Here is a 144,179-nt window from a genome sequence, read left to right as displayed (position 1 = left end):
ACTCGTTTTGGAGGCAATTTGATTTCAGATTTTATTTTATTTTTTTAAAAAACGAATTTTATTTTTTTTTCCAAATTTCTATAAAAAAAGTCTTAAAAATTTAAGCAACTTTAACTCTAAGAGCAAGTTCGTGCGACCCAGTCGTGCATTTAATTTTTATATGGCCCTTGACGAAATATTTTATTTTTTTTTGAGATGACATATTATGCGGCTGGCTACCAATTCATTATGCATTACACTGAAGAATATAATAATTTGTCTCTCTTGTGTCCGAAATGATTTATGTCAAATATCTAATCTTTTTGCTTCGTTACTTATAATAAGTTGCATTGTCTCCAATCGGGGCCCTGGCGTGTTGGGGGGCACCGCCTCTCTTGCCCCAATGGTGTGTACGCCCCTGATTGCAAGAAAGTATCATAAAATGTATCTACCAAATTACCGTTCAGATAAGTGAAGATACGATTTCACAACGGTTTACCGCACCAAATCAAAAGGTCGAGTTGTTAGCCATAAACAATTTCAATAAAAAGATCGTCAAACAATTTTTATAGAAAAACTCGCCAAATATTCAGTCTTAAATTTTTACCTACTCATAATTTCATGCCCCAAAAATTAGAACAAATTTGAGATTTGAAATAATTTTAAGTTTGGCTGCATTTTGATGTTACCTAATGTTCAGAAATGTATAAGAAATGTATGTTAAGTTATACTTCCTTATAAACATACATTATCCTTTTCGTTTGTTTATTTAATTCTAATTTTCAAAGTTGAAATTCTTCATTAAACTTTGACCCATGACTTTTATGTGAATCTTTTTCTCAAGCACACACATACATCTGCAGAACAACCACAAACTTTTTAGTTGCTCATTCATGTACATTAAATGAATGTGTGCGTCCCAGCTCCCAGCAAAAGGCATATTTGTACCCTCGATTACGACTGTAGTGCAACAAAAAAAAAGTGGTACATGTTTTCACAGTCTTTTTTTTTGTATGCAAAGTTTTTCTGAATTTAAATAAAAATAATTAAAATTCGTCTTCATACATATTTGGATATGTTGGCTTTAATGTTTTTTTTTTAATTTTTTTTTGTGAAGTTTTGCTGAAATGTAGGTCACTGTGATGAATTCTGAAAATTATGCGGGAAAGTAAATCATGAAAACATGGAAAATTATTAAATTGTAATTGCTTGATTTTTGTTTAAAAAAAAAAAAGTAAAGAAATTTTGTTTCATGTTGATATCCATCTTAACTCTTATTTTTGACTGACAACCGATTTATTTCCATCTTTTTAAAAAGTCCTCACATATAAAAATGCGAAAATTTTTCGCAATTATTTTCCGAAATTTTACGATTATTGAAAACCTTTAAAGTATAAATTAACCAACTCCCAATAAATCATGCTTATCATACACAAAAAAGTTCGTTGATCTCTTTTTCAGTATACAAATTAAACTTAAAATAATAATAACAACGTCAAGTCAAAGTCATAAAAAATTGTGTCATATAAAAAGAATTAAATAATAATAAAACCATCAACCTCTGAACATTGGTTGGTAATTATAAAATATAATTAATACAAACAAAAACAAAATTACATACTTTGACATTCTCAAAGAACCATCAAACTTTCCGTCGTCGTCATATCGTCATAACGTAGTCAGCTGTGCTGTGTGAGTTTGAGCACGAGCACGAGCGACGACTCATGCTCAAATAAAATGCAAAATAATTTTCTTTGATACCCGTGTCGTTATTCAACAGAAAAGAAACAAAAAAAAAAAAATACGAAAAAAATTGAAACGAAAACTTAAGCAATCTCAATTTTCCGGTAAATAAAGACTCAACACTTGACTAGGGTTACCATAGCTTAAAAACTTTGAGGTCATACAAAAATAAACAACTTAAAATTTAACATAAAATAACCACAAACATATATCATTTTGTTATGAGAATTAAAACGTAATGTATAGATTCGTTGAAAACATTTTTATTTTCTATAAGGGCAAGTACATATTCGTTTCGTTTTTTGAGGTTTTAATCAATACCAACATTACGATGATGGAGAATTTTGAAAAAGTGGGTGTTGCAATTTCGTCCGTGGGTCCATATGTACACATTTCCACAGCCTAAACGCGTGGACGGATTTTCTTCAAATTTGTTACAGATGCTTTTTTTTATAGAATTCTGAAAGTTGTTTTTTTTTTTTTTTTTTTTTTTTTTTTTTTTTTTTTTTATGTCACTTTGTAAGTGTACCTCCCATACAAAATTTTCAATTTGTACCAAATAACTCAAAAACGGCTCTAACGATTTTAATTAAACTTTGCAGACGTAATATTCAGAGTAATTGCAGCATTTTTATTATTTTCTCAAAAAAGTCAAAAAAGAAAAAAAAATTTTTTTTTCACTAGCAAAATTTTGCCCTAAATATCGGCTTTTCCCCAACATCAACAAAATTTATTTAACTGCAAGAGCAAGTACGTGCCACCAAGTCGTGCATTTTTATAATTTTAAATTTTAGAAAGTTTTCTTATAAAAGTTTTAAAGCTTAAAAAATTTTTTTTTTTAATAAAAAAAAAATAATAAAAATACGGCAATGCAAGTAACAATTTGACGGCAAAATATTTATCTATAACTAAAAGACTGGGTCGCATGCACTAGCTCTTATGGTAAAATTTGTTTAGAATATTAGTATACAGGGTGTCCCAAAAGTAATGGATCAAATGAAATATGCCGATTGGCCTACTTAAGGGCTCTCAGAATTTGGTAACTTGTTCATCCCAAATCCTTACGGTTTTTGATTTAATGCAATTCTTGTGAAATTTCGAAAAATCCCTACTTTGCAACAGTATTTTGCTTCCTGCGCTTATTATTGATTTTTGTTTTTTAAAATTATTTTACAAAAACATTGCCAAATAATTAGGAACAATTAATAAATCAAAATATTTTTTATTCCATATGCCATTTCGCTGCAAATGAACTAACAGTTTCAAGTTTTATAAAAAATCAGTTTCTAACTTTTATTTGAGAGCAACACAGCAATAAAAATTTGTATGGTGTGAGAATGGTTTATTATTTTAAAAACTTGTCCCAGTATTGCAGTTTTCAAAAAAGTATAAAAGTTTCCAAAGTTGAAGCTAGATCGCAAATTATTACAATTTTAATTCAACAAAACAGGGTTTTTCAGAGCAAAAAACAAACAAAAATAAACAAATTTTCTTGAACAGTTGTTTGTTTATTTCTCTTTGAACAAAAGCCTCTATTTTTGTTTGAATTTTTGCTCTGAAAAACCTTGTTTCGTTGAATTCAAATTGCAATATTTTGCGATCTAACTTCAACTTTGGAAACATTTATACTTTTTTGAAAACTGCAATACTGGGACAAGTTTTTAAAATAATAAACCAGTGTCACACCGTACAAAATTTTTTTGCGGTGTTGCTCTCAAATAAAAGTGAAATAGATTTTTTATAAAACTTGAAACTGTTAGTTAATTTGCAGCGAAATGGCGTATGGAATAAAAAATCTTTTGATAAATGAATGGTTCCTTATTATTTGGCAATGTTTTCGTAAAAGAATTTAAAAAAACAAAAATCAATAATGGGCGCAGGAAGCAAAATACTGTTGCCAAGTAGGAATTTTTCGAAATTTCACAAATATTGCATTAAATCGAAAACCGTAAGGATTTGGGATAAACAAGTTACCAAATTCTGAGAGCCCTTAAGTTCCCCAATCACCATATTTCGTTTGATCCATTACTTTTGGGACACCCTGTATATATATATATATATATATGTCATTCACAATATTAATAAAAATTATTAAAATTAAAATATTAATAAAAAGTGTTTTAAACAACGACTTTTAAACAAGAAAATCTGATTTAAAAAAAAACGTTTATTGGAGGTATCGGTAATAACACATGCAAATTATGTTTTTTGGGTCGCTGAAACTGAATCCGAAGTCCGTTTGACTCCAGCACGTAAGATTTTCTAGATAACCTCATAAAAGGTTTTCGTTTAACAGTGTCTGTGAACACTTTTTAGGTTATATCGAAAACCTGACGTCAATTTCAGCAACCCCCAAAAAACCACCATTCTCTGTCATAGTAATGTCATGTCTTATATTTATTTTGAATTCGTTTTTTTTTTGTTTAATCTTAAACCTACATTATGTATATCGTAAGTAAATATGACAATTAAAAAGTATAACAAAATTACCGAAATATTGACGGCAGTTTTTTAAATAATCATTGACGACTAGGAGCCTTTGGTTTTTAATAAAAGAAATATATTATGCATATAATAACATAAGGAAATAAAAGAAAATCATACAACATTTTAACTAAAATTTAAAACAAATCTCAAAAATAAGAAACTTAAAAAAAATTAAAGATTTTAAAATAGTGAATTAAAAAAAAATTAAAAAATAAAATTAAAAAATAAAATTAAAAAATAAAATTAAAAAATAAAATAGAAATAAAAAAAATAAATAAATAAGAATAGAAAGAAAACAAATTAAAATAATAAAAAAAATACATATATAAAATAAAAAAAAAAAAATAATATAAAAATGTACAAAATAAAAAAAGAAAAAATAATAAAAAATAAATAAAATCAAATATGTAAATACATATAAAGGTAATTTAAAAATAAAAAAGCACTAAACCAACGATAATTATAAAGTGCTCAACATTTGTATGTAAATTTAACTTTAAGCACATTAAAGAAGGACTTTAATTACAAAAACGATCAAACCTAGATAAAAAATTTCAGAGATTTTCAATTTAAAATATGTGAAAATAAAAGGCAGGTTTGCAATTTATACATAATGTTTAATTTTCATTTTTGGATTTGAATACTGAATCTTGGCGGATTTTGATGCGAATATGTATTACCATCAGATTTTTTTTTTAATACCGTAATTTAAACATTAAAAAAAGCCAACTTTATATAGTAGGTATTTCTATGTATTTAAAGTTATGAAATAATAACATGACTTTATAACATTGAAAACACATTTAAGGGATAGTAATAAGTAGAATTGAAAATTATTTATATATGTTTTTGTTATCTTGCTTATTTTTCACGGAAGATACGACTGTAAGATTTTGGGTTCAAATTCCGTACTGGACATCTCGCCAACAAACGGCCAACAATATAGTCTGCCATCATTCTTGTATTCGGATCATTCAAATCCTGATGGAAACTACCTATAGCTTCACTTACAAATTAAAAGTTTTGTGGAAAGTAGTCCAAATATGAGTTCAGATACTAAGGTTCAATGCTCATTGAAAAAATAAAGCAATATTTATTTTAATTCATTTTCTTCACAACTTTCTTGTAATTTGCACTTTTATAATTTCGTTGAAAATTTCTGTTGACTAATTCTTTATAGAAGATTCAACTGTTCTTCCCTTAGGACCACTGAAACTAAAGTTCCTTATATAATGTTTATAAGGCTTTATAAACATCAACTTCTGGTGAAGATGATAGAAAGTTCAAAATAAATGGTAAACAGTTCATGTTGGTAACCTTGCCCCTAGGCGCCACAAAATAGCTGTTTAAAAAAAAAAAAAAAATTGTGACAAGTTAAGTGTGCCTTCAATTACATGAGAAAAGCTTCTCATTGCTCTGCTTGCCACTTTGGCATGATTCACACGAAACTCGGTCAAAGGCAAATTTTATATAAAATTAAACGAAAAAAATGAAAATGAAAAAAATCATGAGTATGCTTCAACTCAATAAAAAAAAAAAAAATTCAAAGACAAGTTCTCATCAATTTTAAATGACTTTATGAGCGTATTAGTGGGAATTTTTTTCTTCATAAAAACAAATTTTAAGAAAGAAAAAAACATTTTCAAGACTGAAATTTATGTAAACAAAATACGAATGAATTCTCTCTCTCTCTTTGCTCTTTGGTCTTGGTCTTCATCCAAGTATTGAACTTGGCTAAAGTAAACTTTATTTTTTTTTCAAGAATAAACAACATTTTTTTTAACTCGGTCTCATGTCTGTGGATTCATATCTGGAGCAGAAATAAAAAACCTCCCGCAGACGTACACAGACACGAATGCGAGATGATGCGGATGATTATTATCTTAAACAAATTACTCCTTCTCTTCTTCTTTTAGTCTTTATTGTATATATTTCTTAGAATACATTTCCAAACAAAGGTGAGGATAATGACTGGTAAACTATGGAATGCAATCCAAGGCTCATTACACGCATTTCATGGATGCAAAATAGAAAAAAGGGTGAACATCCGGGGGTGGTAAAAAAGTGGGAAAAATGCGGAGTAAAGACGCGATGAAATGTTTTCTCTAAAAGAACATGATTTACTGATTCACTGTACACATATTTATACAGACTGTAATGGTGGAAGTGAGATGCTGGAAGTAGCGTAGAGTGCTCATTAAAAAAAAAAACAAGGGTGAGATTCTGGTGGCTTTCAAAAACCCTTCCTGACGACGACGACGATGATGATGATGGTTGCGGGTTGTATATTGTCATTGTTTTAGAGTTTTTTGAGAGCAATGAGCCTTGGATTAATGTAGGACAAACATATCCATCACAACACGGGGTGAATGGATTATCCACTATATAAGACTGTTGCACGATATTATAGAGACCAACGAGTCGAGTAAATAGCAGAAAATGAAAATATTTGCATGTGTCACCAAGTTGTGTATATTTCAAAAGCCTTTACTTTCGAGGTACATGTGCGATATAGCTTATCTCTTTCATACTCTTTTGGTTGACATCTTTGAAGTGAAATAAATTAAAAACAACATATGACTAACTACAATCGGAAAGGGTGATGGCAGTTAAATGAAGTGCAGCTGAAAAGCTTCACACTAAACGGAATAATGTTGATGAATGATGAGTTGTAAATTAAGGTCTTTTGTGCCACGGAGACAAGTCATCCCACAATAATAAAATTGCTCTTTTTGTTTATTTTATCATTACCTCAAAAGTTTACTTTCAGACATTTGTTGTCATCAACATTATCACACTTTTTTTTTTATCCTTTAACTATTTAACTTTTAAAATCATCGACAAAGTTTTCCCATAAAAAATGAAAAACAACAATTTAATGTCCGTTCAGCACACAAAAAAAAGTATAACCACTTAATTCACCTAAAGGAAAGGGTCTATAATAGAAAGTCAATCAAAATAACGACTTGACTTTATAAACAGAAAAGAAAAAAATATACAACACGTTCAATTATTCAGTTACGTGAATAGGAAAAAAAAAGTTATTTCGTTTATGTGTCTACCATAGAAGGATTTTTTTAAGGACTATAAGCTGGCCAAAACGTACCTCTCTTCTTTGAATTCCTTTATACTTTCTCTCTTGTAGTGGTTTTTGTATCCACATCGATAGTCAGAGTATAAAGGTATTTTTATCTCTATTTTGATGTATGGTGTTTATGCTAAAAGGAAACAGCTTTTTAGTTAAAAGGTTGAATGACTTTGTGCATGAAAAAAAAACCACCAAACATATTTTTGGAATACTTCCAAAAAATAAGAATAAGCGCAGCAGATATAATAATTCAAAAACAAAACTGCAGTAGTAGGGTAATATTTTAAAAAGGGTTAACGACATTAGAATATTGTTGAAAAGCATTATGAGAATTTTTTTTCTAAAAATAAATGAGGAATTGTTTAGATTTTTTGTCTGTGGTAGGTATTATAATTAAAGACTTATCCTTTGACATGACATAAGACATTGTAAATTTTAATAAACAAAAGTACTTCAACAGATATTTTCATTGGGGACTAAATAAATCAATATTCATTTTTTGAAGAATCGGAACATAATTGGTTCAAAAAAAGAAATATTTTAAATGCTTTCTGTGAACATATGGAAAAGTTTTTCAAACTTTTTTCACTTTTCAAAACATTTTGTTTTAAAGTTATTAGTTATCTCATGATATCTGCGACAGATAAAATATAATATTTAAAAATGCAAAGGAGAATGGACGTCTTGGCGGCCATTAATGAAATTGGTATCAAATGAAAAAACTTAAAGGAAGAAAAAACTTTTACTATTTATTTTCTTTGTATTGCATTTATAATGGAAGATAATGCAATATTAGTATTGTTAATGCATCGTGCAATATGCGAAGGACAAATGGAGTCATATTTTTATTTTAAGTACCTTAGAAAATGTGACGTTATTTCATTTTTTCTAAGCCAACAACTTCGGTTTTTCAAAAGATTCAAACTATCAAAAAATTAAAAAAAAAGTTCTCAAAATAGACTCAAAATTGTTGTTTTAAAAACCTTATATTTTGGGTTCTATTGGTCTGATATTCAGAAACGTGACTTACATATGATAACGAAACTCTAAAAAATAATCCAAATAAACTCCTGAAATTTGTATTTTCAATTTCGTAAATTTACATTTGATGATATTAAGGAACAATGAATTACGAATATACCAATCAGAAAACGAATTAAGGTCACATTGCAACAACATTGCAACAAGCACAAAATTTGAAATAGTTTTAAAAATTTTTACATTGCTTGTATAATGAAAACAGTTTGAATGCTTCAAAACGGAAGATAGATCAGTTATTGAATAAAATAAACAGGATAGGCCCTTAATGGCTGCCCTGTGGCATACAGGAATTAACATACAAAAAATTTGAATGGCAATCTTTAAGAGGAATCAGCAAAAAAGATTGATGACTGATTTACAATATAACGAGACGACGAGACGAGAGCGAGACGAGATTTTTTCGTTGGTCATTTAAATCGAAAGCCATTTGGTAATGTTAAGACTTTTTTTGGGTAATTGTCTATTTTTGACAGGAAATAGAAGAATGTGTGTAAAAAGAAGGAATTTATTTGGCTAAACATCGAAAACTAGATATCAATTTTACTCTCGCAACGCTCTCCTCTCGTCGTCTCGCAATATTGTGAATCAGGCTCAGTTACAAAATTTTCTTTACATCCAAGCATTCTTAATTTCTTTAGAAAAATTCGATGTGAGAGTTTATCAAACGCCTTACTAAAATCTGTGAAAATGTAGTCCAACTGTTTTTAGTTTAAACGAATCAATAAAGTTTATGGCAAATTCCATCAAATAATTTACATTAAAACCTTGTTGATTCGATAATGATTGACTTGACATATTGTCGGTGAAACTAGAAAAGTGTGTAATTCCAAATTATCTGAAAATTAGATTTGAATGCCATCTGTTAGCCAAACCTGATATCTACCGTTCCTTACACCGGGAATCATCTTAAAGTTCATAGTTTTTATTTTATTAGCAAATTAGAAAATGGAAACTCATACAAATGCCTTCAAAACGATGAGGTTTTAATGCTCTCCTATAAAATATGCTAAAATGCTTTGAAGTGATCATAAAATAATTTTTTGATAATTTCGAAATTGAAGAATTTCACCTATAATTACTTAAGACCCTGTCACCATTTGCTTTCGGGTATGTTGGCTTTATAGAAAAGTAAATATAATTTCATTTAAAAATCTTCACTTTTAATTTTTCCACAGCAAATGTATATTTTCTAAATTTTAAATGACAGTAAATACAAAAATAGTTATATTACATGCATCTGAGCTATCATAATTGCTGGCACAATGATGATTAGGTGAATCAGATGAATGAATCATTGAGTAAGTAAGCAACATTTTCACCTTATGAATTTGTGATACCGGTGAGTCATTCTAAGGTCAGTCCTTCTCCCAACTATTTCCATAGCAATTTTATGAATGTTAATGAAGCTAGTTTTGTTGATACATAAAATCGAAGTTCTTATTGGAATAAACTTTTTCAGCGGAGTTTTCTTGTCTACTAATTCTGAGAATTTCCTTAAACTTTGATTAAATAAAAATTTCAATAAATCTATTTTCTTTTTTTACCCGATATACTCGTATTTGTTAAAAAAACTATTTCAGAAATGAAACATTAAAGTAAAAAAAATTAACTAAACCCTTCAACAACAATTTAATTATTTTAAAAGCTTTTTTTACTTTAAATTAGCATTAAAGTTTGTGTTTTTTTCCCTCACACTTAATTCGTCCTTCGTTATCCTTTCTACTTTTAATAAAAAATAAAAACCACTTCGATCAGCGGAATTAAATGAAGTACAAAGTACATGATATATACCAACACGAATCACGCAAACTGGTTTTTAAAGGTTTTAAACACAAATAGACTTTATAAAAATATTCAATTGTTTGTATGTGTGTGATAATTTCCCATAACACATTACACCATACAGGAATACGCAAAATTATTTTTACTTTTTTTTTTTTATTCTTGAATTTACTGTGACACACAGAGACATCAAGGGCTGACGTCACCCTCAATTTGCTGAGATATTTTCAATTTTTTTTTCACAAATTTTTATTTTTTTCGTTTTTTATTTTTTTTTTATTTTGCATTTTAATTATTTGCACATTCCAAATGAGTTTACTTAAGGACGACCTCGCGAGCTACCGTTGATGTGTCTCGCTACGTTAAGTCTCGTATCCATTTGGGACGGACGTATAGAGTCGCTTCCCATCTCATATACCGCCACCATTCCACCACAGCACTAAAACCAATGACAAGAACAAATGCGAAAAATGCAAATTTACTCTCCCTCTCTGTCCTGGTTTTAACAGTTATTTTTTTTTTGCTTTTAAAGAAAGGCTGAAGCTGGAGGGTGAGCTTTGATTAGGGTTGCCAACATGTCAAAAACCTTTACGAAATAAGTGTTTTAAATTGGAAAAATGATATCAGTTAAAATCTCAGGAAAAAGTAACGACTTAAGATGGCTGATTGTAAAAGGACTCGCCAAATTTTTCTTTGATCCTTGAACCAAAAAATCTGTCGATTGAATCCTCACAAATTGGCAATCCTGGTTTTAAAACCTTCCGTCTATATCCATTTTTTTTTTGTTTGTCATATTTTATGCGACAAAATAGCGCGTGTAACGCGAATATGCAAATCTATCTGCAAATAAGTCTACAAAGTTACGATTACTCGAGTATCTCCTCAACTCGTCTGTCCTCGTCCTCATCCTCATTTTCATTCTCATTGTCGGTCGTTGTCGCTCGTCATCGTCGAGTTGTTGAAAAGTTGTATTAATGAATATTGAGGTTGAAAACGCGTTCTCCGTCGTTGTCACCGTGCCGATGCCTCCACCCGGCCCGCCCGTGACGCGGTAGCAAGAGGATTAGTGTGAATTTGAAATGAAAAGGCTCATTGTTTAACTGGCGCGATGTGTTGCCGTCTCTGATGTTTCATACCGAAAGCTTGATTCTATTTATTTGAGGTTCGTATTGACAATGACAACATTATGCTACTGCTACTGGTAGCAGTGTAGCTTGTCGGATGGTGACGATGGTGTCATTTTTATTTCTCCTACTCTCTTTTTTTTTTTTGTATTCTAACAAGAACGTGATAGAATGCTTGAATGTCAGTTAACAGTGTTTTGAATAACAAACATTGGAATGGAATGGCGTTTTTGATGTTTCATTTAATATTTGTTTAGCTCTCTTTGAGTCATTGGATAATCCTCTCCATGCTCATTAATTTTTGGTTATATAATGAAAGTTAACGTTTGGAGTAAAAGTATATAATCAGAATTCAAAAGCTTTTTGGTCAAGAAATAGGTAGGTATTATTTAAAGGAAATTATTATTTAGTTTTGTGTAAGGGTGTAATTAGACTTATCTAATGACATGATTCGGATATAATTTGGAAGAAAGTAGAAGTGAGGGGTGTGTTTTTATGACACACAAAATAAACCAATAAAATTAAATTCTGTTGGAAAGGTTGGAAATGTAAGAAGTTTTGAAAATCGATTTTTGGCAAAAATTTAAATCGAAAATGTCAAACATTTTTATACATTTTGGAAATTTTATTTTTTATTCGTAGAGCACTTTATTTGCAGACAATTACCATACCAAACTCGATTCTTATACTAATAGTCTAAGGCATTTTCTAGTAAGTAATTGCTCTTCTAACTTTGGTAAGAAAACATTTTTGTCATAATGTCTTAAAAGACGATAATTTTTGAATAATTTTTTTTCCAGAATAAAATGTTTATGATATTTTTATAAAACAAAGTTTTGAATAACTTTACTAACCGCATTTTTTTATATTTTACATTGGTTTTGAAGATCTGGACATTAAATCTGGCAGGGAAAAAACTTATATTTTCCACAATCGAGCCATTCGGGTAAAGAAAAAACCTCTGTACTTGATGGTACAGTAATTGAAAATCTATTAAAAACTTTCTTAAACCAATTATAATCCGTGAGATTTTTCAATACAAATAAAAAGAAAAAAAAAAAAAAAAAAAAAATACTCATACGCCCCAGTGACTCTATACTAGTAGAAGATTTCGCCTTAGGACGACCTACCCACATCGTTATATTTTCTTAAATATAGTGTCAAAAAAAGGGTTTGCACATGGGAGCAATATCATGTCAAGGTTTAGTATTGCCACGCTTTAAATTTATTTAGGAAAATTTTAATAAAGAATTTTAGAAATTTAAGAAAGATGAATTTAAGAAATGGTCAAAAAGCTATTTTCTTAACCAAAAGTAAAAATCACACATGAAATTCACAACTACAAACAAAATATCTAAAAAAAATCTACAACTCAAGATATGGACACAACGATCAAATTTGATGTTTGAGACACAATTCATCAAAAATCATCATGAAACCTATTAGAAATAATTCTGATAAATAAAATATTCTTTACTCATTGGGCATCGCTAATTTTAAATCTGGTTTTTGATTTCCCTCAGTTTTTTTTTTTTGTCTAGTAGCTCCAGTTTGGGCAGCTCGAAAAATACAAAAGTTACAAAAATCGATTATTGAAATTTTACAACGAAAATATCTCGAAAACGCGAGCTGATAGAAAAATTCTGATTTCGGATTTAAGTGCAGCGCACCCAAAACCTTTAGAAAAGTATTGTTTTGTTTCTGAAACAAACAGAGCCACTGTAAGCTAAGAAAATGCTTTAAAAGTATCAGAAAATCGATTATCTTGAAAACACTAACTGATAGAAAATTTTTGAGCTTATAGTCCAGACAAATTAGACATTCAACCCAGAAATAATTCGCATAGAGCTGAAAATTGGTACAGAGCATTTCAATGTCGATTAAAGTAAAATGTCAAAAGTCCCCAAAAGTCCCATGTGTGCATAAATAGTTTTTCAAGTTTTAATGTCGAAAATTTAGGTTTTTCATGTATAATATTGAAACGGGAGAAGCTATCAAAAAAAAAAAATTATATGGATGACTTGTAGGTTTTGTAACTCCCTAAAAAAAAATGTTATGACACTTTTACTTGCGATATAGGTACTATATATCAAGTTATGCATTCGTACAAAAAAAAAAAGTTGAGATAACATTTTTCCATGACATTACGATGGTAGACAATGCCGAAAAAGTGGGTCCCGGAAGTCCGTCTGTCTGTCTGTCTGTCAGTCTGTCAGTCTGTCAGTCTGTCAGTCTGTCAGTCTGTCAGTCTGTCAGTCTGTCAGTCTGTCAGTCTGTCAGTCTGTCTGTCTGTCTGTATAAGGAGCTACAGCCTATGTATGTAGCGTTATTCTGCGACTCTCCAGAGGGGTTTTTGGAATTAATTTTTTTTTACCAAAAATAACGGTACTTGTCATACCTATACCGATTTTAGTAAAATTGAAATATCTCGAAAACGGCTCTAACGATTTTGTTTAAAAAATTCAAATGTTAGTTTTAAGCTAAGGTCTATCTTTCAATGAAAAAAATTTTTTTTGAAAATCATTATTAACGGTACCTGCCATAGAACCGTTTTTTTTCAAATCCGATTATCTCCGAAACTGCTTATTCGATTTCAACGAAACTTTTTGTGGAGAAGCATTTATATAATTTAAATATAAGCCAAAAATAAAATTTTGAAAAAAATAATTTTTGGATTTTTAAAAAAAATTTGAAAATTTTTTTTTGAAAAATCAAATTTTCGAAAACTGGGCATTGAACTTTTTTGAAATTTTGTTTTTAGATGTTGATTAGTGATTTCTACCAAATGGCATACCAATTTTATTTTAAAACTTTTTTTCCAAAAAAATATTTATAAAAAATTAGTTTTTTAAAAAACGGCTCTAACGATTTTGAAAATTTTTTTTCTAAAAATGCATGTTAATATATCAATCAAAACTGCATACTTGTTTTGGAGGGCAATTTAATTTCAGATTTTATTTTATTTTTTAAAAAAACGAATTTTGTTTTTTTTCCAAATTTCTATATAAAAAGTCTTAAAAATTTAAGCAACTTTAACTCTAAGAGCAAGTTCGTGCGACCCAGTCGTGCATTTTATTTTTCTACGAGATATCGTTTAGAAGATATCGTGGTTTTAAAACGTGTCAAATGTCGAAAATATCGGTTTTTTGCCTATTACTCTTAAACAATGAGCCCTATCAAAAAGTTGTCTTCAAAAACTGGTAGATAATGTGCTCCTTTATATTACTACATTTTTTGTTTTTTTTTTTTGTTAAAGTAGTTTTTCAAAAAGAAAAAAAAAATTTGATTTGGTCAAAATTAAAAAAATGCGAGTTTGCGTACATAGCTTCTAAAATATGAGTTTTTCGACATATATTTTTAACTCGTATCACATACTATGACGCTTTCCACAAAATAGCTGAAGATATGCTTAAGTAACACTTATCGTTTTAAAGGTAGTGCGCTCAAAAGATTGGTATATTTAGAAATATCGATTTTTTGTCTATTTTCGTCAAATGGTCAGTATTATCGTAACAAATTTTCATAGCATGTGTAGATTATGTGTTTTTTTTACATATTTCAATTGAGTTTTTATCCCTCCAGAGCTGTAATTTTATTTTGTATTTTATTCTTACGGAGTTTAGTCTAACGTAAAACCTGGAAAAAATTGGCATAGAGCTGAAAACTTGCACAGAGTATTGAAACATCGATAAAAGTAAAATGTCCCAAAAATCCCATGTGTGCATAAAAAGTTATTCAAGGTTAAATGTCGAAAATAAAAGACAAAACACACAATTTTTTCGTATAGTCTTCTCTCTGAAAGCTAACATCTTCTAAACGATGCACACAGGTAAATTTTCCCAAATTCATGGCCAAAACTACAAAAAAAAAAATTTGCGATTTGTTGTTTTTTTTTTTAATGCCAAGTTGTTTACAAATAACATAAGCTTAGAACCTGATTGATCATGCGATGCAAATTGTAACTGTTTAATCAGTAGATGCTTTCAAAGTAGAACATTTTAATTAACGAGTGCAGTAGCAAGGTTGGTTTCTTATAAGAAGTAGTTTGCTTTATTTTTTACTTAATTTTTTTGGCGATTTTTAAAATAATTAACATGGATTCTGTTGCTAGTGGTATGTTAAAAAAAGATAATGACAAAGATAATGCAAAATTTTAAGTCAAAAGTAAATTTTAAAGCTTTTTAAGATAATGTGTTTGAGCAGTAAAAACAAACAAATTTTTTTTCTTTGATAATGAAAAAGTTAAGTTGATTTGCGTTTTTCTGTACTGAAAATAGTGTTGAAAAATAGTTAAATGTTTCCTTTATGGGAAACAATCCTAAAACATTGCGGTTTTTTGCGACTTTTTATAATATTGGCTTCAAAAGGTGTTGGGGACGGTGATTTTTTTTTTTTTTTTAATTAGATTTTTCTTTTTTGACACAGGATCGTAATTAACTTTCATTTTTCTTTCAAGAAATAAGCTTTCTGAATTTTTAAAAAGCTGTTCGTCACGTGACATTACAGAAAAAATTAATTTTTTTGGTACCAAAGGTTGAAATATTGAAATTTCGGAGCTAATAGAGAAAAATTTAACGGATTTTGATTTTGCATATATGGACATAGAAGAAGATGGCTGAGTGCCTCCAGAAATAACAACACCTTCTTAAAACAAAATATAAATTGGTTGCAATATGAAATATCGTTTCCATGCTGAGCCCATGGCTTTGTTGGACGGCCTCAAATGGATTTTTCAGACCTAAGCGAACGGTCAAAGAGACGTAAAACAGAAGATTTACGTTCTAACTATAATGCCGAAGAATTAAGCTATGCTGCGCCATGCAACTGCGAGAAAAAGGGAAACTTGTTCATCAAATGTAATGAAAAATATAATATTTTCAACTCCTTTACGTTCTGAAAAATATCAAAAGCTTTGAAAAAAATTGACCAGAAAATTATTCCATATACAGCAGAAGAAGCACTTTCAATAGTTGTTGAAGGAAAATTAACTTAGTTTCATAATAACCATATGTATCCAAACTTAAGCCTCAATAAAATTTATTCATTCATTGGACAGCTCGGCGAAGAAGCCCAAGAATCACGAAACAAAGATATAAAGCGTTTCGAGAAAGTTTCCCAAGAAAATTTTCGAGGCAGCAAAATATGGAAGATGTGTTTTATAATCTCTTGGTGTCTTCTGACCCATTAATAAGTGGTTTGAGAAAACTAAATCCTAAAACAAAAAATGCGTTTCCCTCTGAAATACTTCAGTTTCTAATAGAACCAGAGATCGAGCAAGCAGACTTATAGTTACAGTTTCACAACTCACAAGTCATTGAATGATGTACACACATACAAACTCACACTCATGTTTATTTATGTATATAGTTGTTATCTATGCCTGCATTATTTATTTATTTATAATAACGACTGTTCAACTGTTTTTTTCAATCTATTGAATGTATAAATATTGTATTATTAAATGTCAAATGAAAGAAACCCTATGGCGTAAAGTAAAAAAAAACCACTTTTTTCATTTTTTGCTTCTTTTTTGTGAATTTTCGTGTAAATTTACTTAAAAATGGTGAATTTAATGGAAATTATCTTATTTTGATATAATCATGCAATAATAAATTGAATAAACACAAAAAATAATTTTGGCCATGTTTTTGGGAAAAATTACCTGTGTGCGATGGCAGCTTTTTAGGGAAAACACCAAAAATCCTAAAAAGTCACCATTCAATCTAAGTTTTTTTTTTCTTAGGGCAAGTTTGTTCAAAAGATAATCGCGTGTGACCAAACCGGCCCTTAGTATTCCAGATTTTCCGTTTTTGGGATTTCTGTTTTTAAAGTTTTCTGCAGGTATTTGCTTTTTTTTTTGATTCTAAGTAACCCAATTATGATTTTTCGGAATTTCGGATTTTGAAGTTTGGGTTTTAGAATTATTTTTGGATTTATGGCCGCCAATTTGGTGGCTAAACAACATTCTACTTAACGAATATATATATATATTTTTTTAAATTTTAATTTTTAGAATTGTTTTCATCAGAGTGTAACGCTTGTGGTTAATTTTTTTAATTTACAAATTTTCACATAATCTCCTGTAGCAATAGTACCTATAGTTTTTTCATAATCCTCCTTCTCGCATAGCAGCTACCTAATGATTTAATTAAAATTTTCTTCATGCGTATAACTCTTTGTCTTATCCATTTGGCCTTAGGTATTATTTCAAATGCGAATTTTTATGTGTTTACCTTTTCTTAAAAAAAAAAAAAAGAAAATGAAAATCTAATTGCACCTGCAAAGACAAAGACACTCTAAAAAGAGGGCACTATTCCCTTGCAGCAGTTAATCGCAGGCCCCCCTTCAATCAGTTTCCACATGCATGGCTGCGATGGTGAAAGTCAGATTACTGACAACGCACTATCAATATTGTGAGGGCCATAAGGTGGGACTGGCTCGTATATGCATTATCATCACGCAACATTAAGACATCAAAAGGGTTCAAATGCGCTCAGAGTGCTCAACCCAAAAACCCCCCTCAAGATCGAGAGAGAAGCCCCCCATTTAATTCCCACTCAATTCAATAGGTGAGTGTCTTTGTTTGTTTTTCTTATGCGATACGCAATTCAAATGCAAATGTGTATGGTTATAATGGCAGTGGCAGTGGCGACGCGACTCGACATACCGCTATATGTCCCACATATGGGGAGCACCAGCACCATGTAGGCAGCAGACTCACCAACGCCAAAACTACGAGCAAGAAAAAAAAAAAAAATTAATTAACTTAAATATTTATTCTCGACCTGTAAGGTGTTCTTTTTGATTTGTGTCACCTCCCGTCCGCGTCCTTCCCTGACTCTATTATACCGACACATGGAAGGGTAACACATTACCATCAGTATGATGGAGCCCCTCCCGTTCTTATTTCAAGAATTCTTATTCGGACCAAAATTCCTCGGTGGCACTATGATATGGTTTTTGTGGTTGCAGTAGAGCGGTATTACGAAGAATTACTTTTTATTTGAGGGGGGGCCCATTCCACCCTTTTGGATATAGAGAAAAAGGGGGATAGAAGAGAAAGGGAATCAAAAAAGAGAGAGAATTGAGTCGTTTAAAGCTAAAGCTACCGCTATACCGCCACTGTTTCTGCCCTGCTACTTTTTTTTACTTCTGCTGGTTCTGCTGGTGGTTTCTTGGTTCAATGGATTGCCTGACCGTGTAGTTAATTTAGTTGCGTTTTGGATTATCGCTTCAATTGATGTGAATTCAATTGTATCCACACATACGGTTCTTGGTTCTTTATAGGCTTTTTACTGTTGTTGACTTTGATAAAAAAAACGGTTTTTTTTTGCTTTTTTTCGTGTACAATTGATGGTCGTCGTTCCAATTGCTTTTGCTGCTGAATATTGTCGTCGTCGTCGTCGTTACGTCTTTGGATGAAAATTGAGTGTTTTTTCTGTGTTTCACCAGAAAAAAAGTGCTGTTTTTTATTTTGTTTCCTCTTGGAATTGTGTGTGTTTTCAGTGTTTCCTTTTGTGTTCTTTAATTTAATGTAAATTTTGCACTTTTTTTATTTGTATATTTGTTGAATCATCACTGGATTGTACTTTATGTATGTTTCCCTGGATATTTCATTGAATTTTTTTTTAAAGAAAACGCTTAGCTTTGAACCATTTTCATATGAAAATATATAAAATTTTCTTCAATGAAAATGCTGCGTTTTAAGCAATGATGGATGTTCTGAAATTCAAGTGGAATGCGAAATGTTTTTATTTTTTTTGTATTTTTTTTTCTTGAGAAATAGAAGGGTTCATTATATTCTGCAGAATTATGATGACTTTTTTGTTTGTGTATTGTGTGGAAGGAAGGAAATTTATGGGGGGATGACTGTGTAAAATATTTTTATTTTTTTTAATGATGGTTTTATATTTTTAGGATTATTTATTTTTGTTTTGTGATTGTTTTTTTTTTTCTTAGTATTTGGATGATCTATCGTTTTAATTTTAAGATTAATAAGATGAGTCTATTAGTAAAATAAATTTTCTAATATGAAACGTCTTATAGGACTGCGAAATATAGGTAATAAATTAATACTCGTCAACTAATTTGAGTTTATCGGTTTATCTTATCGCACTTAGTTTTGTTTAATATAAATTCTTTAATTTTCAAACATACTTACTGGTATTTAGACTAAGTATGACTTAATTGAGTTTAAAATGAAAAATTTTCTTAAACTTCATTCTTTCGATTTGTATGTTAATGTCAAATTTAAATTCAACAGAATCTTAATTTTAACCAAATTTGTATCTAAATTTGAGAAGTCAAGAAAATTATTGCAAAATCTTATTCCATTGCGTTAAAAAAGAATAGGTACATAAAAAAAAAAAACAAAATAAAAAAAAACATAAAATAAAAAAAAAAAACATAAAATAAAATAAAAAAAAAATAAATAAATAAATGATAACAAAAAATTAAAAAAAAAAAAATATATAGGTAATAATAAAAGTCAAAAATTAAAAAAAATAAATTTTAAAATTGTGTCGTAAAGAAAGCAAATAGAAAGCTTAAAGTCCGATTTTTCAAATGAAATTGCTTAAATCAAAGTGTACAAAGCAAAACATTGAAGCTTCATAAACAAGATACCCGGTCTATATGTCGTAGTAAATTTTGAAAATTAGCTTCGAAGCATATGAGCCTTTTTTTTTAGCTCTGAGCAGGGCTCTGTGTTACTCTTTAAGCCCGAAGCCCTCTGAAAGTTCAACTTCCTTTTTTTCCTCGATAAGTGAGTAAAATATTACCGAGCAGATCAAGGTAAAAATTGAGTGCGGCTATTTTACTTATAATTTTTATTATTTTTTTTTTGCATTTTTTGAATTCTATTGGAAAAATTCATGAAAGGCACCAATTTCATAAAAATGCAATTTGGTGCTCAGTTGTCTTCAACAAAAAAATTAGAGGTCTCAGGTGCTCATTTTGGAGCGACCTCGATTCAGAAGCTCGGGGTTATAAAAGTAACATCCCAGTGCAATAAAGTAACATCGCCGTGTGTTTCTAAATTTGGCATTACAAAATGTTCGCATTATTTTTCTCCATCAGCTAAGTATAATTTCGACTATTAATGATTTTTTTGTGATTTAATGTAAAGGTTCACTATAGCGTATGTGGAACATTTTGTGATTGAAAAATCTAGGTAGTCTTTTTTTTATTATTTTTTTTTTATCATTATAGGACAATAGACCAGTGCCAATAATTTTTGAAAATAAAAAAATTATTAGCAGCATATGGGTGGTGGAACAGTTTAGGATAAATGGTATATGAAAGGGGAAAAATAAATTGCCCACAAAAAAATTGGGGAAAAGGGAGTGGGTGGGCGAAAAGTGGGGTGGGTGTCAAAAATCATGGTTTTTTACGATTTCTGTCAAATCTGTACTATCGAAAAAAGTCAAATGCAAAAGTTGTAGGTAGTATTAATGTCTTAAACTTTTACTCAAACAATTTTTTTCTATAACCTTAAAAATATTGAAAAAAATGCAAAAATACGATTTTTTGATTTTAATTTGGATTTTTAGTTGGATTTTAACAAAACTTGTTTAAAAATTACTTTGTTATGTTTTCTATCTATTAAAAATGTTTTTTGAGCAAAAAGTTAATTTTTGGATTTTTGACGAATTTAATTTGAAAACAATTTTTGATTTTTTGAAAAGTTTGGAATGCAATTATTTAGCTTAAAACCGTTTTTTAAAGATTGTGTGAAAAAACTATACTTTTGTTTTAGAAAATATTGAGAAAAATTGAAAAAAAACAAAAAACGATTTTTAAGATTGATTTTTCCGTAAATAACAGTAATATTGGCGAGTAATAATCTTTTTAATTTGAATCAAGCACTAGAATAGCTCTAACGTGCAACGTTTTTGAGATATTGAATTTTGAAAGTCCCAAACACTATTTTTCTGATTTTTAGCATGTTAATATGTCAAAAACGTGATGTGATAGCATTTTTCGAGCTCAGCGCACAAAAAACCATTAGAAAAATATATACTTTGATTTCTATAAAAAAAACTTTTTGACTAGTGAAATCGAACAAGGCATTCGATTTTGTCTGCCCTGTTCGATTTCACTAGTCAAAAAGTTTTTTTTTATAGAATGACTTCAAATTTTCTGGGTTGCTCGGCTGACATATGTTCAAAAAAATGGCATTCAAAAGTCATTTTCAAAAAAAAGTTGGACTACGAGCTTTACTTATGAGACTGACGATATGTAATATTTTGGACAAATCAGTAAATTCCTTTTGAAACACAAAGTTTAAATGCATCTTTTTAAAAAATTGAAAAAAAAAAAACAATGTTGTTCTTAACGTTATGTCATTTCTGTATTCTGCTTCATGCACTAAAAATCTTTGATACTTTTATTTTTATTTAAAATAATTTGTTCTGTTGAAAGCCAATTCAATTAAATGATGTTGCTAAAGGTAGACACTTTGGGCCACTTCTTTTAATAACTTTAATTTGGTGTTGTTTTACTGCCTGCTTTACTGTCTGCCGTACTAACAAATAAATTGTATGCCAATAGGTCAATGATTTCCCAACTTCGATATATTAATGCATCAGCTATTTTTTACTGACTTAACTATCTTAACCACCAAAGCACTAAAATTCCTCTTTGTTTTATTGGCTTCTAGCCAATACAAAGTTAAACATGAGCGTAATTTTTAATCTTCTGCACAGCAACGTCAACTAGACTATAATAAAGGATGTATCGCCTTAATTATAATTCGACAAAATTACTTCCTGCACAACATTTACCCAATCAGTATTTAGAAGTATACTAGATAGAAAGTTCTCACTCACAACTTCTTCTACAAAATGAAAGCAAAACTTTATTTTTCCTTTACTCACAAAGTATTTAGATATAGAATATAGATATTGTCTTTCCATGGAAAACCCCTTTTGTATAACAGAATATAAACTTTCTTGCATAAAATCGTCTATGTATTTTACTCTAATTAGGACGACAATGATGTTACAATACACTTCCATTATAGTGGTTGTTGGTTGTTAGACAAAAGTTCACTTCCTTTTTAGTCTTTCTCGAAAACTATAAGTTCGGAATAATAAATTAATTGCACCTGTTTTTTGAGTTTATTCAACTGTGGCTAAATTATACCTTTAAAAAACTTTTGTACATTGCTGCACACAAATTGTATTCAATGTTCAAAGTTCCAAGTAAAATGATGTGATACGGATGCTACTGTTTGTTCGAGTTTGTACAGTACAGGATATATCAATGAAACAATAACACTTAAAGGGTTTAAGGGAAGTGTGTGTGTGTGTGTAAGGGGATATGGGGTATTAAACAATTTTTGTACAGAATAATGCCTTAGAACGATAAACGTGAACGATGACATACTCTATATAAAACAAGCCACAGAAATGGATGCGGTTAACTGATGCAATTTATCGCAAGTTGTTGGATGCAATGAGTTAAGAGTACGAGTGCAAGAAGATTGTTAGGAAGGCGCATCAAGTATCTTCTTTAGATACACGTTGTGTGTTGTTTTCTCGTTTGTGTTTATCAAATGGTGAGTGCATCGCTGCTGGCTGTAGTTCGTTCGATGCACACAAAACAAGAAGAAGTTACGCTTGATTGTGTATTCATTCTTTTGATCTTTACGCTCAGTTAAATGCTTTTTACTTGCCATCATATTCAGAGGTAAAGTTGGTACTCTAAAGGGGACTTATTGATTCTTGGATAAAATTTAAAGAATACAAAATTTCAAGGAACGCAAGTAAACGAATTCAAGAAGTTTAAACAATTTTAAAAGCAAATAAGTGCGACTCAGGTTGGTTGTGTACAATTTATTTCGCTTTACATTAACTCAAGTGAAGTTCATCTACTTGAGTTGAAGATTGCTGGAGGCCAGCAGCGAATCAACAACAAAAATAGTGCCCGTCGACTTTTGTGCTAACAAAACATTAAATTGAACTTGAATAAACATAAATCGATGAAAACGTTCAAATCCGGTAAATGATTTATTGACACCGTGAGTACAACTTGTATCGGTAGGTGCATATCAAATAAATTTTAATTTTTTTTTTTTTTTGCTGATTCTTACTCAAGTGGTTTGTTCGTGTTAATGTCGAAATATAATTTTAAAATATGACTTCCCTCCAAAGAGTTTTTTTTGTACAAATTGCGAACATCCATATCCGGTGAAGAAAGTACCTACCTAAAGGTTGAAAATTAAAATTACACAGCAGGAAAAAAATTAACTGTTGGAAAAGTTCGCTGAATGAAGTTTTTATTTCGATTCAGCATTAAAAGTTGTTAAAATATGAAAGATAAAAGTGAAAAAAAAAACAAATTTGTTTGTTACTTCATTTTAACTTTGGCAACCACATCCGCCATTAAAAAGAAACTCTTATCTTTCAAATGTTGATTCATAGGATTTCAAAAGTAGGTAATATACCTAATTTTTGTTTGAACAACTTTTGCTTGATGTTTGACTAGCATTTTGATTTGATTTAGTTTAATTTAGAAACATTAAGGGGTTAGGGACACTCATAGGTATGAGAAAAACGAATAAGATTAAACTAATAAGATTATCTATTAGGTGTTCTTCTATTAAACATCTGCTGTGCGAATGCCCAAACATCTTTCTTTGGAGAACTGGACGATCTAGCGCAGGTCTCAATGACAAACATGAGAAAATTCATTGAAAGTGCAGGATGATTTGTAAATAGGCCATTCTATCTAAACCAGCTATACTCAACCTTTTTTTAAGTGGACCACAAATACAATTTTGTAATTAAATATGCCCCGGGCCGCACTGTGGGCTAGAAAGCTATTTTAGCTGGAATTAATTAAAAATGTCAACTTCTTCCAAAATTGATAATTTTGGTCTCATTCGATAGATAAATGAACTAGCTATAATTTCTCATTTAAAGTTGAGGCCAAAACATTCATTGGCTACATAAAAAACACAATCGAAAGCAATTTTTCGAAAAAAAAAAACAAAAAAGGCCACTTTTTCCTCTATCCAGATATTCGTTTACCGAGTTTGTTTTAACGAATTGATTGTGAAAATTTTGCTAGTTTATCAATAAGTGATATGTCCAAATATAGTATTTGCTAATAAATTGTTATTATATTTAACTTTTGTGTATGAATTTTAAAGTAAAGTATGTTACTAGCACCGATTTTATATAAAACGAATGTTCCTAAGCTTTAAAAAAAAGGCACGCGTAGGCACACTCTAGAAATAATTTTAAAAAGTAGCTAGCCTATATGGCTTTATGTTTTATATAAAACTATGTCCTACAAGAGCAAACTTTTTTCGCTGTAACTCCGAAAGTTTAGGGAGCAAAATATTCAGAAAACCACTTACGATTAAAAGAAAACAAGTTGAATGTTTTCACATAACGGTTTTTTTATTTGCATTAACATTTTACGTTCCATATTAAGTAAAAACAACTTTTGTTCGCTTCAATGATACCATTTTCGAATTTGATGCATTCAAACTTCAAAGACCCCATTTTTTTTGTTTTTTAGACTAATAATATGTGTTGTAAATTTGAAAACCTCATTTTACATAATAATTCGCTTATTTTAGTTGTTGTTCTTATCATAAGTGTCTGTTGTGCCATAAAATTATCATTATTATATCATTCGACATGATTTTAATGCCTTTAATTGCAATTTTAGACTATTTAGAGAATTTCTATAATTAATTCCAGCTAAAATAGCGTTCTAGCCCACAGTGGGCCGTAAGAAAAATGTTTAAAATGTACCTAAATAATAACACTCATTTCAATTTTCAATAATCATGTATTTTTTTTTTTAAAGAAATATTTTTAATGTGATTTTGGAAATTATGAACAAATTTTCAAAATTGTTAAGATCGGACTTATTGCTGGTTGCTGTATACCAATCTTATGTAAACTTCCAGATGGGAGTTCGTTTGTTAGCTGCGGTACATATTTTTTGAATATTTCATTTGCGGAAACGAAGTTTCGCAAACAAATGTAGATCCAAATAATTTTAACGGAATCTGGGCACTTCTTTGAACGATTGTATATTTTTCCAATCCAAAAACTCCAGATACTCTCTTTGAAATCAATGAAAACCACATTGATTTAACTATTATTCGGAATAATTTTGCGTTGAAGATGAACATTTTAAAATCAACGAAGAAAAAAGGTTTATTTATGATGGTTTCGTATCATAAAGTCACATAAATCAAAGTAGTTCATCTTTGAAACAACGACGTTTCAACTTTTTAATTTATTTTTTCCCTCAGTGTATGCATTATAAAAATTTATTTTAAATTCTGTTGGTATTGCTGTTAATAAATTTAAAATTGTCGAGCAGGTTTCTTCAGAAATATTGATTTGGCGCTCTGCAGCTATTATTATTGCTGGAAAATTTTGTAGCTGTTCTTTCGTACATCTTCATATCTTCTTAAAAAGCAAATATTTTACGTCATCTGTTAGATTGTTATTTTGTCCTTGTAAATTGCGATTGAGGCTATTTAGTTTTTTTTTTTTTAATAAAAGCTTGTTTTCACTAGAGCCAAAATGAGATTTGAATTTGAAATTCGAACTGACTTTATTTGCAAAAGTATCGCATTTGAGCTCTAGTGAAGACAGGCAACACGACTTAATAAACAGGTAGCTGCGTTGTTTTTGCCGGGCACGATTCCCGTTTGTCTTGATACAATAGATTTTCATCAGATATAATTACTACGAAATTTTCCATATAAAAATAATAATGTACCAAGAGGCTTCGGGTATACAGCAACTCAGTGCTGTACAGTGTACACACGCTTGCCTACCTTACCTTACCAGCTCCAGCTAAAAAATCGGTTTGGGGTCAGATTGCCGAGAATCGAAATTTCGACAACCCGAAATCCCTAAAATCCCAAATCCCGGAAACTTTCCCAAACAAAATTTAATCCCGAAAGCCTAAAATCCAGAAAATTTTTTGAATAACACTGGTTAACAAAATTAAACTTTTTTTTTGTTGCCGAAACAAAAATATACTTTTCTGAAGGTTTTCGGTGTGCTGAAGTCGAATCCGAAGTCAAAAAAAATTAATCAGCTCCCGTTTTTTAAATATTACCGTTAGAACATGCAGTACTTCGGACCTTATTCTTTTATATAAGGAAAATTTTTTGAGAATATTTAGTAACGGTTTTTAAAAGAACTATTTTCCACCTTTTTAAATCTGTTTAAATCTTCCCGATATCTTTTTTACTGCCCGAGATATCCTCAGTTGTTTGGTATTTTTATAAACTTTATAACGCCATTATCTCCTTTATGATGTATGAAGCCAAACCCACTTACTTCATTTTATGATATCTCGGGCAATACAAAAGATATTGAAAAGATTTAAACAGGTATCGAAAGATGGAAAACAGTTCTTATAGAAACCGTTACTAAATATGCTCAAACGATTTTCCTTATACAAAAGAATAAGGTCCGAAGAACTGAAAAAAACATTTTTTTGCATTTTCTAACGGTAATATCTCAAAAACGGCAGCTGATTAGTTGTTTCTGACTTCAGATTCAAGTTCAGCACACCGAAAACCTTTGGAAAAGTATATTTTTGTTTCGGCAACATAACCCTTGTAAACCAGTGTAATCATTTCACAATTCTTCGGGATTTTGAGTTTTCGGAATTTTGAGTTTCTAGAGTTACATTGTTGTTTCCAGCTGTAAATTTTGTATTTTGTAACAATTTATGGCACAGAATAAAAATGAAGAAAAATAGAAAAAGGCATATAAAATGTAGTGCGACCTGCGAACTAGTCTTAAAAAAATAAAATGTTTGGATTTCAAAAAGGTAGGTAGGTACTCATCTCCTTACAAAGTACATTTTTTTTTTGCAATTGAATTCAATTGAAAATGATTTCATAAAAAAAACTTGCAAATATTGCAATTTTAACCCTCTGTCGGCACACGGGTGCGAATTTGGCAGGACAAAAATATAAAAAAACTACGATTTTTCAAAAAAGTGGTCACAAAAATGTCTCTTTATTAGGGTGAAAATATTTTTTTTTTCTGAATTGTGAAAACAATATTCGAATTCCTCGGAAAATTCTACATCAATTTCATGTATGATTCTCTATTAAATATTGAGACCGAAAAAAGTTGTAGCGACATGAAAAACTATGAACCAAATTCGCACCCATGTGCCTATCACGTCACAAAAAAGGGGTGTGCCTACAGAGGGTTAAGCACAAAATATATGGGCACCCTTGTTCTCTTTGACGATCGCTTAAAATTATCGCTGTTTCAAAATAAAACCCTTTGGTCACATTTTTCGGCGTTTGTCATGGTCACGGGTGAAACATTTGAACACTCTAATTTATTTTTTTATACATATTAACTTACACACCACAAAAATATAGAACCCTAATTTTGTTTGAAAAAAAAACTCTTTTTATCTGTCACGGGACAACTAAAAAAAGTGATTTCTAGTAGGGAATGTGTTTTTACAGGTTTTTTTTATGGGTTTTATAAATGAAAAATAAATGTATTAAATATTTTTTCAACAGTGATTTTTTTTTTCTTGTCCTAGTCTATTACGATATACGTGATTCTCTATTTAAATATAATTACTTTCGTTAGACTTTAAATTTGTATTACCTAATGACTGCTCAACTTTTCCACTTTCCTTCCCTTTTAATTTATGTTGTATTAAATGAATAATTTTGCTTTAAAAAGAAACCACAAAACCAATCAGGTGAAGATTTTATTTCTAATAAAGTGAAAAAAAAACTTACCCCGAAGGCTTAGATCTGTCAAATTATTTCCGGAAACCGTTTCAAACAATTTTAATTACATAACTTTGTTTAAAATTGAAGACAATACTAAAAACTCCTTTTTGCTAACCAACAATAAAAATGAATCCCTTGGACTTTTGCTGTTGAACTAATTATCTAAATGCCTAGAAGAGAAAAATCCTTTAAAAAAAAAGTGGAAACGTTCAGGAAATATCATGCCAACTGGACTGTAACAAACGTTCATTATTTTAAACTCCTTCTTCTTGACAAAAAAAAAACTAACATTTCAAAACTAATGCATTCTATTCCTTATCAACCTCACAACCTAAATAAATGTTTCCTCGTATCACAACGATTTCAAGAGTGTCGTCGTCGTTATATCTCTCGTCCCACAAAAAGAAAAATTTCTCATTCAAAAGAATGCACTTGGTGGGAAGAATAATAAAATACACAAAAAAAAGTCAACATAAGATTCAAACTAGGAAATAAGACAAAAAAATGAGTATATTTAAATTGTTACGGGTATGAGAATATTGTAGGACAATAAAGGAAGAAGGTAGGATAAACGATCTCTTCCTTTAAGAATCTATGTCGTCTGGGTTTTTTTTCCGTTCTCCTTCGTCAACTTCCCACAAACAAAAACAACACAAAAACCCCTTAAAAGCAAAGTCACAATATTCCATTCTTGTGGTGGTTGCGATGGCCCTTAATTGAACTCTTATCCGCCTAACGGATGAGGAAATAGATATAAAAAAAAGGCAGGCCTAGTCTATATAGAACGCACTATGGCCTCATTGTTGTCAGAGAATTTATTCCAGAAATTCCTTTTTGTAGGGTTACACACAAGAAAATTGAAGAGAAGAAAAAAGATATTTATCACACTTCCACTTGAAATTCAGACACAAAAACGCTCTTTTAATCAACTTTTTTTTTTTTATAACGAAACCAAAAAAAAAAAAGTTAAGATTGGTCATAGATAAGACATTTTTTTTTATTAAATAGAAGAAAAAAAAATGAATCTAGTCTCTGGCGAGAATAAGATATCGATTATGATATGCGAGTCCAAGAAGGAAATGTTCCTGAGTAATGGTTCTGCTGCAGCCGCAGCTATGAAAAGGCATCCACATCACTCAACGACCACAATCTCATCGCGTAAGTTATTTATATGAATTTTATTTTTCATTATGGTTTACTCTTGTGCATTTAACTTTTTTAATTAAAATGCGTTAAGATTATAATCGTATTAATAGTCGGGGCAGATATTGTTGCACTTGAATGAGCGATTTCAACTTCGCACAAAAGGAGAAGAATAGTGAGTGAGGTAAAAGGGAAATTGCGACTTATTTCCGCTGGTACGATTATAAATCAGATACGAAGATTAATCACTCTACAGACTAATATGAGCTCGGATTACATAATTTCTTGTAGGCTTTAAGCGATCCATCTCGTAATAGCTGGGTTTTTTTATTTTTATCGTAGTCCAGATCAGATCGTAAATAAATACAACGATCTGATCTAGATCACAAGGAAAATAAAACACGACTAAGCTAACAAAGATTCCGGTTTTCTCAAAATCTTGTGCCAAATATTTTTTAAAATAAAAAATTACCACCTAAATTCATCGATTGGTTTTTGGTTAATTTAGTGCCATTTTTACTGATTTGGTTATTTGTTTTTTTTTTTTCATTTGCTATTTTCAATTAGTTTATTGTTAAAATCCGTCAAAAAGTTTTGCACTCAATGAGCTTTTGTAAATTAATTGCTGTATTGTACCGTCAGAATAAAAGAACAAGAATCACAATTTTGCTGTTGCAGTTGCAGTTGCAAATGTTAATTCAATTAACAGGTAAACTTAAATGACTACATTAAAATTATTAACTTGTGTCAAGATATTCATAAAGCCTCAAAACTCCAAACCGGACTTTATTAAACTTTATAAACTTCTAAGCCTCGGTGTAGAGTGAAAAAAAAACTTTTCACAGCTTTAGACTTATGCTTTTTAAATTTTTATAAAATTATCTTCATAATTTTTACAATAAAAGTACAAAATGGAAAAAAGGTTATATCACTGACTGAAAAAGCAACTTAAAATCAACGAAAACCACGTTGATTCAACTATTTTTCGGAATGATTTTGCGTTGAAGACGAAAATTTTTAAATCAAAGTAGAACATCGTTAATTTAAAGTGGTTTACCGTTATGAAACATCTTTATATCAAAGTTGTTTCTACTTTAAAAAAAGCATCAATTTATTAAAAAAAAAAAAAAAAAAAATGGGCAGCCGCTACGCTGGGAATCGAACCTACAACTCTTGGGTTACTAGGCAAATGCTTTACCAACGTGCCCTTTCACTGTTGAAAATTAGAGTGATAAAATGCAACAAAAGATGAAGTCCAACAAAAATAAAAAATTTCTTACGTTGTTTCAATTTTATTTTGAAGAAGTTTCATGTTAATTTTTTCAACATTAAATCAACGTTGAACATTTTACATTTTACGTTGCGTTTTTTCCCTCAGTGTAGCTCTTCAAAGTATTTTTTTCTTGAAAGTTTTCACCTCTTTTACCTATAGTTCGTAGAACTTCTGAATTATCAATTACAAAGACACAAATTACAATTTGCATTACTTGTTTTCAAAATAGAATCAAAGCTCTTTTTTAATTCTATTGATGCTATGTATTTTTCTTATCGCTGTTAAATGCAATGTTTTTCCCTTACTTACAAAATATTTTTTACCAACAATTTCGCAACCTTAGAAATTATTCAAAAAATTTTTTTTTTTCCAAAATTTGAGTTTGAAAATAAATTATTCAATATCTATTTCTTAAAGAAACTCTTAAAAACAAAATTATAGAAAAACTTCTTTGGTAACATTGGCACTACACCCTTATTTACAGGAAACAACTCAAGCCGTTTTTAAAATAGAAGGATACCAGAAATTCGCTTCATTTGTTTAGATAGTAAAAAAAAAACTTCCACAAAATTTTAACTATTAAGGTTGAGAAGTTTCTGAGATATTGAGGTTCAAAACATAAAGAAAAAAATCATTTCCTATAAGATTATTTTATTTGGTATGTAATAAATAATCTTAAAGCAAATCTGTTTTTTTTTTTTTTAATTTTATACGTACCAAAAAGTTACGCATACACCACAGTGACTTCCTTAATGTCTGTTTTCTATCTACATAATGCAATCTAGATCTCTTATTCTTTTCAATTATAACAAAGCTTTAAGTAAGGGAATTTTTCAGTAAAAATTTTTTTTTTTCTGTAATATCTTTTTAACAAAGATTTTTTGTATGTGTGGTATGTAAAGAACTCAATGTGACAGAAATTTGAATTTTGAAAAAAAAAAAAAAAAAAATAAAATAAAAATGTGGGGATTTAAGGGGACTCTGAATTTTTCAACGTTGAGCGATAAGAGTAGTGGTCCCAAAATGTATCCTTGATATGACGAGATCTTTTTCACAGCAGATGATGAAAACTTATGAGACCGAATTCAATGTGTCGAACGCTTTAGAAAAAGAAAAAAAAAAAAAAATCAAGGAGGATCTAAAATGTTTTTTTTTATATATTTTCATAAGTAATTCGCAAATGAAGATTTGCAATTGAAAAAAAGTTCGGTAATCGAAAGAAATTTTTATATGTGTTGGACAGTGTTTTTTTTTTTAAATTTATAGAACAATGATTCATTTGACTTTGAAACTTTACTGTAAAATATATGATGATTGAAGATCTTAAAGAATTCAAAGCAAAATTTTTTTCAAAATTACTATTCAACTCGTGTAGTTCAAGTTTTTTTTTTGTAATGGTTTATCGATGATACATTTTTTATACATAATAAAAAACAATTCAATCCAATCCACATCCTCTACCAACCATCAGCAGCATAAAATTCAAACAGGTGACGCAATTCAAATTCGTAACAAAAGCAGCAAATAAACACAAGAAGCCACCAACAACAGGAAAACGTTGCTAAAATAATAATACAGGAAAGATTGCTGAAATGTAAAAAAAAAAAAAAAATGGCAGTAGCACTAACAACAACAACACAAATAAAGAGAAGATACATCCACAGTAAGTTAGGTGGAGGTTAGCCACCAGAGCAAAGAACAGCGCGCGGTAATAGAGAAACAGTCAATGACTTTGTGTAAAGCAATTCTCTTGATGCACCTCAGACAATAGGAAAAGGAACCTGAATAGAAATTCAAAAAAAAAAAAAAAACAAGTAATACAAAATAGGAAGAATACCTCACCAACAAGAAGTTAATTTTGAAGTTGAATTGGCTTTAAAAGGGGTTCCTTTTTTTTTTCCTATTTGACTATTATACTGGCTTCTGCTATACAAGTCCTTAACAGCTAAATGGTGTATAGAGTAAGAGTAGTTGTTGCTACTGTATAGTTACTCTTACTGAATGTTTAAACACATTTGTCAATCCAAATAGCAAGTGGTTTAGTGGTTGGCTATAAGCCTAACTTACAACCAGAAACGAATTTCTGAAATTATAGAAGAATCTGAATGGAAAAAGTGGAAGTAATTGGGTATTTTTTTTTTCAGTTGTTTTATGAACCTATCAATTTGGTTTAAGGTTATGGTTTTGGGGTAGGTACAAGTAAATTCGATAGGTTCATTTCGAAAAAAAAGAAGAATTCGGTGAAAAAGAAGTAAGTTAGAGAAAAGAGCGTTCAGGGGAAAATGTTTTTCTGTACTGTATGTTATCTAAGAAAAGGACTAAAATGGCTACCTTGTAATATACCAAAGGTTTAAATTTCAAAAGATCTGACTTGGGTGAAAAAGTCTGGATTCTTTTCAAAATTGGATGATATTTTAAGGTTAGGCTTATTGCTTATGTTATGGATTATCTTTTTAAATGAGGGGTCTCAAATTTGTCTTGGAACGCTTATGCCAAAGAATAATACCTAATCACGTAGCATAGATAACTTAAGGTAGAAATTCCTGTACAAAAATATCGCTACTTTAGATCGAATAATCGAAACAAGACTAAAAAGTTATTTTAACATTTCTGGAATTGCCCAAATAAATCCGTGATATTTACAAAAGCTTTTATTTATATTCATTGCAGAAATTCGTTGTAGTAACCAAAAAAAAAATCATATTTTCCAAACCAATCTCTGAAGCTGATGCATCTAAAGAGTTTGTGATACTTAACGAAAAATTCTTCATATTTATCAAAGTGATACATGTCGAACATCCGTGATACAAATAAATTAATCAGAAATTAAACTTTTTTGAGCAGTTTGTGATACTTACTGAAAATCCGTGATACGTACAGAAAAAATTCATCATACTATTGTAAAGAATTTGTGATACTTATTCCCGAACGAGTTGGAAATACTGACAGAAAGATCTGTGATATTTTCTGGAAATATTTTTGATACTTACAGTATAACAATATTTATACCTACTGATCGAAAAATCGTTGATATTCCCAATAGATATCTGTGATAGTTATCGATGCATTCCGTAACGCTTATCGAAACCATTTGTGATACTTACCAGACCAAAGTTATTAAATTTTACAGCGTAATTTGGGATAATGACTGGAAAATCCGTGATACTTCCTGATTATATCTCTCATTAAAATCATTTGTGATACTTACCAGAAAAAACTGTGACATTTAGCTGCACAATTTGTGATACTGACCTGAAAAGTCCGTGATACGCGTCATATCTGTGATGCTGACTAATGCATCACAGTGGATTCATCAAAACCATTTGTGATATTTCTAACTAAACTCTAGGACGTTGTACAATTTGTGATATTAACGCGAAAAATCTGTGATACCTCGTATTTGTGATACTTGCCGATCGATGCAGTGAACACATCGATAACATCTGTGATGCTTGCCATGAGATATTTCGCTGCACAGTTAGTGATAAAAAACAGAAAAAATTCAAAAAAAAATCCGTTTCCGAAAAGTTTGAATATAGTTTACATACAGTTTTGAATATGTAAAGTTTGCACACGGTCTGTTAACAGTTTGTAAAAAAAATGCATTCAGTTTTCATGTAGGTAGTTTTTGCTGTACAGTTGGCTTCTAAGAACTTTTAAGTATATTTTGCCCCTAATATCTAAATACACCAACACCTGTAAATCTTGAAAGTAATATTTATTAAATTCCTTATATTATAAACATTTCCTTATATATTTAATTAAATAATTAAATTTTAATTTATCATAAAACAACAATTTTAATTCATGTATTTGTTTTCTTTCCCTCTTTTTTTTTGTTTTAATTTCATGCTCATCATCAAAATGTGTATCGTCTTGCATCATTTTTGGGATTCTTTTTGAACAAACAACATAAAACTCTTCACATGCACCGTCATATTAAAAAAAAAAAAATCATCACTCTTTTAATGGACACTCTACTGCAATTACACATCATTTGTTTCAAACATTGTTCCTGTATACAAAAATTAAAATATTCCACAAAATATAGCTGTAAGTTTTTTTATATAGAATTTAATTATTTTTGTCTACCATATATATATTTTTTTCTAATTAATTAATTGCACAAATGCTATTTGGTGTGCATTATACACCTGTGTTATATACCTCTTGTCTGCTGCACTCAACTGGAGTTTAATTTTTTTTTTGTTTTGTTTTTTTGCCAAGTTTTATATATTTTTTTAGTTGCACAGCGTGGCTCCTCTCTCTATGTTCAATGTTCCAACTGAAAAACTTTTAATCCAATTAAAAATGTTTTTTTTTTTTTTATTTTATATTTATTAGTGTCTGCTATTAACTCTCCAGGTTTAGCAATTGACCGAAATCCATTAAATTAATTCGATTTTTTTTTGCTGTTTTTAGCTTAGTTAGTCTGCACATAATATCCTTCTCTTTTTAACAAGATACCGCAAAGTGTAAGTACAGTGGATCAAGTTGTATGGAAATCTGAACAAAACTTATAAAAAAATATGTTATTTTATTTTTACCACAATTCGGTTTAAATAATTATATTTTAGAGGGCATTTTTACCAAAATATAGTTTTTTTTTTAATCTAGAAAAAAAAAACAGAAAAAATTAAATTTTTTTCCAGGAATTTATTTCAGTATTTTGATAATAACTTTTTAACTATACTTTCTACTCACAAATATCCCCCAACCATTCTAAGGTGCACTAAATTACCTATCATTTGCATATAATAAAGGGTTTCGTAAACTTAAATTATACTGAGGTTTAGCGTTTAGAAGTTCTAATTTTTTTTTTTTTTTTTTTTTTATTGTTTATTTTTAAAGTACGTAATAAAGTCGAATATCCAGAATAGAGTCCTCTTCTGTAGGTTGAATCATAAGTTCACTAATTGGTTATTTGATGATGAATATCATGAACTTTTCATTCTCCGCAAAATGGTCCTTATATGAGTGTATTTTGGCACTATACTTCGGACAATTCAACGTTGTTTGGACTTCTTGGATTAGTAGTTATCCAAAAAGTCCATGAAATTCTAGACTTAAACACTGACTCTAGCTAGAGTTACAACCTTATAAATCAAAAACCAGCAAACGTTTGTAGGTTTTTTCTCTGTAAAAGAGCGAATGCTTTTGCACAATGTTAATTTGAAAACTGAGAGATCGAATCTGAAAATCTTTTAAGTACAATCAGTTGCTTCTAATATACCGTTTTCCCATATTTTTATCAAAATTTCCCAACTTTTGTCCTCAATATCTTTGTCTAATTTAAGTTTAAAAAATTATTACAACCGTTCAAATAGTAGGAAATTTAATACTCTTTCGATTTGTCAAAGCGAGTTATTTACTAAAGGCTGTAGTTTAATAGTTTAAGCTAGTTTAGAAACTGGAAGAAGTTACAAAATAAAATTTAAAAAAACTCGAAATATAGTTCTACTCAATCGTAATTTTTTTATGGAGACGTTATCATCACACTTCTTGAGAAAGCTGATATTACCTGTCAATAAAATTAATAAAAAAATTTTTTTCTGTCTTTATAATTCACACTCACTAAGTTTAAAAAAAAAATAAACAAGACTGAAACCTAATATAAATTTCTGATGTTTCTGTCCAGGAAATGTTTGAGGGTAATATTTTGTTAACTCTTTCGTCAATAAATCCAAAAAAATAGTTTTTCTATCTTTATAATTCACACTCAGTTTGCTATAAAAAAAAAACAAGAGTATAGTTTATTGATTTCAGAGCTTTTCTGTCAAATAAATGTTGGAACTAATTTTTTTTTTTTTTTGGTGAGATAGACTAAGCGTTAATTTAGTTTAATATGAACTAAAGTAGAATCTCTCATTTTTTGTTCACATTTGTCCCACTGTACCAAACGGCTGGTTGTTTTGTCAGCAAGTAATAAGCTCTTCAAAATCAACAAGTAAACAGGGTTCGAATTGTTTTATCCATATTGGCTATAGAGCCATTCATCTTTTCGTTCCTCCATTCGCCCAGCTTAATAAAGTTCGCTGACCGAAAACAACACAAAACAAAAATTATTAGAACAAATTTATTAATAAAATTCCAGTCAGGTACATATTTATTAAACGAGCCCCAACAACCACTGTGGTGGTGGTGCCTTATGAAAACCCAGAAGAGCGCATACTATACCATAATGACCAAACCGTTTTAGTTAATTGATGGACATATTTAGGGCGGCTTTTACTCTAGTAAATTGGGTACCCAATTCGATTCTCATTTCCAGACCGTGGTTTTGTATTATTTTCTAAATCAAATTGATTACAAGACTATTTCCACATTGAGAGATGTGATTGACGTCTTGAAATTTGTGTAACTTCAGTTCTGATGTAAGTAGTGAGTTCTTTGGTAGAAGAAGAATGCCTGCAAGGAGAAATGGTATGAAAAATGGTATTTTACATATTTTATTTCCACACAGGAATTTCTGTGTGGTAATTTTTCATCTCCTTCCTCTTCGTCTTCTTTATCACTCTTCACTGGTGAACGTAATTATTTGTAAATTACAAGTTAATTTCTATGAAACTTGAAGTGAGTAATTGGGTGAGTCTTGTGTGGAGTTGAGTCTGAGCAGTGAGCATATCCATCTATTTGTTAATGCAATTTGCTCACCACATTATCTGTCTTATTGAATTGATGCATATATGTAGCATATAGATATGTAAAGGCTGTTGAATAAGATGAATTACTTAGGGGAAAGGGAGGAAGAAATGTAACATTTTTTCTCCGATTTGTGACTAACAACACCGGATTTGTTATAAAAAAATACATAATAGACAGCCCATCCAAAGAAATGAGATGAATAAGAGATGAGACAGTTCAATGAAGAAAACAAAGTAACTTGTCATTGATATATGACACAATCGTAATAGGAAATGCGGGTCTATCGTCATGTCGTCGTCGTCGTAGGGACTATAAATAAATCAAAATATGTCTTTGTTAGAAATGTTTTTTTTTTTATATTTTTTTCTTGCAGATGTTTGTTGTTTTTTTTATAACGAAAGAGGCACGTGTAATAAAAACAATTTTACAACGTAATTTGAATCCCTTTTTGGAATTGAAAGCGTGAAGAGTTTGATTCTATGTGAATTATGTAACTGGTAATTTACTTTACATTATTTGATACCGCAAATGGAGTATGTAATTTGATGAATGTTGGTAATTTGAAGGAATTGCAAACATCCTCAGAAGCTCACAAAATATGGAAATTCACTGTAACCATTTTGTGAAAATTAGTCCTTACAGGAAGTTTGAAGATTTCGATGAGTAACAATAAAATTTTTGAGAAATTCTGGTAGAGCTTCATGACATAAAAATGCAAAGAACATTCTCTAAAGTACTGTAAATCACAAAAAAAAAAAAATTAAAATCGGGAGAAGGAATGGGATAGGTAGAAAAATATACACTCCTATTACGATTGTCAACTATCAATTGATAGTTAATAAAAAATAAATTTCGATCTCTTATTATCTAATTTGGAAAAAATTTGAAAACAAAGGATGATGCTAACCTTTGTTATTTGAAATGTAATTGAAAAATTCCATTAAAAAAATCACCAGTTTTCCCCCCATTTTAGGTTTTAAAACACCAAATTTCAGTATTTATCAACTATCAATTGATAGTTGACAATCGTAATAGGAGTGATAAATAGAAAACGATTACTTTTTGATCTTGTGAAAATCTTTTTAGCTGAAGAGCGACATGATCACAGTGCAAGATCGAATTAACTTTTTATAGTTGTTTTTCGTCGTTTTCCTTTATTTTTATCAAAATTTCCCAACTTTAAACAGTTTAAATTGTAGGAAATTGTATACTCTTTCCATTGGTCAAAGTCTGTTCTTTACTTTTGAATGCAGTTTAATTGTTTCAAGAGAAAAACTGGAATGCTATAATACGCCTACGACTTAGAAAACTGAATAGATTCTCCGGAAAGTGGTAGTAAGGCTAGTGAGAAAACCGCCCTAGCCTGCTCTTGAACAGCTCTTCATTCGTCCTACGGTTCTCAACCAACTGGCTTTATTGAACATGCTAAGATCGACCTATTCAAGCTTATTGAAAAAATACCTACTCCGGGAAGTCCGTTAATTCAAAGATGTCAAGACAAAATTTGCCCCAATTTTTGATTTCCAAATTAATTTGTAAATAAAGAACTTTCAAAGTCAAAATTGAAATCTCAATTTTTCACTCTGACGTAATGTTTATTCGTTTAACAAAAAAATTTCAAAATTAATGTCATGACCCATGCCTTCTTTAATAACCCATAAGTGTTTCAATCAAAATAGTCATTCTAAGTGAAATGATGTTAATTTAAAAATCATAGAAGAAAAAAAAAATATAAAGAACTTGTCTGTTCTCCTCTGCATGGCGTGCGTAGAGTGTATTTTTAGATCGACTCACGCACTAAAAACCTCCTATCCATTAAAATTCCCCCATTTGGAAAAATTAAATTCCTTTAAAAATGATTATTATTCCTCCTAAAAAAAAAAAGAAAGATAAAAAGGGGAGTGTTGTACACATACTCAAACTAGAACCAATAGGTAATGTGTGACTTGCCACAAATGTTTCCAATCAATCAGCACCTTTTAAGCGCGTCTGCTTGTGCCCTTTTGCAGTATAACATCAACCATACTCACTCGGAATCATTATTTATTTATTTACTGTTAAAAATTCTTTTTAATTTGTTTTCTCCTTTTCATTTATTATTCCACACACACTCAACTCGCCCAGAGACGACTTAGTTAACTATTAGGTTGGTATTCCTTCTTCAGCTTTAAGATCAACGCATTTTCTAAGTTTCATATCGTAAATGGGTTGACATCCAACCCATTGCCTTTATAAGGTTTGTTGATGACGATGATGACAGTGATCCTATTTCTTTGAGCCTAGAAGTAAGTTGTGTGTTAACTTAGTGTCGGAATATCCATATAGACACAACACAACATTACCAACCTTAAATGGACTATCATCGATTTATTTTCGAATGTTTTTTTTTACGGTAATTCCGTCCGGTTGTCAGTAAATATTCAGCAAGTTGTTAAGTCCACTTTTTTTGCTTTCTTACTTTACTTTTTTTTTTAACTCAAATCAACCACACCTGATAAAATAATCGGGAAGGTAAAGTTGGTTATTTTCGTATAATTTTACATCTTTGATTGAAAAGTGTTATTTTAGAGGACCTGATGTCAAAACTGACAGATCTGATCGAAGATGTCAATTTCAATGACAGTAGACAGTTTAATAAACCAATTTTTAATCAACTGAAAAAGTTCATTAAATTTGACTAATCTGTCAGATTTGACAAGACAATTGAAAGCGAATAAAGAATAAGCATTTTTAACCAAAAGCTTTACCGCCTTGACTATTCTTCGAAGGTATTGGACATGTTGCCAAGGTTTTCGTCGAAAAAAGCTATTTAAGAAGTCGAGTGCTGAATTCGTCGAAAATTGAAATGAAAATAGTAAGCGAGAATAATAAACCGATAACATCGAAAGAATTGATATCAAGATAAAAAAAACGAAGCGCGAGTGCTTATAGACTCGTTAGTTATGAAAGACTTTGTGTTGGTTATTAATTTTTTTTGTTTCGTTCTTTTGTGCATGCCTTTGTGTGCTCCGATTTGTATTTATCAATCTATTTTGGTTTTTCTTTTTCTTCTTTTATTTTTCTGTTTTTGTTGTTTTCTTTTTTGTTCTTGATTTTATATATTTTTATTTTGTTTATTAACACTTAATAATACAAATTAATTTATCAACATGGTGTAGAGACAGAAGAAGGGTTCATTGTCGAATGGAATTGGGGGCATAGATTATTATTATTATTATGAATGTAGGTAGGTTTAGTGGGGTACTTGAATCGATTTGATTTCGTTGACTTTGGTTATTTTTCTATGCATGTTTGTTTGAGTGTGAACTTAAATTGGAGCAGAAGATAAAAATGGGTATTATTATATTATTTTATGGGAAAATCCTTTTTAGTTAATTGTATGTTTATTACGTACATAATAAAGGGTATAGGTACCAAACCTATAAGTGGATCACTATAACGTATGTTAGAATTTTGTGTGTGCATTAGAGTTGAACATTAGTTTTAGAGCCGCAAAGTTGGGTATTTATTGAAGTGTAGAATTAAATTGGATTAAAAGGTTTTGATTTTGGTTTTGATTTCAAAGAGGGAATCAATAAGCTTAATTCAAATTCATTGATATGGAATTACATTACATTAGTTATAGAATGTTAAAAAATTATTATTTAAAGTTGATTTAATTTTTTGATAGATTTGTTCGAGCTATCAAAAACAGGTTGAGATTTGTTTTTAAAAGCTGATTAATCTTTGAAAAAAAAAATAGGTCTCAATCAATATAAATTTCGGTGAGTTTTAAACTGATAAAAAGTGAAGAAGAGTAGGTACCTGATACCTTAGGCTTAATAGGTCGAGGTTTTTAATTCAATTTAATGTCGTGGCACGCAAAAATTGATTTAATCTAGATTACATGTTGTACCTTGTAAAACCTTATCGAAAAAGGCTCGAAATGCTTTCAAAATAAACATTTAAATCTTCAAACTGATCTTAAACTAGTTTGGCACAATTACGACAATTTCAGAGACAGATAAAACCATCAGCAGATTTTCAGACTCTGATTTCTCAAAATGCAGTCCCCCTAATCCTGTTATAAGTCTAATGTTAAACAATTTATTTTATGAATGCAGATACATTACAAACTCTCGTTTAAGCTTTTCTTTTTCATTTATGAAGTTGACCATTTACAGAGGTTACAAATCAACCAACTATGATTGATTTTTGATTTCGTCAATGTCTAAACGACAGATGAATCTTCTAAGCCAAAATTGGCATGATAGTTGTGTTCGTTTCCTTTGATTTTGTCACAAGCTGACCTAGCTTCTTACAAACATAAGCTCTTCCCAGCACCTGTGACTTCTGTCTACAATTAACAGTGCACCTACCCCCGATAGTTTTTGCACACTTAAACAAACACTGATCTGCTCAAACAATAGTTAACTGAATAGTGGTAGTGGATACTGATTCTCAGTCAATTAAAGATCTTGCAAAGAGGTCAAGTCGATAAAGCAATATGCAGTTAAACCAGCTGTGTCTGACTTTCAAAATTGTTGAATTTTGTATTGAATACAGTTTTACCTTAGTCCGAGATCGAACATCCATTTTGATACCAAATTTCAAACTTAATGTTTTGAAAAAAATATTCTATACCTAATTTAATCAATTTTTGTCAAAAAATTAGTAGTGAAAATGAATTTTGACACCAAAAAGCATAAAATGCACTGAGTGCCATTTTGTGAAAAATTGGGAAAATTTGGGGAAGAAGTAATTTTTGATCGTAGTGTGGCAGAAGTTTGCAAAAAAGTACTTCTAAATAAATTAGAATTTAAAAAAAAATGAATCAAAAAAACTAATGCAAGTGAAAAAAGAACTCATTTTTGTACCTCTACCGAAATTTTTCAGCCTTATAAGAAATTCTTTTCAACAATCATTGATTTTTTTTCTCACACTCCTTCTCTTTCCTTCAAGTGTGATATCATTATGAAATCAATATAACAACACTTAATTTTGTTAATTTCTAAACAAGCGTTCATTAAACCTCCTTGACATTTAATTTTTTGGCAAACTTTTAGTTTCCTGCACGCTTTTTTCTACCTAACACAAACAACAAGTTTTCAATTTAAGCAAATTCATTTTGAATGTTTATCCACTCCTCCTTAAAAGGCAATAATTCCTTCTATTCATGGTCTTCTTAAAATAAAATCACGAACAATAAATTATCCTTTAAACGATCTAACCTCAAGATACTAACCAATACATAATTTCCAATAAACTCCTTACCCCAAAAAAAATAATAGAAAAAAAAAAGAAAGAAAAAGCAAAAAAATCGTGACATCAAAAAGGCAGAAAAAGAAATACACGAAAGAAAAAACTAAACATTTTTATAAATAACCATCACAAGTTTATATATTATTTTTAGCACACACCTCCCTACAATATCTCTCTATTCCTAAACTTTTGAACCTTTCGTCTTTTTCGTCTTCTTCTTTTTTTTCGTATTTCTTGAATTCTTCGTTTTTTTCTATTAGTGTAGGTCAGTTTTGTTATTTTCCCATGTTCGTTCGCACTACAACAAAAAGCACACGAAAAAAACACCACCCGCCCATATTTTGACAGATACTCATTCTTTTTGTTCATTTCTTTCACCACACTATTCATACTTTACTGACTGTCCCGAACAACGACAACATAATAATTATTATTATTTTTCTTGTCATGCGTCATTTCCAGTTTCTTCTTTTTTTGTATAAAATAATTTTTTGTGCACATCTCTAGCTGCAACATTGTTGCCACTCTTTCCAGTATTTTGTTTAGAAACTAATGATAATTCACCTCTATTCACCACACTATCACCATTTAATGAGGGGAAATCCCTCTCTCAAACATCATAATGATTCTCTCCACTCCACTTCAATAATTGTATATGGTGTGGTGTGAAGGACTTTCGTAAGATATTTTTCATTTAGGCGTGGTCCTTGACCGTGTGTTTGGATTTGTATATAAAAAAAAAATTCAGAATCCTTCTTTTTTTTTTTTGTTCTCTTTGAATTCTTGTTCGTCATCTTATGGTGTTGCTGCTTGTTAGAGCTGTGTCATCCACTTAAAGGCATCTTCCTTTTTCAATTCGACACACTCTTGGACTTTAAAGATGACTCATTGTTGGTGAATTCAACTTCAAAGCCGTATGTTTTTCATTTTCATTTTGAAAAATGAAAAATTTTTGCAATTTTTCTTTTTCCTTTTCATTTCATTTTCTTCTATTCACCACAATAATCTCCAGTAACCTAAAAACGCGTTGGTTTATCATCATTCACATTATTTTATTAACACTGTTTCGCACTTGATTTGTATGATCTTTTTTTTGCATGTTTCTTGGGCGAAGTTTATTTTTTTTAATCAAGAACGTGTGGGAAGAATCTGGAGGAAGACGACACAACAGAAGACACTGGATGATACCCCTTTCCGTTTCCTCTCGCAAACCGGTCTTTTAGAAACACATTGAAATTGGTTTTGTTGTTTATTTTTTTCGGTTTTTTGGTTGGATTCTTTATCCAATTTGCTTACTTTCCATTTTTAATTGTCTTTTTTTTTTTTTTAATTTTCTGTTTCACTGGTTTGTGTATATTCTTCAAAAAGATACAATATCTTATTTCTTGCTTTTGCTTTTGTTTTTCTTTTCTTTTCTTTTTTTGTTTGCAATTTCGTCAGTATTCTCAGTTTCTGCTGTATAGTTGTTGTCATTGAACTTTGATTGGGTGGCCTTTTGCTCTGCTATGTTTTTTTAGTCTTCTTTCTTTTCTTTTTGTTTTATTTTTTATATCTTTTTATTCGTTTCTGAATCTAATAGGATTAAGAATAAAAAAAAAAAAATATTTAAACGATGAACTTCCTGGCATACATATACCCACGAGAATCTACAAAAATATAAAAGAGTCTATCTTAATCCAAAGCGTGCTATAAATGTAAATTTTGTCTTCTGTCTTTTTTTATTGTTGTTTTTGTGGTTGTAGAAAAATTAAATTAAATAAAAAAAAAAAAACTTACAAGTATCTTTCTACTAAATGGATTTTATTCATTCATTCATTCATAGCTGCAGTGTCATTAAATGTATCTTATAGCGCTCAGAGCGTTTTCATGCTTGGGTGTTGGGTTGGATAAAAAAAGTAAACTCAATGAAATGCAGTTTTTTTTGTTGCCTTTTTTTTCTTTACATATTTTTTCTTATTGGAGTTTCAGTTGAAAATGTTTTTATATGGTTTTTTTTATGTTGTTAGGAAGCTAGATAAGTTTTTTATGGAACAAGATTCAATTTTTGTTTTGTTCTTGTGTATTTATTTTTCAAATATAAAATCAAATGATGAGGTTTTAACAGTATTTTTTAAATAAAACTAGAGGCTATTTGTTGAGATTATGGAATTCGTGGTTTTTAAAATGTAATATAATTCGTTGGTAGGCTGAATAGGTAATTTGATGCCTATTAAATTAAAAGAGAAAAAACAGGTTGATTGTATCATTTGCTGCTAATTAAAGTGCTAATTTGACTAGAAAAAGTTCATTACAAATTTAGCGAAGCAATAACCGCCGGCGTCTTAAAACGAGAAATGCAAAAATGGTTTTGGTTTAGTAAAGCAATAAAGACACCACTTTTTTCAGGAACTGATTACAAAAAAACAGAATCTGCCTCATTTTCGCATACAAAAAATAGCAATTGGCTTTCTTAAGCAGCGTGGACAAAAATCGATGAAAAAAAACTTATTTAAGGGTAATTCTGTTGTCTGCAACGGGTGTGACACAGTTACTTAACTTTTTGTTCCGATTTGTGTACTATTCACTAAATATCTAAGGGATTTAATAGATTTAAAACGTGATGCATTTAGTTAATAGTATATTTCTAAAATTACATTTTGTTCAACTGTCTTGTAATGTCACAATCTATTAAGATTAATGTACCTAACGGGTGTGACGTTAAAACATCATACTAAAAATTTTTTAATTCCATATGAAAGAAAATTTTATAAAGTTTACAATAGTGTTTTTATAATACTTATAAAACAATGACGAAATAAAATGATTCTTCTCAAAACATGCCTTAAAATGGACCCTGGAAAAAAACGAGGATTACAAAGAAAAACTGCTAAAACTATTGATCGTCTGAAGCCATGGTCTCTTTAACTCAAAAACCCAACCTTGAATTGAATTTAATATCCTCAACAATAAGAAAAGGTACCTGTAAAATAAACTGCCCTCAAGCAGGTCGAGGAAGTGTCCATCATTAAAAATTCGACAAATAAAATGTCGGAAACAAGTCCAATCATATGTGCAAAATTTTTTTGTTTTCCGTTTCGTGAGAAGTGAATTTTTAAGTGAAAATGTAATTTTGTCTTGATCGATATCTCAGCAACCAATAAATCGTACAAAAAATTGAAGGGGATTTTTTTTTCAAGTTTTCAAAATCGGCCTTTGATATAACATATAGAATTATCCTTTCCAAGTCAATTCAACACAAATACGAAGTTAAAAAAAGACTGTTCATGTTTATTCATTAGCCAGGAGGCGATGCACTTTACTTTAAAAAAAAAAATTAGAGACCTTTTGCCACAAATTGATTTTTTAGCACTATCCATAGGTACGACTATTTTTTACAAAGATACATTTGGAAAATCTCTAAAAATTTGTAATTTTTTTTGTTTGATCTATTATTTTTTTCCAGTACTAAGAGCTAATGCGTAAATCAATCATATGGCTCGAATTTGCGCTTCTGCTTTGGCCTTTACCAGCAATTTTAATGCTTAAATTTCGTCATAAGATTTTTGTTCGGACATTGATGCCTTTAACCCTCTGTCGACACACGGGTGCGAATTTGGCAGGACAAGAATAAAAAATCTACGATTTTTAAAAAAGTGTTAAAAAAAAGACTCTTTATAAGGGTACAAATATATGAAATTGTGAATACAATATTCGAATTCCTCGGAAAATTCTACATCAATTTCATGCATGATTCTCTAAAAAGTTTTGAGACCGAAAAAAGTTCTAGCGACATGAAAAAGTATAAACCAAACTCGCATTCGTGTGCCTATCGCGTCACAAAAAAGAGGTGTGCCAACAGAGGGTAAAAAATAATATTCCCTTTATTTTGGAAGAATTTCCGAACATCATTCTATACAATTTTATGCCTTTTCGAAAAGTCGACATTGCAGTGCTGCTTTTTGGTTGCTTTCACTAACGTGGTGTCATATAAACTAAACAAGCTTAGTGATCGTACTATGATGTGCTTCATTTGCTTTTTAAAGTTACACTACAGGTTTTGTAGAAGAGCTTAGAAAAACTGCTTAGTAGAACCCTGAAATTAGTGCTGAGCATTTGCTCAAAAATGGGCATGTTCTTAAATTTGAATTTTAAAGGAAAAGTTAGAAAACATTTACAAACATTTAACACACAAAAATCTACTGTCCAACGAGTAATGAGAATGACCCACAAAAATCCATTATAAAAACATTAAAACCCCCAAAAATCATTCAACATTTTTAAAACAGCAAAAAATATGTAATAATTCTTTCTTTAATTATCCGCATTGCAGGTACTTAAAAATCGTTTCGTACCTATTATTTTCTTTTTTCCTAATTTTTTTTTTAATAGCTCATTTTCAAAGGCATTTATCAACTTGAAACTTTAAGTTCTTTCAGTACTGTTGACACAGTTAAAATCAAAGCATTTTGTTGCAATTGACCTAGACCTCAAAAATTTATAAACTCATGCTTACCTTTTTCAAAACCAAAATGAAATACATATTTAAAGAATAAACACTTAATTTTGATCGTTCTCTTCCTTTCTATAGTGTCCTACGCATTTTTTTGTTTTTTATAAAGACTACCCCTTCATAAATATCTACAAGTCTTTCTTCAATAAAAATTTATCATTCACTCTCATTCTAAAGAGGACCTTCCTCATTTTCATTTTTACTTTTTTTTTGCTGTTTATTCTTGACCATTGCATTTACAATCATGTTAAACGGCCCCATTCAAGCCTACTCATCCCTGGCATTATTAAATTGCCGTGAAACAAGTGGATTCTTATAAAGAATATAATATGGAACCAAAGAACCAACCCTCAAGAGAACGGTTTTTTTTTGCTCTAGATGCACAGTTTTTTTCACTTTTTTTCTCAATTTCCTGACCAAAGAGAAGATACATTTCTATCAACACAAAAACAGAAAAGATATCGATTTATTTTTTACTTCTCTCCAAAATGCAACATGTTGCTTAGAATATTCAATGTCAGTAATAAACATTTTACCCCTGTTTTTTTTTTCGGAACTGAGTACAAGTTTTTCCCCACTTTATCGTGGTGAATATGGAGAAAAATTTCCCCATTTATGAAAGTAGAGGAGAATTTGCCCCCTTAGCGACCTTTTGTTGTTGTTTCACGTATGGTTATCTCGAGAACGCGCTGTTGTGCCTGCAACTCTCTATCTATATCACCGTCGTTTCACCGCCGAACGAGTGAGCGGAACGCATAATACACCGAGACCAACCAGTCGAGGTCGTTACGTTGTCAGAGTCGGGAACCAGATGATAGTATCTTCTTCCCTTGTTGCAGTTTTTATGTGTCTTTTTGTCAAATAGAAATAAATTAATAAAAAAAAAAGCTGTTATCTCTCCAAAAAAGATAATAATTCGTCGCGCCGAGTGAGAAACCCGTGACACATTTTCTGTGTGAAATTGTTACAAAATTTCGTGAAAGAAATTCATCAAAAAAAGTGAAAACGATTACCAAAAAATTTTTTTTTGGAAAAAAGTCCTTTTTTTCTTCTTCTTCTTCGTCTTGTGTAGGTATAATCCAAAAGTGTTTATAACACTGTTTGTGTGTGTATGTGTCTGTGTAATTCCCCCAAAAAAAATCCAAAAGAGAAAGAGAGCAACAACAACAAAATTTAATAAAAAAAAGTAAATAATTCTTCTCCGTTTTGTCGAAGGTGAAGGGAGCGCATTGCCTTTATTTGCCGCGTGTGAAAGAGGAAACAACTCTACACTTTTGACCGACCGCAATGAGTAAAATAACAGAATTTCACTGTTTTATTACAAACAAAATGTTTTTGTTTCATTTTCCTTAAAATTGAATTTATGCTGTTTTCTGCTGCCGGTGTATACAAAACTTGGTTACGGTGAATGGTCTTCTAACAAGAATTTTTGGTAATATTTCCCCACACGACGAAACATTTTTGTTCACCCCGCAGGTGTGACGACAAAGATGGTGAATAACACAAAATTAATGTTTTTTTTCACCAAGAAACAACATTTTTCTTATTATTTTTTTTTCGACTTCTTCGATCGAATGGAACCTTTTTTTTTTTTTTGGTCGGGAAAATGATAAGGATTACGAAAAAAGGCTATAAATTGTTTCATTATCATTAATTACACCGATAAGAATTGAGAGTTTGATTTATTTGGGTGTGAGAGAGTTTGGGGGGGAAATATTATGGTTGTAGAACCTGCTGGGTTATCAGGTGTGAAAATGTCACTTTATTAGTTTGGCTCAAATGCTTATCTGATTTTTTTTTTCTACTATCGGCTTGTTTGTTGGGTATTTTTAGATTGTTTTTATTTTTTTTTCTGTTATGAAACATGTTAGGCTTTGAGCACAGGTGTTTTTTAACACGCTCAAAAGCAGGGGGATTATTACAGAATTCCATTCCGGTTGGGTTGTTTACAAAATGTTTATGTTAAGATACTATATAGTTGACTATAGTGTTAACACTTTTTTTTTTATTATTTTAATTGACCTATTGATGTTTGTGGTCGAAAGTGTGCGGTGTTTGTGTACTGATTGTGGGTTAGTAAGCCATGAACTAAACTATCAGTTTGCTGTTAGAATAAATATTTGATGTTGGTAAATAGAATTTTTTATTCTTTGTTTGTTTAAGTTAACACAGGAAGAATGAAAGAAAAAGAACAAAAAAAAATGATAGTGTTAACTCGGTTGTCAACTTGCTATTATCAGGGATTAATTTTATTTAAAAATGTTTTGGTACCTATGCCGATCACTGCTAAGTGAAAAATTTTTTAGGTACACAAGAATTTAACACCAAATTACACTGGTCTGCAAAATTTAACTTTTTTTTTCTCCTTCAAATAATTTTTTGATATTATGAAAGATTAGACTTTCATGAATCTAAATCTAGTTTCAGAAAAATTCTATCAGGTACCATTTTTGTAAAAATGATTTTTGAAAAATGTGAGTAGTTTCTAAAAAAATCACCATTTAAGATTCATTTGAACTTGTATATAATTAAAACTATTTGTCGCATTGAGCTCAAATTTAGAGGACTTATTCTTCATAATATGACCTATCGATCATTCATTTACATTCATGTTTACTCATTTTTTAAAATACTGATTGACAAAAAAAGCAGACATTTCGAATTCCTACACTTTTTAGTAAATCCTACATGAACAAAAGCACCTTAATTAACAAAAATTTAAAATATCAATGCCCATTATATTTAAAAAGTCAAATATGTAAAGAAAACAAAAAAAAAAAAATATATTAAACAAAATTTTTACGTGTTTTGTAATTTTATATACTATTTTTCAATTCAGAAATATCTTATTTGTAATAAACCATTCGATAAACTGCCTTTTAAGAGCCCCCGCACACTACAGACTTTCTATCGGCCGATAGTTTAGTCGGGTTGGGCTCCTAGTGTGCGCACAGGCAGCTGACTAAACAATCGGTCGCTAGGAAATATATTAGTTTGAAGGCAATTGTGTAGCAAAACAAACTTTTTTTTCGATCAAACAAACTTTTTGATCGGCCGATACTTAATCGTTGTAGTGTGCGCACTCTCACGACTAAACAGTCAGCCGATAGAAAGTTTGTAGTGTGCGGGGGCTCTAAAGCTTCAGATTTGTTTCTCCTAGAAACAATAGTACATTTTTCTTATAGTTTTTGATGTGCTGAGTTAGAATCCGAAGTCAAAAAAATTCTATCACGTCAGGATTTTAAGATATTCGCATTAAAGTATCACAAAATCAAGTTTTTTTTTAGAAAATCTCAAAAAAATTACTATAGGTATCTCAAAAACCAGAGCTAACCGAAGTTTCGTTCGTTCGTTGAGTTCGGATTCAAAATCAGCACACTAAAGTACATTAGAAAAGTATACTTTTGTTCTAAGGAGAAAGATATATTAATTTTTAGAGATCAGTTTCTTTATGGTAAGATATGCCAAACTTACTAAACTTACTGACATTAAGATATCTCGGAGAAGAAAAGAGATATTGAGAAGATTGAAATTGAATTTTAAAGAAAAAAATATGTTCTTTCATAAACCATATCAATTTAAATTGAAAAAGATTACATTATGCCAAAATATTTCTTCGAAAACAGCAAAAAAATGGGTTTTTGAGATTTTCTAACGGGAATATTTTACAAACGTGACGTGCTAGGTCAATTCTGACTTCGGATTCGGAATCAGCATACCTTTAGAAAAGTATAGTTTTATTTAAAGGAGGATTTCCTTGCAGACCAGTGTTATCTAATTGATGATTTGAATTTTGACAAAGACGATGATTTTGAGAAGATCGGATTAGGTTTTGACTATAAATTTCTTCTTGAACAAATATTTCAGGAGTATCAATATTTACTAGTCTGTTACTTTTTGCAAGTAATGAAACAATATTGAAAAGCTATTGATTTATTGCTACGAATAAAAAAAAAATTAAAAAAACTAATAGAACATTTTCGTTCATTTACTTGAATACTGTCATTCAAGAATTTTGAGTTATTAATGCAAAAGTTATTGGAATAAAGTAATCTTTATTCCTGCAGAAAGTCATTTCTTAGCTTCCAAAACTGACGGAGTACGAGCACTAGTTTTTTTTTAGAAACTAACAGGGGTGTTTATTAGATTTTTGTCTTCATAAATACTGATTAACTTTTTTTCAAATTGTGGGAAATATGATTTATTTAATTAAAATAAATATCACACTATTCAAAGTTAAGACAATCTATGCTTAGGCACAAGGTTGACGTCAATTGGACAACTACAAACATGGTTTTTGAACACATTTTCTAAATTTAAGCAGTTGTTAAAAGTTAAACAACGTTTTTTTTTTTAGTTATGACAGTGTTCAAGTAAATTAGCGATATTATTACAATCAACGCAAGTTTGCAGTAGACAAATTTCGCACGATGTCACAATTTCATTTCAAATCAAGCCTTTAGGATCGTTCACTTATGAATGTAAAATGGTTAACTCGCGTTGTAAACCCTTTGAAAACCATATAAAGTCGTGAATTACTATTGAATTCGATATCAGTATGCATAAAGTATAAGACTGCGTACTTCATTTTTTTATATTCATCCACTCCCAAGATTTGCTGTGGTGAGCTCTTAAGTCGAATTGCTTACAAAAAATCGAATGAATCATGTTCGGCACCATGTTCAGAACATTAAAATAAGCTATTTGCCAAATATTGAATATTTTTTCGAATTTTTTTTTAATTACCGGTAGAACCGGGTGATTTTGGCCTGGCGGGTGACTTTGACATGGACACTTTTTTAAAAAATTGTTAATATATGAAGGACTTGTCTGATTTTTTCCAAGTTTCTTTGTAAATTCGTATAATTTGATGAGTTAAAAAGTGATCATACTAGGTTAATTTAATTAAAATTAGATATTCATTTATACTAAAATTTAGTTTTCTTAAAAATGCTAAAAAAAAATTACCTGAAAATGTTGGATGGTTTGAACATGTTGCAGAAATAGGATTGCAAAATGACTTTAACTCTGTTATGTGTATTGTTTTGCAAGTTGAATTACTTTCATTTTACCCTTGCAACTATTTCATAAAAATTAATTTTAATTTTTTTTATAAAAAATGCCATATGTTAGGGTGACTTTGGCCGGCATATCGGGTGACTTTGGCCGGGTAGCCAAAGTCACCCTCTTAATTTTTGCACTAGACTTTGTTTTAATATATTGGTATATATTGACAAAACTGATATTTGGCAATATAAATAAAATGTTATCAGATCATACATATCAACATTTGGCAGCTCAAACACTAGACGTAGCCTTCTTTCGACCTCTTAAAATATTATGGAGGAAAACCTTAACAGCGTATAATATGGCAAACTTGAAAAACAAAACAGTGCCGAAAGATGTGTTTCCTAGGCTTCTAAAAAAAAGTCTGGGACAGCTTACATGAAAACGACAAGGCAAGGGAAAATTTGATATCTGGCTTCCGGGCAATTGGAATTTATCCATGCGATTAGCAACAAGTTTTAAGTAACCTCGACAAAACTGAATCAAGAACAGATAATACTTCCAGCAACATGATGAACCTTAGCGATTCAGTATTGGACTATATGAAGAGCCTTCGGACCCCGGATACCTCAACCAGGAAGCCAAGAAAGAAAAAAGTTAACACTTAACCAGGTGCTAGTGTCACTATGGCCGACTTCACATTATCGTCCACATATTTTTAAAAATCTGTTCTTTCATTTGGGCTGGGTTAGACTGACGTGCTTCTTGTAGTTGAACTGGAAATATAGCAAACGTCCTACCGGCCAAAGTCACCCGGAATGGAGGGTGACTTTGGCCACCCATATTTTGGCATTTATCTATAGAACTGTCGGACAGATTTCTTCAAGATTAATCATACCTATAGAATGAGCGAAGTAGGTAAATTGGTTGAAATCTTCATTAAAAAAAAAAATTATTGTAGAAGTTATATACATTTGAGTTTGAAAACGTGCCAAAGTCACCCGGTTTTACGGTACTTAACAAAAAAACAATAATAGAGATATTGGGTTGATATTAAACAATGTGAAATAATGTGAAGTAGGCTACTCTCATTGATTGAAAAACCCGTCGAAAACCATATAATCTGCGAATGAAAGCTGCCAAGCTACTGAAATTTATATCAGGACGTATCAAGCTATTAAACTGCGTACTTTTCTTTTGGTTACACCTCTCAAAGTTTGCTGTTGCTTCTTAAGCTATACTCGAGTCTTAAATTTGTCTTTCCATTTTCTGATTTCTTCGTTGCAGACTTATTGTTATGACTATCATTTGAATATTACTCCCGTTTTCTTCCAATCTTAAACATTAAATGAATTTTTGTGTTGGGCTGTAATACAAAGTATTGCTTCAGAAATAGTACCGAAGCAGCTATATAGTTTTCTGGTTATGATAAAGATATCGGTGAAATGTGTCCATTGTTTTTCTTCTGACACTGATGAGGCATTGTCGAATGTGATAAAATCTAAATTTGCAAAATTTCGACAAAAAATTGTTGATTAGTAAAAACCCAACTTATCAAATCATATTTTTAGAAAAGATATTGATAAATTGTGGAAAAAACGCCATAGAATTAAGAAGTGGAAATCTGATTAAATTTTAATCACGAAAATAAAATAAATATCCTGTTTGGATTTTAAGAAACAGCAAGTTTTTTTTTTTTTAAATCCAACAGTTTTTCGTCAATCTTATTTGGGAAACAATCGGAAGAAAAACGGTTTTTTGCATCGCAAAAAATTTAGCTGTATCAAATTTTCCCCAATTTTTTTTTTTTACTATTTTGGAAAAGAATCACTAGACCTATTCAACAATGTCTAAAATATTTGGTTTGATAAAACGACCTAGATTGTACGAGTATAACAATTTCAAAATATTCATTTTTTTTTTCGTCGTGCTGTTTTAAAAACATTTTCTAGAATAACACTTTTGTCCAAACCAAACGAGGGACCTATTTTTTATAAAAATCGGTTTAGAATCTACTGGGAAAAAATGTTAAACGTTTTTAAATACCATAGGTACGAAATATCTAAACTTCTTTCCCACTCAAAATACATACCTAAAGTTTATGTTTATACAAACACTTGATATTTTTTTTTGTTGAGATACTTCCGTTTCTCATACTTCAATGTGAATTATGTTCAACAACTTTTTGAGAAATAATTGTTCTTGAATTGAAATTTTATCTTTATTTTATTTTTTCTCTCTACAAAACCCAAATACCTCCTCCTCGTTATTAATGACAAACTATGTGAACAGTTTTTGTTATATTTCTTAAACAAAAGACTTGACCTTACTCAGGCAAATATGAAACAATTTAAAACAATATGAGGCATATTATTCTCTCTGATTGTTTTTTTTACATTGGGATAAAAAAGTAAAAAAAATGAGTGAAATTTATAAACTTACGTTCCACAAAACTCTTAATAAAAACTTTCATTGACAACAACTATCAAATTTGGGTAGAAAAACTGTGGATATTGGTAAGAAAAATGTATTGTGGAACGTATTCTTCAGTGTGACTAAGATACAATAAACCTTTGATAAAATTAAAATATAAAAACGTGCCGCAAATGTTATTACAAATTTCTAAATATGATATCAGAAGAGGAAAAACTTAAATTAATGATAAAACATTTGATATTTATCAATGAAATGTCTCTTATTTGAAGTAGAAAATGTGGAACGTATGTTTGAAAATTTGAGGTTAACGTTTGATTCCAGATTAATGTTCGTATGAGAGTGTTTCTCTCCTATTTAAGGGTTTAAAAGGATTTTGTAAACATTAATGAAAAAAAAATCTGTCGCATTTGTGGAAAAAGCAAAAGTCATTAAAAATTTCTGATATTCATCTTCTTGGTAATTTTGTTGTTACTTTACCTACCTTTTTTTATGGTAACTTTCAAATAAAATTTAATTGTTTTTCCAACTAAATCATAAATATTGTCCTACTGTACCATTTGGCGGCACGTTGCCGTTGCCGTCTTCGCCGCTGCCTCTACCGCTACACAATTACTACTTCTAGGTAATTGTTTGCCACTTGTCACAATAATTTATCAAGCTCCTAAGTGCTCTATAGTAACAATTGAGTTGAGGTTTGAAATCTTCTTGGAAGGCAATTGCATTCATAGTCATAGTCCAAGTCAAGTCATTCACACAACTCAGAGTAAGTTAGCAGCAATAATATTATGTATGGTGTTGTGCTGGTTGCCTGTACAAAAAAAAAATTGAAATACGATAGTTTCTTTTATGGCCAACCGCAGTTATATGCACTTTTCTCTCTGTCGAATGCTTGGAAAGAGGTTGAATATTTTATTTTGTGGTCAAACAAACAACAAAAACAAATAAACAAAGTGACAAGTTTCTACGATATCACCCTGAGATTTGCAATTTTTTGTTGTTGTTGTTGTTGGTAAAGATTGCTTTTGACATTGATAGAAGGTACACACACAGCAAGTGTTTATACAAGTTTGTCATTCATTAATTCTATTAGTTTCACTTAAAATGAAAAAAAAGTATCGATTGCCATTTTTTTTGTTTATTTTTTTAATTTAAAAATTAAATAACTTTTTTTTTAGAAATTGGAAAATTATTTCTTTACTTTAATCTAGTTCTTACAGATAAATTGGTCTTAATTTCACCTAAAGCATTGTCATTTTATGTAAAGACTTGTTTAATTATTTGTTTCAATTAACTTGGCGTCGAATAAGCTAGCAACAAAAAAGACCACTTGATCTCTTGACATAGAACCGATCATGCAATCGATTGAAGAATTAATGAAACTGATCATTTCTTTCTCTGTCGGTAAATATTAATTAACTGATGGATGAAGTTAGGTTTATTGAGTTACACAAAAGACTTCATCAAGACTATTTAAAAAGTCTTCAAGTACGGTCTTTTCAAAGGTTGGATAGAATTTCTTCTTAATTTGAATATGCATCTTAAAGTTATGACGGATTAAAAGCTAAAGGGCTTAAAAAAATATTTTATATAGAGCCTTGGTAATGATTGGAAGTTTCAAGTAGGTTATAGGTCTTGCATCGTTAAATGTTAGAAAATGCTGCATTGTTTAATCCTTTTTTCTTTCTTTATGTGTATTTTAAGAAGAAGTTTAAATTTTTTTTTTGTGATGATAAATTGTGTGAATTTTAACCTCAAACAACAAAATACAATTAAAAGGCTTGTCAGTAGAGGTATGTAACTTGCTAAAACGTGTGGTAATGAAAAATTCATAAAACAAACTTTATCAAAGCCCAACTCCTCCTCTTTTGTCTGTCTCTCGCGTATAAACATCATAAATTAATATAAACCAGAATATCTCTCCAAAATCCACAATTTTTCATCCTTTTTTTTCTTTCTCAGAAATGACACATTCAAAAATCCACAAAAACCACATCATCACCACTGTAGTTGCACACCCTAACCAAAAAACCACATATTTTACACAAACCAAAAAAAAAAAAACCTCATTACTTTTCCTGCCTTTGTCACATGGACATGATATCTCTCTAAAATTAGCCGGGATGGGACTATACTTGGTAATATTTTATTTGGTTTTTCCTTCATTTCTTTTTTTTTTTGCATTCAAACATCCACCGCATTAGCCCCAAAAAAAAAGAAACTACATCACATGAACGAAAGGAAGTTGGTTTTTCTTTATTTTATTTTTTCGTCTGTCCCTCTCTCCAAACACCCATTACCTACTTTTCACATCTGCTAAAATTCAATGTCTACAACAAAAAAAAAATATACAGCATTATAAGAAGAATAATGTCGTCTTCTCTCTTTTTATGGACGACAAGAGAGGATGATGACTCGACTTAACGAAGACTACGATGACGACGACGACGAAGATGCTGTTAGTTGTAGCCGCCTGCAAAATGTACGCATCCTTAACCCTGAAAATTGGTTTTAGGTATTTTTATTTTTGGAATTCAGAAATTATTGTGACGTTATAGTGTGTGTTTTGAAAAAAAAAAAAAAAAAAAATACGTTGTTTCAATCCGGGTGGGGACTATGCCCACACATTCTATATTACAACATAAAATATTACTTTATGGGACATCTGTGACGTTTAATTTCGTTTTTTATGGTTTAAGTCTAGAATTTTAAATGAAAAACGAATTTTAATCAAAAAATTTTTAATCAAAAGCTTGTGTGAAAAGAAATATGAATACATTCCACAATCTTTCATTTTAATTCCAAACCATTCCCTAATAGTGAGATATTAACAAAGCAAACAAATCTTGTTGAATAGGTCAAACTAGTTTATTTATCATTTCACGAGGCACGAGGTCATAATCTTACTCCACCATTTTGGAAATAAATCTTTGTGGAAGGTAAAATTAAGTATATATGTAAACATTTTTGTATGAAAAGATAACGTATCATCAAACAAAATAGGTATGTCAAACAATATTTTTCACGTGAAAAATTTCTGCTAAATATTGAGAATCAATAGTAAAATATTGTAAACCTTATTGATATAAAATTTCACGCATATGCACCTGTGAAAATTTGTTTTCCACTTATATTTTGTCCTGCTAACTTTAACATTCCATGGGAAAAGTTTTTCATCAACAAAAAATCAATGAAATAACTGAATTAGACTACTTTTAAAGCAACTTTGTAATTTAAAAATGCACTTTTCAAGAGTTATTCATGTGATTTAAGTGAAATAAAATAATTTGATAGAAATTTTATTGAGATAAATACCAATGCGAAAAAAAAAAATAATTAGAAAGATTACGTTCCACATATATTTTTCACGTCTTAGATTACTTTTTCTACACGTGTAGAATTTTCATGACGTGAATTTAGTTTTTTGTTTACAGATTTTATTTTACTTTGTTAGTTAATTATGAAAAAAATTTCTGAAGAGAGTAAGATTATGTTTGAAGAGATTTGAATTCCAGAAGCTATTTATGATGTGAATACCAAACAAAATTTTAATCGTTCGTTGAGGTTTTTTTTTTGACAAACCAATGTAAGCCAAATTGTGTATTTGTGTATTTTTCGACCATTATTCAGGTTAAGTGATTTAAATGCCATAAAAACTCTTTCAAGAAATAGTCGTCAAAGTAAAAAGCTACAAAATAACACACTTTGCACACATCCGCGTGAAAAAATTGTTTTCCACTCTTGTTTAAAAGTAGCCCATTACGTATTTTTGCTCTTCATAAAATCAAGAATCTTTTCAAAAAAAAAAAAAAAAATCATTTCCTTCGTCAACAAGTGAATTAAAAAAAAATAATAAAATGCCGAAGAAAACTCTGTAGCCAAATCCAAGTATCAAATTTTCGAAAAGAAAACGAAATATTTTTTAGAATATCATAATCCGAATTTGGAACTAGACCAATAAACTATTTTTTCCAATAAGTTTTGCTGCCTCGTTCTGGAGAAAACATAATAGGCCCTATCGTGAACCAGCATGGAATTTTGTTTGTTGCAATCGGGAAACTAGAGAAACATTGCCAGAAAAATTAAAATCACGATAAATCCAAGCAAAAACTCGTTGAAAATTTAATTTTCTACAAAAAAAAAAAAAAAAAAAAAAACAGAAATTGATAGAACAATCATGGCATTTCTTTTATTTAAAATATTATTCGAAAGACGGCAACCCATTTCTACAGATAAATATTTTCATGACGACTTCTATGTGAAAAACAAAGGTTTCCGCGCGAAATGAAATATAAAACTAAGTTTAATTTCTTTTACCGTGAAAACGTGTTGAATATGTCATTTTACTTGTTCTCCTTCAGTTTAATTTCTCAGAAAACTTTTGAGATGTATTCCATGTACAATACTATACACGTGAAAAATTTTAAAGAGGAAAATAATTTCCACGTGAAATGAAAAAAATTATCTTTCTCTTAATTTTTTTTGTCAAAGACCTCTTAAAAATTGAAGATGTGAAATTCACTCTTGTATTCAAACTTAATTTTCCTCTTACCAAGTATAATTCATTTGCATATACTCCATGAAGGCTTAAATTCAAATTATTTCCGCGTGAAATTGAAAAATAACTTTCCCTTCACTTTTGTCATGTCCAATTTTTTGCTGTAGGTTTGTGAATTCAACTTTCGTGTGAAATTTTCATTTCGTTCTTAGATGTTGAATTATGTCAATACATTTTTACAGAAATATTTGACCGTTTATCAAAGCATTCACGTGAAATGATAGATAATTTTTTTTTTGCTAAAAATGTTTCTTATTTTTCATCTCATTTTTGTTTTGCTTCGATACAGCTCTCCTTAAAACTGAACTGAATTCCACTTTTGAATGAAGAATTAAAATTCATTTCCCTTTTAACTAGTGAACTGTGTATGGAATAGGAATTTTAATTTTCCACAAATTGTTTCTGTTTTAAAGTCTCCAAAAAAAACGGAAACACTCCTCATAAAAAACAGTACTTTTTCGCTTCCATCATGAGAATTTTCCTTTCGCATCCATAAGTTTCCATTAAAAAAATGTGGTGGTACTCCAAGAACCTACACTGAATATTACGAAAATTTTCATGAGTATGTTTTCTTTGCTTCACTTGGCATTATGCCAAGAAACAAGCTGTTGTTTCTATTCAACCAAAAAAAAAAAAAGACAAACAAAAAAAACAGCAGAAAAATGAAAAAAAAAACCATTCAGACAAACCTGTGTGTCGTTCAATTTTTACATCTTCATTGTTGCGTAACTAGGTTAACGGTGTTGTAGCAAGCAAGCAAAAATTCCAACAGCCTCACAAATATTATTAAAACAAAAGTGAAGAAAAAAAAAACAGGATATGTCTCCTGTAACGAGATGCGATGACTTCCGGAGAAAGATCCTCTCTACGCAAAATCACCAAAAAAATAAAACTGAACAAAATTTCATCATGGTGGAATTGTTGCATATAAACTTTTTAAACATTACCACAGAATCCAGAGAAAGAGAGGGCAATATAGAGAGAAAAAGAGAGTTAATATAAATCCATTACTTGCCACATGGACTGTTTTCTGCAAATCCCCATGTGTGTCTCTCTGATTGTGCATCTGCCATCATGCCAACTATAAAATGTGAAGTGGTAATGAGAACAAAAAAAAAGAAAATAAGAAAAAAAGTAGAGAAAAGTAGGTATATCTCAGGGGTGTAACGGAAGATAAATAAAAGATTCAAACTGCCCATCCAGATAAAGAGAACACAAACCCCTTCCTCCCCTATAAACTTTTTTGTTTCGTTCATTATTCCCAAAGCGCATTTCATTTTTCATTCTTACTTTTTCTTTTATTTTTTTAATGAAAATGTCCGGTGGCAATTAGTGAAGAATCGAGGAAAGGAAACATCTCTTCTTCACCATCAAAATCAAAAGCAGAAGTACACAGTTGAGAGCAGCAGCATCGTCATCAGAACAGAAGTCAAAATAAAACAAAAAAATCAACGAAAAAAAATGTTACGGAGAGTTTTCATTGGAAATTTCCGCATTAATTAGCAATTGAGCATTCACAATGATGAAAATGATGAACTCAAGCCCTCCTGAACTAAACTTAACGTCGTCGAACTAAAAAAAAATAAAGAGGGAGGACACACACAAATTTATGCCACAAGAGGGGGCTGTGATCTCGCTAAATGCACTACCCAGTCCTCCAATTTGAGTACTACAAATTTTGATTCATTTCTGTAATATTGTTGTCGATGTCGTCACCTCTATATCGTTACTCTGTCACACTAACGCCCTCTATATTGTCGACAACGACGACGACAAATTTCCATTTTTAATAGTTTCTGCCTGACACAAAAGTACCCGTAACACTTTGTCCTCTCCGCCAGCGAACTCTTTACCTCATCTCATTGTCAAGTCTTTTTGTCGAGGTTATAAATGGTTTGCCCTGGTCACAGTTTTAGTTCCGTTTTCGAAACGATACGAGCGAGGTATACGAATAAATTTCGAACACAAGTTGTCGACGAGTGGTGACATTTTGAATTCCAAAAACAGAAAAAAAAAGTTAAAATCAAGGTTGAAAGTTGACTTTTTGTTTGTGTGACATATTTTTGGCGGTAAAACGGTTTTTTTGTTTGACATTTTTTTGAAGTTCATCATGGCGAAATGTACTTCCGGTAAATACATAAATATTCATTCCACGAAGGATATTTCTCTCTATAAACTCTCGAAATAAAATTGAAAAATTTTATACCTAAAAAAAAAAAAAAAAAAGTTGAACCCTCATGTGACTGAAACTGTGTCCTGCTGTGCTCAAGTTCCCTTGTGTACAGAGACCAGGCACACTGGCAAAATTAAATTATAGATGAAACTAGGATATGTGTGCAAAGATACAATATCCTCTCTCTATCTACCAGAAATGCCTGCTAGCACGTTGATTTTTTTTTCGAATGAAGTAAAACAGAAAAAAATATAAAATTGAGAAAGAGACTATACGACCTCCCGAAGTTGAAACTGAGTTTTAGCTTAGTATTGATTTTTTTTTTATGTTTGGCATATTCTCCTGGGAGCAGAGTTGAGCTATAATGTTGCTTGCTTGCTCCTGATGATGACTTTTTTTTGTTCTTCCTATTTGTTGGTTGTATAGGTGAAGAATGTGTGTATAGTATATTTGAGAAGATGACCTTATATGAGTTTACCATAAGCCAGGGGTGAAACTTATATTTATAAGGGGGGCTTACAGAGGGCGTTTGTATTATTATTTTTTTTTTGTTCTTTTACACTGCCGCTCATCTGAATAGGTTCACATTTTAGTTCATTTTACATTTGGCCTGTCTTGGTATTTAATGCAATGGCACATCTTTTTTATGTATGTAACGAGAGAACATCTTTATGCGCTTAGTTTAGGAGAAAAAAAATTGTCTTGGGGCCTACCGTTCTTCTCACACGGTAGCTAGACCAAATTTAGTCAAAAAATCAAGCATATTTTTTGGCTCATCTGAATAGGTTCAAAAGCAAAAATGTTAATAAATGATGAGTTGCATGGGTCTGTTCGACTCAAAATTGTGTCTGTCAATAAATCTGATTGTGTATAACCTGTAAAGATGAAAACGGGTCGTGAAAAATCTTTAGGCGCGGAAAAAATGTGGAAAATAAAAGAAGCCTTTGAATTAGACTGAAACCAACGATACATTGCGACAAAAACAAACACAAGTTAAAATTTAGTAAGCAGTTATTTGCGCAATATCCAAGGGTATAGAAACAACAATAAAAGTCGATGTAACTCAGTCACAACATGGGCCGATAGATGTGCAATGATCAGAATAGCATGACTTCGAGCTAAAAATTAAGCTGAAAACCGGTATGAAATGCAGTTTAACGACGGCAAAACGGGTTGTCAGAAGTGGTAAACATTTGAGGAGAACAAAACTTCGCAAAAATTACCACTTTACAAACCACGAACAAAAACTCACCTCCAATAGTAAAAAAAACTCTGTTTGATATTGCAGATAAAAAGTTTTGTATGAGGAAATAGCAAATTCGACTTTCACGACAATTTTTTTTTTTTTATTGGAGGTGAGTTTCTGTTCGTGGTTTGTAAAGTGATAATTTTTGCGAGGTTTTGTTCTCCTCAAATGTTTACCACTTCTGACAACCCGTTTTGCCGTCGTTAAACTGCATTTCATACCGGTTTTCAGCTTAATTTTTAGCGCGAAGTCATGCTGTTCAGATCATTTCACATCTATCGGCCAATGTTGTGGCTAAGCAACTTCGATTGTAAATGTTGTTTCTATACCCTTGGATATTGCGCAAATAACTGCATACTAAATTTTAACTTGTGTTAATTTTTGTCCCAATGCATCGTTGATTTCAGTCTAATTCAAAGGCTTCTTTTATTTTCCACTTTTTTTCCGCGCCTAAAGATTTTTCACGACCCGTTTTCATCCTTACAGGTTATACACAATCAGATTTATTGACAGACACAATTTTGAGTCCAACAGACCCATGCAACTCATCATTTATTAACATTTTTGCTTTAGAACCTATTCAGATGAGCCAAAAAATATGCTTGATTTTATGACTAGATTTGGTCTAGCTACCGTGTGAGAAGAACGGTAGGCCCCAAGACAATTTTTTTCTCCTAAACTAAGCGCATAAAGATGTTCTCTCGTTACATACATAAAAAAGATGTGCCATTGCATTAAATACCAAGACAGGCCAAATGTAAAATGAACTAAAATGTGAACCTATTCAGATGAGCGGCAGTGTATTTTATTGCTTTATATTGTATGGAAGGAAGGAGTACTTTTATTTCTGTGTTTCTAGGAGTTTATTCTTATGGGGAAACTATACCTACTTAATGTGATATGGTCTAGTGGTGTAATTCTTAATGAGGAAATATGTTGAAATATTTTTTTGGTTTTTATTTTTGTTTTCTTTTTGTAGAAAATAATAGGCATGAAGAGAGCATTGATGTTGGCATAAAATATTACCTATATTTTTTCTCTATCTTTGTTTGTACAAACTCCTAAGTCTGTTTCTAAGATTCTTATTTTAAATCATTTCAGATTGATGTCAAAGCATTGTCATAAATAAAAAGAAAAAAAAAAGGGACCAAAATGTCAGCCTTTAGGTACACCTGATTAACACAGAATAAGTTAAGAAGAGTTTGATATTTTGCTATTCAGGGGAAATTTTGAAAATTTTTGTAATATGTTCAATCATCTGAATTATTGCACATAGAAATTCTCAGTTGGAAATACTGAAATCATATCCTTAAAAAGTTGTTTTAATGACTTAAGCTATTTTTGTATGTGTTCCTTCAGTTTCGATAAGAGCCATCACGAAGGAGTTATTGCGAACTTAAGCGTTGTCGATTTGGAAGTTTAAAATCGCAGTAACTTTTAACTGATTGCTCTTATCGAAAAAGATGTCATAAAACCACTCATAGGGAATACTTTCGTCTGTTTATTCGATAACTAACTATGCCACTTAAAAGCCAAAAAAAACATTTTTTCGACTTTTGTTGATTACACTGGCCAACAATTTTCAAGTTTGGATTCAGTTAGCTCAAAAATCATATTGGTTTCCTTCTAGCAGATCTTGTTTTTGAAATATTTAATTTTGCATATTCGTACTAATTTTTCAGTTTGCCTTATTTTGAGCGTTTATTAGAATTTTCCAGAAAAAATTATATTGAACTTAATGTTTTTAGGGTCAGTAAATCTAAAAACCACATTCATTTATTTCTAAGAGCTCTATTTTTTGAAATATTTAAGTTTTCCACATTTTGGGAATAATTTTGTACAAATTTTAAAGTTATGCTTATTTTAACTGTTTGGTAATATTTTCCAGTTGGTATTGCCATGTTCAAAGGAGAGATCCTGAGAACCCCGTCAAAAAAGCAATATCATATAACGTTCCAACACGAAATAAAAAGAAAGGTAGGCCTAAAAACTCCTGGTACAAGCAAATGCAAAAACACCAGCATTCAGTTGGCCTCAGAAACGGAACAATACAAAACCGGGAGGCTTGCCGCCGATTTCTGAGGTCAACCCGGCGAACCCCACAAGCGGATCACTAGTGTGAAGCAGTAACGTGGGAAGGTTATGATCCCCTCGACATCGAGATCATAACAGCGCCGAGAAAAAGGAAGAAGAAGAAGTTAATATTTTCCAGAAAATTTTTTGTAGAACCTAATGCATTTGGGTTCACTAAGCCTAAAAATCACACTGGTTGCTTTTTAGGAGCTCTAGTTTTTTAGATATTTTTTTTAGATTTTATCATTACAAGCGTTTTTAAAGTTTTGCCGGTAAATTTTTTTTCGAATGTTTTGTATTTCGGTTGAGTAAGAAAAATAAAAACACAAAATAAAAATTTTTCAAATAAAAAAATATTAACAAAAAAAAATTTGTATGAATTTCTGTGACTTTTCATGTACCTATGAATAATTTAAGAACTAGAGCTGCTGAAGAAAAGCTAACGTTGTTTTCGGAATAAGCACCCTAAATTTAGTAAGAAATGAAAAACAACGGTCTGGGAAATTTTTATGCGTTGGGCAGTGTTTTTTGTTCATTGTTAAAAATCTTCTCAATCCAAATCACCCTTACAGTTTTTTGCGAAAAAAACCTATATTTTCAACTCTTAGCCTAAATTTTGAAGTTGCCTTATATTGTTTGGAAAAAGTGGCATGAAGTTTTTTTTTTTGTAGATAACTTTATGATCTACAAGTTTTGTGAATAATACTTTTCGAAAACTTATACCATTTTAAAATTAACGCCTTTTGAGAACGTATACCATTTGAAACAAATTAAGTTTAATTGCATTTATTTTGCATTTTGGCTACTTTTTTTTATTCATATTCCCTGAACTTGTGGTGACTTTTTCAAGGAAACACTATAGCTATTGATGAAAACCAACCGTAATAATATTTTCTATTTTGCATTAACGAATAAAGTGTCTTTAAGTAAACAAAAGTTTCTATCTGGAGTTCCACAGGGAAGTCATATTAGACCACGCTTATTTATACTTTTTTTCAAAATGAAATCTCTATGGATATTTCAAATTTTAAAATCCACAAACTCGTTGATGACTTTAAAAGAGCATTTCATCATGAGAAAAAATTATCACAAGGTTAGTTAGGAAAAATGAGTGGGGTAATATGGAGCACCTGTTTTCAAAAACAAAAATCAATTAAATATTGTTTTTTTTTTTGCAATTATCAAGTTTGAAGCTTTTAAAAGCAGCTAAAATGGCACTGGAGCCATACATCCATTTACAGGTGGAACTCACCATTGTAAATAAAAGAGTGTCTCAACAATTTTTATGTCTATTTAAGGTTTTAAATCTATTAAATATCATATATTTCTGCTTAAAAGAAAGTGTTTTTGTGTTTTTTAGCATTTCGTAGGGTTGCCGAGTGCATGCTCATATTTTAGATATCTCACCTGTCATTTTGGGTATCAACTTATATTTCATTCTGACCATTAGGTTTTACTTAAATAAATGTTTTTCTTTAAAAGAATTTTGGAACACCCTGTATTTTCAATTTAAAGCCGCACACTTCTTACCTAATCCTATACCTTATCTCATGAAGGTTAAGTAAAACTATGTTTATGCATCATTTTGATGCTCAACAACGATAAACGATCTGCCGGCAAAACAACAACACGATTACAAAATTAAAAAAAAAAAAAAGAAAAGTCCTTCTCTTTGTCCGCGCCATTTATCCTTCCCACAAAGATGCAATAAACAAGTTAGCTGTCGATGCTTTTGTGTATAGGTAGGTATCTAAATACCTGACTTATTTGGGTAGTTTGGTGTGTAAAGCTTTGTAGTCTGTTTGTCTCTCTGTCCATTGTGCAACTTCAACTTCTTCGCCACAGGCAAATTGAAAGTTTTGTATATAAAACCTCTTTCTGTCATGGTAACCATATTTGGGAAGGACAACATTTTTTATGCCAAAGATGAGATAGAATGATGATGCTGATGACCATGATGATGAAACTTACACAGAAAAAGGAAAAAAAAAGTCTTCGATTTCAATCTCAAGATAAAATGGGGGAAGATGATATTCCATTAAGCAGCTTCTAGCTGCTGGCTATAAATATTTTTTTAAACACTTTTTTTTTTTGTTTAAAGGCAAAAAAAGAAAAAATCATTTTCGTAATAACAATCTCAAGGACCTTATTTTTTTTTCTCACACTTTTATATTGCCCGACAGCCTTGATCCAAATTTTTCTATCTCTTGTTTGTTTCTTTTTTTTTTTTTTCTTTTTGTTCGGTCTTGAAGATTTAAACTTCTCAAGTGTCTAAATAAATCCAATTGATTTACTGATATGGAACTTGATTCAATCCGAGAGAGTTCGAATGTACACGGACATGGACATTATGGGCAATGCATGTCATTGACTTGTGAGACAAGTTCACTTATCAGTTCGATCCTTGGTGATGTTCAAGAGTAGCTATATTCTCTCTGCATAGGAAATACTTGAGATAGTTTTAATTCCTCGTCAAAAAGAAGAAGAAAATGGGAAAAGTGGGTTTTTATAAAGATACAAGTACTTTTCTATCAAATATGTGTGTTTCTACTTTAAAGAGAATAAAAAAAAATATTCAATGTTATTTCTTCCTCTATCTGTGCTGTTCATTGCTGTGACTCATTTGTTATTCTCAATGTCTATTGCGAGGGAAGTTTTCCTCGACTAGTAGCATTAAGAGGGAAAAACTTCTTCTTTCATCTTTTCTATGCTTCGTATATCGACAACGACTACTTATTTCAGTGAAGGCTTCTGTGTAGTAGGAAATTCGGTCATAAAAGTTTGCACTATCTGTAGATAGTTTTGTTCGTGTTTATTTCGTTTTAATGTGGGAGGCTTTAGAGAAGAGATATCTATGTTGCTTCAAGTGTCAACTAGAATATTGAAAGTGATTTAAATTGGGTTTTATTTGAAAACTTAAAAAGAAGTAGATTTTAGAAGAGAAAATTAGTTCTCTGTCATGAAATTTTCAATTTGTGTGGCAATGTTAAGTGATAGAATAGACAAATTTTCAAGGTAGAGTAAAATATTGCATTAAACATCGCAATTTTGATAAATCTTCTTCTTCATCAGCAGTATTGTCTTCTTGGAAAAAGTGGATGTGAATTATGAGAGTTGAAGTGAAACAATTTATTGAAATTTTACTTGATTTCATCTGTGGCTTTTTTCTGGTGCGTTTGGTTTTTTCTTCTGATTGAGATTTCCCTTGCTTCTTTTTAATTTATTTTCTGCATTTATTAACATCGATTTTTTTTTCTAAGAAAATATTATATATATTTATAGTCGATAAATAATGAAAGATCGATATCGGTTTTTTTTAATTATTGACTAAGTGTCGATAATAAATATAAAACACCTTTCTTCTGCACACGAATCTATGAACATCGATTTTTTTCTTTTCAAGTAAAATATCGATTATTATAATCGATAATTTATAAAATATCGATTTTTTTAAAAATTGACTGGTCAATAATAATATGTCTATATTTAAAATCGATAAATAATATCATACCGTTTTTGTTTTTTGTTCTAAGTATCGATAAAAATATAAAAAAGTATTTTCTACATTCAAATATAACAATGTTGTTTACGATAGAAAATAATACATATTTTTTTGTCCAAAGCTAAGAAATGGAATTTTGGTGGGGAACATAAAGTAGCCTTTAAGATCTTCAAATTATTTAAAATTATAAGCATTAAATAATTTGAAATCTGGTCATGCTTAGCAAAATATAGATATTTATAGTCGATAAATAAATAAAATATCGAAATATTTTTTTCAATTTTTGACATAAAAATCGATTAACATTTATAAAAACATTTAGTTTTTGCAAACGAATTTATCAACTTTGATTTTTTTTAAACCAAAATATCGATATTTACAGTCGATAAAGAAATATCGATAATTTATTTGACTATTGACCTAATTATCGATAAAAACTTTGAAAAAAATATTTTATTTCTACGAAGAATAGAAACTGATACATAGTTTTCTGCCCATCCCTGATTAATACTAAATTAAAGTGGGAACATTAAGTCTTTAAAAACCTAAAATTGTTTCAAATAATGACCATTTAAAAAAATGTTATCACGCTTAGCTCCTCTAACATTTTTAATTACTTTTTCAAAATTTTCCACACATTAATAGCTTTGCAAAGTATTCATTTTCAAAGCACCCATAAATCTAAAATTTGTTCCAAAAAACAAAACAAGCTAAATGTATTTCAAACTAAAGTAGGAAATATGAGTTATATAAACTACTAAGCTACCTTTTAATATTTTAATTACTAAACAAGTTCTACATAAACAAGAAACCCACATTAGTCAACTTTTGACGAATTATAAAAATTAAAAAAAAAAAACTTACTAACAAAATTTAACGTGTGGTTCTCTCTCCTTCTTGAAATACAAAACCGACATTAGCATTAGTTAAGCTAAAATTGCATCAAATGCAATGTGCATTCGAAAGGAAAATGAGAAGTTATAAAAAATTGAAGAAAAAAAAAACTTGAAACAAATAAACCATAAGCACATATCGTGGACTGCCTGTAGTTACTCTTCGTCATAGCATATATAGTCGCCCGTCATCGCTATCGTTGCCGCCGCCGCCTGGCCTGGCCGAATGCGCCGTTTTAGTGAAGTGCATTGCCCTCATTAGGAGTGAGCACACTAGCTCTCTAACATGTAATTAAAAAAAAAAAAAACAGGAAAAAAATGTATAAATAAAAAAAATACATACCACCTAGCAGCAACACAGCACAAAGGCCAATAGCACCTCTTTTACCCTTAAACATATTGCTCTTAGGGTGTACCCATATGCGCCTGCTGATTTTGTATTTATGTTGACTACTTGTAGACTTGTTGCATTATAGCCAACTGCAACAACAACAAGACCCTTCTAGCTCTCTTGGGTGTTTATTTTTAATCCAATAATTCACCAAGAGATGTCGAACTAATTCAAGACAAAAAAAAAAATGAAAAAAACAGGAACAACCAGACGAAAAAGGAGATTAAATACTCATGGTTTGGATATACAAGTATCTATAAGGAAAGTACCATAAGAAGAGAGAGGAAGCTCTTAAGAAATAACACAACACAATGTCCAAATTAGTGTTGCCACTTTGTGATAGTTATAGCTTAGTTAGTAACGTTTTCTGTCAAGACTTCCTTCTTTTAAGTTTCACGCAATTAGTTTTCCAATTTCCCCATAACTTCTATAATATTATTTTAAGTACTAAACCTAAACTATACTTTAGAGTCTAGAGCCTCTAAGAAATTTTATGCAGCCCGTTTAGAAGCTTTATCGAAACTCATGGATTGCTTCTTAAACGTTTGTAAGCTTTCAAGAGCCCAAACCCTTGTAAAATTTATTTTCTTCGTTTTCTATAGTGTGAACTTTCTATTAAAAATGTAAATTTTATAGAAGCTTAATAAAACCATTAAAGAAGCAAGAAGTTCTTTAGTTGCTTTTAAGAAACTAGTTTTTCAGATTCTTCTAAACAAATAAGGATTAAGTCAAGGCTTATATACAATATTTTCACACCAATTTGAAAAAATAAAAATAAATAATAAAATGTATGTAAAAGCAACTTCTACTAATTAACTTATTGAAAACTTTATAGAAGTCAAACTGAAGTCAAGGTACTGACATACATATATCCGATAAATATTTCGTTGTCCAACTAATAATTAACATTTAAGAAATTTATGACTTCTAGGAATACATAGTTTATTTCCTAAAGAAGCTTTATAGAAGCATTAATGAAGCAATTTGTTTGAGATATGAAGTGTTTTCACTTTACTGATAATATGAAATTAATTTGTTTGAATTCAATGCAAAAAATTATACACAACTTATCTCTTCGTTAAGACTTCTAAAGAACTTCTTTAAATATTAATCGAAAAATATCACCTGTACTTTGTGAAACTTCTATTGAAAATTATTTGAAGCTCTGTCGAATTCTCAAATCTTTAGAAAACAAACTTCCATAAAGGAGTTGAAAGAAAACTTTATAGAAGCTAAAACTTCAGATCGTCTAAATGGGTTTCACAATCAACCTCCTAAAAATATTCTTTGTTGAACATTGCAATACTAAACACACTATTTTTTTTTTGTATCAAGAAATATTATTTGTAGTGGCAGCTCTAGTTCTAGTGATGAGTATTCCTGTTTTTATTTTTTTTTAATATTCTTCCCTTCTATGGTGGTTTGGTTCAAACTATAAAATGTGTTTATTTGTTGTCAAGATTGATATTTCATACACAAATTCCCCGTCTAAACAACTATAGCTGAACTAAACATAAGTCAAGTCACAGAGCCCTAGACATTCGATGATGGGTGGTGGTTCCCTTCTTTTAGATTTAAAGGTTTTATTTTGTTTGTTTTTATTTTTGGAGGGAAAAGAACAAAATACCACACCGTTGAATGCCATTTCCACTTCCAATTTGTGTCATAATTTTTGTCGGTTGTTTTGTTTTGTGTTTAAAATTGACTCCTCTCTGAACTCACTTCAAAAAAACCCACACCTATACCCTGCTTCTGCTTTTTCCTCATTTTATTCCACCACAAAGTTTCGTTTGGTTCTTTTGTGTGGATTTTATAATTAAATTTTCAAAAATAAAAAAAAAAAAATTGATTTCCAATTGGCTTTAGCTTCAAATCAAGCAGTTTATTACTCAATTATTTTTTAGAAGCAAAATTGTTTTTGGATTTCTCTTTACCCCCCCCCTGTTCTGAAGAAGGCAATTTTCTTTTGTGTTTTGTGTATCTTCCACAATCTTCTCTCAATCTCTACAAGATGCTGTTCACTTTGATTGCTTATATTTGATGGTGGTTTTTTGATTTCGCATTTTCATCATTTGCCCAATTGATTTTGATTTTAATTTGTTTAGTTTTCAAAGTTACTTGATTAGTTTTCAAGGTTTTATTAAGAAGTTTTATTTAGGGTTCGTGGTAGTGGAGGAAAGTTAAAATGAATTGTAGGTGTCTGTAAGAGAAGGAATAAGGGAAAATTACTTAATTAAAATTACAAAAATTAAAAGTGGTCACAAAAAAGTGTCTTTATAAGAATGAAAATACATTTTTTTTGGAATTGTGAATACAATATTCGAATTCCTCGAAAAATTCTACATCAATTTCATATATGATTCTCTATAAAATAGTGAGACTGAAAAAAGTTCTAGCGACATGAAAAAGTATAAACCAAATTCGCAAAAAAGAAGTGTGCCTACAGAGGGTTAAATATCAAATAACAAATTGTTGAAAGTGTAAAATATACTCACTGTACTGATAAATGGATCACTACTCAATGTTCAATTTTTGCTTGATCTACAAAAAAAAGTCATTTTGGGAACGTTCATTCCCGGTTAACTTTGGAAAATAATACAAGATTTACTCGAAATTTACAATAAAGTTTGGTTACTTCATTCAAAATAAGATACAAATTATGTTCACTAGGCAGATCAAATATTTTCGATGCTATTTTGTTAAATGTTTTGGCCTGAAAGAAACATATTTTTTTTTCAATTTTGGTAAAAATATAACAATAATGAAGGCAAAGAAAATTAAAAAAATACATATTAGAAACTCGTCATTCCTGGAACGAATTATTTTTCATTTTGGCAAATAAAGCTTTATTTTGTTAAGAAGAACTTCAGGAGATATTATCAAATATTTGTGGTGCATTTTTGTAAATAATGTAAAAAGAAAACGTTCCCGGAGTGATGCTTTTCCAATGTTTTTACCATTAATGTCTTTTTCCTGAACAATTATTTTGTTTTGCTTCGTTTTTCTTTTGCTATAAAAAAAATATGAAAACAAAATTAAAACTCAAAGAAAACGTTTCCCTGCGTTTCCCGGAATAATTTTAATTGTTTGAGGCTATTCGTATGTCAAAATGATGCTTTATTATCACTTTCTATAAATACCGATTCCAGACAAAAAATTTAGTGCAGTCACAAAACTAGAAAATATTATAGAAAGACTGCTGGCTGGTAGCCCTATTTAGAAGGTTTAAAAATACCAAAAAAAAAATACCAATGATACCTTGTTAACATTTAAACAAATTGTTTTTATTGCACCGGTTTCTGTTAAAATGCTTCTTCCATAACAGATAGTCACCGGAAACAGTTAACATTTAAAAACAATAAGAATAGTCTAAGAAATAATGTTTTGCTTAAAATGTTTAGTTTCGTTAAATAAGTGAATTTTGAAATCTTAATAAAAAAAAATTGATAAATGCAGATTTAATCTTTAAACAATGGCTTCGAAATCCGAAATTAGCGTATCCATAGTTTTTTTTTTTGCTAAACTCATTTTGGAAACGTTTTCAAAAACGTTTCAAATATTAGGAGATTCATTTAACAGAGGCTTTTCATTGGAAAAAAAGATAAACTTTTGGGAATAAAATTGTATCTAGATAGAACAAAAATAAAAAAAATCATTTCAAGCACAAAATATAACTAGTTAACGCGTTCCCGAAAAGCTTTCTTTGTTGCAAATGATATTTTCCAATTGATATTTCCAACAACACACAAGTTGTTGTTGTTCATTCAAAACCTTCAATTTTATTTTTGTTTTATCAACGTTAAACAAAAATTTTTTTGTAGCTGGCGTTCCCAGAATGACATTTATTTGATGATTTCTACGTATTTATTATAATATATTTTAAATAATTTACTGATTTCATTAATAATTTTCTGTTCCAAAAAAAACAATAGCACCACGACGCACAGTGGATCGAAACTATGAAAAAGTGGTCATGGGACTGTAACTTCTGATCTAATGAACGGATCCTAAAACGGTTTTCGCTATATTGCTTCTTGAAAATCGCAGAATTGAATCCAATAAAAAATCACAAAAAATGTTTAGTTCTTTAATTTTTTTTTACTTAAAATAGCTGTTAACATACTAAATCTACCAAATCCTTATTTTACTACACATAAAATTAATACTTTACGTTATTGTCTTATTTATTAAGTAAAAAAAAGCGTTTACATATTTTGTTAACAGTCTTTTAAAATACCGATTATTTGCAAAAAAATTATTATGAATAAAAAATAGCTTAAAAAGGATTATCTTATGTAAATATGTGTTATTTAAAAATGAATTGGTATTATTATGAAAATACCAACATAAACATAAAAAATATGATAAAATATAGATATTGTCAACTTAATAATGAAATTAATTTAAAAGATAATGATGGATTCATTAAAAAAAAAAAAAAAACAACAAAAAAGCAAACAAAATACGGTATACCTACTTATACACTAAAATTATTTATCAAAAAATCATAAAGCTATGTACATCTAAATATGAAAGACAAGTAGCTAAAATTGCAAATTAAAATGTACAATGTACATAAGAGAGACCAACGAATGATTAAATGAACGAACAAATGAAATTGTACATATTTTTAGAACAAATTTCTTAACAAAAACCTGGAGTTTAAATTTTTCAAAAAACCAAAAAAAAAAATATATTTTATTTTCTTAAATAAGAAACAATTCAGAGAACAAATTGTTTTGTAAGACAAATTTTATTTCGAAGCCATAACATTATTTTAAGCTAACCTAGTACGCTGCTGAAGCGAAACGAAAATATTTCTAAGCCTCCAAAGTCAGCAACGAAAGTCAAAATTAAATAATGTCAATAAATTAAAACTTGAAAATAATTTTGAAGAAATTGAAAATTCACAAAGTGCAAAATTCTTTTGGACCAAGGAATTTTACCTGAAAAAACATTATTGAAAACTTTCCAAGTATTTAAGTACAGGTACCTAATAATATCGTTTGTCAATCTCGTGTGCTGTGAAACGAAAAGCATAAAATTTTTCGTTGTGCTGTTTTTTTTTTTTATACAAATTTCCGTTTCGCTTCAGCAGGATACTGGGCTTTAGAAATTGAAATATATATATATTTTTTTTTTTTTTTTTAATTTAAACTTTAGTTAGATTGCTACTTCATTATCCAGATTTTGTTAGAAAATACATAGGTAAGCATAAAAAATTACAGTTCGTTCATTCGTTGATCACTCTGACAGTGCTTTACTCTTAAAAAAACCTTAAAAATTAATTGTTTTTACTCACTCTTTCTTTATTTTTTTGGTCAATCTGCCTTACGTTATGTATTCAGTAGTTACATTCTTGGTTTAAACTACCCCATGCCACTTTAAGCTAGCCAAATAACACCAACCCTCCCCTTTACAGATAGGAAAAAATAAAAAAAATAAATAAAAAAATACTACCTAAAGGGTTAAATTTATAAAGATGGTGCTCTAAAAAACGGGGTCGGATTCGGTCGGATCCAAATTTTTTAAAATATTATACACGAACTATTAAGCTTTCATTCTAGACTACTAAGAGAGCGGGCATATGTGAGCATTTTTTTAAAAGCCTTTTCAAAGTTGAAGAGAAATTTTCAAAAATGGTTATAGAAAAACGTGTTTTAGAATTATTTAGAAATAAAATTTTAGGATTTTTTTCTTAAATATATATTTTAGATATCAGTATCTTATCAAAAAAATTTATTTCAAGAAGATATCTTAAAAAATGAGCCAGATATAAGAGTAGGAAAATTTCTAAGAAAAACATAATTTTTTTTCTTGTGAAATAGTCCCCACTTGAGACTCTGTATCTTGGAAACCAAAACATTTTGATAAAAATAACTTGTGGATTATGAAAGAAGGGACAATTTTCTATGATTAACAAACAAAAAATATGTACAAGAATGAAAAAAAAATGTTCACCCAATGTCCGGAATTTTGTACTAGACGTTCCACTGTGCGACGTATCCACTTTTTTTTTCGACAAAGCTGAAAAATAGAAATACATTGTAAGATTTCTGTACTTTATTACTGCTTTCAAAAAGTGACAATATTTTTCAAAAACAATATGTATTTACAAATTTGTTCTAAATGTTATAGATAATTTTATTGATCATCTTTAAAAATTTAATAAAAATCCTATTTATCTTGAAATAAAAAAAAAAAAAAAATTCAATCCAATGTTTGCAACCCTACATTCCAAACTATTAAGTATTTCCTCATCAAAAATACTGTTGAATACATAATTTTCGATTAATCATCATCGTCACACGTGAGACTTCTTGTTTGTGGCGCAAAAATGTAATCCTTGTTTTCTCTGAATGTTCGTTTCGTTTCATAATTAAAAACCTCTTAGCGTTAAAATTGAAATCACTATAAATTGGTTGAAATTGGTAACAAATAGATGAGTCATTACAATTCCCTTTATACCCATTCCACCATTCACAAATATACCACATAAATAATTTGTGGATTAGTAATGAATTTCATGAGAAAATCATTAACTAATACTGCTACCATTATAACAAGTAATGATAAACTACATAAAAGTCAAGTGGGGAAGTGTGTGTGTAAACAACATAATGACGTCATAGTTGCGGTAAGGTTTTAGATTTAATCTAATTTATTCACCGATACATCGATTGCATTAAAACCACAAAAATGTCAATTATTTATTGAGAGTTAAGTATTATGTATTTAATCCTATGCAATAGTTTGGTTAGGTTCGATTCCTGGTTAACTACGAACAAAAATGATTCAACTATTATATTTCCCAATGCAACTTCATATTGACTACTGCAGCTCAAATTGTAGTACCTTTTGAAGGTTTTGAATGAACAAATCTTTTCCCAATTATCTTTTCGTATTCTATGATCCTGATATCGAGGTTATGATAACAACTATCAGTTGACCTCTTTTTAAAAATGTTTTACACAAGAATTCTTTGCTCTTCAGCACCACTTTTCAAAATCCTTACAATTTTCACCTCCAATTGAATTCAATAAATAGCATTTGCAAAACTTGATTGAACCAAATGCTTGTTATTCTGTTTATTACAATGTCGAGATGGAGTATTTTCACAATTCAATATATACATAAGTTGAGTTGATATACACTCCGTGTCGGTTGAGTGAGTCGGTTTCAAAAAAAAAGTTTGGTTGGAAACGTCTTTAAATTATGAACTTTTCGACACATTTTGTAGTAAATGGTCTTAAAATGTTGATATTTGATTAGAGAATAACTTGGCATAATTGTTTGGCTTATTATGCGGCTAATAAATGCAAAAAAACCCTGATGCAATTCCTCGTTCAATTGAAAATAAATATGAAATTCTTAACATTTGAAGCAATTTTTATATGAGAAAATGGTTGGCAGGGGAGGATTTTAAGGGAGTGGTGAACAAGTTGAATAGAAAATTAGGTAAATGCTAAAACTAAAAAAAAATAGTACAAAAGTTAGACCTAAATCCGTTGACTTTGTGTGTAAAGTGAATATCCATGTCGAGAATATGTACAAATATTACGCTTTTTCAAAAAGGATAGGGGATCGCTGACATCCTTTCAGTGTATTGAACTAATGTTCATCATATTTTCTGTTCTATTTCATTCAACACAAAACAACAACAAAAACAGAAAAAAAAAACGTTATCAATTCTACATACTCACGAGTATGTTGTTGATAGTTTGAACTTTTTTATTTATTTCTTTTGTTTATTGTTGTCTTCTTTGAAATAAAAAAAAAAAATATAAATAAACTCACCCACAGTAGAAGTTGGTGAGTGAGGACGACGAGAAAGGCAATGATAAAGGTACCGCCGCTGTATGAAAATGATGGAATGAGTTGGTACTACCTACTAAGTTCAATCACTTGAAGAAGATGATGAACAGATACAGAATATTCAGACAAAACAGAAAAGAGATACAATTTGTATCTATGGCAAAAGTGCATTGTGCGCGGGTGGTTTTTTTTGGTTTTGGTTTGGGATTGGATGTATAATACGAGACTGAAATGTTTGGTGAATATATATTTAAGGGAATGGGAAGTATACGTAACGTATATGTGAGGAAAGCAATCCCGATGGGATGTCCTGTTTTCTTTGTTTTCATATTTTTTACATCTCTTGTTTTATATTTCTTTGATTTTACTTTTTGTTGTTGATCTTGGATGAGGATGAATCTTAAAAGTTCTTGTTACAGTTAACATGCTTTTCTTGTTAACTGATGACAACTTTGTTTGAAATATTATGTTAAATATAAAACAAAAGAAAAAAAATAAACATACATCAATCAATTTTGATTAAACAAAAGGGAGATAGGAGGAAAAAGTATATCAAAGTGAATTTATTTTTTCCGATGCGGCAAAAGGCTATAGGCAAACAACAATATTTAATAAACTTAAAAAAGCTTTTTAAGTCTGTTAAAACTAATATGATATCTTAAAGATATAAACGTTTTAAGTTACTAATGTTGAGTGTTTAAGCAAAAATTTCTACTCTATACAGTTTTCTTCGGGAAAAGTCAATATTTTCAAGCAAATAAGCTAATATTCGCATTTTTTTCTTAAATTTAAATTGAAGCTTTCATTGCGTCAAAATAATCCGTAGAATCTACTGACAGTCCAATAATAGTTGCGGAAATAATCAGTCCCTTGTAGTAAAAAAAAAAAACATGATTATGTGGGTACTTCTCGAAAGAAAACACGATTATTTCGGCTTCAAAAACTCTGACTAAAATTGTATTGTTTCCTCCTAAAATGTTAAACTTTAATAGGTCGAAAGTCTCAGCTAATAACAAACTTTCGAAATCATACATTCGAACTCAGTTACGTGAAACTTATAACAAATTATAATTTTATAGAAGTTTTTAAGGTTCTAGGGATTTTTTCTCTGTCTAAAATATTCTCCTATCTCAAAAATCAATACATGTACATGTCGAAAAGCTAATTGCGGTTATTAAGGACACAACTTGTCATGAAAACCCAATTTTCCAAAAAAAATTTCAATTCCCTAAATAACAAAAAAACCAAATCGAATGTAAAAAAAAAAAAACAATAAACAAAAGTGGCCCTATAAGTCAACCATACGGAACCCCACTTAAAAACACACAATTCCACCAATTTCGTAAAACAATTCCATTCCCTCAAGCTAAATCGTGATTTTTATCACAGAAAATCTTTGTCTTTATGTTCTCTTTATTGGACAATTTTCAGTTTTTTTTTTTTTTTGTTGTATTTCTTCCTTTTTTTGTGTGTGTTAAGGGAAAAAAAATAATTGTGAGTGAACACAGACACTTGATTGTACAAGTTCGAAATTGTCAAAGAACCGAGAGAGCAAAGTATCGCACTTGACAAGCCGTTATTGGGTTTGAGTGGAAATATTGCACGTTGCCAACTGAAAACGACGACCCACCCAACATTACACGACAAGAAGAAAAGGGAAAGGGAAATGAAACATCTACACTAGAGAAAAAAAAAATAAATGCATAAAAATTGCGTTCTAGCATTTAGGTTTTGAGAAATAACACCACCGAGGGTGGCAATAGGGTGAAAAATTGAAAATACAAAAAAAAATTATACACAAAATATTGCTTCAGAATCGTTTGCTAGAACCCAACTTAGAAAGAAGGATAAGGGAGAGCTAGGTTTTTATTGCCTTTGGGTAGGTGTAGAACAGCACTTTTGTCGGGGGCCCTTCCACTCAACCCCTAATATGCGCATCTATTGCATTTCGTAATGAGTGAGTGCTCGAAGGGAAAATGCAAAATAATAAAAAACGAAGAAAAAAAAGGGAAAAATATTAAAACAAACACACGTAATTAAGTCGCGTCAAAAATAAATAAAAAAAAAAAGTAAAAGAGTTGCCTTTTCACCTCTTTTTTTCTGCCCTTTTTAACATTGAGAGTGGTTGTTGTTTGGATTGTAAGGATGAGGTAGAGAGAGGGTGTCTATTGTATTTGTGCCTTTGGGCGTTATATTCGTTAAGGGATAACATAACACAGCAAAGAAGGATTCTATGTATGGTTATTTCTTGCTTTTACTTATTTTCTCATATTCTTCAAGGAATGGGTGGTTTTTGCATTTTGATTTGGATGGCTAACGAGTGTCTACGACATAAGGAATATGCAACAATAGATTTAACGTAGACTGATTATATGAATACGCAAAATAAACATATGCAAAAGAGAAAAGAGTTAAAATTTACATTTTGATTGGTATGATGATGCTTTTGTTTTGTTTTAAAGTCAAAAGTGACTTATTCTAATTTTTTTATTTGAGAAATATTTTTTATGAATGAAGGAAATAAATTTTAAAATATGATTCATAAAAGTATGAACTTGAACAGGGTATTCTAGGTAAAATGAAACAAGCTGAACTGATTTTTAATGAGGTTCCCCAAGGTTGACTAATAGGGCCACTTTTCTTTTTTTTTTGTTCGTTTGTTTTTACACTCGATTTGATTCTTGTCATTTATCTTATTTATTTAGTTTTTCAAATATGTTGAAGCATGTCAAATATTCTTCTTCTGTCTTAAATCCAAAAGAAAGCGCCATAAAAAAATAGGTAATTTAACATAGCCTATAATCAGGGGCCGACGAAGAAGCTTTCAAAGATTACTCATTTGGCAAGTTACGAAAAATAGTTTACAAGTAATGGGAGAACAAACATACTTAAATAAACAAACATACTTAAATATTGTTGAAATATATAAAAAAAATAGTGAGTATCGTGAAAAATATTTAGATGGTAAAGGATTTTCTGAAAGGTAAAAATCCTAGTTCATAGATTTTTCTCTAGAAGGCACCATATAAGAGGACTTAACATAACCTATAATCAGCGGACGAGAAAGACGCTTTCGAAGACTCCTCTTTTATCAAGTTATGATAAGTATTTTACGAGTAAACGATTATAATAAAGGGTTAAAAAAGCTTTTAGTCCATTTAATAGTTACCTACATTTGGTCATTTAGCTAAAGTGGAATGAAGTAGTAATGGAACATTAACCCAATCTAAAAAAACTGACCTTATTCAGATATAATAGTTGTATTCATGAAACAATTAGAAAAAGCATTAATAAATACCTTCAAAAAGAGAATCTAGTGCAAATATCTATTAACCTAAAAAACATGTTGTCATGTGATTTCATCAGTTGACCAACTGTTTAAAAAATAATTATATTTATTTCCAACTTCCACATGTAGAACATTATTCAAAAAAAAAAAACAAAAATTAATCGCATTTTTTTCCTCGCAGGACTAATTTTATTCTTCATATGCACGCAAAGGTTAAAGTTAAATTACCTATTTTCCTTCTTCTTTTTTTTCATTACTCTACACACAACAAACTAACTAATTAACATTTTGCATGCAAGTGAAATACAAAACAACACAACATACACTATTATATATATATCCCGCATGATTGTCCTTTACTCTCTTCATGCAACTACTTTAGGATATACAAAAAAAGCAAAACAACACACAAAAAAAAGACTAAATCCTTAAGGTAGTAAATCTGCGACTTCACATAATAGAAGATAGAATAAACCATTTATTTAATAGGTATACCTTCAAAGAGGGAAGAGGGTTTAAAGATCACCCCCCTCAAACCCAAACAGTGATTTAGTTTAAAAGACATAGACACAAAAAACCAACAAGAAAGTCATTAAGTAAGGACGTAGAAATTAATTTAAAAGACACGAAAGGGTAAACACAAACACAAAACTATAAGAATGAGAAGAAGTAAAAGAATACAGAAAGGTACATCATCCACTCAGAAACAACAACAACAACGAAAAAGTCCTAAAATAAACCTTACACACAAAGTCTATTTAATGAGACTTTTAAAAAATAGGCCACATGGGGATAATTCATATAAGTTTTAGGACTTTTATAACGTGAACGAATGATGTCATTTTTGTTGCAAGATTTATGAAGGAAAGAGATGTAAAGCTACATCAACAATATTAAGGTTTTTCTTGAGAAGATTTTATCCTTAATATTACCCGCAATTCACGTTTGGAAGATGGCGGGGATAAAAGGAGTCATTACACGTTGGAGAAAAAAAAAGGAAGTTTCGTTTAGTGGGATTGAGGTTGCAAATATTTTTTTTATTCATCGTGTAAACGGTCTTAATCTTTCTGACATTTTTTATACAATATCATAAGTTATTTAAAGGTTACTTTAAAAAAAATCAATCAAGTATATACTTAATCTAGATTAGGGTGGTACTAATTTTGCTTTTGTTTTATCGAAATTCAAAAGAGATATTTTTAGAATTTTATCTTGTTACTTTATACTTGTCTTGTCGAAGAAAATTGAGGAGATGTTTTCGATTATGTCCTTGTAAAGAATCACTTCAATGTGTATTAATTGGATTAAGGTACATGTTAGTAACCTTTAACCTTTTAAACTTATCAGATTAATTGAAACTATAAACTCTTTTTGAGAATTCTTTCAATTATAAACACTAAGTGCTACTTACTATCCTTTTCAAATAAATAAATAAAAAAAAACGAAATGTTTCTAATACAACGCATAATATCAACAAACTATATTTGAAAATAAAAGAAAAGTGAAGAAAAAAAAATCTAAAAATAGTTTAGCATGTTCGAGACACTCAGCCTTAAGGAATTTTTTTTTAACTTAAAACACTTCATTGACATAAGAATTTGTAGCAAAACAACGAGGAAAGTACTTTTATTTTTTTTATTTATTTTTTTTCTTGCCTTAAGTGCAATTTCCGATTGCAACAAGGAAGAAGAATTTTTTAAATGGAATTTATATTGCAAGAAAACAATACAAAACAGAAAAAAGGAAACTTTTGTGACATATTTTTTTTTTTTCATAGAATAGTGCAACCTTTTTTTTTAACGGATATGTGCGTAGGTTTTGTATAAAAATTTTCCATTTAATTCTTTTTCTGGATTTATGCAGTTTCTTTAAATTTGTGTTTCTATAAAATTTTGCTTAAAGGTAGCATATACAACCCTTATTTGTGACGACCTAGAACTTTTGGACAAATTATTTCATTATTAAAGACACTGTAAAAAACTTTTTAAAATTGTACCTTTTTTGTGGGCATGCATTTTTAATGAACGGAGCCTAGATATTTTTGAATTGAGAATTTCTTGGTCAAAAGATTATTGTTTATTTATTAATTTATAGCTATTGTGTACAAAATTTCAATTATTGATTTTCATAGGGATAACCACTAGACCAAATTATTCTGCATATTATTAAAAATCCGTGATTTTTAACAATCAAACTGTCATTTTATAAAGAAAACCTTTGATTTAAGGAGAGAAATTCGTGACGTAAGCTAAACAGATTCTGATTAAATGAAACGACATGACATTTATATCGAAAAAAAGAAACAACGAAGAAATATTCCTAAAAGTCTGTAGTCCTTACACTCCTTTGATTTCAATTGGTAATTGTAATAAAAGGTGAATGGTAATTGTAATAAAATGAATGGTGTTCAGTAGTTCAATTCTGTTGATGCAACAAAAAAAAAAAAAATAGTACTCATACGCCACAGTGACCAAATTAAACCAAATCACACCAAATTGTACAGTAAATTTATTTTCTCGCTTTCAAATTCTCTACTAGACTAAAATTTTATTGAACTGGGCTAACAATATTTATCAATTTGATTGTTTTTTTAAAGTAGACAGAGTATAACCACGATAAGCACGTTTGGCGGCAATAAAGAAACTGAAACTTGACATAAAATGTTAAAGCTGCTTTATAAGTACATGATTAAACCTGTTAATTTGATAGATAGCTTTGTAAGAGCTTCTATAATTTCTGTATACAAGTCTTACCGAAGTTTGTTTACAAAATAAACAACAGAAACAGTTTGTTTTTTCAATTATTTTTGAATATATGCAGTTACGAAACATTCCTTTTCCAAAATCGAATACAATATTTTGAGTAACAACTGTTGACATAACAGCATTTGTGTGAATGTTAAGCTAAACAATAAAAATTTCTGAACTGCTTAAGCTTATAGAGTTTTAGTGTTTTAATATTTTTTCAAAGTTACATATGTTTGAAATCAGTATTTTCTTTCATAAAAAACTCTTTTCTTCTTTAAAATTCTTAGCATTATTTTCGGTAAGTTTTACTATAAGTTCCCATAATTTCAAAAAATCTATTTGACACCATTTTCTCATTTGCATATTCCACTTAGATTTATTCAAAAGCCACTTTGACCAATTAAATGATCCTTAAACAAATCTCTGACATCATTCTTTTTTATATACTTTTTGAATCTAATCTACATTCATTCATTAATTTATATTCATCATCCATCTAATCAGAGCTCATCCACAATGTTTAAAAAACTAGCCCAATACTATTAAAAGACCTCCCTCCAGTTAGACAGTACTAGAGACAAAAACTTGTGATATTTTTTTTTTTCTTCATTACTACAAAATTACAACAACAAACATTCTCGTTCATATAATAAATAATAATTATCGTTAAGTTGGTCATTTAACTGTTTGTTTTCATAGTTGTCTGTTTCATATCCGTTTATTAATCATTGCCCCCTTTTGTGCCCCATAAAACCATAAAAAAAAATCACAAAACTAAAAGCGCAGCAGCATAAATTACCAAATTAAATCAACCTTATAGAACAAATCGCGTAATCGTTTTTTATATTATTGCTTGCAACGCTCTCTCCCCCTTTCCATATATGGGGTTGTCAGTTGTCATAAAAGTTGACATAAACGATCGCGAATGAAGACGAATAAAAAAAAAAATAAACGATGAATCCCAATTAAATGGACATTTGATCCAGATTCTTTTATGCTTCTATGCATCGTTGCCCATGTTTGTATAAACCAACGTCACATCAATAAAAAAGAGGAAGTAGCAGAACATCTGCTGGAGAAATTTGTATTCCGCTCTCTTTCTCTTGGATTTTTTTCGAGGAACTCACAAAAATGTTGAAAGTTCCAAATAAGTTTTTTCCTAACCCAAACATTTTTCATCATTTTTCAGGATTTTAATATGAAATAAAAAAAGTTTAAACAAAAAGTAAAATAAACCCAAAAAAAAACATACAAAACTATGTTAAAATGAGTACAACAACATCAGCAAATACAACTCCTGCATCAAATGGTGGCAACACTGGCGCCAATGACAATAACAACACTACCACCAGCAACAACACAGGCCAATCCAGTGCATTGCTAAACAATTCAAACAATTCAAATACAACAACAAATAACGGAAGCATTGGTGGACAAAATAACACATCCTCATCTGCATCAGGGCCCCCACCATCATCAACTCATCATCCACCAACATCAACAATTACATCGAAATCCATAGGACCACCCCCGATTCCACCAACCAAACCGATTCTCTCCTCCCCCGGTGCATATAAACACAATTATGTTAATTCGACAAATATTAATCTCAGTAGTTCAGGTACCCTAACGGCTGGTATCCACAGTGTGAATAAAGCCCATTTGCCACCGGGCACCGGTGAGAAGCCGGCGATTGCAGCTCGACCAATACCGCCGCCAACATTGCCCAAATATTCGTCGAGTTTTGGCAAAATCGATCGTGAGCGCAATGATTTTGCCAAATTGGATCGAGCTGAAAGGGAAAAGGTATGCAATCTAAATTTTTTGATTCGATTTATTAAATTTGTTTATTTTGTTCATTTTTGTAAAGTTTTTTTTTAGAAAAAAAAAATTTTAAACAAAAACAAAAAAAAACTCGTTGGAATGGTTCTTTTGAAATTTATTTTGCAAAATTTTTTATAAGTTATTGATTGTTTTGTCGTTGGATTGGTTATAGTTGAATATATTTCTATTTTTACATTTAGTTTTAAATTAATTTTTAAATTTTCTATAAAAAAAAAGTAGTATATCCTAATCCTCAAGATACTCAAAGTATTTGTATACATAAAAGTATAATTCTTTTCAAAACATAACTAAGTTTTAATAACAAAATTGTAATATAATTTGTATAAATATGTAAATAAATGAAGAAAACTTGCGTGGATGAAAATATTGTAGAAATATTTAAGACAACTCTTATAATTTTTTGACACATTGAAAATATAAAGCAGATTTGTCTGTACGTGACAGCCAACCAAAGCTGAAACAAAACTTTGCAAATGACAAAAAATGAATTTTTAACAAATGGAAAAATTACAAATTCATTTACCAAAACGTAGCACTCTGCTGTCACGTACAGACAAATCTTACTTACCGATAGATCGTCAAAGTCGCTATCCAACAGAAAAAATTCTACTGCTTTCTTACTTTACTAAAAGATTAAAAAAAAATATATAGAGAAACGTCACGTACAGACAAACAAAATCAACAAAGAATTTTATTGATAAATAATAGTCAGGTTAAAATAGACACAAAGTTTAAAATTTTGGGCTAGGCTCGCGTAGGCTTGAAAGTTGATATAGAATTTTTCATTATTAAAATCAATTGTAAAAAGTAACTTTCAGTTCGATTAATCTCTAAAGAAAAAAAAAAAAAAATCAAAGTTAAATGTACATAAATGTCTTTCGATAAAAATTCTTTATCAATGAAAGTTTCTTAAGTTAAAGTTTAAAGTAGTTACTGCAAAGTTCTCCTGAGACTTTGTTTGTTTACCCAGATGGGATAGAAACTATTAAGCTTAAAAGCTATTAAGCTTGAAAGTTATTAGTACAAGAAAACTGCCAACATTATTAATTCAAAATGGTTGCCAAAAACTGGTGGGCTGAATAAACGTTTAAATAGATTTTTTTTTTAAATCAGTATATAAGTTAAATATTAGCTAAATTGATATGAAAAACATGATCCATCATGGATCATTTTCAAAAAAAAAAAATCAAAAAAAAAAATGAAAACAAATTCCTAAAATTTCCAAATCAATAACATACCTTCTTTAATTATGCTATTTTAATTGGTAACAATTTTTGACAAGTTTTCTATTGATTTTCTCATTTTCATTTTGGCATTATATTGTTGCCAACTACGTTAAAAAAAAAGAGATTATTAAAATATGAAATATTAAAAATTATAATGTTAAAAAGACACTGAATACAGTTGAAACTCGATTATCCGCGATTCGATTAACCGGGACGCTCTATTATCCGTCATGAAAATATTTGAAATTCTTTCTCGAAAATAAACAAAATTTATTTATTAAAACTCTATTATCCGTAATAATCTCTACTATGCGTAATATTAGAACAGGAAAAAAGAAAATTTAACTAAAAAATACAAAATCGGCACTCAAAAATAAAGAAAAAAATTTTATATTTTTTTGTAGAGAGTCTTATTTTCTTATTTTTTTTTTTTTTTTTTTTTTTTTTTTGAAAAGTAGAATTATCCTGGAACAACATATCAGGATTTACTGCTAGTTGATCGCATTCACATTAATTCAATCGAAGAAAAGCAACGGGTAAAATCCCCTGTCACACAATAGGTGTGTTTTTTCACTACCACCGGGCTTAGCTGGACAAAAAAAAAGCCTTAAGGGCTTAACCGGATACATGGCAGCACTGCTTATTGAATGTTCCGAAATAGGCAGACAAAAAGAAAATTTAGAGTTTTCATATTTATCGCTTTCGGGTTTTCTTGTATTTTTCTTGTATGTTTTACAAAGAGATACAAAAATGTATGCTAGCAAAACTAGTTAAATAAATTTTGTCATTACAAACGTCAGTTTTCCCGTTTGTAAACCAATTCTAAAAAATTTATGAAAATATACCACAGATTTAAAACTGCTTAAAAAGTTAACCCAGAATTATAATTGGAGGAAGCAGTCGGAAGCTAATGTCAAATCCTACGTTTTTTTTTGTTGTTTTCTTTGAATTTTTGATAAGTTTTCATCCGTCGAGTGCGGTTGGAAGCGCTGTTCCCCTCCGTTTCATCGGACGCTTCAGTCAATTATAGTTCTACCTTTAAGCCCAGGGATATCATCGGGCTTAACAACTTAGCCCAATGGACTGAGGTGTTGCTGCATTTAACATGTAAATTGTTAGCCCAGACTGCGTTTTTTTTTTTGTCCAGCTAAGCCCTGTGGTAATAAAAAACAAACCTAAACATGCAAAATTTTTTTAATTTTCCTTAAAGTTCATAATACTTGTAATTAATCTCGTGATATTGTAACGTATGTTCAAAAAAAATGTGAATTGTTACGTTTATGAAATAATTTTTTAATTGTTTTCTTTTTTTTTTTTAATAAATTTTTTAATAAAAACTTAAAAACATATAAATTTTTTCTTGAAAAAAAAGTTCTATTATCCGGGATTTTCGATTATCCGTAATGGGCTCGGTCCCGACCATCCCGGTTAATCGAGTTTCAACTAGTTAATATTTAAAAAATTTACAGCTAGGTACATGTCCAGATATTTAATTTTCCTTTTCGTATAACATACAAATTATTTCAAATTTGGTTCTCGCTTATTTTTGGTGAAATATTTTTCAAACATTGAATTTGACGGTTTTGGTTTTTAAACGTTCAGTGTGGATTTTTTTTCCTATATTTATAATATCTATCGATTTCAAATCAATTTTATTTCTATCACTTTTTGTTACCTTTATCTACTACATTAATATTTCTATCCTGCTTAATTTTCAATTTTTTTAAATCCTGAATATTTCGCACATTAAGAACACGAGTGGCACTAAACATATATTATTGAACATAATTGCTCCGGTCTAAAGCTTTTCGAAAATAACATTTTAAAAACCATTAAGTTTTAAAAAATTATTCTTGATTTCGTAGATTTTAAAAAAGTTTTAAATTTTAAGTTACTAACATCTTTATTACTGTTATAAAAATAGTTTTCCTTTTTTAATTTTAACTACTTACCAATCCGACAAACAATCAATAATTGCTTTTTTATTAGAAGGTTCATACATTTATTTATATTAAAAAAAATTATTATTCTTGTTACATAATAAAATTTATTATAACATTTTTATAGCATTTTATTAGAAACTTGTATATTTCTTGGTTTTTTGCATTTTGTTCGTTCCGAGTTCTCGTTACATTAAAAAAATATATATATATTCGTATATCTAGTTCGTTCCTTGTTACGTCATTTATTATTATTATTATTCTTATGGTTGTTGGTAAACTGGCAAAAAATCGCCAATACAACTTTATATAAACTTTTGTATAAAAAAAAAATCCTTTCATATTTTTTGGAATGTAAAGTTAAAAAGTTGTTTATATGCATCCGTTACTCTGTTCGATAGTTCATTAAAAAAAAAAAACTTGTTTATTCATGTGTAAAAAAAAATATATAAAATAAAAGATTCTGTTTATGTATAGATTTTTTTCTCCAATTTTAAAAAATTGATCTCTCTGAATCTGTAAATATCTACATATAGAAATCCTCTTTAACTATACATATATTTAATGGTAAAATGAATACAAAAAAAAAAAGACTGAAAAAGAACTGAAAAATGTGTGTCGACACTTAACCATTTAATAAGAGTTGAGCCAAAGTTCACACATTTTTTTATCGTTCTGATTCCGTATAAAAGTTGGTTTGGTAAGTACACATACAACATAACATAGCTACATATGAGTAGTTCAACTCTGAAATTAACTTTTGATGATTTCAACTTTGATATCGGTTGAAGAAGATTCCATACATACAGGAGTAGTACAGGAATTTACAGTGATGTGCAAAAATATTCTGACAAAAATGAAATTTTAAAGGTAGTTAATTTAAAATACCAAAAAGTATTGGTTTTTAAAGGTTCGAAGATCTTATCTTGAAAGTAGCCAAAATATTAAAAAAGATTATCGATGTTTTATTAAATTGTTTTTGCTAATATTTTGACATAAATCATTTCATAAAATTTTTAAAGCTTTCCATTTCGAAAGAAAATTTAATTTTCTACAAAAGTTGTAAAATTTTCAAATTTGGCTTAGTTTTCGAGTTATAGGTATCAAAAGTAACTAGTGTGACCATTCTCACAAAAAATCACGAATTAAAAAAAAAAAACTCTATATACAATCTTTAACACTTTTTTTATCGAGTTACATTCTAAATTACTCAAAACTGAAATTATTTTTTTTTTATCGACAGTGTTTTTTCCACCCCACTGTATGCTCATTGAATCGAATGTTGGATTTGTGTAACGAATTTCACTCCTCATTGGTGTTCCCAATCCCATTCTCCCCATTTTTTTCCATCATAATATGCATCGTGTACTGGACTCATTCACCCGTAATATTGTTCTTCAGTCAGTTGAAATATAGAAAAAAAAAGTGCTGTTACCGTTGCTCGTCCGTAACCATCGAGTAGTGTTCTATATAAATTTCACTTTACTACACAATTTCTCATATCAATACAAAAAAAAAAAAATAGTAAAAAAAAGTCATCGCTTTTCGAGTTCGTTGAATAAATAAGTGGTAATTTTATGTTTTAATGTTCCCTTTTCCTTCATCGTCCTCTTTTAACGGTAACTACATTTTAGTTACATTTGCATTAAAAATACTTTTAATTACCATTTGGAATTATAACTTCCGTCTCTTTTTCTATGAGCAAATTTTAATTCTCTTTCGCTCAACCAACCTGAATGTGCATATCTCTCGCCCAGAAAGGATGAAGAAGGTACACAGTACACACACACAGGACACCAGTCAGACCAAAAAACCATTCGTTCGTTGTCATCATCATCATCGTCATCCTAGTTGGTCGTCATAAAAAAAATAAAGGAAACTATAGAAGAAGAAAAAAAAAAGTTATGCAATTTGTCAAAGCTATCATCTAGAGGAGTTAGTGTCCTAGAGAAGATGCAAAAAATGGAAAAAAAAGGAGAAAGAGAGAGTGTATCCTGGTTATACCTATCTTTTTTTTTTCTTGTTTTTTTTTATTACAATTTAGTTTTTATAGTACACACTTGGGCATTAAAAGGAAGAGGATGTTTATTTAAAGGAGTTTTGTAATCTCACACAGGAAGGACTGCACACTTAGATATTTTTTTTAGCATAGAAAAGGATAGAAAAGGATATATAAAAAAAAACTTTTGCATTGTTGGTAAAAAATGGAATAAAGTTACGACGACCAACGACGACGACGGTGAATCTATGCCGATGAACCTTTCTAGTGTTTTCGTATTCAAGTTTGTTTTTGTTTGGATTTTATGTAAAAATTATTTAATTTATTTTATGTTAGAAATGTTATAGGTTATGACATGAGTTTTGCTTCAAACTACAAAAAAAAAGATAAAAATTTATGTTTAGGATTTTTTTATGCACTACTAACCCAGGAACCAAAAAAAGTTTTACATACAATAATTAAATTTTTAAAGGATATAACAATGTTAAGATACATTTAAGAAAACTCTATCTTCTGTAGTACATGAAGTTGTCTACAAAATTTCAAATCCGTTGCTTGAAAGATGAGTTTTAGCCCTGAAGATCATGATTTTTCGACAAAAGATAATGCATTAATGTCAAGTTTAATCAAGGGGCACGGTATTGCCCAGCCAAGTTCTCTAGCAACTTTGGCACTACACCTCTAACTTCCACACCAAAGATACTAGAAATATCAAACTCGCTACATTTGTTGAGCTGGTCAAAGAAAACGCCTCACAAAATTTCAGCTTCCTACGATGAGTAGTTTCTGAGATATAGAGCTTCAAAAATCGGACAAACCGTAACTGACTCACTGATTCACTGACTCACTGACAGATCATCAAAATTATGGAGAACTTCCCGATATCGTAGAAACTTGAAATTTTACACGGTGATAGGACTTGTGGACAAAGGAAAAAATCGAAAATTTGAGATTTTCGATTCAGGGGGCGTGGCATCCGCCCATTTCCGCTGAATTTTCATCAAATGTTATAGAGCACTTCTGATTTATCGTAGAATCTTGAAATTTAGTAGAATGGTAGAGCTGGTAGTTTATACAAAGGAAAAAATTTAAAATTTGAGAATTTCAGCCAGGGGGCGTGGTAACCGCCCATTTTCACTGAATTTTCATCAAATATAGAGATTTTCAATTCTACAGCCATACCTTGCAAAAAGTAGTGAAATCACAACAAAAACATTACTGTTAAAAAAGAGCCAAGTTCTCCTATGTTGAAATTATGCTGGCACAAAAAGTATTGAGATGTAAAAGTGCACCAAGTTCTAAATTTTGGGTTCAAATTCGTATCAATAAAATCTTGATTGTTTACTTGGCAATTTTTTAAATAACTTTAAAAATCGGTAATTAAAAGAAAAATTGTCAAGAGAACAATCAAGATTTGATTGATACGAATTTGAACCCAAAATTTAGAACTTGGTGCACTTTTACATCTCAATACTTTTTGTGCCAGCATAATTTCAACATAGGAGAACTTGGCTGTTTTTTTAACCGTAATGTTTTTGTTGTGATTTATATTTCTAGGTCGATTTATGGTCCATTGCTATTTTGCAAATCAAATTCACCTAATCTATAAATCAAATATTAGATTACCAAGATTGAGGTCTTCAGGCTTAAGGAAAATGACAGAGAATCAGTTTCAATAAGATTATATTGATAAGATCAAGAATTTGATTTTCAAAGGGTGAATTGGATTTGCAAAACCGTGAATTTGGTTTCGTTAATAATTTCGTGGAATATATTTTTTAAAAGGATTATTTTGTTTTGGAAAAATGTGTTAAAAATCAAAAAGATTGAGGAGATCAGTTGACCACATCTGGAATTATTCTTCACTGATGTGCAACATTAAACAAAAAACAGTGTATTTATCACAAAGAATCCATAAAAGTTAAAGTTCAAATTCTCAGCGATTTTTCAGAAACCCGCATCTTAGTTAAAAATCATTTCGAAGCGAAAATAGTGATTTTTCAATAAGCGGTTTTTCTAAGTTAAAAATCATTTCGAAGTGAAAATAGTTTTTTTTTTAAATAGAATAAATCTTATATTTGCATTATTTGGCCAACATTGAAAAATTTGCTTTTCTCAAAACAGGATCTAACGATTTTGATTAAAAAAGTACGTGTACTGTGTGGAGCAAAAAATCATTTTTTTAAAGCATTTCTTGCCATTACAAATTTTAAAAATATGTTTTGTACCTAAATAAAAAAATATTTATTGGAGCTCAACAAATTTGCATTAAAAAATAATTATGGCAAATGAAAAATATTTGTACTTAGGTACTAAAAAAAATATTTATTGCAAAATCATTAAAAAAAAACACTGCAACTGAAAAATATTTGCAAATAGCAAAAATTTTAAGAAATTCAACGAATATTAGTTAAAAAAAAATGTATACATTTTTCATTGATTTTTTTTTCAATGCAGAACATTTTTTATTTGCAATAACATTTCTTTTTTTTTTTCAATGCAAAATATTTTAAAAAAAATTAGGGTTTGCACCAAACATTTGTTAAAAAAAAATTTAAGTGTAGGTACTTAAAACTGAAATTAAAAAAAAATACTCATTAAAGATACAAAATTAATTTTTGCGCAACAATTTAATAAGCTCCAATGTGGGATATAAAAAAACTAACATTTTTTGTATTTTTGTCCAATAACTTCAGTTTTATTTTAGCGCAATTTTGAATAACAAAAAAAAACTGTTTTTCAATAAAACCCAAGTTTATAGAATTGAAAATCATTTAATAAGCTACAAATTTGTATGCCAGCCAAACATAAGTTTCTTTTAAACATTTTAGATTTTGTCCGCTAATTTTAGACTTATTTTGGTGAAAAATTCAATAGTTTAAAAACCAATGGCTACAATTTCTTTTATTATTTTTTTCCGATTCCGACACAAAGTGTTCGCAAATTGAGGAACGTCAATATTCTCAATACTCTGTGATATCCTGCATGATTTTAATTTTTTCCAAGGACGTCCTTAAATTTTTCATAAAAAAAACTGCTTACACTTCACTTTTCAATTGCTTTTGAAAAAAAAAAAAAAATTATTGAAACAAAAAGTATGTTTAACTCTTGAATATGCAACAGAGCTTAACGCTATTAATCACAATTTCCCACAAACACACTTCCTCTAATTGAGTTTTAACAGAATTTCAACCAAAACAGCCTCTTGTCCGAGTTGTTGAAGTTGCACCCTAGTGTGCGAGGCTGCATACTGCAACGAAAGCATCCCCTTTTTAGCGCAGTTAATCTTTTTAATTCATTCATATTTTGTTGTTGTGGTTTGGAATATGGTTTTTTTGCAACATATTTCACTCTTCTCTATAACTGACGGGACGGTCGTCGTCCCTTTTTTTTCCAAAAGTATGCTCATTGCCCATTTATATTAAAAAAAAAAAAAGTATATTGCTGAAAAAATCTCCCCATAAATTAACCACCATCATTGGCTCAAGTGCACAATTTTCTCTGGCATTTGCCTCAACACATCCAGGCTCAGCCATCACCATCACCATGCACCATATAGAACCGAACTGCCGCCGCATCACAATCAAGGAAGTGCAACTAACCCTTTAATCATCAAGAGTGTTTACATCTTCAACTCGAGAATGAGGATTTATTATTCGCACATCGACCTCGTTTATTGGCACCAGCTTTTTCCTTTATTCCAAGTTTTTTTTTTCCATTTTTTTCATTCTTTGAATTGCCAGTGCTGATTCTGCATCGGTTCAATACTTGAGAATTTCTAGAGATTTGGTTTGACTAATTGAATCAAGACGAAAGGACCAATTCCGCCTGCAGTGCCATCTATATTATATTTTTGACATATTGGCATTTTGCAAAGAATTGATTTGGTGTTGCGAAATGACGTTGGCATTTCGCAGATAACAAATTAAAAAACTATAACGCAATGGCAATCGTTATAAAAGTCACTCATTCAGCTGCTGCTGGATGATATTTATTATTGTTACAGCTTAATTAGTTAATAGATGGCTAACTGCATAGGAAAACAAATCGGAATGTAGTCGCTGCTAGCCGCGCGCCGCTATCGCCACCATCACAAGCTCGAGCTGAAAATAATGACATTAAATGCGAGAGGCTGGAGTTGAATATTTGTTGCACATTTTAACAACGACAAGAGTCCAGCTCTCCCAGCCTCGGGTATATATCGGCTTTGGGGTTGACACACTGACGCCACCTCCATCGACACCGGTCGCTTTGGACTGTGTGCTGGGAATTTTTAATTAAATTAATGCATTGACAATGCTGGAATAAAAAACATAAAAAAAGTTTGTATGTTTCTATTTTTTATCTCCAACACAGCGCAGCGCACCATTGGACGTGATTAGTTTTTCGAATTGTGAATATCAAATAGAAACAGGATGTTTTGTTATTCAGGGCATTCATCAAAATATCGTTATCGATGTTATAATAAATTCAATTGTTGTTATCGAAAGAAAAAGAGAGAGAGATGAAAAGGAGTGCAAGATGGAGGAGCATAGTAAAAATAGCCTTACAATATTGTTGGGACATACATATAATTGAAAAACTTTGGCATTTCGAATGTCCTTTGGATATTCCCTTAAGGGATATATCTTTGAAATTTTATTTTTATGTTGAATATCCTTGGTTCATTGTTAACGTTCAGAATGGGGACATAACATATATTTATCATTAAAAGATTACAATTATATGTAGGGATCCTTAAACGAGGTCACGAAATTCGATAACTAAGTGGTTGTGAGGGTCTTGGGACGAATATAGTAAACTTTAAATGCCTTCGATAAAAGGAAAGTTTAGAAAAACTATATTTTAGCAGGATAATGGAATACCTTTCGCAAGATTTCTTATCGCGAATAAAAATTTCATGAAAATATTTGGAAATACCGAAAGTAAATGTTGGTCGAAAGTTGTTTTTTTTTTTTTTTTTTTTGCAATTTACTGGTATCGAAAATAAATTTTCCAAGAAAATTTGACCATTGAATTTTCTTCCTTGTGCGGATGAAGATATTAGTGAGAAAATTTTTGAAAACCGAATTAATTTGGAAAAAAACAAAACTTCTCTAGATTCTTAAAGTTTAAACATCATAGGATATCAAAAACTTAACGCTTATTCGATTATTTCTCTGAAAACTTTCTAGAGAACACAAGTTCAGAAATAGTTAATTTAAAGTTGAATGTTAAGAACTTTAATAATGAAATAATCAATGACCAAAGTTTGTCTTTTGTTTTGGATAAATAGTAACTGTAATTAAAAGCAAAACACATTGATAGATTTTTGCTTATTTCGCATTGACTCAAAAATTGTCGTAATCGTTTGACATTCATTTTCTGATAGTTTCCAACCTATTTACGAAAATTTCAATCTGGTTTCCATTTTTCAATTTGCTCACAATTTTCAACCAGCAAGTATTCAAATTGAGATTTTTGCTAAAAAGTAACATAAAATCGACATACAATGAGGAAGATTTTAACAGGTTCTATAAGGACTTACCTGCGCAGGAGAATGCTTCTTTTTGCGTCTTGGTGCTCCCTGCTAATTTGCAAAATATATTGTGTGAAAATGATCAGAAATACGATGAATATCGTAGATGTAATAATAAAATTCAATTAAATTTTGACTCGATTATGTGTCAACCTAGATGAAAAATATAGGTAGGTACATAGTACGGACTTTATTTATACTTACCGATAATAACCAAAAACAAAGAGCAACAAATTCTTGTCCAAAATCAAAACCCCAAAATGTCAAATTAAATTGGCGACTCTTGATTTTTGCGTAATTTTGAGAGTCAAATATTTATAACATTTATGTTTTATTCTGATTTTCTCGAAAAAAACATGTTTCAAAACATGTTGCACAAAAAATCAAGTCGTGTATTTTAAGTTTTTTTTTAAATTGTAGGGTGATCGAAAACTTTGTTTTGTGTGTAATAAACACGGCATTTTGAAATGGCAACTCTGGCGATTTTGTTGAATTAACAGCATTTCAAAGCTTCGTGTATACCCTAAAAGTATGCAATTTGTGAATGTTGCTTTATTTTACAGTTTAAGTAAGTGTAATTGCCAAGCTGCCAAGTTGACCTCAGACCAACTTATTGGCAAACAAAATTAGAGACTTTTCTCGGGACGAGATGTACGATTGTTAAATTTTGTTAAAAAAAATTGGTTGGGAAATTTCACTTTGAAAAACAATTTAAAAAATACATAATGCATTCATTAAATCTTTGAATTATTGTGTAATTTCTAAATAGTGAATTCAATGAAGATTTTAGACAAAATTGCTTCACTTGTAGTTGATATACTTTTTGCTGCTAAAAAAAAAAAAGTACATAGTTTACAGAGAGTTGCGTACAAAATTATTTTCATAATTTAACGTTAAGAGAAGGCCTGGAAAAATTAAGTTTTGTTTGGAGGGAAAACAAATTGAAAACTTCTACAAAAAATAACCTAACATTTTTAAAAAATAAAACTAGAAAAAGTAAATAAATATTGAAAAATATTATTAAATGTATTTTAAAAAAAGCGTTCGAAGGCATTTGTTACATAATAAAAATTAATTAAATTAACAGTTCTTGATAAGTAGGTAAGTGGTAGTTTTTTAAGTTTTCTAGGGATACATAGGAACTTTTTTAAATGGACTTGATGTTGGAGCCCTAACTGGCTTCTATTTTGCAATAAAAGTCGTACAAATGAAACTTCTCAGACCACCGCTTAAAGAAACCTAGAACAGAGTTGGCTCTTGCAACTGTATTATCATAGTGAGATCTGAAATTGAACTCGCTATCAAACACATCACCTAAATCTCGGATGGTTGCAGTTCTAGACACTATAGGTACAGTTGTTGGTTTAATACTTGTATTAAAAGTCCCAAAAGTGGTTGGCGTCTTTCAAGTCTTTCAATAATTTTCTATTGACAAGTGCGAAATTTGTGCTCGAAATCACATGGATTTATCGATGTATACTCCGTTTTTTTATTCTAATATCTAAGGTTTACTCGTTTACTCGAATTTGAAGATGAAATATTCCATCAATTTCCGTTATTAAAATATTACCGTTAGAATATGCAAACAAAAAACATTTTTCTACTCTTTTTGAATTTGTTTCAACATGATTTCAACCTTTCTGATATTTTTACTTGCGATATAGGTACTATATATCAAATTATGCATTCGTACAAAAAAAAAAAGTTGAGATAACATTTTTCCATGACATTACGATGGTAGAGAATGCCAAAAAAGTGGGTCCCGGAAGTCCGTCTGTCTGTATAAAGAACAGATGTATCCATTGACTTCAAACTTGGTATGTAGCATTTTTTGGAGGCTCTCCAGAGGGGTTTTTAGAATTAATTTTTTTGGTCCAAAAATAACGGTACCTGTCATACAAAAATTTCGGAAAAGTTTAATTTCACGAAAACGGCTTTAACGATTTTGTTAAAAAAATTTAAATGTTAGTTTTTAAACGAGGTCTATCTTTTGAAGAAAAAAAAATTTTTGAAAATCATTATTAACGGTACCTGCCATAGGACCGCTTTTTTTCAAATCTGATTTTCTGCAAAACTGCTTATTGTATTTTAACGAAATTTTTTATACAAAAGCATTTATATACTTTAAATATAAGCCAAAAATAAAATTTTGAAAAAAATAATTTTTGGATTTTTAAAAAAATTTTGAAAATTTTTTTTTGAAAAATCAAATTTTCGAAAACGGGACATTGATTTTTTTTTTGAAATTTTGTTTTTAGATGTTGATTAGTGATTTCTACAAAATGGCGTACCAATTTTATTTTAAAACTTTTTTTTCAAAGATTATTTATAAAAAATTAGTTTTTTAAAAAACGGCTCTAACGATTTTGAAAATTTTTTTTTCTAAAAATGCACCTTAATAAATCAAATAAAACTGCGTACCTACTTGTTTTGTAGGGCGATTTGATTTCAGATACTGTTTTATTTTTTTGAAAAATGATTTTTTTTTTTTTATTTTTTTTTTATATAAAAAGTCTATATAAAAAGCCTTAAAAACTTAAGCAACTTGAACTCTAAGAGCAAGTTCGTGCGACCCAGTCGTGCATTTTATTTTTCTTGCGTGGCTCGGATTAAGTAATTTTCTTTAACAAACAAAATTCAAAATATGATTTAAATTAACCATAAAAATATACATTTCTGAACTACTCATAAGCAATCAGTATTTTACACACCTAAAAACCATCTTATCGACTCAAAAATTATATAAATGAATATGGGCTAAATCGATAAAATTTAATTCAAAAACAACCTGAGAATAAAATTAATTTGATTTTTAACCCTTTTAACGCCTAAAATTCAATCTATTTTTCATCTTGCACACTTCAAAGGCCTAACAATTTTCTATTCATTCTTCATTCCATGACAAAAAAAAACGAAATTTATAAAAAAAAAACAATTAATTACTCTCCAACCACAGTGTTCCTCATTTCTGATAACAATTCTTATCGATTTGTTTACTTTGATTTCGATCTGCCTTAATAGCTTCATTTCTCTCTTTAAACAAACTTTTTGAAGAAATTTAATTTCAAATAGGTTAGGTATTTATTTTTTTTTTTCTTCTTCTTATCATCAAAAATAAATCACCGACTTCCTTTCTCCAATCGGGTTGTATTGATTTTCCTATTTGTGTATTTATTTACTTTTGAATTGGGATCTGGGATCCGGAATTATGTACCATATTCAAATTTGGGATTATTTACGTTTCTCTTTCTCTCCTCTCGAACAATCGCATTTTCTGTGAAATTTCTGTCTAACAATCCAAAAGACAACATTGACAAAATACCCAAAATAATCAAAAAAAACTTTGTATTCGATATGGCAAACTGATTGTCGTCGACATCACACACAATCATCATCGTGTCCACAATAAAAATAACTCTTTATCTGACCTGACCTTTTTTTTCCTCTCTCTCTGTCTCTCTCTGGAGTCTGATAAAGCTGAATGATGAATTCGAAAATCCATATCTTTTAAGAATAACACAACCGACAACACCCTTTTTCCAATACAATAATGATGCCAATGTGGGTATTTTGTTTTGCTTTCTTCTTTGAGATAAACTTTTTGATAGAACAAAAGAATTCCAGGATAACCTAAAAAAAAAAGACGAATGAAAAAGAGAATCCTGAATAAGAAAACAAGTAATTTGTCAAAATTACTTGAAAATAGAAATTGATGGTTTTGAAAGTTATTTGAATAGGAATTAGGGATTTTGTATCCTTTTATTTTTTTATTTTAAGTTTGTGTACCGTAAACCTAATTGATATTGGCTTAAGCTTTATTTTAGCACAGATTCCAACTAACAGAGTGTGCTTATTTGCCTTAACTCCTTGTAATGAATAATAAATAATTAGAAATGCTTTTTTGCTTTGAAGTGCTTGCGGGAGGGTTAAAAATAAAATTGAAAAAAAAAAAAAAAATTAACGAACATACATAACTCCGGAAACAAAATGCAAAAATCCAGGAAATTGAATAAATATAAAAAAACAAGGACATAATCCAATTAATTTATTTTTGAACCAACATCCTTCCGTTTTTTTTTTTTTTTTAGTTGAGTTTGGTTTTGATTTTATAAATTTTTTTTTTTTTTTGAATAATTTTAGAATTTTTTTTTTGTTTGATTTGCGTAAAATAAAATCAACCACAATTTATTGATTTTTGTTTTTTTTTTTGTGTTTGATCATTAAACATCATCATTATTTTGTGTTAAATTTTAATTTTTTGATTTAAAGGAGGGAATCGGTGGCTCGTATCGTTTAGCTAGCCTGGATCGGTTGGCAAACCGACAGCGACTTCTCGAGCAGAATGGTGGTATGGGTAATGTATCACTTGAAAAGAATGGCATTGGCGGCATTAATAATTATGAATCAACTAATGGACATTCTGCCAAACAAATAATGTCATCAACGAATTTATCAACAACAATAAATAATACAACATCGGCTACAGTGATGGTAAGCGACAGAATAAAAACCAAAAAAATTGCAAACAAACAAATTAACAGAATCTCTCAAAAAAAAAAAAATAGAAAGAAAAAATACCTATTTTGCTTTGTTGATGTTGTGCCACAGTCGTTGTTGGATGTGATTAATTTATTGTCTGGAAAGTAAAATAATTCGAGTGATTAACAAAAACAAAAGAAGAAATAAAACTGTTCTTAAATGAAAAATCGTGCTAAAATTATACCAGACGAAAAAATTTGTGTTTAGAATAGAATTCAATTTATTTTTAGTTTTTTTTTTTTACATTTTTGTGGCTATTAATGACGGAGAAAGTGACTTAAGATGTTTGGTTGATGTAATTTTAATTATAAAGAGCGGAATTTAAATATTTATCGAACTTCTCATTATTACATGGAAAAGTGTATTTTTTATTTCTTAAACATAAAAGTTCATACCAAGTAATGCATATTTGTGAATATTTAAAAGGTTTGTAAATGGTCAGTTATGTACTAGTTTCATTATTTGAGGAAAATTATAGTTTCAAAAAAAAAAAAATAACACTCATACGCCATAGTGACTGGCACGACCAATTGTATAGTTTGAAAGATAATGGTCATTAATGATCAACTTGTTTCATTATTTGACCATCAGAAAAGAGTCTTTTTCGAGCATTAAAGATTTCAAACAAAACAAAATCACTCATACGCCACAGTGACTATTAAGCTTAAGCAAAATTGAAGTCTGCTGTTTAGCAAACAATGAATCAAAATTAACTTCGCTAATCATAATATTCAAAAATAGCATTTGAAAAAGAAATTCAGTTGTTTATAATCTTATATAGCTCTGAATATTTGTTTTGTCAGAAAATGTGTCAGTAAAACTTTTAATAATCAGAGTCGAAAACTTCCATATAATTTGTAAAATATTGTTTTTGAAAAATTGGTAGCATACCAATTCAAAATTCAAAAAAAAAGTTTCTTCATGCTAACTTAATTTTTTCTACTATGTAAATCAGTTCGCCAGCATATCAATTTTGTTTGTTCCTTGAGATATTTTGGTTAGGTACTAATTATCATTTCCATGACCTAGGAAAGAAGGGGTACGTTCAGTCAATAGTTAGAGGTCGAGGAAGATTCGTCAGGCTGGGACATATGCTTATTTCCATTGTTTCAGGAAGAAACCAGTTGAATACGACAGAGAAAAACTAACGCACTGTTTTTTTTTTCCAGCGTGAAAGAACACCTCTTCAAATTAATATTGGGATACTATCCAAGCCTACAAATTTGTTAATGTTGAGATCTTTGAAAAATCAAGCTTATGTACGATTGCGAAACAAGATTCATCCAATGAATACGTTAAAGCGCTTGAGTATGTAGGTACTGCAAAAGTCATTATATTTGAAAAGTGCTTAATTATTAAAAATAATTGAATCAACGCGAACCATGTAAGTCTTGAAAGTCAAAATATCCACAAATGGTCATGAGATTGAAAAGCCAAATAATTGGACTTCAACAAAATTCACAATTTAACAAAAAAAAAAAATATTTAAGAAACAAAAAGAGTTGTTTTCGAATTTAATCTGCAGCAAATTTTAAATTAAAGATTAAAATTATTTTGTCAAAATTACAATTTTTCTATTTTTTCATAATTATGACTAAAAGTACTTCCTGTTAAACAGTTTCTTTTTAATTTTGTTTATTTTCTAACCAAATTCAACAATTTTTTTTATTTAAAAGCTTCTATCTGCACGGGTCGTTTGAACGCGACACTACTCGAAGTGTCTTGCACTACATATGTTTTGATGCAGAAATGTTGCTTGGGGTCTAAATAGTAAGAAAAAAGCTTTTTTAAAATTTTCTATCGAGCTATTCGTTTTTTATGAGCTTAATAAGTTATAAAAAAACGTACTTTTACGTACTTTTTCACACGTTTTTGTTAATAACTCTGTTAATAATAATGGTAGAAACTCAAATAATGGCTCTATTTTTAGAAGAAATATGCCTCTTTTTAACGGCATTTCAATCAAATTAGTGGTATTTTTAGATCTTCAGATATTCGAATCTAAGTCCGTTCATTTTTTCTGCCCAATTCGATTTCACTAATCAAAAAGTTTTTTTTTATAGAAGTCAGGGTATACTTTTCTAATGGTTTTTCGTATGTTGAACTCGAATCTGAAGTCAAAAAAATTCCATCACATCAAGTTTTTGAGATATTACCGTTAGAAAATCAAAAATACCCTTTTTTAACAGTTTTTGAGGTTATGTCATCTTGCGTGATAATTTTTTATAATTACATTTGTAGCGGTTTCTTTAAGAACTAAGTTTCTTCTTTTAAAATCCGTTTTAATCATTTCGATATCGCTTTTCTTCTCCGAAAAATCCTAAAATCAATTCAACATGTTTGGTGAATATTCTCTATGAAAAAAAATCTTATGTTCGTTTGGGTTTCATGGCAAATCGCAAAAAATGTTTGCATTCCTTTAAGTTTTTTGGTTAGTCAAAAATTTTCTTACCCATAAACTTTTTTATTAACAGAGTTATTAACAAAAACGTGTGAAAAAGTACGTAAAAGTACGTTTTTTTATAACTTATTAAGCTCATAAAAAACGAATAGCTCGATAGAAAATTTTAAAAAAGCTTTTTTCTTACTATTTAGACCCCAAGGAAGATTTCTGCATCAAAACATATGGAGTGCAAGACAATTCGAGTAGTGTCGCGTTCAAACAACCCGTGTCTGGCTTTTAGAAAAAAAAAAAAAAAATAAAAGAATTATTTTTAGATTATTTTTGAAAAATCAATTTTTTCAACGAACAAAGCCTTGCTTGAAATAGTAACGAAGATATGAAAACCGGAGTTATGCGCGACAAAGATATGAAAAACTGAAGTAATGAAAAACCAGAGCTATGTATACTAAAGCTATAAAAATGGAGGACACGGTAATTCTGAGTGGTTTTTGGGTTGGCAACAATTTAGAGGAACTACACTGGTCGACAATTCTTCGTACGAAAAATAATACTCCGTTTTTAATATCCTTTAAAGTGCACCTAGTTACAAACTGTGATTGTTAAAAAAGGGACACAATAAAAGAATACATTATAAATACCTAGCATTTTACGAATGCTTAAGACAAATACAAAAGTAACCATATGTAAAAATATTGGAAATTTGAAATATTGAAATATTGAAATTTGTAAATCGTACAAAGAATTTTGCCAGTGTATAGGTATAGGTGTATTATGAAAACATAAACAAGAGATTATCATTTCTCATTGGTCAAAACTAAATGAGTAATACGAAAATGGGAGTGTTATGAAAAAAACCCCTCATTTCTCGACTTATTTGGATGACAACTAAAAATTATGTTCTCAGGATTTTGAAAAGTAAAATTTGTTTTTGCTTTTATTGTATTTCAGTTTGATAAACATTTACATTCCACCTCTTCTTTATATATTATGGCTAAGTGGCTTTACCCAAAAACTTATAAGATTATTTCGTGGCACTTTAGATTTTGTTGAAATTTTACTCATTTTTACAAACTTTAGGTAAACAAATCAAAAGTTTGGGAAAACAATATTTCTCTTTTTGAATCCGCAAAAAGAATATATGTCCCAGTGTTAATTAATTCCAATACAAATTCAAATTTTCCTTAAGCTTCTTATGGAAATGTAAGTCAAATTCGAATGTTAATGTCTTTTCAAATCCATAACTTGTCCTTATCGTATAAGTCCAGAAAACGGAATATTGTGTCCGTGTTTATCTTTGTAATCGCCAATTTATCGTTATACTTTTTTTTTTGTTTTGGTTAAAAAACAATAAATTATTTCAAGGATAACTTTGTCTTCTTTAAAACGGAGAACGACCAGCAAAAACCAGCGTAAACAAAACACATAAAATTCAACCCCCATTGAGCTGAGCGACACACGACACAAACGCCACACATGATTCTTTTGTCTAAACAAAAGAAATTAATTCCAATAAATGACCCAATAAAAAAAGTTTGTTAAATTGAAAACATTTATTTCATTTTTTTGTTGTTCAAAACGAAGTCAATAAACTTAATTTTTTAGTTCATGGACCATTCAAATGATTGACACATAACATGTTTTCGATTTGTGTTTAAATTTTTTCTTGGAAAAATAAAAATATTGTGACTCATGACACACAGCAAACTTAAATTGATTGGACCGCAATGCAATGCAGACACGATATCTGCAAAGGATTGTAATGAATCATGTCAATTTTTCTCTCTCAACAGTCTTCTATATGCACACAAAGTTTCGCTTTGTCTGTGTAAATTATCTGAATATGGACATTTTCTTTATTTTTTTTTAGAGATGTCAGCTCTTGTATCCGATGAATTGAATTTATGAAACGAATCGTTCTCCTTCGTTAATTGCGCACATATACACAACACTCGTCGTCGTTGTGAATCCTGTTTGGACAATCTGCAATTTGCACCTTATTCTTCTTTTTTTTTTTTTTTTTATTTTTTTTTTTCTGCAAACTTAGTTTATGTCTCTATAAATGGCGACCAAGTGAAAACTTGTGTGAGTCTATCATGTGGCTTGTACAACTTTACCCTACGCAATTTATATCTCTACCGGTTTATTATATATTTTTTTTTTGTTCGTTTGTTTTAGTTTTCTTTTTCATTTATGGGCACCTTCCTTCCTTCCTTTTTATAGAAGTGGAAGATACAGAGATACACTATCCTATCCTATTTTACCCCCACATACTCATAGAGCCATCATCTCTATGCAAGAGTGTTGTAGACTAAAGAGTGAGCTCTTCTTTTACTGTTTTATGCATGCATTTAAACATGCAACCAATTTTCGTATTTGTAGTTGAAAATTCTATTAATAGAATTCATAATGTTGCATGGAATGCTGAATATCAGGAACGTACTTATGCACTGAAAGAAATATTTACGATGATTTCAAGGATAAACAATATTGGAATAGTTTTTGGGACTCTTATTTTTTAGTTGTATGTTTGTATATTTGTTACTTCGGGAAGAATTTTTCCATCGATTTTAATCTAAACTCCTCATGACTTGAAAATGTTTGTTACTGGTTGCTTTTGCAAAATTAAGTACTTTAGAAACTGATTTGCAACCGATTTAAAAACTTTTCTTTTAAGTAGGTAGTTTCTTGTTTCAGTTTACTTGAAATTAGTTTGCAAACCGGTTCGATATTAGTTTGCATCTGATTTGAAACTTTTTCGGCGCATTCGAAAACTAATTTGGTATGAAAATCCAATTTCAGGAATGGTAAAATTTTTTTTGTAAATTTCTACTTCCTACTTTCCAAATTTAAACAAAAAAAATTAAAAAAAAAATCATCGGTTGAAAACACTCGAAAAAGCTTGGAGCAAATAATTTGTGTATCCCGTTATTCATGCAAAAAACACTTTAGAAATCCTTCAGAAATGCAATTTTTGGAGCATCAGTTATGCCTATAGATTCGTTAATTTCAGTGCTTTAAGAAATTTTCTAAAAATAAAAAAATTGTAAAAAATTGATGTTTTTCAAAAATCATTATTTCAAAAACCGGACGCTTATAAACTTTTTGAATCATATTTTTATTTCATTACCTTTCCAGTGGAAGATTTTAAATTACAAAATAAAAAATAGTACGGGAAAGTTAGTAAAAAAATAGGCATTTTGTGGAACGAAATATAGGAAGGCTGATTTTTTCAGATCTGAAAGAAGGACATTAGAAAAGCTTAAGTCCTGGTTTTCGGGACGCCAACCCCCTGGCGAAATCCACCATTTTGATAAACGCGAATTGGTCTATATCTACTTAACTATTGGTTTGACCGAATAAGTTACTTAACCAAAGTTAAAGGTAATATAAACATCTTTTCTTGTGCATTCACTATTTTTCAGCGAGAACAACACTTTTGAGGTTATGTCGTTTCATTTTTTATTTTTTCGGTTTTTTTAATTTTTCTCAGTCCTTATGATAGTTACATAATTGTTTAACATCATAAAAGGTGGATGTTTGACTTAAAACAAAATATGATTACCACAATATTGTAAGTTTTACCATTTTTTTTTTTTAATATTAAATTAATATTTAGAGGAAATTGTCCGAACACCTAAATAATGAAAAAAACACCTCTTCTCATATCAAATTTTTCTTGTTTTCGCATATCGTACACGATTTAGCCTTTTTTCATACTTTATGCAATAAAATATAGTATATTGTTTGAAAATTTTGAGAGGGATTGCTCTTTAAGGTTCTGTATCTTTGGTTCGAAAAGACATATAATCTTCAAAAGTATACCAAATTAATGGAAATTTGATGCTCTACAACTTTTGGGATGATAAAAAATTATGTAACTATCATAGTGACTGAGAACAATTAAAAAAACCGAAAAAATAAAAAATAAAACGACATAACCTCAAAAGTGTTGTCCTCGCTGAAAAACAGTGAATGCACAAGAAAAGTTAATTATATTACCTACAACTTTGGTCAAGTAACTTATTCGGTCAAGCCAATAGTTAAGTAGATATAGACCAATTCGCGTTTTTCAAAATGGCGGATTTCGCCAGGGGGTTGGCGTCCCGAAAACCAGGACTTAAGCTTTTCTAATACCCTTCTTTCAGATTTGAAAAAATCAGCCGTCCTGTATTTCGTTCCACGAAAAAGTCTATCTTTCCTGTACTAAAAGCCTTTTCAAGAAATTACACTTTCTCAACGATCCACGATTTGTTAGTTGTTTTGAAAATCCATCGATCTTCTATTATTTTAAATTTTTTGGAATTTTTTTAATCTACATAACTATTGGTTTTGAAAGTTGCCCTTCCTTTTGCAAAAAAAAATCATTTCGGTATCTTTTAGATTTTAGACAGTTTTGTTAAAGCCGTTTTACCCCTATTTACCCTATTTCCAGATGAGAATCTAGATGAAAGAGTAATTATATAACAATTCAGCAGCATTCGTATCTTTTGTAATAAGAAAGTAATAACCGAGTAGTGGAAATTGTTAGTGCAAACTTCACTCTGATCTCTGACCCATTTTCACAAGCGTAATAAAAACAAGCCCACGATTATTTGTTTGCTTTTCTTCCATCATTATTGCCCAGTTTTGTGTTAATTTTTTTTTAGAACTATAAAATCCGTTAAATGTGATTTTTGTCTGCGTGTTTAAATCAACAAGAGCTTTCGTATTAGCAAGAATTTTGCTTAGCAAAGTGTTGGGTCAAATTAAATTGGTTAACTCAAAATTTTAAAGAGGATAAGGTACTCGTATGTTTTTATAAAACAAAAAAACTTTTTATAACTTCAAACAGAAAATTCTGGTTTAAATATTACAATTTCCCTTACATAAGTATTTTTAAAACTAAATTAAAGTACCTACATAAGATCCAACAGGTTTTCTAATTTTTTTTTTTATTAACTGCAGCCATAGAAATAAGGACGCACATTCACGTTTCATTTGATATCATTTCGTGTGCCAGCAAGGTACCTTCTTTTTTTCGTTTTCGTTTTCCTAATGCGTGTTTAATGGGATTACACATGTTATTTTTGTTCAAATCCACACTTTCCCTTCTTAATTATGTGGTTTTGTTTTGTTTCAACTTAATTAACCAATTGAAGTACCATTGACACTATACAAACAATTAAATCTACCACCAAAGGTGCGGTAAGATAAGAAATTTAAAAATCTGGGTCGAAGAACTTGATGTTTTCTTTTTAAGTAAAAAATGCACAGGTTTAAATGATATATATATGTAATTAGAACAATCGTAAAATAAAAAAGAATGCAACTAAAAGCTTTAATTTGGAAAAAACGGTTTAAATCAGTATTGAGAATAAAACTTACATTTTTACCTCAATAATCATGTTGCGTGCTGTCTTTTTCAATCTTTATTTAATAGTTAGAGAAAAGGAAATATCCTAAGTTTTCAACTTAATTAACCCCTTGTAACCCAACATCGTAAATTTAAAAATTAATAATGTCAATCGAAAGGGCTTTAGCTATAATAAAACACGTATTTTTTAAAAATTCAATAAATTCATTATTTGCTTAGTTATTTCGAAATTTACGCAGTAAAAAAAAGTTTAAATAATTTATTGTTGTATATAAATGCAAAAATTCGAACAAAAAGCTACCTAATATTTATTTTTAGGCGCATTCCTAAAATCCAAAAATAAAACCCCGTTAGTTTATGCACGAAAAATATTTTTTCCGAATTTCGTAGTTTGTACATAAATTTGCTTGTTTCCCAAAAAAGCCGAACTTTCAACATTAACTGCCAATTAAAAACTATTGGTGCTATTTATTTGAAATATGGCGCATTATTTCGATAAAGCAATTCTTAAAGATTATGTAAGAAGCTTTAAAAGAATAAAAATATGTTTTTCACAGCTTTTGGGCGATCTTTTTAGGTTTGTTACAGAAATGTCACATGGGGCTACAAGGGGTTAAGCATCAAACACAAACTTAAACTACTCGTTTATTTTTTTTAAGGTAAGAGTATGAGAATTCGAAAAGTTATTTTTCATGCAACTTGAATGCAATAGATACTTTCAAAAACTTTTTTTTCTTTCATTTTACAAAAAAAAAAATAAAAACTTTTTCCTCAGTCTTTATTTTTTTACATAAAATAAATCGAACTTATTTAACTATCCATATCAATATTTAATATTTTATCTGTAACACAAAACGTACCTTTTGAATTACCAAAATCCAATTGTCGACTTTGTATGACATCGTTTTTTTAAATGAAAGCTGCTGATTATGCTTTCTCAAAAGTATTCAATTAACCATGTTGCTAATGAAATTAAACAATAATGTAAATGTTTGTATGTATGTACTTTTGTTTCCTTAGAACTCACGTGTCAATATGCATCATCTTTTTCAATTTTTTTTTTCTTCAATTCAACAAAGCACCTACACATTGTAGTGCAGTGGGGCGACCTTTCTTTAAAAACTGGGCTAAAATTAATTAACTTCTGATCTATTTTTGTCATTGTTTTTTCCACAAAAGAAAAATCATAAAATATAATACTTCGTTTGTTAACTCCCAAGTTTTTAGATCTTATTATGTACTTAATATGATTTTGAATGGAATTTGATTGTTGAGAAGATATTTAAAAAACAATAGAGTGAATTTTCTCACTCTTATTATATAAAAAAAAAAAACAAAGTAGTTAACTTTTGAGTGCCTTAGTATTTAGAATAACTAACAAGTGACTCATCTATTTGGATTCAATAATGGTAATACTGATACCTTCAAAATCTGGATTTATGGGTAGCAAACTTTTTGTAGACTTTCAATCATTGCTAAGATTTTATTTTCTTCAATTTTCAAACGATTCAATTAAAAATAATTATAGTTTATAAATGGACACGTTGTAGTTCAAATGTATGCCTAAAACTGATGTCCACACAGAAAAAATTAAGTCACTTAAAATCAAGACGATGATCATCTTAAATTTATCTTAAAATAATAAGATTTCTTATAAAAAAAAAAATTATTCGTTTAAACTCTATTTAAATCAAAGTGAACTTCATTTCATTTTAATAAGAATTTTCTTCCTTCTTATAAAAGTGTATCTGTTAAAAGTAAAAATATTTCTCATTAATTTTATGTGTATTCTTGTTGAAATTAAAAGATTAACCAAATACAAAAGGATGTTCATTCTAATTTAAAAGGGTTCTTTTGTTTCAATTTTGTTTGTACACACAGAAGATTTGTTCACTTATTTTAAGACGCCAGTTATTTATTCGTTAAAAAAAAATATGAAGAAATTAACTTAATTTAATACTGATTATATTTGTTTTTAGCATGTCTTTTTTTTCCGTGCAAGTGAAAAAATGTAGAGAAAACTCTATTTTTGAAATTCTTGATTTTCTGAAGTCTGAATTCGAAATATCTTATTTTTCGAATGGTTACAAAAATTAAAATCGGTTAAAAGTTGACGAAGCTAGAACTGCCATATAAGTAAGTCGTTTGGTTAAAACAAAATTGAAATTTTGAGATTGGCAACCGTATGCCATGCACAGACGCACAGATTTTTTTAAACTTATTCATAATAATATTGGTTTTGATCAAAACCTCGATACAAATGTTTTTTTTTTTTTTAAATAACTTTCAAAAACTTCTTTAAATTTTCTTTATCGCTATATTGGCCAATTATGTAATTTTTAGTGACATCATTGCTGCATAACTTTTTTTAAATTAACTAATTTTCGAATTAACACTTGTCCCACCCGTGATAAACAGTTGTTCCACCCGTGACATTTATAACTTATTTTTGTAGGTATATAAAGAATATCATTTCTATTAAAGATTTCAATAAAAAATGTAAATAGATTGACAGAGATTCTTTATCTCAAAATCGCTTCTTTTTTGTCCCACCCGTGACAGTAGAGAGTACCCTTTTTATTTTCAAAAGTAATCAACTTGAAGTATTTTTCTTTGGCATACATTTTTGTACCTTCAATTATGTGCGTTAATAGAATTTGAAAGGGAAACATTAAATTAATTGTACAAGTGTCCCACCCGTGACGATGAAATGCCCTTATTTTAAAAGTGAGCGGACTGAAAAATAAATAAAAACACTCAAAAATTCATATTCCCTTAAAAGAACAGACATACAAAGTCAAAGAGGGCATGGTAGTACATAGGTTAACTCAAAAACAAAACTTGAAAATATTATCAAAATCCTTCCCGAAAAGCTCGTCCAAGGCAACTAACAACATCTTCTTTGATTTCAACTTGTGTTTTCAATTTTTCGCCAACTCTTCCACATAAAATTTTCCACTGTTAATCTTTATTATTTTTAGATATATCATGTCATTTCTCTTGTTATATTCTTTTCTTTTGTTCATATTTTTTGTATTTTTTGTCGGTATTGAATTACCTAATTCGAACGTCATTATATTTTTGTATACAAATACAAATCAGTCATCGAACCATCACGACTCAAAAAACAATAACAAAACAAAACAGAAAAAAAAAATACAACATTTCTCGCCGTGTATATCTTTATCGTCTGAGTGCGACTTTTCCAAGTCATGTTTTTTTTTTATTTTCTTTTTACGTTTCTTCATATATTTTTCCATGTTTGTTTTTGAAATTTTCTTTTCCTCTTTACAAATAAAGTTTACTTATATGATGGGTACCTGGGAGAGGGAAGCAAGTAGTCAATTTTCGTTTTACAATTTCCACCAAATGCCCCCGATATATTCCACACCTTTTTTCTCCATCAAGTCTTTTGTTTTTTTTTTTTTTTCTTTCTATGATTCACTCATTTTTTCCTAATCTTATCAAGAAACTAGCATGACTTGTCTATCTATCACAAGTTGCACCTATCGGAACACAATGAATGATAGACAACAAAACACGAAACTGTCATAAGTGGATATGATACCTTTTCGATAAGGTAGAGAAAGAGAGCTTTCACTCTTCCTCCACCTCTCGAGTCGACTCAAACTTCGTCAAATTTTTTACTTCGATCTAGATTGATGGATTGGATAGACCTCACCGAAATGATTATGATCAAAGTCTAGTATAAGAGAGCAGCAAGGCTTCATTTCATAGATACTTTTTTCCGACTACATTTTCAGACTCTCACTCTTCCTCTATATAGAGGTTTGCTGCAAGCAAACCACCGACCGGGCCACCCACCAAATGATTCACAGAAACTCTCACAAGCTCACAGAGAGCTGACAGACTGGTTCAACAACGCGATGACTGCTCTGGCTCTGGGCTCTGAGGTGAAAAAAAACACCACCACTATAACAACAACAACAAAAACAAAAAAAAAAAACAACAAACTAGAGCCCGCTCCTCGCTCGATGTAGACCGACCAAACGCGGGCCCAGTTAAACGGTTTTTGTGGCTTTTTAGTAACGATCCGCAGTTGATTTCGTTTAGTGCGTGCATTTTGTCAGCTTAAAAAAGTTGCGCGTTCTGCATCTTTTTTTTTTTTGTTGTTGTGGTTTTTCATTTATTGTTTTGCATTTTAGGTTTGAGTGAATAAATGAGTTTTTAACCCTGATATTGGCATCGAGTTTTTCTAATTTGCAAAATTAATTTTTTTTCTTTTATTTTTTTGTTTGAAAGAAGAAAGTGTAAAAAAAATTGCAATTTACAAGCCATTGCCATTGAGTGAGACAATTGAGAAAAAAAGTATTTTTATGTTGCCATTAATTAGAGTGGAAAACATCAATAAAAATAACAATGAGTAGTTATACATTTAACAATCCAAGTCGTGTTACTCAATTGCAGAGTTATTTTGCTGATAAGATACGTTCCAATGATGATTACACTCGCAACTTAGGTGGCAGTAGTAAATATTCATTTAATCGTATTGATAATCGAGTGAGTTTTTTTTTTTTCTTTTTTTGGCTTAAAAGACACAAATTAATTATGTTTTGAGTAATTTGTGTTGTTTTTTTTTTTTTTGTTAGTAATTGATTGTTTTAAATTTCCGTTCATTTGCTTTGAAAGAAATCAATTAGATCTAAAGGGTGTTTCTTTTTTGAAGTGAAATTATACAATAGTGAATTATATTTTATCAATATTTTCTGACATAATCTCGATACTGGAGTGAGTTTTCTTTTGAGTTTCTGATTTTTCTTAAAACTTGTGCCTGGATTTGTTTCATGTCAATATCTTCGAGTTCAATTTTGACAGATTTTTGTCATGATGTCATAATATAATATGAAATTGACAAAATTGAGGTTTTATAAGAAAATTCGTGAGTAATTTTGAGTGCCTTTTTTGAGTGAAATAAATTTTAACAACGAATTATCAATTCTTAGTTGTTGTTTTTTAGTCAAAGTGTCTGTCACATCTGACAGATGACAATCGATACCTTCATTCAAAGAATCAATACTTATAAAAAACACTCAATATTCTCTTTATGCAAACAAAGGAAATTCAAACTCCATTCTGGACTATTGTTCTTTCTTTCTTCAAAAATCGAAAGTCTTAGGATCAATTTATTCTTACTACATTAAATTTAAAATCGCAATTAAAAACTGGAAATTTTAAAATTTTCTATGCGATTTGACATTCATATTATTCATTTTTAATGGAAAATAGAGAGTGAATAAATTGGGATTTAGTGTAGAAATTTTATATTTGAAAAGTAAAGTGTGAAAAAGTGACAGCTTACCAATTTTTAAATCTTATATTTACAAAAAAAAAAAAACACCCTTTAATTCTATTCGTTCTATTGTCATATATTTTTTTTTTTTTATTTTCAAATAAATTCTTGAGTGAGATTAAATGAACTACATATTTGAAAGAGGTAAATACGCCCCTATTAGCATAATTAACTTAAAAATTCTTTACTTCTATAATCCTATAGAGAAAGCAATCAAGAATTGAGAAAAAATTCTTTGGAATTAAAAAAATTCTGTGTGACGTAAAAAAAAGAGGGAAATGAGTAATGTTTGGTGATTCGCATTGATAAGACGGAATTTTTTTTTAAATTTTATTTTTATTTTATCTTGTTAAGCACTTGGAGTCATTGTTTGCAAAGTTTGGGAAAAAAATTGATATTGAAAAAAAAAATGAGTAAACAAGTTAAGTAATCAAATCACTCAAAAAAAAAACTGATGTTTTTGCAATTTCTGTTATCAATTTGGTTTATGCGTTTATCGCAGTCTTTTGAAGTATGTAATTTTTTTAGAGTATGGTTAGTTGACAATGTCTAAAAAAATTATTGTTTGCCAAAAAAAAAAAACTATCTTCAACTAAATCTGTCAGCGGGACTTTGGTATCTACTTTAAAAATTTTAACTTCTCCACCACAGGTTTTGAAGTTCATGGCATTGAATTGAAGAAGTTCTTCTAATATTTTTTTTGTGTACACTGAAAAGCTAATAATTAAGATAAAACACTGGAACAAATTCAACGTTCAATTAAAAAAAGAAGTACTCCTGTATTTACAGTAAAAGTGTTTGTTTTCTTTCACACAGATTCTTAAAGGTATCAACATTTTACTTCATTAAGACACATTTCATTAAAAATGTTATAGGAGTTAGTTAGTCTTTTTTATAATAAACCTATTTCAAATTTGGTGAAGCTAGTTCGAAAGGCTGTATCAGTTCGTTTTTCCCAACGTTTACGGACTTGCTTTTTTATGGTTTGTTTTCAAAACACATGAATGGATCAGTTGTAGTAGGCTAAAACGTCTTGAATACTTCCGAAACTGTCGAACGTTGATCACCAAAAGTGGTTTTGTTCTTAAAATTTACGTCACCTTTGTTTTCCATGTCTTAAGTGCTTTGGTATTAAAAAGTCGAATGCAAAAAAATGAGCCCAAGCTCATTTCTCACTTTTCAGTACATTTTCTTCAAATCTATTGCATTTTCTCGAGAGTACAGTTATGTTAACGAAAGGTTGTTCGAACAGCACAGAACAAAAACTTTTATACAGAAAAGTTCTTCGAATCGATAGTTAAACTGCAATTTAAAGTTATCAGAATGAATTCGAAATGACTCAAAATAATATATTTAAATTGTATGAATAACGTCAAAAAAAAGAATCTCTAACTGTGATAATTGGTGTTCAAATATTGTATTTCAATATTATTTATTTTTATTTGTATTTTTCATACAACGAGATTTTTTTTTAATTAAAGATCAATGTATTGCATAGTTATTTTTGAGTTTTAATGCAAATACCTTTCGAAATAAGGGAGAATTTTCGGAATTTGTTTTTTGGAATACATGAATGAAATTTTATAACAAAATTATCTGAGAACATTTTTTTTTTTGTCAAGTTCCGTGTACCCTGTAGCTGTTATAAAATAAAACAAAAACAAATTAATAATGTACCTTATATCAATATTCCAGACGATTTTGTTTTTTTTTTTTTTATTACTTAATTGATTGACAACGTTAGTGCCAAGAATAATAGCTGTGTATAGTAAGTTGAACGTATATAAAAATGAGATCATTCAGTAGCTGATTGACTGGAGTGCACTAATTAACTAAAGAGTCAAGGTTATGTTTGTGCAACAATACTAAAAATGTTCAACTATGTACCTACTCGTATATTCAACTGTTTTTTTTTTTTTTTATTCGAATGCAATTATAATAAAATTTAATTTCATTTCATTCATTATTATTTTTAGTTTTGATTTACGAGTTGTAATGATTTAATACAATAAAATTTCGCGGCTTGAATACTTAAAAACAGATGTGTAACTTTATTCGTTTAGAAAAGCAAATGATCTAGTTTCTCGGTTTGATCTGTGTTTCGTTTTATTTTTTTTTTTTATTATTAATCTTATTAAATAAATAGTATGTACACATACGAGTATTTATAAAAAATGTATGTTACTTTAACCATTTCCGGGTCTTACAATTTTGTTCTTGATTTTTTTTTTTTGAGAATCTATAGAATTGAAACTTTTAATTTAGTCCTATAGAATCACTCTATTTATTTATGGTTTTAAAGAACACTCTTAAATCACGAGACTTTTTCATACAAAAAAAAAACAAAAAAACCGAATTTTGTTCCTATTGGTATCGAAATCCTACTTTTTTTTTAAGTTTCAGAAATAGAATATGCAGTTACTAACATGTTTTATTTTATTTAGCGGCAAATTCTTACACCTAAAACTTCATTTAAATTTTAATTAAAATTTTGTTTTAGAAAATTCTACCCAGAAGAGTGTTTATAACGATGCACAGAAATCAAAAGTATTGTCATCAAAAAACTATTATTATTATGAAAATTCAATGAAAAATAAAAGCAAGCTCTTTGAGTTTGTCATGAAAATTAAATATTCCATGGTACCTAAATATAATTATAGTTTGTTTCATTTTTGATTCTCATAGTATGTATAACATTTGTATGCAGTTAAAAAAAAGATACATTTTCCATGATGTGTATTGGTACCATTCCAAAAGTGTTTTTTCCCGCTAAAAAAACACCCTTTAATCAGAAATATTTTGGTGGACATATTTTATTATTTTTTCTATGGTATATGTAACGTCCTTTAAAAAATTTTATCAGCCTACCACTTTTTTTCAAAGATCAATTGGTAATATTGTTGTTCTTGCTCTTTATGTAAAAGACTATTCATAAAGAGTCCGATAACTTTTTTATGATGCTCGAGACATTTTGGTATTAATTTTATTCGATCGGTCGTTAAAAAATACCTCCAAATCATGTATAATATTAATAAAAATGTTTCATTTCTTATACTATGATATGCAATAAAGCAAGTCCAACGCGGAAAAACTCTTGTATCTACCCTTCCAGATGGAATACAAGGTGGCCCAATATCTCAAAATAGCTGTTATATTGAATACTACCAATGATGTAAATTTCATGCTTTTATCACGATTGAGCTGTTTTTTAATGCTAAGCCGCCTCACTATATTATTTACAAAAATAAAAATAAATAGCCAAAACATTAGTTTTTGAGATTTTTTTCTCAATATTTTATTGATGTTAAGTAAGAAAATGATCCCGATAAAAGTTTAAAGTCTTTAAATTATCTACAACTTTCATTTATAACTTTTTTTTTCAATAAGATGGCCAGAAATTCTCTAAAACACCATTTTTCACCATGACTCCTTTTTGCCTCACCCACATTCACTCCGACCATCACCATTAATTTTTTAATCTGTCTTGTTTTGCTAATATTTTTTTTTTTTTTAACTTTTGGCCTCCGGAAATTTTTTTGCCACTGTTCTACTGAAAAAGCTGTACCTATGCAAAAAAAAAATTGTCTTCAATGTAAACATCCTTTACATGAGGTCCTTTAAGCCCTAAAGGAAGGCTAGTACCTAACTGATTTATGCTCCCATTCTTTAGAAAAAAAAAATGCAAACAATAAAATTTACTAAAAATTGTTTCATTATTTTTTTTTTCTTAAAAAGACTGATTTTAGTCACACTAAATAATAGTTAAAAAATAGCTACGTCGCTATAGTTCTCACGGCGTCATATTTAATAATTCCAAATTTAAGCTGCCTATAAAAAAGATCATGTGAACCAAATTTTATATTCAAGTTTTTCAAAAATCTAAAATTCATGTTAATATTAATGGGAATTTCGTTACTAGTCATCATACCTATCTTATCTTCACCTTTTGTATTTTAATGACACTTATCGATCTATGTCTTCCTCACCCTATCCAACATTTAAAGTCGTTAACTTCACAGTAAGTATCTTAACTGTTTTCTAATGTTCGATAATGACTTTCAATATTATATATTCTACGCTCCAAAACAAAAATCATAAATTATTAATAGTTCCCCAAATGTTGTACAATATTTAAATCTATAAGTCTGTGTAATTTTTAAGTTCCACTTATGTGGAGTTTGATGTTTAATAGAAGAAAAAAGAAATCAAAAATGTCTAAGAATGTCAATAACACTTGTAAGTTTTGCTACCAACCCATAAAATAAATGTGTAATTCTGTTCCCATAAAAAGTGTGAAAATCCTCTCATTGTGAATAAGACCCCACTTCTGATATCTTGCCACACAGACTTAAAAAAAAAATCGCATGCATATAAAATGACCACAATTATAAATCAATGTATATATCCGTTATCTCTAAATAAACATAATGAATCCAATAAATATTTAAAATGTCAAACTTCCGTGTGCGATGCGATGCGCCTTTTTTGATTTCCAAATAAAAATGTAAATACAAAAAAAAATCTTTATCAACCGTTCACACATTCATTTTTATTTGTGTGCTGAATCGGAAGCCTTTTTTTAATTTGATTTATTTAATCTCTTTCATTTTCCTCTGTTTTAAATATTTAATTAATTTTTATTTTTTATTTTTTTATATTTACAGCTGCAATCGAAGCGTGAGATGTTCTTCAAGAGCGACTCACACAGCAGTCCATCTGGTCCACCGCCTACACCACCAACGTTAAACAATCATGTGAATAGTAATTCAACATCACAGGTAACACAACATAACCCAGACAAACCTTACAAACTTGAGAGCTTATTTTATGTGTGCAAAGAGCCTCTATAAAGTCTAGATAGATATAAGAGTATACTCTTTTATTCCCGATAAATATGCAAATTAATTTAAATATTTTTTAAACGGTCAAGAGCCCAAAGAGATTGCTTTATGGCTTGACATAGTGTTTTTATGCTGTGCGTCAAGCAATCACCATGCCAAGCCGCGCCGCGCTGCACCATGCCTCCGATGCTGAATAATTGTGAATTAATGGAAATTTGCTGTGTGACATTGCTGTCAGACAGTTTTTTTTTTTATGTAGATACATAACACGCATGCAATTTATTTTAGACTTTTTCCATGATGACGATGTTATAATGCATGTTTTCTCATATCGTAAAGTCTCAGTCAGGACTGTCTTTTCGATGCAAAATTTTAGAATTCATAATTTAGCATCAAAAAGAATTTTCAATTGGCATCTTTAACATCTCTCAGTTTTCCATAATCAACTCAATAAATATGTTAAACCATGTAAACAAAACCTCTATTACATTCATCGACCTCATTAATACCTTGCTCGCCATATAAATTCCTGCTTGAAAGATCTAATTAAAAGGTTCGGTATTATAACAACTATTTATTTGTATTTGTATTCATTTAGTAGTTAAAATGCATGAGACTTGATAGCAACATTCTTTCTTTTTCTCTATTGGCATCCAGGAAAAAATCAAAAAAGAAATTAACTGATTTACCAACCGTGAAGTTATGCGAGAAAAAATAAACGCGTGCAACTATGTATTTTGCATGGACTCTCCTAGTTTCCTATCTAATTAATAAAAAAAAGTAAACAGTATCGAACGCATAAAAGTGTTTCCCCAATAGTTTTTTATTCGCATTAAATTTTAGTAAAAAGAAAAGAAAACTGAAATTTTGCAAAATAATAGGCTGAAATATAACTCATTTAAATAATAAAAGGCTCTCTTTGGAAGATTTAAGAAGCAAATTGTGCCAACTGAAGAAGCACGTTCCAAGATATTGCATAAAATTTGAAATTGGCTTGCAATAATGTCGCGAGTATAATCGACTTGTGTGTCTGAAGTACCTACGTGACTTAATCTTTTATGTTAATAATGTTAATAGACCATTAAGCAACTGATGTTTCTTAACTCATGCTTGTTACTTCAAAAAGTGAGCAAGCGAATGCAAATTTAGCTTTTTAACTGTTAAAACATTAATATTTTGGAAAAAACTTATGTTGCAGAAGAGAAGACAATTCTGAAGCATCTAGTTCTAGATCAAGGAACAAATTTATTCAAAAAATCCAGTGATCCCAGATAAAAAAAAATCCAAATAAAAAAATCTTCATTTTTATTTTATTGGTACCTTAAATTCTATTTTATTGCATTACGTAGGTACTTTTAAAGAAGGAAGTGACATCAAATTATAATTTTTGTCGACAAAATAACATTTTTGTAAACGAGCCGATTAATTTTTAATGGAAAATTTGTTATTTTTCCAATTTCAAATATTTCGTTACGCTTCTTGTTACCAAAAATTTAACTTTTATTTTGTAACTTTAGTATAATTTGACTGCTGAACTTTGGATTTTGAAAAACTTCGGTTCAGCTTTACGACGCATTTCTAAATCTTTTGACCGAAACTTTGATAAAACCTATAAATAAAAAATAAACTTAAAAAGGTGGTGTACTAATAGTTTTCAAGACCAGCATTTTTATTTAAATTGGTCCATTTTTAGGGCGCTGAAAAAAAAATAGCCAAAATTTCAGACGACAGTCTTTCTCTGTTCGCTATAACAGTAAATACAAAAAATACTTAATTTGTCTGAAAATCGGTTAATTTTTACTTCGCTGTCCAGTCGAAATTCCTTTATAGCAGTAAATAACAAGATATGCGCAAATTTTGTCTAGATAAAGCTTTTTTTTTTCGTTTTTTTGTTTCAGTAAATTTTTATGATTCTGGTGGCTATCCAAAGTTAAGCAGTCAAATTGTCTTCATATTTCGTGATCATGATTTTCAATCATTTTTATAGTAATAAGTTTCGTGCATTCAATATAGCTCGAGAAATTCGTTTCTTAAATCCATTTTTAAAAAAATGTATGTGAGGATAAAGGTAACCAAAACCTTGGCTGAAAAATGCAGTTTTTGAACATTACAAAATATAAAAAAAAGTCTGACCTGGCGGTGCGACTATGTTAATTATACATTTCTTGCATCGCTGACACTAAATCCGAAGTCGATTTCATCCCATTTCGTCAAGTTTTCGAGATAATCACAAATAAGTTTTTGGTTTCAGGTTGTCTGTGCACACTTTTTGAGATTATCTACAAAATCTGGCGTGATCGAGTGAAACCGACTTCGGATTCGGTTTCAGCGACCAAAAAAAAAAACATATCATTAACTTGGTTGCAGATCAACACTTTTATTTTTGTTTGGCTGTCACAAAAAAAAAGTTTTGAGGCTATGTTTAGTATATGTTTTTTTTTCAGATACTGAAAGTCCATTTTACCCTATCACGTCAGATTTTCTTGATAACTTGATAGAACAAACAAAATACTAGTTCTGTTTTTAGAACAAAATTTTAATGCAATATCAATAACGATTCAATCAAATCACGATTGCAACAACAAACAAATTAAAACACATTTAAACGAGTTATTCTTGAACAAAAAAAATTACGAAATTACGCAAAATGAATCTCCATGCAATTTTATCAACTGGTTCGTCAATATACACTTTTTTTTTTAATTTACTCCTTCAACATTTAAAAAAAAAAACAATTCGCTGCTTATAATACAAGGTAGATCTCGGCTTCAACCGAAATGCTTTTCCAGTCAGCTAGGTCTCTAGCATTTTTTTTAAGGAACATTCCTACAACTTCAATAATTTGCAATTTTTAGGGTAGATTATCTGAATTGAGTTGTCTGAATGCAATTTTAATGTCCAAACCTGTCGTAATTACTGTCGCTATAGATGACAACCCTTAATGGAGATTCTTATGATATATCCTTACTTATTTTTTACTAAGGCAGCAAAGGTGTATTATATTCCATCAAACCTATTTTGTTGTTGTACTTCTTCAAATGTTTCTTCTCACTGCTTCTTGAATTCTTAGCTTTTTTACTTTTCCAATAACCTAAATATCTCATTAAAAAATCGAAAAAAACCTGTTAGTAATAGTGTCCTGCTCTTGATTAACTCAAACCACAGCTCTTAAAAAGCTTTTCAGGTTTTAAATGCCCATTCGAAATTAACTTTGAAACGATCTGGTCATTTCTTTCTATAAAAAGACTTTTTTTAATTTCTTAGCGGAACACAGGAATATTTCAGGTGTAGTTGGTAAACCGACAGGGACCTTCAGTATAACTTTAACTCCAAAAAAAGTCTAATATTGCTAATGTTTTTTAAAAATCTGAAAATTATCCAAGTTTTTGAATTGAATAACATTTTACAATAAGAAATAACCATGACCCATAAACCCAATAGGAACGTATTTAGTCTGTGATATATTTATACCTTATTTTTGAATGAATTTAAGATATTTCCTTATTGCATGCTATCATTTTAAATTCGTTCACAAGCATATTTTTCAAAAAAAAAACTTCAATTTCATTTCAATTATTTTACATGACACATTATAAGAAGCCAAAAAAAAATTATTAAAAAATTCTATAAAAAAAAAAATATATTTATTTGTAAATATTCTTTTTAATAAAAAATATTTATTTTTTTTTGCTTTAGAATTCCTCAATAAACAACACACCATCAGCAGTTAATGATAAACACCATCATATTAGCAATAATATACAAAACAATCACCACAATATTAACACATCTTCATCAACACTCAACAGCAGTTCATCGTTAATATCACAAGAACAACAGCACAGTAAGATATCTTCTAATTCGACAACAACAACAACAATTAACTCCACTACAGCGACATCTGTTGGCGGAGTTGGTGTCGGTGGCGGCGGAGGCGGTGTTCAATCGAATGTTACAGCCCTGGCGAATAATATCAATAATTTGTCTCTAAAGGAGAAACAACAACAGCTCCTAATGAATAATGATAGTTACTCAGATTCAAATAAAATCGCTAGCGAGCGTTATGATAAGGAAAAAGTTCAAGCGATAACACGACCTAAACCCAAGGAATTAGATGGCTATGTTGGTTTTGCTAACTTGCCAAATCAGGTTTATCGCAAAGCCGTGAAAAAGGGTTTCGAATTTACCCTTATGGTTGTGGGTGAGTTTTTTGAAATTAATCTATCAAAAACTATTTTTTAAAATCATTTTCTTTTGTTTTTAAGGTGAAAGCGGTTTAGGAAAATCAACACTGATTAATTCTATGTTCCTGTCGGACATTTATAACCAGGATCAACATCCGGGACCATCACTACGTATTAAAAAAACAGTTGCTGTTGAATCGACAAGGGTTTTGCTCAAAGAGAATGGTGTTAATCTAACACTGACAGTTGTAGACACACCTGGATTTGGTGATGCAGTTGATAATAGTAATTGGTTAGTAATCAAAAAAAACATTTCCGAGAAATAGTAGATTCTGGCAAAGAAATTTCTTAAAAATCATGGTTTCTTTCTGTCAGCCTTGCGTTTCAAATGAAATTAAATACGAACTTAGTAGATAGACGGTGTAAAACTAAATTTTGTCTAACTCTTTGTGGAATATTGCATTAGTTTCTTGTTTTAAATAAACCATAGTTCTAAAAGCCGTTTTTTTCAAGCTTTAGCTTAAACCTCTTCTACAATTCAATTTCAACCTCAATCTCTTCTACTTTATGTACGTTCTGGCACTTTCTACAAAATTGAGACATTCGGATGAGCAATTTGATTATATTGCTTTTTAAAAATCGGATCTTCCTACCATCTTATCGTTATTTAAAGTGCCTTTTCGTTGACACCTAGAGATAAAGATATATTCGAATCCATCTAAAATGGTGTTTGATTTTAAGTAAATAAAGACTAAACATATTTTATTTAATCGATTGTTTTATGTTGATTACCTTCGATTTAAAAAATGAATTGCTAGCAAAACCTATTTTCTTATTGGGGTTCCGATTCGAACTACATTTTGCTATCAAAATCTTTTCATGGATGACAAAATGCGTTGTAATGATAGGGCCGACATTAATACAATTTACAAAGAGACTCTTTGTGCATGAAATTTAGTTTGTTGGTAACTAATAATATTGGGGGTTCTAGCAATTTTTCGATGAATCGTCCGTACACATTTCGAAAGTAAAGACCGTGTAGTGTAGTATTTGGTCTGAGTTCCTCTTGACACCATGCTTCTTAATTTCACGTAACCCCATAAAAAAAAATGAAGATAGGTGTTAAATGAATCAATTTGGACGGTCAGTCGATAAGACTATTTCTCTATACATAATTCATATTATTTTTTTTTAAAGACTTATTGCCAAAAATGCGCTTCATGACTGAAGATGTTTTCGGATGAACGTGTTCATCTTCTTATATCATTTCTAGAGCCTAATCCAAGAACGTACCTCGATTCTTAAGTTAACTTCATCTTCGCCACAGTATAGTCCAATTCTAATAAAAGACGTCGGTCCACTGTTTAAATTTATTCCCAAAAGATGCTTTAATAATATTAATTCGCCATAACCTAGCGCGGGAATTTCCAGAATCGAAAATTTGGACTCAAATTTGTCGACTAGATTATGCATCGATGTCGACGTTCTTAAAAAAGGCGGCGAAATTCTGTTGGCACTTTTTTTTCCCCCATGTACAGAATTTTTAAATCAAAAAACGAATTTAGAATTTTGAGAAAATTTAAAAATATAAAATTATAGATTTGGAATAGCCGAATTTGGAATACAAGTTTTGTCATTTCCAGAATTAGGGAACAAAACACTATTGCGATTCTGGTTCATTCATAGATGGATTCATTTAAACAAAAATCAACATTTCATGAGAATGATATTGTCTATTGGGTCGCAGTAACAAGCGACTCCAAAATATACAATTCTGGTTGACTTCGACATTCTGGTCAGAAAAAAAATCTATAAATCTTCTCGTTGTTGTTATTTCTAATCATCCTACTAACACATTTGAACTATTCCTTTCTTTATTATTCGGACAAATTATCGTATTCACTAGACACATCACTAGACCACTGTCTCATGTCGGTTAATTTCTTGTTTCTATAAGTGTCAATGTCACCATTGTACCTTCTTGGCGGAAAGGTACATGCATTAGCTAAATCTTACGAACAATTTCGTACCCCATAGACTTCTTGGGCAACTCTGTCCTCATTGTTGATTGACTATTTCCTATTTCTACAAAGAACGATCTAAAATGAAAAAAAAATTGTAGTTAACTGACCGAAAGGCTGTCCTTACTTAGTGGTGTATGTGTAAACGATTTATTAAAATGATCACATATTTCAAGTCGCCAAATATGCTGATAATTCTTAGGTTTTCAAAAACAACATAGAAAGTACTTGACCTCTTCTGATGTAATTACAATTTATAAAGCCTACGTCCTTCTATGTGTAAGGTAATAGCACACATCAATCAATTCGCTATGACATGGTTGCAATATATCCATTCTTGCCAATTTCCGTCCCTCGTATTCCTTTATTAGGAGTACATACAAAGTGTTCTGCTGAAATTAACACTTTCATCCCTGTATTTAACCATTAAAATGTAACATTCGCGACGCTAACAGATTTCCTCTGAGCCCTACTTCGGACGTACAACCTGGTAACGAGTTCATATTCTAATCGTTCAACACAAAAAAGGATTTCTTCGATTCTTCATCATTATTTTGTATTGTCGAAAACCTACAATCCTTTCTTAGACGTAGAACCATGGTATCGACCTTCAACCGTAAATTGAAACCATATTTACTTCTTTAGTGAAATTGGCAACTGTTATAACTTCTCTTTCAAGAATAATTAATGTTTCTCGACAACACAATTAAAAATTCTTAAGCGAACTGTGTAAGTTAAGCAAAGTGCAATTCAAAATCTCCTATTCATCACTGCAATTTTGTTTGTCTTTAATTTCCTTATTTCTTAACTAAGTCCTCCAAATTCTTCTTAAATTACATAGTTCCAAGAAAGTTGAGTTTTATTTATTCATTTTCAGATAATCCTCTTTTTGAGTCTTTCATAAGCCAGAAACAAAGAAATATAAATATACCATTCATTTAATTTAAAATTTATTTTCATTCCATTTCAGTTGGGTACCCATAATTGATTTTGTAGAAAGTAAATACGAAGAATATCTAACAGCTGAGTCCCGTGTCCATCGCAAGGCAACACCCGACAATCGTGTACATTCTTGTTTATATTTTATCGCTCCATCTGGTCATGGCCTCAAGCCACTCGATGTTGAATTCATGCAACGTTTATGCGATAAAGTGAATATTATTCCAGTTATTGCCAAAGCCGACACAATGACACCCGAAGAAGTGCAACTATTTAAGAAACAAATTCTCAACGAAATTGCTCAACATAAAATTAAGATTTACGATTTCCCTGAGCCTTTGGAAGATGAAGAGGAGGCCAAAGCTCTGCGACAATTAAGAAGTCGTGTGCCATTTGCTGTTGTCGGTGCAAATACCGTTATTGAAGTTGAAGGAAAGAAAATTCGAGGACGAAGATACCCATGGGGTATTGCTGAGGGTAATTTAATAAATATCAAAAAGGATTTATATTAATTTATTAGTTTTTGACCAATTTTTTTGTAGTTGAAAACCTTGATCACTGCGATTTTATTGCCCTACGCAATATGGTAATTCGAACGCACCTTCAGGACTTGAAGGATGTCACTAATAATGTGCACTATGAAAACTATCGGTGTAGGAAATTGGCCGGACTTGGAGCTGATGGAAAAGCCAGATTAACCAACAAGTGAGTGGGAAATTTTGAAAGTTTTTCTACTTTTTTAAGTTTTTTTTTGGTTTGGAAAATAAGAAAATGTGCGCTTTTGTGTGTGTTTTTCTTTGGTGCTGTTTTATTGTGTGGATTTTGTTTAAATTAAGTTTTTGTTATTTTATTTAGTTATTAATAGTTTTTAAGTTTATTTTTTTTAGTTAAATTTAATTTAAATTCGCTGCATCAATCAGCAACATCAAATCTCCCTTTAATTGATTTATAAAATGGATAGAATTTTCATAGAACAAAAAAAATCAAAAAAAAACATAACAAAAAAAAAATGTCATTCATCGATGTTCATCATTGTTGTATTCCTTGTCTCTCTTTTTTGTCATATAGTTTTTGCCCTCAAGGAATTATGAATAGCTTTATGATTGTTTGGTAAGTTCATTCCCATGTTCATTTCTGTACTATTTTTCTTTTTGTCATGTTATTTTCCGCCTCCTCTTTTTTTCCTATCTCATTTATCAGTTCATAAATTCTCTCATTTTGATTTATAGTTCCTTTTTGAATTTTTAGTTTGTTTGTTTTTTTCAGTAAAAGTAAATAAATATTTGTAGAAAAGATTTGATTTTTTCAGTCAGACCAATGATCTATTCGAAAGAAAGGTAATTTTTGGTTTGAACTCAAGCTAAGTTGCTAGCTGATAAATTTTTCTAATGAGTAATGACCTTTTCTGCGTAATCTAATGACTGTTATATTTAATCTTAGTAATAAACTACATTTAATAAAATGTCAAAAAATAGCAAGATATTATTATTAGAGTAAACAAAATTGCAGTCTCATTTTTGTTGTAGCTAGATTTACTTATTTGTTTTATTTTACTTATTTTTAAGTAAGTATATTTTTTTTTTATTTAAAAACTTTAAAAGATGCAGCTCAGAGTAATTTTGACAGTTTTTTTTTTGTTACCATACAGTCAATTTTCCTTTGTTTCTTATTATTTATTAAGTTCACTTGAATTCCTGAGCGATCCGTTCATCTTTTTGTAGCTTAAGGAATTGAATGCCTCCCCAGCTTGTTTCTCATTCTTTTATCTAGAATCGGTCAACGATATCGGTCAACGTTAAAAAAAAACGTCAAAATCATTCCTCTTTCTGTCATGTCGTGTAATCGTCAAGAAAAAGTGTTAACAAAAAAATGTTAACAAGGGCAATTGACACTTGAGTGTCAGCACGAGTTTTGGCACTATCTCTAAGTTGATAACACTCAAGTATTTGATTACTTGGAGTACATCAAGAGATGCCAGTTCTTTGAATTCAACCTGAGGCTGTTCGACACAATGACAGTTAAATGTTAATTTAGCTTAAAAAAAATTTTAAACTTTAGGCCCCTTTTGTGCCAACATATTACTTATATAATCAATGTAAATTTTTAGGTAACTAGCTTTAAGCAAGTTGTATAAAAACTAAATCGTTGTTCTCCAAAGTTACCCAGTATAAGTTCTGACGTCTCTTCATGTTTACTGCAGAACATACAGGTGGCACTGTCTGGCTTGCCAAGGTTGTTGAGGTGTTTTCTCAATTTTCAGTGGCTTGTGAGTAACCCTGTTATTATTCTCAGGTTGTTCCTGCTCATATGAAAGCAGGTTTTGTATCCCCTAGTAATAGTTTTGCATGTCTGAGCTTAGAACTATCACTCCATTTTTTTTTTTTTTGTTCTTTTAGCCTCCTCATAATTTTTTTTTTTTTTTTCATTTAAGATGCTTTCTTTGTTAAGGAGTCTGGTTTTTCGTTTCACTGAATTCCAACATGTCCAGAGACCCAGTAGAGTGCAATGTTAAGGTTTTTGTATTTTCTTCCGAAATTTAACTCTGCACATTTATCTATAGCTTTTATATCCGCTTGAAATATGCTAGAAGACTGTAACATTGAAATGGATAGTTTGGTTCTAGTCAATAATATTTCTGCTCCAGTTCCGTCAGCGGTCTTCGATCCATCACTTTACCACTTAATGCCGCTTGCATTACATGCAACTTTCTTTAGTTTGAAAGTTTTTTTTTCTCGAAATGAGAATTGTATCTTTTTCTGTCCGCAGGTTTTCCCTTAAACATTCCCTTAAACTCCGCCAGCAATAATGCCAACCGTTTTCATTCAGCCCTATTCTGAATGAAAACTCTCGAGAAAATATGTTCGATTTTTCATCATTATTAATTAAGAAGAGACAAAAATTAAAACGTAAAAAGAACGATACTATTAATTTTTTTCGATTGGGAGCGCTCCTCCCGATTATAATTTCCCGGGGGTTTTCATTCAGAATAAGTCTGATTATTATTAAATCACCACAGTGACCCATAAAATTTAGTTGAATTTGTCAACATTGTACTCTAATATATTTGATTTCTTTTAAGTTTTGTGAAGTGACGAGAAAAATAATAAAAAATTTCAAAGATATCTGAAAATACTGGACTAAATTACTATCTGGAACATTAATTATTGTATTTATGTATTTTATTTATGCAACCAAAGAACTCTCAATGTGTACCAACGCCGAGACAGCTCATTTTGATTCAACTCAAAGTTACTTTACATGTGATTTTTCTTTTGAAGTTGATTTTGTGTCGACTTATCCAAATCGAATAGAGGTGTCTGTGATGAGTTGTTCGGAGTTTATTTGAGTTGAGGCGAGTTATACTCAACTCTTTACAATTAGTTTGTATTTACCTATTCAATAATTCTTGTATATCTTGATTCCTACTAGATTTTATTTTTAAATAAAAATAACACTGGTCAACAAGGTTTTTGTTACAGACGCCAAGATATACTTTTCTATAGGTTTTTTGGGTGCTGAGCTCGAATCCGAAGTCAGAACAATTCTATCACATCAGGTTTTTGAGATAATCCCGTTAGAAAATCGAAAATACCGCTTTTTACCAGTTTTCGAGATTATTTCATAGCTTTTGGTTTTTTTTTTTTAAATAAATTTGTAAGGGTTTCTAATAGAACTACATCTTGTCTTTCTAAATCCGTTTAAATCTTTTAAATATCTCTTTTCTTCTTTGAGAAATCTGAAATTGAAATCAACGTGTTTGGTATATCTAATGTTTATTTGCTTTTAATAGCAAATCTCGAAATGTTCTTTGCCAATCGCTTTCAAATTTTGACACAACGTTCCATTTAGAATCTCGCAAGTTTTTATATTTGCGAAGGTGGTGAATCGCGGTGAGATACATCAAAGCGTGACCGTGTCAGATAGTTATACTAAATAATTACTAGTGAGAAAAATATAATGTTTTTCTTGTTAAAAACAAAATAAGAACTTACTGGAATGTAAATGCAACGTTGTGTCAAAATTTGAAAGCGATTGGCAAAGAACATTTCGAGATTTGCTATTAAAAGCAAATAAACATGAGATATACCAAACACGTTGATTTCAATTTCAGATTCCTCAAAGAAGAAAAGAGATATTTAAAAGATTTAAACGGATTTAGAAAGACAAGATTTAGTTCTATTAGAAACCGTTACAAATTTATTTAAAACAAATAACCAAAAGCTATGAAATAATCTCGAAAACTGGTAAATACGGTATTTTCGATTTTCTAACGGGATTATCTCAAAAACCTGATGTGATAGAATTTTTTTGACTTCAGATTCGAGATCAGCACACCAAAATCCTATAGAAAAGTATACCTTTGTTTCTGTAACAAAAAAAAAGTTTAATTTTGTTGACCAGTGTAATTTTTTATTATTTTTTCTTGGTTATTTTAAAATGTTTATTTATTTCAATTTGTTATAATTTTACTATGATTTTTTTTTGTTTATTTGTTTTGTTGAGTTTATTTTTTTCTATTTTTATTTTGCAAATTTATCTTAAATGGCACTTGTAAGGCCTCTATGTGTGTGATATTTTATTTATTTTTTTCAACTATTATTTTTTTAAGTTTATACAAAATATTTCCCCATTTTTTAGTTTTGTATTCAATTTATTATGAAAATCCAAAAAAATATAAAAATTTTCAGGAATCCCCTTGCTCAAATGGAAGAAGAAAAACGTGAACACGATTTGAAAATGAAAAAAATGGAAGCCGAAATGGAACAAGTATTCGAAATGAAGGTGAAAGAAAAGAAACAAAAACTTAAAGATTCTGAACTTGAATTGACAAGGCGACACGAGGAGCGTAAGAAGGTAAGTTATTGTGGTTTTTTGTTCAAAATATATTTTTATTGAATTTATTAGGAAAGAGTGAAAATTTATTAAAATCTATATAATCCATGTGTGATTAAAAAAAAAAATTGTAGACAAAGTAAAAAAGAAAAATATAAGAATTGCTTTTAGATTTCATAAGTTTTGTTTCTAGAATATCATTAATGTATAAATCCATCAAAAAGATAACAAATTCTGAATTTATGTTTTTTTTATTTAAAACAAAAATGAATTTAATTAAAAAAATGAGAAATTTGTAAAAAAAAAAAAATTAAAACGGTCTTCGTGCTCCGGTTCGGGTCGAAGGACCATTATTTATAATTTCGAAAATTCCTTCTTTCAAAATACTTGCATAGATTCAATAATAAATTACTTGTTTTTTTATAAACAATTCTCGCAACAAACAAACATACTCAAGAAAAAATGTTCACTTGAAAAAATTGGTTAAAAGAATCCGATTATAACTATTTCTAATTTTTTCTAATAGGCCCTCGAAATACAGATACGTGAATTGGAAGAACGTCGAAGAGGATTTGATCAGGAGAAGAAAGATTGGGAAGAGTCAAACCACATTACACTAGACGAACTTAGACGACGAAGCTTAGAAGCGAATAGTAAAGAGTGAGTACATGAACAAAAAATCATACAATTTTGTTTTTTTACAAAAAAAAAATAATATTTTTTTTTTAACTTTAATTCTGTTTGTCGCTTGATATTTATTTTTATTAATTTTTTTGTTTTACTATTTTCTTTTCCATCTTCATTTTCATTTTTTTTTTTTGTGTTGGATAACTTCATTTTTTGTTTCATTTAAATTTTCAAAACAAAATTACATATTTTTTTCAATCCTATTTATTAACTTTTCTTATCTTTAATCTTTCTTTATATTTTTTTTTATATCAATTTCTATGTAAATAACTACAAACAAAAAAATTTTATTCAAATTTAATACTAAATTTTTTAATTAAGAAATAACAAAACACGCAAACATAAATAAAAATTTAATTTATGTATTTTTATGTTTTCTTATACATAATTTGCAAGAATTTTTTTTTGTTGTTTGGATACTAAAAAAAAAAAAGAAAACTTTGACACTACAAACTGGGATATAATATGCATTTTCCAAAATCATTTATCATAATTTTTTTTTCTTCTTCAATTTTATATGTTTTATTTTATTTTCTTAAAATTTTAATTAAATAAAAATTACATGTCTGCATTCGAATGAGTGTGTTTTTTTATTTGACGATTTTTCAGATATGATATTATTATTATTTTTTTTTTACTGAAAGAATTATGTATATGCGTGTAAAAAAAATTAAAAAATAAATCTTGGGCAGTTTGATATGTAGAGTATTCGAAAATGCGATTTTTTGATAATGTTGAAATCTTCGTATGCTATTGGAAAAGAATTTATAAAAAAAAAAGTAGTTTGTTTGTTTTATGTTTATTTTTATATATTTTTTTATGTAATTTATTTTCTTTGCGATATTTTATGAATTTTTTTTTTTTGTTGGTATTATTCCTTGTTCGTTTTGAGGAATTTAGTTTTATTTTTTATTAATTTAACTGTTATAAATTCCCCTTTTAAATCAGTTATACAAAATATTGTGCTCGAAAGTTGCTTAATTTTTATATATACATAGATCTCTGCTAAAAGATTTCACTACTTTTCACGTAAATTTAAGAAAAAAAATCTGTTTAATTTTTTTTTTTTTTTAATTTTTATTTTTTTTAGAATTGAGTTTTTTAGTTGTATTATTGAATATTATGCATATATTTTGATTTCAATTATTTTTGACTCAAAAAAATATCTGTTAAAAAAAGAAAAAAAATTCTTTTAAGACTACTGACACAATCAACAAAATTTTTTTTAAAGGAATATAAAAAAAATGTTTTCTGTGTTTTTAAAACACCAATCGGGCTTAGCTATTGTCATTTGCTGATTAAAATACCTCTGTTTTGTTTTAAAAGTTGAAATTACTAAACTGTTTAACTCCGTCAGACATAGCTACTGTTCTCTACTAAGAGCTCAAAAAGACAAAAAGTATAACATTCACTGACACAGTCACTACTTCAGACCCAAATTTATGTGGTTCCACGGGGAAGTAGCTTCTGGACCCAAACTGAATTCGTCCCGTCGTCAAGTCAATAAATCTCATTCAAGGCGCTCGAAAAATATATTTATTTTTATGTTGAATTGTTTCTCTAACAGTTGGTTTACATTGATTGGAGGTTTTTTTTTTTTTAATGCGTTGTCGAAACTGTCACGATAAAAAAGTCAAAAGTTCAAAATTTAAACGCCAATGAAAAGTGCTACAGTCGAGTGTGAGGTGTATAACATTCTAGCAACTTCGGGTTATTTAGTATTTATTTTAAAAAAATAGAATCCAAGAATTGAATTGTTTTGCTCGTAATGCATATAAACCAAATTTTTATGGTCATCGTTGCTCGTCACAAGCGGTCAAAGTAAATCGGCTAGTCCTGATTACAGGAGTAATTTGACTTAACATTGAGAAAATTCAGATTTATATTCTCAAATAGGTATTTTTTATCGAGTCACTTGCTATTGGGTTCATTGAAGTCCAACCTATTTCAAATCCGTTGTAATCATTCGTGAAATTCTCAGTAACGTCTTCGTTCTATCACAATGCCTTGTGCAAGCTTGTTCGGTTTTAAAAGTTTAGACTACATGAAAAAAGAACATTTACTTTCAGTAACGGCTGGTCCCATATTCTAAAACTATTCAAGGCAAGAATGCTCTTTATTTTTCCGAAAACATTGTGAATTCTTACGTTTTTGTTAATTTGTGTTGACCTTCAAAGTGTTTTAAGTTAAAGCCTAGTTCGCAGAAGATAAATTTGAGATCGCATACAAAATTTAACCCAGATACAAATTTGGAGAGTATGTATTTTATACGGGAGCTAAAGCTAGCCCGATCTGCATTCCACAGGATTATTGTATTTAGTACCGCAGTCAAGCTAATGTGCAGTGAATCTGAGAAAATTGAAATGGTTTTGCAAGCATATCAAATAGTAACTACATTTTACCTTTATGTTTGTAGCAGTTTTGCACCATTTTCAAAAATATTGAAGTTTAAATAAACTCAATTATGTACTTTATGCACCCCGCTTAGTAAACCAAGTTTACCCTAACTATATTCGTTCTTTTTTTTATAACTTTTTAATCAGGCCGGATATTTGAACATATGTTTTTACTAGATCGCTAGTGGCCTCGTAGAAGGGTTCTCCTAGATGGAGTTTCCTTCTAATAGAGAGAGAGCAGGGCAGGTGCACAGAAGATGTTGAACAGTTTCCTCTTCTTCTTCATCCATGCAACTTCTGCACAAATCGTTAGAGAACACGCCCATTCTTTTTGCGTGTCTACCTATTAGACAGTGTCCTGTAAGAACACCTATGGTGGAGCTAATATGCATTATGTTTAAATTCAACAAACCCTTTGAAGGTTTCAAGTCTATAAAAGGCCATATTTGTTTAGTAGCTAGGCAAGTATTACTCTGAGCCCATCTGAGGTTGGTTTTCTTTAAAGCGTCCTGCTTTAGCATAAGTTTGCATGTAGCGATAGGTATTCCTATATTGCTCCTTTCTGGTTGTAGAGGAGTGATTGTTCCTTGTTTGGCAAGTTCGTCTGCCCTACAATTGCCTGGAAGTCCCGGCACCCATACGAGGTGAATGTTAAACTGCTTAGACATCTCCCTTAGAGATGTTTGACAGTCGAGGACCGTGATTGAATTTGTAGTGACAGAGACAAGAGATTTAATAGCTGCTTGGCTGTCCGAGAAGATCCGAATATCCGTGTTGGATATTACGTTTTCTCTGAGCCAAGAGAGAACCTCATTAATCGCCAGAATTTCTGCTTGGAACACGCTACATTGGTCTGGTAGGCGGAAGAAAAGATTGAGATTCAGTTTTTCCGAGCATATTTCACTTCCTACACCTTCGTTGGTTTTTGAACCGTCAGTATAGAAGTGTAAAGAGTCATTGCCCAGAGTGCTAAGGTTCTACCAATCAGTTCTGGAGGGAATATAGTCCTGGAAATTATTATCGAACACCAATTGAGGTGTGGTATAGTCTAAACGATCCGGATGAATCGGTAGTTGTTTAGAATGTTAGTGTGGCCAATATGATTACTGGTCCACTGAGAGGTTGCTTTTAGACGAGTATCTGAGTTTGCTGCTACTTGTTTGCTGAAAATGTCTAGGAGTGTGAGATTTAGTAGTATGTCGAGGGCGTCAGAAGGGGTTGACCTTAGCGCACCGCTTATGCACATACTAGCTGACCTTTGGACTTTAATAATGATGGTGTAACTAGAGAACTAGTATGAATTTAAAAGTTGTTGGGTATAAAGAAAAAAATAATCCTAAGACACTATATTTTTTTTTTTTAATTAAAAAGTGAGAGAAAGGTTATTAGTTATCAATACATATCGATACCTTTCCGAAGATCGGTTTTTTATGGGATCTTATGTTTTGAGTAAGACGTAAAAATTTTGTTCTGGGTTCGGTCGTTAATATTTAAAGGAAAATAAAATTGTATCATTCAATCCAAATGATTTTACATTTAAACTGATTCGGAACCAGATTTATTTGATTTAATAAGGTTGAAACATAAATCAGTATGTTATTAGTTTTAAAGTTATTTATATGCATTTTAGCATAAATATTTAAAAAAATTAGAATTTGCTTTCTTTTAAGGCAATTCAGCATTTGCATTTGAATTTTTAGCCAGTATCTTTTGCAAATATTAATTAGTTTTTAGTTTAAAAAAAAAAAATACAAAACGAATTTGGAACTATTTATTGATCATCTCTGCAACTTTCGTGCGCAATAATAATTTAAAAAAAAAGTAAATAAAATCAAAAAGAAAGATTAAGAAAAAAAAAATTGCTTAGAAAAAATTAATATTAAAGAAATAAAAAAATAAAAAAAAAAATTAGAAATGATAGAAACCAAAACAAAAAATACCCCCGACATTTTCCAGGACCGCATCAATGACATCACGAGGTTCGGATGAGTCGAAGGGTCGGCGTGTTTTTGGATCATTATTACGTCGCCATACTAGTTTTGGAGCCCCAGATGCTCATCTCCATCGGGGTGGTGGCAACACTCCAGCCATACCATCGGCTGGAATCAACTCAACCAATTCATTACCACCAAATTGTAATAATGAAGAAAATAATGAATCTCATAAAAATTAAAAAAAAAAAAACAAATTCGCAAAAATTTCTATGCCTATAGAAACATATCAATTTTAATGAAAAACATGTTTTATGCATTTATTTTAATTTTTTTTTTTAATTTTCTTATAATTTTTGTAAACGTATAATTTTAATTTTCTTGCTAAATCCTAATTAATTGTTGTTCGTTTGTCAAGATTTTTTTCATTTTCAAAAAAAAAAAAAATATTATGTATTGTTAAGGTTTTTTTTTCAAATTTTGTATTAGTTTTAAATTTTCCAATTATTTTTCTTTCCTATTTTCCCATGTTTTTCTTTTCCTACTGTCTTTTTTTTTTAATGACAAATTCTTTAACGGATATTTTATTATTTTTAATTTTTTTTTTTTATTTACCTGGTTCAATATATATGTATTTCTTTTTTTTTTTTATTATATCCCAGTATGTATAATTCTTATTTTCATACTTTACAACATGCACACATTTAAATTTTGTATAAATTTGTCAATCAATATTATTAAAAATGCTCATTATTATAAATTAATTATTATTATCATCACAACACCCCCATCCCACACAAGCTCAAAAAGACATTTAATTTTAGATTAAGTTTGCTTTGATGTGTGTTTGTCATTTTTGCTATACAAAATTCACTTTGATCATAATCATAATAAATTTAATAAATAAAAAAAAAAATAGATAGATAGAAATTAATCGTGCCATATTTTACACACTTTAGAAATAAAATACATACTTAACATTTAATTTTTATTTTCATTTTTATTTTTCACTATTTTTTCGCATGGCTGATTTTTAATTGTTGATAAAATATACATTTTGGGGTGAAAATGTATAATAAAATATTTTCCTTGATGAATATTTGAAGAAGAATGATTTAAATTTGGCGAAATTTTTGAAAAGTTTGTGTGAAGTGATTTTTTTTTGTTTTAATTTTAGATTTTACGAAGTCAAAAATATGATATAATTTTTTCCCGTGTTATTACAGTTTGCTGTGAAAAGTCGATTTTTAATTTAAAGTTTTGGGAGGTTTTCGTAAAATTTTATTTCATTGTGTTTGGAAAATTATAAGACAAGTTAAAGGTCTTTTTAACTTTCTTGGCACTTTACAACACCATTCTATCAGCACCTTTGAAGTCGATAAGACGATGACAAACATTTGGGTCTTCTCCCAGGATATGGTGCAGCATATTTTAATTAGTTTAATTAGATCATGGTTAAACGGCTTGAGCTCACAGAAAAACCTTGGGCTAAATCCAATTTTTTCCCAAAAGACGTGACAGATTCATATTAATTTTCGAAGAAAATACATGTACTGGGGCCATTTCTGGAAAAAAAAATCCCAATTATGTAGCCAAAGAAACATTTTGGGAACCATAATAGCGTTTTTTTAACTGGATCCAAAACGTTTTGTCCACGTATTGTTGCCAGTACTGTAACTACCCGAAAAATGCACTCTATTTATTAGTCTCACTCTCCAGATGGCTACATTTGATTTTTTTTAATTTCGTGGTTTTACGAATAATATGAAATAGTTTCTTCTCAGGAAAACAATTTCCTTCACTTTTGCTCAACTTGAAGCACTTTTATGTTTTCGAACTTGAGATTTGGCATTAACTCTATAGTTGAAACACAAGTGAACATTTTTCTCTTCACTATTTTGTTCTCAACTCTCTACCTACTTTTAGGAATAATTTGGGACAGTTTATAGAAATAAATTCAGTAACAAATTTGAAAAGCAATCTTTTCAAAAATGTCAAATCTTCAAGTGCCTTTTATTCATTTATTCAGTTAACTTCCCAATTTTCAAATACCTAATAATAGTTTGGCAAAAGGCAATAAAGTGTTGAAAATCATGGGTTTACTAACCCAACTTCGAATTCTCCGATAGTTAAGTTAGTTTCAAGTTGATCAAGTTTAGTGTTGAAAATTAAATGTTGAAACTGTCAATGCAAAGTTGTATAGATCAAGATAATTTATAATATGTAGGCCTCTCTTAATTATCCATTTCCCCCTTTTTACCCTTTTTGAATTGATTTCAATTGCTGTTGGTAAGAGAAAGAATATGTGTAGGCAACAAATATTCAGCTTAAAATTTTAAATATTTCATTCCTTATGTCCGACTTCTTTAAATGACTACCAAAAAAAGTACAGACAATTGTTTCAAAAATGTTTTTCTACCCGGATGAAATTTGAATTTTCCACTTTCAGCCAACTCACTCACAGAGAAAATTTAACTTTTGGATTAAGTGCTGACAAGAGTTTTCTCTATGTACTAATGATTTCAAGTCATTGCCTAGAGCTACATAAAGTTTAATATAGAAACAGTAGCAGAAACCGTAGAATTTTCTATCGGTAGAAATGAGCTGTCAAAATTTGTATGGGAAAAATATTCTGCAAATCATGGAATTTTATCTCATAAATTTGAAGCAGAAACCCGCATCTAGAATATCTCTTCAAATAATTTGTTTATATTATGAAAGATTAGACTTTTCTGGATCTAAATCTGGTTTCAGAAAAATTCTATCAGGTACCATTTTTGTAAAAATGATTTTTGAAAAATGTGGGTAGTTTCTAAAAAATCACAAGTTAGATTCATTTGAACTTGTGTAAAATTAAAACTATTTGTGGCATTGAACTTAAATTTGGAGAACTTATTCCTATCGATTGACACCAAATATGCCTTTTTGCATTAATGTTTACTTATATTTTAAAATACTGATTGACAAAAAAAAAAGCAGAAATATCGAAATCCTTCACTTATTAGTAAATCCTACATGAACAAAAACACCTTAATTAAGGAAAATGTAAAATATCAACGCCCATTATATTTAAAAAAGTCAAATTTGTAAAGAAAACCATGATAAAATACATTAAACAAAATTTTTACGTGCTTTGTAATTTTAAATACTATTTTTCTATTTAGAAATATCTTATTTGTAATAAACTATTCGATAAACTGCCTTGTAAAGCTTCAGATTTGTTTCTCCTAAAAACAAAAGTATACTTTTCTTATAGTTTTTGATGTGCAGAGTTAGAATCCGAAGTCAAAAAAATTCTATCACGTCAGGATTTTGAGATATTCGCATTAAAGTATCACACAATCAAGTTTTTTTTTTTTAAATCTCAAAAAAACTACTATATGTATTTCAAAAACTAGAGCTGACCGAAATTTTTTGAGTTCGGATTCAAAATTAGCACACTTGTGTCCATTAGAAAAGTATACTTTTGTTCTAGGGGGAAAGAATTATTAATTTTTGATATCAGTTTCTTTATGGTAAGATATGCCAAACCTACTAAACTTACTTAAATTAAAATATCTCAGAGAAGAAAAAAGATAATGAGAAGATCGAAACTGAATTTGAAAGACAAAAATAAGTTCTTTCATAAACCGTAACAGTTTTAATTGAAAAGGATTACATTATTCCAAAATATTTCTTCGCAAAAAAAGGGTTTGTGAGATTTTCTAACGCGAATATCTAAAAAAACGTGACGTGACGGATTCGGAATCAGCATACAAAAATCCTTTAGAAAAGTATAGTTTTATTTAAAGGAGGATTTCCTTGCAGACCAGTGTAATAGAAATGAAACGAAGGCGTTCAGAAACACAAACCATTCCTGGAAATCTTTCGTTCTAGCAAAGGTATGGAATAAGATACTAAGTACATATAATACTTCTGACCAAGGGGCGGGCACTCAAACTGTTTAACTTTAAATAATTTCGGTATCATCGAGCTTCTATTATAAAACATATACATTTGGTGTCTTCCGTTTGCAGCGCACTTTGTACTTAAATATTTCACATTAAAAGCATTGATTGGCTTTGTAATAAATTCGGTCACTGTTTCTGCTTAAGTCATAACTTAATACATACCTAATAAACACTGAAATTCACTTTCAAATTTTATGTTCTAGTTCCGTTTCAACATGTTGTTTAACATAATAAACAATAAATTCACATACGCATGTTGTGGTTATCAACATGTTGCTGTTGAAAAAAAAAACTTAAAGGACAGTTCGATGGCAAACCATTCACGCGAAAAAAATGGTTCTCCGATGAAAACGATAAAGCAAGGTGAATTGCAAATTTAAGTTCTTCTGTGCACAAAATATAACATAAGTCTTCATACCAACATTCCTTTAAAAAAACAACAACAACACAAATTACTAAAAAAAAAAAAGAACAAAGGTAAAAATAATAATGAACTCAGGAACTGTCAGTATCTTCTTTTCCGTTGAATGTGTCTAAAACTCTAAAAACAAATAACTTTCAATAATATCGTCTTAATCCTAAATGAATTTTACTTATGTTTTGAACTCAAACCATTCATCACAGATTTCATCCATTGGATTTTATATATATTTTTTTTTTTCTTCGAAATGCATGTTAACTCCTTACAGTAGAAATAATTCGTCATCTGTTTTCATCAAAATTAGTCCAACATTATTTCTTAAACATTAAATAAAACTTTAGATATGATTGAAACACTTTGGGAGGTAAGACGACAAAATGAAAATTCTATTCAAGAAGATCAAGTTAAGTAGTTTTGCTGATCGTGTTCATTCAATAGACTGGTTTTTCAGTAGTTGAGTGAAATTAAGGATAAGTGACAGATAGGAAACGAATTCTGGTTCTTCTATACTTCGTCGATACTTTAAGCAAGAATCAAAAATTTTGTTTAATAGTTGAAAAATATGTTTTCAAACAACCATGATAAATAGCATTCTCATTCATTCATGAACAAATTAATAACAATTGGTCGAAATAGATTCATTGAAGATCCCAAAAAAAAATATTACAATTTGTTCGTTGAATGAAATTAGTTTTTTTTTTTAATTCGATATCATTATCAAAGTTTTTTGTTTTAAATTATTAAATTAACTATAATAAATTGCTTGGTTTTACATTCAAGTGGATCAAAAGCCGCACCTAATTTAAATATTTTCAGTTTTACCAACTATTGTATATCAACAAGGTTTATATTGGGTGGCCGATTAAACTCAGTTGGATAATACAGGTAAAAAGCCCATATTTCTGGGGATGTGATATTTTCTCCAAGAATTTTTTTGAGGAGTGTGGATTTATTTTAAATTGAAAATATATTCCTAGAACCCGTTTATACGTTCCGTTTTGCATTCAAAATTAATACACACACTTATCCTTTCAAACGTAACGGCTAAATGGGTTATTTAGTGGCTTGAGAGTGAAGTTTGACTCCTAGTATGTAGTTTTTAAATGCGCTGGTTTTACATTTTTGCCTTTAATAAGGTTATTGTTATTAATTTTTTGAAGTGAGAAATGTTTTCGCTGTTTGAAATTTTGTATTCGGGGTTTTAAAATTTTCCCTGATTTTGTGTGTTGTTTAGAGTATTTTTTAAAAAAATATTAAAATTAGTCTCAATTTTACCATTAATTGTCATGAAATTAATTTTTTTTTTTCATTTCGAACATCTTTTTAAAAACAAACTTGTATAAGTGAAGTTAATTAACCTGCTGCTTGTAGTTTATTTCAGCCGGGTTAAAATAAGGTTTGTTTTGGAATAAAATTGCATTCAAATAAACAATGAAAATATCTGTATTTAAATGTATTGGCACAGGTTTGCAAACAATTTTAACTTCCAAAAAAGCTAGAAAATTTGGTAAAATATTAAAATTGATTAGTTAGGTTTTTTACGAATCATTTTTTTTTTTTGTATTTTGTCTATTCAGTGACAAAGCGATTTGATATTATTATAATTTTTCCCTTATGGCTCAAGTTTCAAAAATTGAATATTCGCGCATTGTTTTGTTTACATATGTTGGTACAAACCTACATACTTAAAACAAGGTCTATCGAAAATAATAATTTCTAATAGTAGGTATCTGCCATAGAACCGTTTTTTTTTATCTGATTTTTTTTTAACTCAATTTTAAAGAAATTTTAAGCAAAAGCAAATTTTTAAATTATAAACCAAAATTTTGAAAAAAAATATAGCTAGCTTTTTTTGAATTAAAAAATAAATTTTAAATTTTTTACATTTTGTATTTTACACGTTGATAAATAACACTGCAAAACAATTTTCAACTTTTAAAAATTTTCCAGAAGGATTTATATCTAATTTTATAGATTTGGGTTCAGTATGCTTAAAAATCATATTGGTTTCTTTCTAGCAGCTCTAGTTTTTGGAATATTTAACTTTTCATATTTGAGGAATATTCATACTAATTTTTCAATTTTCCTTATTTTGAGTGTTTATTCGAATTTTCCAGAAAAATTTTTTTATTAAACTTAATGTATTAGGGTCAGTAAACCTATAACATTAATTTTTTTCTAGGAGCTCTATTTTTTGAAATATTTAGGTTTTCCACATTTTGGGGGTAACTTCGTACTAATTTTAAAGTTATGCTTATTTTAACTGTTTGTTAACATTTTCCAGAAAATTTTTTCTCGAACCTAATGCATTTGGGTTCACTAAGCCTAAAAATCACACTGGTTGCTTTCTAGGAGCTCTAGTTTTTTAGATATTTTCATTTTTCAAATTTTGGGGTGATTTCATACTATTTTTTTTTAGATTTTATTATTACAAGCGTTTTTAAAGTTTTGCTGGAAAAATTTATTTTGAATGTATTGTATTTTGGTTCAGTAAGTAAAATAAAAATACAAAAAAAAAAAATTTAAATTAAAAAATAATTTGACAAAAAAAAATTTGTATGAATTTCTATGCCTTTTCATGTATGAATAACTCAAGAACTAGAGTTGCTAGAAAAAAACTAATGTTGTTTTCGGAATCAGCATTCTAAATTTAGTGAGAAATGATAAACAACACTCTGGAAAATTTTTATGTGTTGGCCAGTGTAATTGCTAGAAAATGGCAAACCAACTTTACTTCAACTTTCTTTTTTTTTGAAAAATTAATTTAAAGAAATTATTAAAAAAAGAAAAACTACAGATTTTAATTTTTTTTTCAAAAAATTCATCTTTTTAAAAGAAATCATAAAAGAAAATTTTAAAAACAGCTTCAATCTATTTAGATTTAACATTTTTGAAATTAAACTGTTGCTATACTCGCAAAAAATAACTATTTTTCAATTACCAAAAACTTACAAAGTATATATTTTTGATCCCTAATTGTTTAGGACTGTCATTTTATATACTTATCTGTTTTTCATTGAAGAATGTATAAAATTCAGCTTGTGTCGATTGGTTCCGAAATTAAATGGATTATTTTTTTTTTCTTTCGAAAATCCTACTGACTACCGAAAGAAATAAACAATTTATTTGTTATTTAACTACAGAGAGCAGTTAAAACTTTGAAAGACGTTTTGGTAAGAATTCAATTTTTTTGGAAACGAGTGTCACCCAACGTTTGCTTTAAATATGTTTCATTCAAAAAGTTGCAGCAAATTGGTTTGCAAATTGTGTTTAAACATAATTCTTCATTAATTCCTTATTATTTTTTTTTTTAATAACCCATTAATATTTTAACCTTCAAAACATCTTTCTCAAACAACTATGAGTTCTTTTGAGAAAAAAAACGAAGTCATATTAATTTAAAAAAAAAATGTAAATATTTCACATTGTTTTCTGTATCAATATAATATTCACTTCTGTTTGGTGAGTGGGCTTTAATTCAATTTTTTTTTAGCAGCCGCACTATTAATACCAAAAAATCACTAATTGGAAATTCTTTATACAAGAAAGCATTTTTTTTTCTAAAAATATATAAAATTTTCTTTGTTTTCAGTAGTGGAATGAATTCCACCTTTAAACGAAAAAAGTTTACCATCTCAACTCCACATAGTTTTAGTCTTCGTAAATCATATTTTTACTGAAGTTTCTAGAAAAAAAAAATAATAATAAGAAAAGAAAATCACTTCATTAATAGACAACACATTCTTTTTTACGAAATTAAAAAAAAAATATATATATTTATATCTACCTACTACTCTTCAACTACTTCAAATATTTAATTTTTAATTTGTTTTTATTATTATTTTCTGTGTTAAAAAAAAAAAATCTATAAAAAAAAGAAAAAAAAATACATCACTCATTGTAAACTTTACATCTCCCATTTTTTCAAAAGACAAAAAAAAAGAAATCATAAAATTTCTACAAAAAAATAAATAAAATAAATAGCACTTGAAATTAAAAAAAAAATCAATAAATAAATTCACTTAGAAACAACAACAAATCTCCATCAATTCCCTTTTTACAGAACCGTCGACGGCAAAGACAAAAAAGACAAGAAAAAGAAGAGTTTGTTCTAGAGGTCAATATCTTGAGTGGAGGAATACACTCATAGGAAATAATTAATAAAACAAACAAAAAAAAAAAACAAAAACAATTTATATAAATATTATATATATATACAAATAGTTATGTAAAAGTTTATATAATATACATTTTATTTATGATTCAAGGTATTTTTAAGTCGAACAACAAAAAAAAATAAAGAAAAAAAGTTTTACAAATCACAACAACAAGATGTGCAGAACAAAAAAACAAAAAAAATCTACTTCACCATACTTCCACTTGCTCTTTTATTTTTCTTTCTTTCCATATACACTTTAGTTTTTTTTTCTACAATTTTCTTCTAAACAAAAAAAAATTACCACCAAAAAAATTGAATACAAATAAACATACAATTTGTTAGATACAACTTTTTTCGAAAAATAGTTGATATAAAAAAAATGCACTACTACTACTAAAAAAACAAAACTTTTTTGAAAAAAAAAAATTGATAAACTAGCTTAGTTTTCTCAAAAACAAAAAAATAAAATAAAACTTGTGTTACTTACGTATAATATTGTTGAAAAAAAAAAATATAAATAAAAAACGAATATTTAATTATACATACGAATTGTATCGTCGTGTTTCCTTTCTAATTACAAACAAAAAAATAAGCATTAAATAATAACAACAAAAATAATTAAAAAAAAAAAAACATTTATAAAACATTAAATAACTTAAAAAACAAAAATATATACATAATATATTATTTAAATAGTTATACATAAATTTTAAAATCAGATATCAAAAAAAGTTATATTAAAATATATTTAAAAATTAAAA

At 29.5% G+C, this 144,179-nt stretch overlaps 1 protein-coding gene and 1 long non-coding RNA gene across 10 annotated transcripts; one reads left to right on the top strand and one right to left on the bottom strand.

Annotated features, from left to right (window-relative positions):
- Positions 1 to 39,090: 39,090 nt before the first annotated feature.
- On the bottom strand, positions 39,091 to 39,937 carry LOC129906546 (uncharacterized). The gene is made up of 3 exons (XR_008770826.1): positions 39,812 to 39,937; positions 39,411 to 39,555; positions 39,091 to 39,343 (listed from the first exon to the last, which is right to left on the bottom strand). It is a non-coding gene; the product is annotated as an uncharacterized LOC129906546 (long non-coding RNA).
- Positions 39,938 to 47,241: 7,304 nt separating this feature from the next.
- LOC129906545 (protein peanut) lies at positions 47,242 to 143,448 on the top strand. 9 transcript variants are annotated; one of them, XM_055982341.1, is made up of 14 exons: positions 47,367 to 47,862; positions 84,111 to 84,488; positions 84,543 to 84,727; positions 99,719 to 99,940; positions 117,721 to 117,834; positions 121,594 to 122,098; positions 122,163 to 122,373; positions 125,073 to 125,518; positions 125,584 to 125,746; positions 126,110 to 126,151; positions 129,730 to 129,895; positions 130,401 to 130,534; positions 134,914 to 135,092; positions 143,323 to 143,448. In XM_055982341.1, coding segments are annotated over exons 2-14 (2,670 nt in total). In that variant the 5' UTR covers positions 47,367 to 47,862; positions 84,111 to 84,187; the 3' UTR covers positions 143,325 to 143,448. The 9 variants fall into 9 exon arrangements, 8 of the variants coding, with proteins under 8 accessions (XP_055838314.1, XP_055838316.1, XP_055838318.1 ...); XM_055982339.1 differs by having other exon boundaries at positions 47,242 to 47,862; positions 84,111 to 84,727; XR_008770825.1 differs by lacking the exon at positions 134,914 to 135,092 and adding an exon at positions 139,042 to 139,201 and having other exon boundaries at positions 47,374 to 47,862; positions 84,111 to 84,727.
- Positions 143,449 to 144,179: the final 731 nt, after the last annotated feature.

This window comes from Episyrphus balteatus, chromosome 1, assembly GCF_945859705.1.
Source record: "Episyrphus balteatus chromosome 1, idEpiBalt1.1, whole genome shotgun sequence".
NCBI classification, from domain to species: Eukaryota; Metazoa; Arthropoda; class Insecta; order Diptera; family Syrphidae; genus Episyrphus; species Episyrphus balteatus.
Note: the sequence above shows the minus strand (reverse complement) of the source record. Positions and strands in the feature narration are given on the sequence as shown.

What these genes read in the sequence shown, in the direction of transcription:
- LOC129906545 (XM_055982339.1), top strand. Translation starts at nt 84,188, where the DNA reads ATGAGTACAACAACATCAGCAAATACAACTCCTGCATCAAATGGTGGC. An exon ending in CAACATCGGCTACAGTGATG is followed by an intron (nt 99,941 to 117,720) that starts GTAAGCGACAGA and finishes TTATATTTACAG; the next exon opens with CTGCAATCGAAGCGTGAGAT. An exon ending in CCCATGGGGTATTGCTGAGG is followed by an intron (nt 125,519 to 125,583) that starts GTAATTTAATAA and finishes ATTTTTTTGTAG; the next exon opens with TTGAAAACCTTGATCACTGC.